This window comes from Anomaloglossus baeobatrachus, chromosome 9 (genome assembly GCF_048569485.1).
Source record: "Anomaloglossus baeobatrachus isolate aAnoBae1 chromosome 9, aAnoBae1.hap1, whole genome shotgun sequence".
Classification (NCBI taxonomy): Eukaryota; Metazoa; Chordata; class Amphibia; order Anura; family Aromobatidae; genus Anomaloglossus; species Anomaloglossus baeobatrachus.
This window is the reverse complement of record NC_134361.1, coordinates 122,857,941-123,002,119: the sequence shown is the minus strand read 5'-3', so window position 1 is coordinate 123,002,119 and position 144,179 is coordinate 122,857,941. Positions and strand designations below refer to the sequence as shown.

General features: G+C 51.1%; 1 protein-coding gene across 1 annotated transcript; it reads left to right on the top strand.

Annotated features, from left to right (window-relative positions):
- The first annotated feature begins 47,189 nt into the window (after positions 1-47,189).
- Positions 47,190-107,136, top strand: LOC142251842 (uncharacterized). Its single transcript, XM_075324890.1, is given in 8 exon segments — positions 47,190-47,905; positions 52,058-52,137; positions 52,247-52,369; positions 62,059-62,397; positions 62,400-63,418; positions 98,713-99,093; positions 99,095-99,290; positions 106,661-107,136. Coding segments are annotated over 8 exon segments (3,330 nt in total).
- The last annotated feature ends 37,043 nt before the right edge of the window (positions 107,137-144,179 follow it).

Here is a 144,179-nt window from a genome sequence, read left to right as displayed (position 1 = left end):
AGGGGGACCGTTTGGAAGTTCCTGGAAGGACCGCGGACGGGTAGTGGCCCGGCGATCTGGAGCAGTGTTCCAAAGGACAGTCAGCACCAAGGCAGGGGCCTCTCGGACCCCGGCAAGGCTAGGAGTCGCCATAATTTGCCAAATCCGTCAGTGAAGGGGACGTAGATCCCCCAACAACCAAGTCCCGATTGAAGGCAACAGCCCAACCAGAGTAGGAGAGACACCGCCACCGCCAAGGCACCAGTTTCTCAGGGCCAGCGCCTGCGGGCAAAGAGTAGAGCTCCTCCGGTCCAGCTTGAAGCCGGGGAGCGGGTTACCGGTGGGAACCCATCGCTACCAACACAGAAACAAAGGTGCAAGGAAAAGGGACATCACCGTCACCTACTGGGAGAGCAAGTGCAGCCATCCGTGGGAACCGTCTTTCCAGCCGTGTGGTTTACCGTAAAACTGTGTCAACGTCTCAGGCTGAGTGAGTACCACAGTGCCCCAAGGCACGGCGCTGCCCCCGCGTCCCTGCGCCCACCAGGCCCTGCACCTCACATCTCATCACCGGGCCCCGGGATCACCAACCCCTACCCACGAAGGGGCAACACAACACCTGGCAGCTCCGCATCATCATCCCCGGGATTCCCATATTGAGCAGCGGTGGTGAAATCACCACAACCGTGGGTGGCGTCACGGACAATAAACTATTCCTACACCCAACAACCCCCTTTCACTCACGGGCGAGGAGCGCCGCTCGAGAACCCCCGGGATCCGGCCCACCGCTCGAGCCACCACTGAGCAGCAGCCGCCGGACCCGAGCAGAAGGGGTGAGCGTAGTGTGCTGACACCCTCCTCCCCGCACGCGACAACTTGGCGTCACGAACAGGATCTTACCGCTCTGCCGTCTGGTAGAGGTGCGCCTTGTTACCGCCGGAGGTATCCGGCAAAAAAATTTCAAAAGCCGCCATCTTTGGCGCGAAAAGTTCCCGCTCGAGCGTCTTCTCGAGTAGCAGAGGCGCGAAGGCCGAAACCCCGCCCCGAGAGAGGAGGGGCCGGAAAGAGCTAAGGGGGACGCGATGGCGGCTGGACGCATGTAGCTGCAGCTATAAAAGCAGGGACGCCAGGACTCTGCAGACATACCGTTCCTGGAAGAAGAAGCCATCATGTGGATGCCGTCCCGCGACACCGTAGCCCCCGCGCCTGGATCCGCGGCCTGGGTGGAAATCCGGACCGCGCAGCTCTACCAACGGCTGCAGGTCAGGATGCAGCTCCTCATGGAGGAGTGGGAGACCGACATGGCGGACGTTATAGCCACCGTGCGGAGACGCGAGGAGGAAGCGGAGAAAGGGAGGGTGAGTGACCCACGTCCCGATGCCCTGGAAGGGCCGGTCATCGCGGCTGCGGGGCCCGGTCCAAGCCCTCTCCCCCCGTTGCCTCCCTCGCCACCCGTCTCGGGGGCCGTGACCCCGCCACTAGGCCTGCTACCACCGCAACCGGTAGCAATACCCAGCGTCCCCGCCCAGGCGGACTGACCTGTAGCCGGAGCCCGCAGTAAACCGGAGGTGTTACAGTGGAAGATTCCGAAGGTTGAACCGGAAGCATCCCCTGAAAAATCCCCCGAGCCGGAGCCGATGACCTGCTCCGAGCCGAAGGCCCAGCAGCGGAAAGCCCCTATGCCCATCCCCCACACCTCGGCTGAGGTAGCGCCGGGTTGTTGCTGCAAGGCAGCGCCCAAGGCCAAGACACCGCGGGACACGCCGCCCAGATTCCTGACAGTGGGCAACGTCCAGAATGTCCCGCGGGGCCCGACCCGTGCGCCGGCACTGGCAGCAGTGCCGTATTGGGTAGGGAGCCGGTACCGCTGGGCCTGGAGATCGCTGAGAGAGAACGAAAGAAGGCCGAGCTGGTAGCCCGAGCTATTAAAGAAAAAGAAAACCTCCGGCAAGCGACATTCCGTGTCCGGGGACCGCTGTACGAGGGGCAGGTGAGGCGGTTTGATGTCCGCCGGGGCTACGGGTTCATCTACGAGCCGGGCCTGGAGGCCGAAGTGTTTGTGGCCCGGTGGGATGTGAATGCCCACCTGCCTGAGGAGCATCCCGGCCGCAACCTCATGCCGGGAGACCTCGTTCAGTATACCCGACACTGCGGAGAGAGGGGGTGGTTTGCCCTGGATGTGAAGCTACGGGGCAGCCAGGAAAGCCGAGTGGGTCCGGCACCCCCTCCCTCGGATGAAGTTGAAGGCCTGGAGTAGGGCAGCGGAGCACCGTTGTCCAGTCCCCGTTGGGACCACCTCAGGAAAGTCTGTGTGAGTTGTTGTGTTTTTGTTTGAAAAAGTTGAAAGATGATGAAAAATGATGATACCGAGTACTTTACCTGATTGTCTTTGTGATTTGCAACCGGCTGGAGCCGGCACCGTTGTCCCCGTGGGGACCGTTTAAAAAGTTGCATGGAGGACTTTCCATGGACAAGCCCGTGAACTTGCAGGGCAACCACAAACGTTAAGTGGCTTGTAAATATATTGTTTGCCGTTACCGTTTCCGCAATGCCGCCTCCGGAGAGGCAGGTTGGAGGGAGGGCCCTCAGCAGAGCAGGCTTGGGCCCAGCCACCAAAGGAACCGGTGGCTACCCTCTGGAGGGGAAGGACAGATCCCGCTCGGGTAATTTGTGCTGGACTGTGGGTCAAGGGGTGCTGCCTGGGCTTTAGGGGCAGCATCAGGGCCAGGTTGCTTGGGTGGGAGAGAGCGGAAACCGTAACCGTAAACCGTTTGCAACGTTTAAGAAATGTGCCTCCCGTTATGGGAAGATTCATTAAAAATGTACATATGTTCTTATTTTACCATGTTATATTTTTCAGAAAAATAAAACCGGTGTTGGACGGACAGCCCGCGGACGGTCTGCATTTTGCTAAGGGGGAATGTGACGCCCTGGGCAAGCCAGGGGTCACAGGTCACACACCACCACACCCTACATCCCAGTTAGGAACACCAAAGCTAACCAAAAATCCTTGTTGCCTTCCTCCAGAGGCTGATGTTCACACCAGGGGGTGGGCCAGGCGGTTGGCTCCGCCCACCGAGGAGGACACAGCTCTGGAGGCGGGAGAAACCAGGCAGTCCAGTGAGGGACAAGAAGGAGTAAACAGCAGAGTAGCCCAGGCAGGGCTTGAGTAAACAGCTAAGAGGAGTTAAGGAAGTGAAGGTGGAAGTAGAAGTGGAAGTGGTAAAGGAGGGGTAGGAGAAACTGAAGAAAGGTGAAAGGTGACAGAAAGAAAGCCTGAAGTAGTCCAGCTGTGTGCAGGACAGGTCAGCAAGGTCAGCAACGGCGGTGACTGTCTGGAGGGGGACCGTTTGGAAGTTCCTGGAAGGACCGCGGACGGGTAGTGGCCCGGCGGTCTAGAGCAGTGTTCCGAAGGACAGTCAGCACCAGGGCAGGGGCCTCTCGGACCCCGGCAAGGCTAGGAGTCGCCATAATTTGCCAAATCCGTCAGTGAAGGGGACGTAGATCCCCCAACAACCAAGTCCCGATTGAAGGCAACAGCCCAACCAGAGTAGGAGAGACACCGCCACCGCCAAGGCACCAGTTTCTCAGGGCCACCGCCTGCGGGCAAAGAGTAGAGCTCCTCCGGTCCAGCTTGAAGCCGGGGAGCGGGTTACCGGTGGGAACCCATCGCTACCAACACAGAAACAAAGGTGCAAGGAAAAGGGACATCACCGTCACCTACTGGGAGAGCAAGTGCAGCCGTCCGTGGGAACCGTCTTTCCAGCCGTGTGGTTTACCGTAAAACTGTGTCAACGTCTCAGGCTGAGTGAGTACCACAGTGCCCCAAGGCACGGCGCTGCCCCCGCGTCCCTGCGCCCACCAGGCCCTGCACCTCACATCTCATCACCGGGCCCCGGGATCACCAACCCCTACCCACGGAGGGGCAACACAACACCTGGCTGCTCCGCATCATCATCCCCGGGATTCCCATATTGAGCAGCGGTGGTGAAATCACCACATCCGTGGGTGGCGTCACGGACAATAAACTATTCCCACACCCAACAACCCCCTTTCACTCACGGGCGAGGAGCGCCGCTCGAGAACCCCCGGGATACGGCCCACCGCTCGAGCCACCACTGAGCAGCAGCCGCCGGACCCGAGCAGAAGGGGTGAGCGTAGTGTGCTGACACCCTCCTCCCCGCCCTGCACTTAGTGTTTGTGTCTTCAGTTTGACTACTCCGCTTGAAACGGGGAAGTCCACTCCCAGTGATTCTATGTGTTGGGAGCTGTGGCCCACGAGAACTGACCCGTGGGATCTTAGCAGGCAATTGCGGAGCCCTATCCTCCTCATTGGGCTTCCGTCTCGCTCTCTGGGCTTGCTGGTGGGACAAGACATGGAATCTTGTCCCCTGCTGGCTAATTGACAAGGGGCTTGAAGCAGTCCTCGCCCTAGGGTCCAGGAACCCCGACTGTGCATGGCCTCTGGACCAGATCCCCGCTGTCGGCACCGGCGGGCTACAACCCTTCCCCGGTCCACTTAAGGTCTCCCATGACCGGATCTCCATCGTCTGTGGCCCTGTCTGCCAACTGCCACCTAGTCAGTAGTCCGGTAGTCCAGACGCTCCAACCCCTAACCACCCTATCACTCCACATCCTCTCACTTCCACTGTCTACTCAGTTCTAACTTCAACTGACTTGTTCCCTGCCAGAACACCTCAGGACCCCTAGGTGGGCGTCACTATCCGCTTAGCCCTGCCCACTGGTGTGTCCCTATTGTCATGGGGGGTGACTAGGCTTTGCTGGCTGGTGTTGTGTACCTGGGTGTGGGTTTGGTTGGTATGCCAAGGAGGATGGAGTCCTGCACCTGGAAGATTTGTGCAGTCTCTTTGACAACCTGGTTTTGACAGGGCGTCACATGAATAACAACTATATTTCTGAAAACATGATTTCAAAGCTGTGATAGCTAAATAATGTGGGATGGCAGTGTACAAAGATTGTACAACGCATTTGAGATATGTAAAATCATCCTGCCACTTTATATTATCGATCACATTGAGCACATGCTTGGTATCTTGTACGAAGCTAGGTGTATGCTGCGCAAAGGGTTGGAATCTAACATCAAGCCACTCTGAAAGATGTTTTAATAGTGAGACTACACCTGACACAATTAATTAATTGGACGAAAAGGAGGTGGAAACCTATCTTTCTGTAATTTCGGCAATGCGGGAAACAAAGGTATACGTGCATTAGGCTACTTTCACACATCCGGTTTGAGCACTGTGGCTCAATCCGGCTGTGAAACCTATACAACGGATGCGGCGAAAACACCGCATCCTTTGCATAAGTTTTTATATGTGGCCCGTCCGTTTTTTTCTGGTTGCGGCACGCTACTGAGCATACGCAGTGGAAAAAAACGCATGCGGCGGCAGGATGCGTTTTTTTCCGCATCGCGCCGCATCCGGCGTCCATAGGCATGCATTGCAAAATGCGCCGCAGTGGCTGGATGTGGCGCGATGTGTTTTTTTTGCCGGACAAAAAAACGTTGCAAGATACGTTGCCTCCGGCCGCCGCTTTAATTAATTTTGCCGCATCCGGAAAAAAACGGATGCAACGCAAAGCCATCAGGCACAATCCGGTAACAATGCAAATCTATGGGGATAAAACGGATGCGGTACCGGATCCGTTTTACCCGTTTTTTTCCGGATTGTGCCTGATGGAAAAAACCTGATGTGTGAAAGTAGCCTTATTCGGGCAGAAATATTCAGCTTGTTTCTGAGTAATTAAACCTAAATAAACTCCCTCCTGAAGATTTTTTTCTAATGATTGTTTAATCTTAATAGTCGAATCATGGAAGATTTCCTCATATATATCATCATCTGAAAACACCAAACAATTCCTTCTCATAAAGAAACGTATCTAAAACCGCAATAGAACCCCCTTTGTCTGAATTCCTAACCACCACATGTGGATTTGAATTAAGGGATTCCATTGCGGCTTTTTGACTTTTAGGCCATGTGCGCACGTTGCGTTTTTTTCTGCGTTTTGGCTGCGTTTACAACTGCACTGTGTCATTGACAAAATGCATGAGTTGTGCTTCCCCAGCAAAGTCTATGAGAATCATGCAAAATCCGTGCGCACAATGCTTTTTGAAACGCAGCGTTTTGATTGTCAAAAATTTGACAAAATCTCTGCGTTTAGAAAAGCAGCATGTCAATTCTTTTGTCCGTTTTGGCAGCGTTCTACACCCATTGAAATCAATGAGTTGTAGAAAAACGCTGCTAAAATGTTAAGCAGTGCGTTTGCACTGCATTTTTGTTGAGATCCGCATGTTTTTTTGACATAGCAAAGGCAGGTCTTTCGGTCTCTCTCTCTCTGACGGTCGGTCTGTCGGTCGGTCTCTCTCTCTCTATGTCTCTATCTCTCTCTCTGTCCATGTCGGTCTCTCCCTCCCACCCCCTCTCTCATACTTACCGATCCACGATCACCAACGCAGCGCTGCACGGCGTTCACACTGTGGCGGCTTCTCCTCTTTTGAAAATGCCGGCCGCTCATTAATCCATCTCGTATTCCCTGCTTCCCCCGCCCACCAGCGCCTATGATTGGTTGCAGTCAGACACACTCCCACGCTGAGTGACAGCTGTCTCACCACAAACAATCACAGCCGCCGGTGGGCGTGTCTATATCGAGCAGTACATTTTTTTTTTTAAAAAAAAATGACGTGCAGTCCCCCCCAATTTAGATACCAGCCAGGGTAAAGCCACACGGTTGAAGGGGTTGGTATTCTCAGGATGGGGAGCTCCACATTATGGGGAGACCCCCAGCCTAACAATATCAGCCAGCAGCCGCCCGGAATTGCCGCATCCATTAGATGCGACAGTCCCGGGACTCTACCCGGCTCATCCCGAATTGCCCTGGTGCGGTGGCAAATGGGGTAATAAGGAGTTAATGGCAGCAGCCCATCGCTGCCACTAAATATGTGCAAAACCCAAGCACTCAAATGACGAAAAGAGGGAGAGTGTATGCAAGTGTTTTTTATTGACAAACTGCAAAAGACATGTGAACCCTGACAGAAGCAACACCGACGTTTCGGTTGTGACACCTTTATCAAGGTTGTTGCCTGCAAAGGTCAAAAAATACAAAGTGAATATTTACAAGTGAAAAAAATATATACAATACATATATACATATATAAAATATTACAAAGTAATTTGACACGTACTTAGTTGAAAGATGCTAAGAATCACGGGTCACCTGGACTACCGTCACTGAGATCAAGGCTGAGGGTATCACATTTTGCAGTAAATGTTGTCTGGTATATAAAGAATATCCATATTAGAAATGCAAGTACCAGTAAGTATAGAGAAATCACATTATAAAATGATCTTGTACATGAGATATCACATCATAAAGGTGATAGCAAACTGCCTGTAAACATCACAAAAAGTAAGGTTAATCATGGCAGGCGTCTCCCCAAGATACCTTCCATGATTAACCTGTAAGTTAAAGAAAATAAACACACACATCCAAAAAATTCTTTATTTGTAATGAAAGACAAAAAAACACCCTCTTTCACCACTTTATTAACCCCTCAAAAACACCTCCAGGTCCGACGTAATCCACGCAAGGTCCCATGACGCTTTTAGCTCTGTTACATTGGAAGCTGACAGCAGCGGCAGTAGAACACTGCCGCTCCTGTGAGCTCCATGCAGCAACTGAAGTGAGTCGCGCGATCAGCTGTGCTGTCACTGAGGTTACTCGCGGCCACCGCTCTCAGGTGGAGGACTGCAGCTGTGGTCGCGAGTAACCTGAGTGAAAGCACAGCTGATCGCGCGGCTCACTGCAGTCACTCAGGGGATTTGCGATCCCAGGTGAGTCCTTCACGTGTGACCGCAAATCAAGCCGTGGCACACGCACAGAGCCGCGCGATCACAATGAAGTTGGGTGATGTTCATCCGAGTTAATTCTGATCGCGCGGCTTTATCTCGCAGCCAGCCATGCTCTTTTTGACAGTGCGGTCCCACTTGGTTCTTCTGCAAGTCTATGGGGATGCTGCAGAGCCGAGTGGGACCACACTGTCAAAAATGTGAGTTCTGGATGATTTTCCCACTCTGTCTAAGGCAGAGCAAGCATCCAGAACGCATGAATTCTGCAGGAATGTGCGCATGTTGCGTTCTGCCGATTGCGTCGCAGAACGCAGCTTTTTCGGCTGCGTTCTGAGACGCACATGCAGTGACTTACACGCTGCGGAATAGAACGCAACATGCGCACATAGCTTTAGTCAAGTTGGAATAAAAGTTTTTTTTAGTTTTATGTAGCTTGGTAAGCTCAGACTCAAAAATATGCTGGAAATCTTCCATGGATTGTGTCCTAGTCTGAACAGGGTAAAAGGAAGGATTGGGAACCTTATTTGAAATACTGTGATCACTATACTGCATCAATTTTCCATCTGTGTCTGAAAGCTCACGCAGTTATTTCAGAGACATTTGTTCTCTAAATGATGTAAAAATTAATTTAGCATTTACAACATCTGGGGGGGACATAGCATTTTCTGAAGAATCCTGACTTTCCGAAATAAAATGCTTTTTTATTGTTAATTTCCTGACAAATGTATTGATCTCAAGCAGTGTTTCAAATAAGTTAAATCTCACATCAGGCACAAAACTTAACCCCTTCTTTAACACCTCCACCTGTTCCTGAGATAACACACATGCTGAAAGGTTAACCACTGTAAAGTCCTCTTTATCTAGTAATCCCTTTTTTTAGCTGCGGGTTTTTCTTTGAGCTGTGATTACGTCCTGCTCTCCTTGTTTTTTTTCTTGCGTGCTCTGACACAGGTGGCCAGTTTTTTGAATTTCCTCCACTCGGATTTCCGGAGGTAGTAGACTGGTTAGAATCCGAATCAGAAAAATCCGTAGTAACATCTGTGAATTCCATATCTGTGGATGAAAAATCAACCCGTGCTGAATTAGCTGTATTGTGGACAGTAGGCATCCAAAGGGTATGAACCTTAAAAATGATCTATTGTATCTGAGTGACGCCCTGCACTAGCCAGGTAGTCACAGGTAGAGCCCCGCACAACACTTGTCCCCTAAAAAGGTGTCACCAGCCAACCATTAAACCTTAGTCACCCCTCTCAGGGCTCGATGGACACACCAGGGGGCGAAGCCAGGTGGTTGGCCACGCCCACCAAGGAGTTCAGAGGGCCTGAGGCGGGAAAACAGACAGATGAGTTTGGAGTGTAGTTTGGAGTGGAGTGAAGGAGTCTGACAGGTGCCAGGGTTGGAGCCTGGGCACCTTTGGCTAGGAGGCATACGGTGGCCTGAGCCTGCAGGAGTCGGGAAGACGGCTCGGTGGAACCGTGGTGGATCGGGACAGGGTAGTGGCACGCCGGTACCGACCCGGGGAACCAACTTTGAAACCGGCGCACAAAGGGGGGTACTCAGATCCTGAAACGAGGTCCAGAAGCCACTGGACTGAGTTAATTAACTGATTGCGGTCTGGACTATAGGTCCTTTCCCACCCAAAGTCCCGACTGAAGACAACAGCCCAACGAGGGGGATAGAAAGCCACCGCACAGGCAGAGAGATCCCACGGGCCAGCGTCTGCGAGCAAAAGGGCTCTCCCGACATCCACAAAGCCGGGGAGCAGACTTCCGACACTGAAGCACAGGTAGCCCAAAAATACACAACACGGTGCAGGAGAAAGGCAGAGACCACCAACCGGGTGGGGGACCAGAGGCAGCCGGCTGCGGGAACCAACCACCATCAACTTGGTTTACCAGAGACTCGTGTGTGTTACTAATCATGAGTAAAACAGTGCCCTCCGGCCGCGCACCTCCCTGCACCGCCCAACAAGCCCCAACGGGTCCCGGGGCCACCACCCCTGCCCATGGAGGGGTTAACATTTTGCTGCATAACATCTTCCCCCGGGCGCCCAGTAACTGCAGCGGTGGTGTCGACCTTCACCACAACTCAAACACGGCTCCGGCCGTACACCTACGTCCCCTAAAACCACCAGCCCCTTTCAGATCGAAGTGGACCACGGGGTCCCTGGGTCCAGAGACGCTCGAGCCACCACCCGGCGAGTCCAGATCCGAGTGGCTCGGCTGCGGCCGAGCATGGGGCGGTACATCTATGCCTCCCCCATGCCCACAGCAGCTGGGCTGCTCGGATCCGGACCCGCTGTGTGGCTCGGGGGATCCTCCGGACCCGGGGGTCACGCGAACACGCCGAATAAAATGGGGGACGTAGTTGTACAGCCTTGGCCGTATTCGGTTCGTGACGCCACCTACGGTGTGTGGTGAAATGGGACACCACCCCCGCTGTTGTGGGATACCTGGGGGAGGTGTAATGGCAGTTGGATGTTAACCCCTCCGTGGGTAGGGATGGTTGCTTCGGGGCCCAGTGTCTCTGTGCAGGGTATGGAAATAGCACGGGCTTGCACGCCCGGACGTACCAGGGGATGTTTGGTTACTCACTAGTAAATGAATCACACGAGTCTTTTGGTAAACCAAGGTGCTGGTGGCCGGCCGCCGAGGCCAGTTGTAGTCTGGTTCCCCACCCGGACTGGTGGTCGCCGTCTTTTCCTCTGCACTAGTTGTGGTTGTGTGTTTGGACTTCCCAGTATGGAACACGGGAGTCCTCTCCCGGCTTGCTGTGTGCCTGAGGAGCCGTGCCCGATGACACTGACCCGTGGGATCTATGGGCCCTGGCAGTTGCCCTATCCTTCTCTGTGGGTGGTTGTCTGCTTTTGGGACTTTTTTTTGGTTAGGACAGGACCTGTAATCCTGCCCTCAATCGGTTGATTAGCTAGGCTGTTGGTTCCGGTCCTGGCTTCAGGGTCCGAGTACCCCCTCTGTGCCTGTGCACGGTTTACGGTTGGGTCTCCGGTGTCAGTACCAGCGGGCTCCAACCCTGTCCCGGTCCATCTCGGATCTGCCGAGCCGTCTTCCCGTCTCCTGCCGACGGAGACCACCTAGCTAAGGTACCAGGGCTCCGACCCTGGCACCTGTCAGTTTGGCACCTCCACTCACTTCAAATCTCAACTTAATCTGACTGTTTTCCCGCCCCTGGCTGTCTAGACCCCTAGGTGGGCATTTCCTAACCGCCTGGTCCCGCCCACTGGTGCGCCTGTCTTGCCCTGAGGGGGGTGACTAGGGTTTCAGGTCGGCTGTATGTGACCTAGTTGAGGGAAGGTGTGCCTATTGTGTGACTACCTGGTTTTGCCAGGGCGTCACCGTCCCCCTTGGTTTAATACAGACCGTCCGCGGGCTGTCCAACCACCAACATATATTTAACAGGAGCTGAAACTAGAAAAAGGAACAGTTTACAAACATACTAACATTGAATACACGGTTTCTGTTCTTCCCTTAGGGGAGGCACTTTTCTTAAACGTTACATATTTAAAACCGGGACAGGACGGACCGGGTCCTTCTCACCTCACCCCCACGCAAAACAACCTGCCCCCTGGTGCCACCGCTAAACAATGGTGTGCACCCCTTACCCAAGTCCAGGACAGGTCCGGGTGTTGCCCTTACGGGTCGGGAAAAAAGTTCCTTACCCGGCAGTCTTTTTCAAGGGCCCCACGTCCAGGGGACCCCTGACCTGGTAGTCACCGGTTTTGGTGGTGACTGGGCCTCGGCCGACTCTACCACAGGCCCTTCCTCCAATCAGCCTCTCCAGAGACTGCAGCAGGGTGAGAAGGTTGGTCAGGGACTAAATACAAGGCCCAATAGTTTTTGGGTTGGCCTGCCAGTTCACGGCTATGGTCCATTTTTAAAATGGGAACTTTGAACGGTTAACAGTCCCAACGGGGACTCACATTAGGGTTAGCCAGATTTCCGCTACCTACTCATCATCTTCTGTGCTGGAGAGTGGCGGAGAGGAGCGGAGGTAGAATCTTCCTCCATCTCTCACCCATCTTTTGATATCATGGGCGAACCACCCCCTCTCTCCGCAATGCCGGGTGTACGTGACAAATTCTCCGGGCTCCAGGTCTTGGTCTGGGAGACCAACGGGCAGATGAGGGCTCCACATCCCTCCGGGATACGAAGATCTCGGCCTCCAAGCCCGGCTCATATATAAAGCCCCATCCTTTCTGGGCATTGAAGTGCCGGACCGCCCTTGATAGGTTGGGCCCCGCACCCAGAAGGTGGCATTCCGGAGGTGGTCCTTCTCAGTGTAGGTCTGGTACAGCACCTCCGCCTTCCTCTTCTCCCCGACGGCGATCTCCTTCCTCAGCTGGCGCCGCTGCCGCTCCCAGTATGGGGCTCCGGCCTCGCACTCCGCTTCCACCCGCGCGAGGGCCGAGCCCAGCCAGACACCCTCCGTGCCGGCTACAACCGGCACCACTGGCAATGGAGGGCTCCTCTGTGTCGTGGCTCACTCTGCGGCCCTGCAGGTGCATCCAGCTGCGCCTCAGCCGGGACTGGGAACTGGGGAGCAGTCGGCATCTCAGCCTCTGCCGACTTCCTGTCGGTTGCCGCCTCTGCCGCGGCCGGGCGCACTGCCGGGGCCGTCCTGGGGGTTACGGATGTCTCGGGACCGGAGGGGACGTCTTCCGGGCTTTAGTCTGGCGTGGAGCTGGTACGGGTGCCGGGACGTTGCCATGCTCACAGCCTGAGGATACCACTGGCGGGTCCTCACGGGCAGATGGAACGGGTACCGCTGCCGTGACTTGTGGCAGCAGACCGAGCGGGGTGTCGGCCGCAGGTACGTTCAGCGAGGGAGGCGGCATGGCAGACGGGGGCAGACCGGGCCCCTCGGCCTGATGGGCCGGTCCCGGTGGGACATAGGGGGGTGGGTCGCTTACCCGCTCCTCCAAGGTCGCCTCCACTTCACGGGCCCGAATGGCTACAGTCAGCTCCGCCATCTCGGCCATCCATCGCTTCAGCAAGAAGCTAGCCTGAGCCTGGATCCTGCAGCAAATGCATTCGGTCTGGGCTTCCACCCAGTCGGCTGTTCCGGGCATGGGTTCCTCCACTGCTGGTTTGCCAGACTGCCATCTTTCGCTATCGGTGTCCAAGAACAAAAGGGGTAGCAGAGTCCTGGCATCTCTGCCCTTTATCTGCTCGGGTCACATGCTGCAGACTCTTCGGCCTTGGTCTTTTGCAAGCACTCCCCTGTGCGGCAGGTTAGTTTCATTTTCGGCCTCAGGGTGTTGTTTCCTTCCAGCCATGTTCCCAGGGGGCGGGGCTTCAGCTTTGCGGCCTTTCTCGGGGGAGAAGACGCTGGGCTGTAGTTTTTCGCGCCTAAAAATTGCGGCAAAAATAGCGACTTCTGAAAAATTTTCAACGGATCACCGCTGACTACCCAATTCAAGGCACTCTTCCTCCTGGTAGGTTGATGGGTTTGAATCCTGTTCGTGACACCAAGTTTGGGGGTGGGATGCCCCCACGCCTGCAGCAGCCGGGCTGCTCGGATCCGGACCCGCTGTTTGGCTCCAGGGATCCTCCGGACCGGGGGGTCACGCGGACACGCCGAATAAAAAGGGGGCGTAGTTGTACGGCCTTGGCCGTATTCAGTTCATGACGCCACCCACGGTGTGTGGTGAAATGGGACACCACCGCTGCTATTGTGGGATACCCGGTGAGGTGTATTGGCATCCGGATGTTAATCCCTCCGTGGGTAGGGATGGTTGCCCTCGGGGCCCAGTGTCTCTATGCAGGGTATGGCGATGGCAGGGGCTCGCGCGCCCGGACGTACTAGGGGATGTTTGGTTACTCACAAGTAAATGAATCACACGAGTCTTTTGGTAAACCAAGGTGCTGGTGGCCGGCCGCCGCGGCCAGTTGTAGTCTGGTTCCCCAACCGGGCTGGTGGTCGCCGTCTCTTCTTCTGCACTAGTTGTGGTTGTGTGTTTGGACTTCCCAGTATGGAACACGGGAGTCCGCTCCCGGCTTGCTTTGTGCCTGAGGAGCCGTGCCCGCTGACGCTGACCCGTGGGATCTATGGGCCCTGGCGGTTGCCCTATCCTTCTCTGTGGGTGGTTGTCTGCTTTTGGAACTTTGGTTGGGACAGGACCTGTAATCCTGCCCTCAATTGGTTGATTAGCTAGGTCGTTTGTACCGGTCCTGGCTTCATGGTCCGAGTACCCTCTCTGTGCACGGTTTCCGGTCGGGTCTCCGGTGTCGGTACCGGCGGACTCCAACCCTGTCCCGGTCCACCTTGGATCTGCTGAGCCGCCTTCCCGTCTCTTGCCGACGGAAACCACCATCTGCCACCTAGCCAAGGTACCAGGGCTCCGACCCTGGCACCTGTCAGTTTTGCACCTCCACTCACTTCAAACCTCAACTTAATCTGACTGTTTTCCTGCCCCGAGCTGTCTAGACCCCTAGGTGGGCGTTTCCTAACCACCTGGTCCCGCCCACTGGTGTGCCTGTCTAGCCCTGAGGGGGGTGACTAGGGTTTCAGGTCGGCTGTATATGACCTAGGTGAGGGAAGGTGTTATGCGGGGGCCTATTTTGTGACTACCTGGTTTTGCATAACTATATTGAATGTTTACACCTTGATGTTGAAATTGTATTTAGATGTGTTTATTATTATTGTGTGTATTCACATACATATGTTAAATGGTAATTGTTACTTTTCCTACTGCTTTTAAATGGGGAATTGTATTGTGATAGAGACGGATTGTGAACAAGGGTATCCCCGAAATGCATCTTGTCCGTTTTATTGGATTTTAATGGATCAATAAAATTCATTTTTCTTTGAAGATGCTGTGCCAGATTCCTGAATTTTTGATCTCAGTAATGGTGGTCATAGTTCATTATGTCCTGGTGAAAGTGCCCACTTTGCTCCTCTGAATAAGCTCCCATGTTCTCTTTTAATTTATCAAGATGAGTATCAAGGATATGGACTTTGAGTGATATCATGTAGCCGATTGCATCATAGTTCTTTATCAGAGTTTGTACCAGCTGTGGATAGTTTTCAACCTTGTGGTTGTCTAGGAAGCCATGAACCACTGCAATGAAACTGTTAGGGGAAGTTCACACAGTGCGTTTTTCGCGGCGTTTTTGCGCAGTTTTCGGGTGCGTTTTTGCTCAGAAAACTGCATGACTTTGCTTCCCCAGCAAAGTCTATGAGTTTTCATTTTTGCTGTCTGCACACAGCGTTTTTTTTTTTCAGCTGCGTTTTTGTGGTGCCACAAAAACGCAGCATGTCAATTATTCCCGCATTTTTCACTGCGCTTTTCATCCATTGAGTGCAATGGGATGTTGAAAGACACAATGAGAAACGCAAATAGGTGCGTTTTGGTGCGTTTCTAAGACCAAAAACGCAGCTATAAACGCAGGAGGTGGGTGGTAAAGTGAAATGTACAGTAAGAGGATTCCTTCTGTCAGTAAACACAGAAGCATGAATCCTCCGTCACCGCCGCTTCCACCTCCCGTCCTGTGCATGTCTGCTGCCCTGCAGCGTCATGTACAGGCAGGAGGTGGAAGCGGCTGCGAAAACAAAAATGAACAGTAGAAAAAAAAATGTCATACTCACCTGTCTGCAGGGTCCCGGTGCCATGTCCGCTCCCAGCTCCTCCTCCCGGTACCGCCACTCCGGGTGTGTGTGTGGTGTCCTGGACAAGCCAGGTCGTCACAGGTACTACACCAACACACCCCACACCCCGGCTAGGCACACCGAAGCCAAACAAAAATCCTTGTTGCCTTCCTCCAGGGGCTGATGTCCACACCAGGGGGTGGGCTAGGCGGTTGGTCCCGCCCACCGAGGAGTTCACAGTCCTGAAGGCGGGAAAAGGAGGGAGATTAGAGATGAGTTTTGAAGAGTGAAGTGGTAGTAGAGGAGACTGACCGTGTCCGGGTGCGTGGCCCGGGCACATACAGCAAGGTTGGCAGACGGTGGTGACCGTCTGCAGGAAAGGCTGATTGGAGTGAACCGTAAGGCCCGGGGACGGGCGGTAGCCCGACGGTACCGGATCGGGGAGCAAAGAGAAGCCAGCACCATCCGGCAGGGCTTACGGACCCCGACCAGGCTAGGAGTCGCCGTAAAACTGGTCAAATCCGTTAGCGAAGGGAACCTCCGGGGTTTCCCAGCAGTCAAGACCCGATTGAAGGCAACAGCTCACACCGAAAAGGGAAACACAGTCACCGCCAAGGCTACAGTTCCCAGGGCCAGAGCCTGCGGGCAAAAGGGGCTCCCTCAGCATCCATCCAAGCTGGGAAGCGGGTTACCGGTGGAAAGCCATTGGAACCGTAAACACAACACAGGTGCAGGGAAAGGCAGTCACCATCAATGTACCGGGAGAGCTACCGCAGCCGTCTGTGGGACCCGTCCATCCAGCCGTTTGTTTGATCAGAGACTCCGTGTGAATTACTGGCTGAGTGAGTACCACCGTGCCGTGCGGCACAGCGCTGCCCCCACGACCCTGCACCTCACCAGGCCCCGTAACCCGCCTGCCATCCCTAACCTTCACCGGGCCCCGGGACAACTAACCCCCTACCCACAGAGGGGAGAAACAACATCCAGACTGCTCCCTGTCATCGCTCCCGGGATCCCCGTCCAGAGCAGCGGTGGTGTCACAACCTCATCATAACCGTGGGTGGCGTCACGGACAATATCCCTAAACCAAACAACTCCCCCTTTCACTCACGGACGAGGAGCGCCGCTCGAATCCCCGGCATCCGGCCCACCGCTCGAGCCACCACCGAGCAGCAGCAGCATCCGGACCCGAGCAGTGGATGAGCGTAGCGTTCCCTCCTCCGCCCGCGACAACATGGCGTCACGAACAGGATCTTACCACTCTGCCGTCTGGTAGAGGTGCGCCTTGTGACCGCTGGAGGTGTCCGGACGAAAATTTTGAGAAGCCGCCATTTTGGGCGCGAAAAGTCCCCGCTCGAGCGTCTTCCCGAGTAGTGGAGGCGCGAAAGCTGAAACCCCGCCCCTATAGAGGAGGAGCCGGAAAAAGACTAATGGGAGACGGATGGCGTCTGGCCGTATGTAGCCCGCGGCTGTGGAAGCAGGGACGCCGGGACTCTGCAATCTTGTAGTTCCTGGAAAATACAACTACCAACATGTCCGCCCCGCGCAGCTATGCAGAGGTTATGGAGCCGGTGCCCGGGACAGCGGCGTGGCTCAGGGCCCGAACGGCGGGGATCTGCCGGTGCTACCGTAGTCAGATATGTCTGCTGATGGAGCAGTGGACCGCGGAGTTGGAAGAGGTAGCTGCGGTCGCCCGGGTATATGGAATGGAGGCCATGATGGAGGAGCTGGTGAGTGACCCACGCCCCTGTGTCCCCGAGGGACCGGCCGTTGCGGCTGAGGGACCCGGTCTACCCCTGGCCCCCATGCTGCCTCCGTCTGCCCTGCCCGTGCACCCCGCTACTGCTGGTTTGTCTGACGTACGCCCCCTCGTAACGGTAGCCGAAAGAGTGGGTGGGTGGCGTCACGGACAATATCCCTAAACCAAACAACTCCCCTTTTCACTCACGGGCGAGGAGCGCCGTTCGAGTCCCCGGGATCCGGCCCACCGCTCGAGCCACCACCGAGCAGCAGCAGCAGCCGGACCCGAGCAGTGGGTGAGCGCAGCGTCCCCTCCTCCACCCGCGACATGTGCAGTCTCCCCGGGTACGTATGCCTGCAGGATGCAGGACCCGGCGACGGATCACCTGATGCAGTCACCTGACGCGTCAGCTGATCGTAAGTCTCAGGCTGACGCCAGCGGCCGGCCAGTTTAACCTATCAGCGGATGCGTCAGGAGACTTCATCCCTGACTACCGGTAGTTCCCGCAGCGATCATCGGACGGGATCAGACTCCGCTCCAGGAGCTGCCGGTAATCAGCACATAAGTGAGTATTTTTTTTAATTTTTTTTTTTGCACCGATGCATCTGCTGATTGTATGAACGGCTTTTATACAATCAGCTGATGTGTGATGTGATTCAGGCACTTGAACCTGACTCATCATCTGATCGCTTTGCCTTCCAGCAAACCGATCAAATGATATTGGATCCAGATTGGACGGCGCGGGACCCTTGACCCAGGATTACTGCGGAGGGGGGTTCTTTATTTCAATAAAGATGGAGTCACTAATTGTGTTGTGTTTTATTTCTAATAAAAATATTTTTCTGTGTGTTGTGGTTTTTTTTATCTTTACTAGAAATTCATGGTGGCCATGCCTAATATTGGCATGACACCATGAATTTCGGGCTTAGGGCCAGCTGATAATATACAGCTAGCCCTAACCCCATTATTACCCAGTGAGCCACCCGGCATCAGGGCAGCTGTAAGAGTTGGATACAGCGCCAGAAGATGGCGCTTCTATGAAAGCGCCATTTTCTGGGGTGGCTGCGGACTGCCAATTCGCAGCGGGGGTGCCCAGAAAGCATGGGCACCCTGCACTGTGGATTCCAATCCCCAGCTGCCTAGTTGTACCCGGCTGGACATAAAAATTAGGCGAAGCTCACTTTTTTTTTTTAATTATTTTTATGAAATTCATGAAATTAGAAAAAAAGGGCTTCTCTATATTTTTGGTTGCCAGCCGGGTACAAATAGGCAGCTGGGGGTTGGGGGCAGCCCGTACCTGCCTGCTGTACCCGGCTAGCATACAAAAATATGGCGAAGCCCACGTCATTTTTTTTTGTTTGGGGGGGCAAAGAAATCCTGCATACAGTCCTGGAAGGAGGATGCTGAGCCTTGCAGTTCGACAGCTGCTGTCTGCTCTCCTGCATACACTATTGGATGGAGGATGCTGAGCCTTGTAGGTATGCTCCCTCTGACTCTCCCTCCAGCATACAGTCCTGGATGGAGCATGCTGAGCCTTGTAGTTCTGCAGCTGCTGTCTGCTCTCCTGCATACACTATTGAATGGAGTATGCTGAGCCTTGTAGTTCTGCAGCTGTCTGCTCTCCTGCATACACTAGTGGAGAATGAAGAACATATTGAAGAAGGAAATGACATCAGACCTTTTTTTTTTTGTTCACTGATAAAAAACGCATAAAGACGCAGTGAGCAAAAATGCAGCAAAACGCACCAAATCGCGACAAAAACGCGTGCGTTTATTGTCGCGTTTTTTTGACGCGACTGCGTTTTTTGTGCGGTTTTTGCCGCAAAAAAACGCACAAAAACGCAGCGTCAAAAAAACGCAGTGTGTGAACCTAGCCTTACCAGACGCTTTCTGCTTCTTGTCCAGCTTCTGGGGAAATTCACTGCACTCTTCTTGATTTGTGGTCCTGCAAACCCCTGTTACCAGAGATCCTGCCTCACCATTATGGCAAGTGAGCACAGTGGAGCCCCCTGCTACCTCCATTGCAGAGGCCAAAAGACAGACAGCAACACCTGGGACTCCTGACCAGCTACACTCTCAAGTCCAGCAACTGAGCAAAGATGTTGCCCTGATCTGGAAAGCCCTACAGATGAAGCTAGAGTCCAAGCCCTCAGAGAGGATCCTGTTAGCTGACTGCCCGGATGATGTCCCCTGGATGCGGAATCGGAGGACTATGCCATCAAAAGGGAGACCCAGTGATCGTTATGTCAAGGCTTGGAATTTAGGGAAAACCGCAAATTGGGTTTTTCAGGGTTGCAGAGACGGAGTTCAAATCAATCTGCGCAGATATATGTATGAGGAAAAATAACCACACAGAGACATGTCTTTATTCGGGAGAAGCTCAATGGTCTTCTGATCCGTATATTATAAAATACACACAGTTATTCAGTTCAACATTGTCCCTGATTGGTCAGAGATAACCAGCAATGTTCATATAGTAGGTCATCAGCCTGTTTCTGGCTTCCTAATACCAGCTTAAACCACCTACTGAATACTTCTTTGTTAACACATTGCTGAGCAAGAACAAGGAGTCAAACTCCCACATCTCACATGGTGAGAACTAACTGATTACAGATTATCTTAAGCTGGTGTCACACTAAGCGACAGCGACAACGACGTCGCTGTTACGTCACCATTTTCGGTGACGTAACAGCGACCTTGTAAGTCGCTGTTATGATCGCTGCTTAGCTGTCAAACACAGCAGAAGCAGCAATCATAACGTCGCTGTGCTACATGTGCAGAGAGCAGGGAGCCGCGCTTAGCGCTGGCTCCTTGCTCTCCTACAGTACACATCGGGTTAATTAACCCGATGTGTGCTGCAGCTACATGTCACAGTGCAGAGAGCAAGGAGCCGCGCGCACTGCTTAGCGCTGGCTCCTTGCTCTCCTTGCTACAGTATACATCGGGTTAATTACCCGATGCGTACTGCAGCCACATGTCACAGTGCAGGAGCCGGCACTGGCAGCAAGAGCTGAGGCTGGTAACCAGCGTAAACATCGGGTAACGGTAACTAGGGAAAGGTCTTCCCTTGGTTACCCGATGTTTACGCTGGTTACAGCTTACCGCAGCTGCCAGTGCCGGCTCCTGATCGCTTCATTTCGTCGCTCTCTCGCTGTCACACACAGCGATGTGTGTGTCACAGCGGGAGAGTGACGACCAAAAAATGAAGCTGGACATTCAGCAACGACCGGCGACCTCACAGCAGGGGCCAGGTCGTTGCTGGATGTCACACACAGCGACAGCGACGGGACGTCGCTGCAACGTCACAGAAAATGGTGACGTAGCAGCGACGTCGTTGTCGTCGTCGTTATGTGTGACACCAGCTTTAGTATATTCTAAATACCTCTTTGTTCATTGTTCATTTTGGCTTCATTATCTAGTTAACACATTCCTGATCACACATCTTAAAGTTATAATGGCGTCTATGCGCTTGTCATACAGACATACAGATAGGTAGTGCAGCAAGAAGGCGCTCATGTGTCTTGGTGGGTATCACAGCTGAAGTACCATCATTCAGCTACAACCAATGGGAAGACACCACACCCTTTTTTAGGCCCATCCTGTCTGCTGACCACTGCCAGACATAGCTCTGAACCTCTGGTTCCTGTTCCACCCAGTTCTGTTTTGTGATTTTGTGTGCTTACTATGGCTTGTTTCCTGACTACGTCTCCTGCCTGCTGTTTATGTACCTCGTTGCCCGATCCGCATTTGACCTCTGCCTGTTTTCTGATTAAGTCCTGGCCGTCCCATTCTGTTCCTGCTCCTCAATTCATGTTTTGACCCTGCCTGACTACTACTCTCTTGGACTGCAGCCTTCCACAGGTATTGATCACCTTGGGCCTTGTGTAATTCCAAATCCCTGTATAGGGGTTAGAGGGTTTCAGGGTTCTGGGGGTCCAGCTTGGTGAGTGGCTTCCCTCTAGCCTATCCTTTACAGCCCGTCTGAGTGTGTGGATACAGGCAGGCGTTACACCGTGCCCTCTGCAGAAGGCCATGTAGGCCGGGATAGTGGTTTAAAAATTGCTGGATAACCAGGTTGAACACGTGAGCCATATAAAACACGTGTGTCACATTGTCACGGCGAAGGGCCGCACCCAGGTTTGCATCATTGTCGCACTTGGCCTTCCCTGGCTGCTGTTTGAGTGGAGACAACCATTGATGAAACTCGGTCTCACTCTCCAGAGCTTACCGTCCACAACTCCACAGCGGTGTGACTCACATTTCCCAGACATTTCAGTGTAAAGAGTCGACCACCTGATGCCGTTGAGCTCTGCTGCCAGCATAGTAAGGAGGTGTGCGTGATTCCTTGTGCACAGTTGCAATGCCGGCGCCTTACAATACAGGTTTTGAGCGGAGGTTGAGGACCTAGAGGTGGAGGACCCACACGAGGTTGAGGAGGCAGAAGCAGTGCAGGAACTTCTACATACAGAGGAAGGATTGACACACAAGTCGTGGGGATGGAAAAACTTGTACAGCAGACCCTTCTCCATCTCTCACCATAGTTACCCAGTGCTGAGTCAGCGACATGTAACGCCCCTATCTATGCTTACTGGTCCAAGTATCTGTGCTGAAATGCACCCTGTCACACACATACTTTCTCAAGGAGGCGGTGATGTTGTGTGAGACATGCTGTTGTAGCGCGGGCACAACTTTCTTGGAGAAGGAGTGGCGACTGGGCATCGGCTCTTGGGGCACTGCGATGGGCATAAGGTCTCAAAAATCCTTTGTAAAAATGGTTGGAAAGGCAGCATTTCTGTAGGCAACCGTTTGCAGATGCTGAAAGTAAACCTCTAAGCCATGTCATGCCCTTCGAAAACCATGTAAAACACAGCAAGGGGACTCCAACCACAGTCTCCTTCGTTTCCAAAATTTGTGCCACACACACACCACTTCACTGGCATCAGTTGTCTCCCAGTTGTAATCATAAAAAGATGCTTTGCATGAAGCACTCTCAAAAATACACCAGCCTTTCGCCTCCCCTGGATGACACAGGGGTTGAAAAGTCCTCTGTGATCCATGACTTGTTCATCTTGGTTCTTTTTTCAAAAGCAAGGGGACTGCAACCACAGTCTCCCTCATTTCCAAAAATTGGGCCACACACACACCACTTCACTGGCATTAGTTGTCCCCCAGTTGCCATCTTAAAAAGATGCTTTGCATGAAGAGTCGCGGGCGGGGAGGAAGCCGCCGCTGCGCTCGCTAACGCTCGGGTCCGGTTCTGCTGCGGCTGTTGCTCGGTGGCTCGAGCGGCGCTCCTCGTGAGTGAGTGAAAAGGGTGGTTGGTTTGGGGGATTTAGTCCGTGACGCCACCCACGGGTTGTGGTGAAGATGGGCACCACCGCTGCTGGTGACGGGGATCCCGGGAGCGATGGTGGGGAGCAGCTGGGATGTTGTTTTCCCCCTCTGTGGGTAGGGGTCGATGGTCCCGGGGCCTGGTGGTGTGACGGGGAGGCAGGGTTGGTGAGGTGCAGGGTTGCGGGGACAGCGCGGCGCGGTGTCGGATGGCACAGGTGTACTCACTCAGTAAGAGATGCACAAAGTTCTCGGTAAATCAAACGGCTAGATGGACGGGTCCCGCAGCCGGCTGCAGTGTCTCTCCCCGGACAGGTGATGGCGGCTGTCTTTCCCTGCACCTTTGTGTACTGTTTTGACTACGATGGATCCCCAGCGGTAGTCCACTCCCTGGTGTATGGATGCCGGAGGAGCCCGTTTGCCCGCAAGCGCTGGCCCTTGGGTCTCTAGCCTTAGGCGGTAGCTGTATACCCTCACGGTATGGACAGTTGCCTTCTAACGGGTCTTTGGCTGTTAGGAAACCCCTGGGGTTCCTGTCACACTCGGATTTGACTGTTGACGGCGACTCCAAGCCTAGTCGGGGTCCGATGGCCCTGCCTGTGTGTGTTGGCTTCACTTCGCTCCCCGGTCGTTACCGGTGGGCCACTGCCCGATCCCGGTCCTACGGTTCCGTGTTGATTCACCACTCCTGCAGATGGCCACCACCGTCTGCCAACCTTGTTGTCAGTGCCTGGGCCACAAACCCAGACACTCAGACACTCTCCACTTTACTCCTCTCACTTCAACCTCAACTTCTAACTGACTGCTTTTCCCGCCTCCAGGCCTGTGAACTCCTCGGTGGGTGGGGCCAACCACTTGGCTCCGCCCTACCTGGTGTGGACATCAGACCCTGGATGGAGGCAACAAGGATTTTGTGTTTGGCTAATGTTACTGTCTAGTGGGGGTGAGGTTGTGTGTGTTACCTGTGACAACCTGGCTAGTCCAGGGCGCCACAGAAGCACTCTCAAAAATACACCAGCCTTTCGCCTCCCCTGGATGACACTAGGGTAGAAAAGTCCTCTGTGATCCATTACTTGTTAAACTTGGTTCTTTTTTCAAAAGCAAGGGGACTCCAACCACAGTCACCCTTGTTTCCAAAAATTGGGCCACACACACACACCACTTCACTGGCATCAGTTGTCCCCCAGTTGCAATCTTAAAAAGATGCTTTGCATGAAGCACTCTCAAAAATACACCAGCTTTTTGCCTCCCCTGGATGACACAGGGGTAGAAAAGTCCTCTGTGATCCATGACTTGATGAACGTTATTAGTCTGTCCGCATTGTCAGTGGACAGATGCGTGCGCTTATCTATCAGCACACCCCCAGCAGCACTGAAGACACGTTTCGAGAGAACGCTGGCTGCGGGACACGACAAGATCATGAAAGGGGTACGTTGCGAGCTCAGGCAATTTATCGAGATTGGAAGCCTAAAATGAGCAAGGCTCAAGTTGCACAGTAATGGCATCGATGTTCACTTATATACTCATAGATCTGTGTCTGCTCCTCTTTTTCCTCGTTCAGCTTTTTTGTTTTCGCATGAGTATATGTCCTTGTCACTTTCCCATGTGGTTGTGGTGTCTTGGGAGTTGTTTGTCACCTTTTGGACACCTTTGAAGGTGTTTTCTATGTGTTTTTATGTGTTTGTGATTGCCTCCCATTGTTCTCTATGGGGTTCGAGAGGTTCGTCGAACGACTCGCTGAACCGAACTCGAACGCGTCCTCCGTCCGACGAACCGAACCAAACTCGAGCATCTAGAGGCTCGCTCATCTCTACACACGAGTCTTTTGGTAAACCAAGGTGCTGGCGGCCGGTTGTACTCTGGTCCCCCACCCGGGCTTTTGGTCGCCGTCTTTTCCTCTGCACTAGTTCTGTGGTTTGTTTAGACTTCCCGGTATGGAACACGGGAGTCCGCTCCCGGCTTTTTTGTGTACCTGAGGAGCCGTGCCCGCTGACGCTGACCCGTGGGATCTATGGGCCCTGGCGGTTGCCCTATCCCTCTCTGTGGGTGGTTGTCTGCCTTTGGGACTTTGTTTGGGACAGGACCTATAATCTTGCCCTCAATCGGTTGATTAGCTAGGCCGTTGGTTCCGATCCTGGCTTCAGGGTCCGAGTACCCCCTCTGTGCACAGTTTCCGGGTCGGGTCTCTGGTGTCTGTACTGGTGGGCTCCAACCCTGTCCCGGTCCACCTCGGATCTCCGGCTGCCGTCTTCCCATCGCCTGCCAATGGAGGCCACCGTCTGCCACCTAGCCAAGGTACCAGGGCTCCAACCCTGGCACCGTTCAACTTCAGCTTCTCCTCTGGTGGAGCTACACCTAGCCCCAGCCTCCACTCCTCTCAACTTGAACTCTACTCTTGAACTATTGTCTGTTTTCCTGCCCCGGGCTGTCTAGACCCCTAGGTGGGCATTCCCTAACCACCTGGTCCTGCCCACTGATGTGCCTTGAGGGGGGTGACTAGGGTTTCAGGTTGGCTGTATGTAACCCTGTGAGGGAAGGTGTTATGCGGGGGTCTAATGTGTGACTACCTGGTTTTGCCAGGGCGTCACATTCCCCCTTGGTTTAATACAGACAGTCCACGGGGTGTCCGACCACCAACATTTATTTAACTGGAGCTGAAAAGTAGAAAAAGAGGAACAGTTTACAGGTATACTAACATTAAATACATTGGTTTTTCTTCCCTTACCGGAGGCACATTGCTTAAATGTTTCACATCTAAACCGGGACGGGACGGACCGGGTTCTATTCACCGCACCCCCACCCAAAACAACCTGCCCCTTGGTGCCACCGCTATGCACTGGTGCGCACCCCTTGCCCAAGTCCAGGACAGGTTCGAGTGTTACAATTATGGGCCGGGTAAAAAGTTCCTTACCCGGCAGTCTTTTGTCACGGGCCCCAAGTCCGGGACCCCTTGCCTGGAGGGTAGTTACCGGTCTCTATGGTGACTGGGCCTCGGCCTACTCTACCCCAGGCCCTTCCTCCAATCAGCCTCTCCAGAGACTGCAACAGTGTGAGAAGGGTGGTCAGGGACTATTTACAAGGCCCAATAGTTTTTGGGTTGGCTTTCCAGTCCAAAGCCGTGATTCATTTTTAAAAATTTTTCAAAACATCTGAACTTTAACGGTGAACAGTCCCAACAGGGACTTGTATAACTGGGGTAGCCGGGGTTCCGCTACCTTAACTTCTTAATCAGGTGAATATTCGGTCAATTGGGATTCATCAACTCACACAAGACTACACAGCAAGCGGGCACCACTTACTAGATGTCAGTTTCCCTATATCTGAGGGGTGGCCGTCCCAAGTTGGGGCGTGTGGACCGTCTTAGCCCCCTACTCTCACTGGGGACTGATGGGGTAGAGTGAATTACGGGTTCCTCTGTCCTAATGTCAGGTACAGCTGGCAGGGATCTACAGGGGCGTGGTGTAGGTGCTGGTGATTCCCTGGATGCAGGTGGTAATGTATTGCTGACAGGCCTCTCTGGCTCCATATCTTCCACGGGTTGTGGGAAAATTATCACGGGAACAATCACCGCTCCATTCTGCATAGGCCAATCAGCCGGGAAGTCACCCATGACAGTGTGGATCATCTCTTTCGCCTTCTCCACATCCTGCGTGGGAGCGTGAACCTTCTCCGCCATCTTTAGAGGTTCTGGACACTTCTTCAGGTGGGCCCTAGAAACAGTGGCCGTAGTCTTCCCCTGGTCACGACTGACGAGGTTCGTTTTTTGATCCCCCCATCCAGTGGGTTGAACAACATAAAGTGTCTTCTCCCACTGGTCATCCAGCTTGTGCAGTCTTCTCTTCCTCTTTAGTACTACAGCTCCAGGTTCAAAGGGGGCAGCCTGGGCTTGTCTGTTGAAACGCTGATCCTGCCTCTCCCTGCTCTGGCGCAGGTTTCTTTCTACGTATTCTTGGATCTGCCAGTACTGTTTCTGGCACATGGCGTCCCAATTGGCAGTTGGGGAAATGGTCTCAGGCACTTCAACATCCAACTCCAGGTCCACCGGCAACCTCCCGGGCCTTGCTCTCATCAAGTATGCGGGTGTGCATTTAGTGGAACTGCTAGGGATATTGTTGTACATGTCCACCAAGTCGGGCAGCATTTCAGGCCACAGGTTCCGCTCCTCAAGGGGCAGGGTCTTGAGAAGGTTGAGGACCAGATGGTTCATTTTCTCGCACATCCCGTTAGTCTGAGCATGATAGGGCGTGGTCTGGATCTCCTTACACCCATACAAGTTGCAGAATTCTTGGAAGATCTCCGATTCAAAGGCAGAGCCCTGGTCTGTTAGCACCTTCTCCGGGTAACCATGCGGCCGGCAGAAGTATGCCTAAAAGAATCTTGCTGCGGTACGAGCTGTTAAGTCCTTGACGGGCACCACAACCATGAACCTGGAATAATGGTCCACGATGGTAAGGGCATATGTGTAGCCGCTCCAGCTGGGCGTAAGCTTGACGTGGTCCAAGGCAACTAATTCAAATGGCTGACGGGTAACGATTGGCTGTAACGGGGCCTTCTGACTGGTTCCATCACATCTTCTCAATGCGCAGGGACCACATTTTCCCTGCACCACGCCTCGATGGACTCTCTCATCCCGCTCCAGTAGAAGCGCTCCCTCAGGAGCATCTCCAACTTCTTCCAGCCAAAATGTCCAGCCCCATCATGATAAGCCTTCAAGACCACAGGTACATGCGCTTGTGGTACCACAAGCTGGCAGACTTTCTCATGTGTCTTCGGGTTAGTTAGTCCTCTGTACAGCTTGCCCTGTTGCAGGTACAGGCGGTCTCTTTCCTTCCACAGCTGCTGTGCTTCCGCGGGGGCAGTGGGTGCTAACCTGGAACCATTTTGAGAGATCATCATCTTGACTAACTGGACCGCAGGCTCTTGGTCTTGGGCCTCTTGCCACCCATGGCGTGGTAACGGGTCGAAGGTTGCCTGCTGCTGGCCAATGTACGGTTTTTCGTCTTTTCTGTCCTCAGACTGATGGAACGCGGGTAGTTCAATTTCTTCCAGTTCATCTTCATCCAACCCTCCATCAGGTAGGTGCAGCATCCGGGACAACGCATCCGCATTAGTATTCTTGCGGCCGGCTCTGTACTTGATGGTGAAGTCATAGTTCGCTAGCTGGACAACCCAGCATTTTTCCAGTGCCCCTAGCTTTGCCGTGTCCAGGTGAGTCAGAGAGTTATTGTCCATAAAGGCCATGAACTTCGCGGATGCTAGGTAATGCTTGAACCTCTCCGTTATCGCCCAGACGAGAGCCAAGAACTCCAACTTGAAGGAGCTGTAATTCTCGGGATTTCTTTCCGTCAGTCGGAGCTTCCTGCTTGCATAAGGCAATCACCTTCTCCCTGCCATCTTGCATCTGGGACAGGACAGCACCCAAGCCTACATTGCTGACGTCCGTGTAAAGAATGAACGGGAGACCATAGTTGGGGAAGGTCAGGATCTCTTCTCCGGTTAAGGCCGACTTCAGCAGCTTCTACGGAGAAGAGGGTACTCATCCTTGTGAGTTATCTGGTTAATTTTTCGGTAATCCACACACATCCTCATAGTGCCGTTCTTCTTCACTAGAACAAACGAAGCTGGCCAGGGACTGCAACTATCACGAATGACTCCTGCCTCCTTCATGCTCCTCAACATGTCCTTGGCGCACTGGTAATGCGCAGGTGGGATCAGCCTGTATTTTTCCTTGATGGGTGGATGTGTACCGGTGGGAATGTGGTGTTGGACCCTATTGATCCTCCCGAAATCTAACGGGTGTTTACTGAATACCTGCTCATACTCTCGCACTACCCTGTACACCCTCCCCTTGTGGTGTGCAGGTGTGGAGTCGGTGCCTACGTGTAACTCTTGACACCACTCTTCTAACTGCCTTTGTAAGTTATCACTGTCTGGCTGTGATGTAGTGATAGTGGAGGCTGCTGCTTGAATGGCATCAGTGTCTAGGGTGAATAGTTTAGCAATGGTGGCATAACGGGGTAGCCTAACCTCTTCCTCTCCACAATTCGTCACTCTCACGGGCACTCTTCCCTTCTTGACATCAATCACCCCTCTGGCTGCCATTACTGTGGGCCAATGTTCTGAGGGCAGAGGCTCCACCACTGCCGGGTAATCCTGTCCTCGGGGACCTTCTGCTGCCCTGCACCAAATCATCTCACTTCGTGGAGGTACCACTAGAGGCGCCACATCCATCACCCACACGCTACCAATTTCTCCACCTGACATGTTCACCTGTTGCCGCTGCAGGAGAGCCCGGATCTCACGTTGCGGAGCCCTCTGTCAGCCTACTTCTGCTGTGGCAGACAGTTGCTGACATAAATGCAGCACTTCACCCATACAATTTTCAATCACGTTTGTCCCTAGGACCATCTTACGGTCACTGGGATCATTTTGTACTACAATAAGTCTTTGAAGCTTCAGCTCCACACGTCCCACCTTCAAGGTGACCTCCTTAAACCCTAGTTGGGTCATAGGGAGTCCATTGGCCGCAATGATGGTCAAGCTGGCATCAGGTGGGGTGAGCTCACTGTCAGACCAATAACGTTTGTACAGTACATAAGGCATAGTGGCTACCTGCGAGCCGGTGTCCAGAAGGGCAGATGTCGGGATACCATCCACAGCAAGAGAGATGATGGGGCAACCTCCAATGTACCGATCACACCAATCAGCTGGGCCTTGAGGATCTATTCCTGAGGATTGGCCCTTGGCCTCAGGGGTTGCTTGTTTAAAGGACACTGGCGGGAGTAATGACCAGTCTTGTTGCACTTGTAGCAGACAGGCTGTCCATAACGATTGTTCTTGCTTCTTCTCCACTGCATCTAGGGGACATCTTCCGGACTGTCAGCGAGCTGGATCTTTTCTGCTGGCTTGGCCTTCGGTGGTATCTGTAGGGTGGAGAGGATCCTGGCGACGTCATCACTCAGACGCTGAACTTGCGATGATAAGTCCTCCGGGGTCCCCGCTACTGCTGCGGGTGCAGGCAGGACCAACAAGGGGGTCACTACTGAGATGTGCGCAGTGTTAGCCGGCCAAGATGGCGGGTTGGGGGTACCAGCTTGAGATATCTGTAGCGCTTTAATGGCCCGGTCCTTTAGGACCGCAAAGTTCAAGTCTGAATGTTCCAGGGACCACAGCCGCAGTTGCTTGCGGTCTTCAGCGGACCCCAGCCCTTGCAGGAACTGCTCCACCACCATTTTTTTGCTCTCGGCCTTGTTAATGGAGTCCCTCTGTTTCAACGTACAAAGGGCAGTCTGCAGCCTCAAGGCGTAGTCCCGAATGCTGTCCTGAGGGCGCTGTCGGCAGTTACAAAAAAGGGCCCTCTTCCCTCTGTACTAGTCTGTCTACTGTAACTTGTATATGTATTTTGTATGTAACCCCCTTCTCATGTACAGCACCATGGAACTAATGGTGCTCTATAAATAAATAATAATAATAATAATAATTCCGCTTCGGTGCGGGTTTCGAAAGCAACCTGCAGTTTATCAAAAATGGCGGTTACCGAGGCTCGGTCGGCATCGGCCCAAGTCTCCACCTCCTGCTCAGCGGCTTCGGTCAACTGCCCAAGCACCACCGATGCACGCTGCTTGCCGCTCATGGCATACATGTCAAGAACGGTACATATTTTCTTCTTGAATACCTGCAGGGCATCGGGCTTCCCATCGTACTGAGGTAGCCAGGCAGAACCGGGCATGTAGGGTAGGGTGATCGGCATGACTTGGGTGATCGCTGGGGCCACCGCTTCCCCCGCTCTTGCGACCGGAGCGAGAGCCGCCATCTGCAAAATCTGCAGGCGCCGCTACTCCAGCGGCAGGCGCTACTCCGCCATCCGGATTAGGCGCAAACATCATCCTGCTTCTCCCCTTGGTCTTTTGCAAGCACTCCCTTGTGCGGCAGGTTAGTTTCGTTTTCGGCCTCAGGGTGTTGTTTCCTTCCGGCCTCGTTCCCAGGGGGCGGGGCTTCAGCTTCGTGCCCTTTCTCAGGGGAGAAGGTGCTGGGCTGTAGTTTTTCATGCCTAAAAATGGTGGCAAAATGGCAACTTCTGGAAATTTTTCAACGGATCACAGCTAACTGTCCAAATCAAGGCGCACTTCCACCAGGTAGGTGGATGGGTTACAATCCTGTTCGTGATGCCTGTTTTTGGGGTGTGCTGCCCCCACGCCAGTAGCAGCCGGGCTGCTCGGATCCGGACCCGCTGTGTGGCTCAAGGGATCCTCCGGACCCGGGGGTCATGCGGACACGCCAAATGAAAAGGGTGATGTAGTTGTACGGCCTTGGCCGTATTCAGTTCGTGACGCCACCCACGGTGTGTGGTGAAGTGCGACACCACCGCTGCTGTTGTGGGACACCCGGGGGAGATGTAGTGGCAGCTGGATGTTAACCCCTCCGTGGGTAGGGATGGTTGCCCTGGGACCCAGTGTCTCTGTGCAGGGTATGGCGATGGCAAGGGCTTGCGCGCCCGGACGTACCAGGGGATGTTTGGATACTCACAATTAAATGAATCACACAAGTCTTTTGGTAAACCAAGGTGCTGGTGGCCGGCCGCCGTGGCCGATTGTACTCTGGTCCCCCACCCGGGCTGGTGGTCACCGTCTTTTCCTCTGCACTAGTTCTGTTGTTTGTTTAGACTTCCCGGTATGGAACATGGGAGTCCGCTCCCGGCTTGTTGTGTACCTGAGGAAACGTGCCCACTGACGCTGACCCGTGGAATCTATGGGCCCTGGCCGTTGCCCTATCCCTCTCTGTGGGTGGTTGTCTGCCTTTGGGACTTTGGTTGGGACAGGACCTATAATCCTGCTCTCAATCGGTTGATTAGCTAGGCCGTTGGTTCCGGTCCTGGCTTCAGGGTCCGAGTACCTCCTCTGTGCACGATTTCCGGGTCGGGACTCTGGTGTCAGTACCGGTGGCCTCTAACCCAGTCCCGGTCCACCTCGAATCTCCGGCTGCCGTCTTCTCGTCGCCTGCCGACAGAGACCACCATCTGCCACCTAGCCAAGGTACCAAGGCTTCAACCCTGGCACCATTCAACTTCAGCTTCTCCTCTGCTGGAGCTACACCTAGCCCCAGCCTCCACTCCTCTCAACTTGAACTCTACTCTTGAACTACTATTTGTTTTCCCGCCCCGGGCTGTCTAGACCCTGTGAGGGAAGATGTTATGCGGGGGCCTAATGTGTGACTACCTGGTTTTGCCAGGGCGTCACATACACAACTTTAGGCCCCCTTCACACGTGCGTGTAAATCTCTTACGTGTTATGCGTACCGTATTTCATGTCCGTGTTGCGTTTTTAACATCCGTTTTCTGGCTCCGTGTGTGATGCGTGTGTCATCTGTATGTTCGTATGAGATGTGCGTGTGTCCGTGTTTGTAGTCCGTATGTAATCCGTATGCCATCTGTTTTGCTAGTACGTGTAGCTGGAAAAAGTCATGTAATGAAAAGGATAATATGCTGCTGCTGTGTTCAATTCACTCACCCTCACTGTGTCCTGCAAGATAAATGCGATTTCCTAGGGACCTTTTCTAATCACATGCACCTGTTCCAAAATGAAACAATCATTGCCATATTTGCAAAAAAACGGACACAGACCATACGGAGATGCATCCGTGACACGTACGTGTGCTCACGGACCCATTGAGTTTAATGGGTGCGTGTGTACATGTTCCGTGAGAAAAACGGAAATGCTTTCATGTTTAACGCACAAACAAACGTATCACGCACACGAACACACGCTCCGGATGGAAAAACGAACGTGTAACTCAGTACATTGATTAACATTAGAGTACGTGTGCCCGTGTATCCGGTACGTGCAGGAATGGACCTAACACGTACCGGAGGCACGTGCGTGTGAAGTGGGCCTTAAATGAAGCATAAGTCGCAGTGGGAAGGTCACTGTGCTACAATGCGGCCTAGCGGGGCGGTGCAACCACCCTCTGCCCCATCAAGTGCATCATGTGCTCTTCATCCTCTGTGACTGTGGGGACAGCAGTCACACATACTTTTGAACGCAGACCTTCCACCCCTTTAAGCGCAACAGGCAGTGTGATTGGCAGGTCATCAGTTGTTTTGGAAGTGGAAACAGCTGCTGGTGTTTAGCTCTATCAGACATCGAGAGCACCATCTTTGGATGAGAGCAACATTATATCTACGCCTGCACATTTCTCACAGATTGGCTGGACTAGCTGCAGTTTAAAATTGCGTACCAGAAATGGAGAGGTGGTGTAGAATGCAAAGGTGTTGTAGCTTTCTTGTCAGCAGAGGAACCCTCACTTACTATCCCAGACAATGAAAGTATGGACCTAAAAATGGAAGCACTTTTTGCAATAAAAATTGCGTAGCAAAAATGGAGATGTGGTGTATGTCGCAGGCGGGGAGGACGCCGCCGCTGCTGCGCTCTCGCTAACGCTCGGGTCCGGCGCTTCTGCGGCTGCTGCGCGTTGGCTCAAGCGGTGGGCCGGATCCGGGGACTCGAGCGGCGCTCCTCGCCCGTGAGTGAAAAGGGTGGTTGGTTTGGGGGATTTAGTCCGTGACGCCACCCACGGGTCGTGGTGAAGGTGACGGGGATCCCGGGAGCGATGGTAGGGAGCAGCTGGGATGTTGTTTTCCCCCCTCCGTGGGTAGCGGTCGGTGATCCCGGGGCCCGATGATGGGACAGGGAGGCAGGGTTGGTGAGGTGAAGGGTTGCAGGGACAGCACGGCACGGTGCCGGATGGCACAGGTGTACTCACTCAGTAGGAAATGTACAAAGTCCTCGGTAAACCAAACGGCTGGATGGACGGGTCCCGCAGCTGGCTGCTGTGTCTCTTCCCGGACAGGTGATGGCGGCTGTCTTTCCCTGCACCTTGATGTTCTTAGTTGACTACTATGGATCCCCAACGGTAGTCCGCTCCGGTATGGGTACCGGAGGAGGCTGTTTGCCCGCAGGCGCTGGCCCTTGGGTCTCTAGCCTTAGGCGGTAGCTGTATACCCTCACGGGGTGGGCGGTTGCCTTCAATCGGGACATTTGCTGTTAGGAAACTCCTGGGGTTACGGTCACATTCGGATTTGACTATTGTCGGCGGCTCCAAACCTTGTCAGGGTCCGATGGCCCTGCCTGTGTGTGCTGGCTTCACTTCACTCCCCGGTCGGTACCGGCGGGCCAACGCCCGACCCCGGTCCTACGGTTCCGTGTTGCTTCACCACTCCTGCAGACGGCCACCACCGTCTGCCAACCTTGCTGTCAGTGCCTGGGCCACCCAAGTGTTTACTCCTCACTCTCCGAACTCCTAAACTCGACTGTCACTTTTCCCACCTCCAGGCCTGTGAACTCCTCGGTGGGTGGAGCCAACTGCTTGGCTCCGCCCCACCTGGTGTTGACATCAGACACTGGAGGGAGGCAACAAGGGTTTTTGTTTGGCTGGTGTCCCTGTCTAATGGGGGTGGGGGTGCTTGTGTGTTATCTTTGATGACCTGGCTAGTCCAGGGCGCCACAGTGTACAATGCAGAGGTGGTATAGCAAAATTGTCAGCAGAGGAACCTTAACGTAGTATGCCAGACAATGAAAGTATGGCCTTAAAAATGCCTGCACTTTTTGCAATTAAAAATGCGTAGCAAAAATGGACAGGTGCTGTACAATGCAGAGGTGGTATAGCAAAATTGTCAGCAGAGGAACCCTAACGTAGTATCCAAGACAATGAAAGTATGCCCCTAAAACTGCCTGCACTTTTTGCAATAAAAATTGCGTAGCAAAAATGGAGATGTGGTGTACAATTCAGAGGCGGTATAGCAAAATTGTCAGCAGAGGAACCCTAACATAGTATCCCAGACAATGAAAGTATGGCCCTAAAAATGGCAGCACTTTTTGCAATAAAAATTCACAATGTCTTTCCTAAGTCCTTGTTGAAGAGACATGTGGAGCCAACAGTTCCTGCAGCAGCGCCTCCTGACCCTGTTTTGGTACAAGGTGATCTGGAGTATGAGGTTGAAAAAATTCTGGATTCCCGTCGCAGTAGGCGACAGCTTCAGTACGTTGTGAAATGGAAGGGTTATGGGCAGGAGGATAACTCCTGGGTTGTGGCTTCTGACATTCATGCGGACAGGTTGGTTAGCGCCTTCCATCATGCTCATCCTGAGCGACCCGGTGGCGTTGGTGATCATTCGGTGACCCCTCCTCAAGGGGGGGGTACTGTTGTGAATGTCAGTTATACTTTTGCTGCTGTGAAGCTCCCTCTTGTGACCAGGAATGGTTTGGACAGAGACCAGGTGTGTTGAGCAATGGGCGTTTCCATTGCTAACTCTCTGCTTATTTAAACCCTGGTCTGCTAGCAGGCTTTGCCCGATGTCAGTTGTTCTTTGTTCACCAGCCTGCTTCATCCTGCTCCAGACCACATCTACCCCAGATAAGTGCTTTTGCTCTTTATTTGTTGTTTGGTTCTTTTTGCTCTTATCTGAGTTTGTCAGTTTATTTGCATGCAGGGATCTTCCCTCTCAGTTGCTTAGCTGGGAAGCTCCCTGCAGCTATGTTTGGAGTATTGCTCCTATAAGTCCATGTGTTTGTTGCTTCTTGAATTTGTATGGTTCCTGCTTTCTGTTCATTGGTATGACAAGAGCGCCTGGTATAGGACGGAGTTCAGATCTAGTGATCTGAGGGACTTTTTGTACTATCAGGTTTTTGGATTTTTGCAGGGTTTTTCTCTGGCCATCATCAGTCCCTTTCCTATCCTGTCCTATTTAGTCAGTAGGGCCTCACTGTTTGCTAATCCTATCATTTATCTGTGTATTGTGTTTTCCTATATCACCGCAGTCTTTTAATGTGGGGGGCTTGCTATTCTTTATCTATTTTCTGAGGCAGAGAGTTATTCATCTTTCCTTCCTTTAGGATAGCTAGTTCTCCGGATGGGTTCGTGGTGCACAGGATGTTAGTTCACCCCTCGGCTACTTCTAGTGTTGATGGTTAGTAAGAGGATGGCAGCCAGATTAGTTGCCAATGCTCTTGTCACCTTTTACCAATGATTTATGGGGGTCTTCCATGGTTCCGGATCATAACAGTACATCCGGCCAACAAATTTAAAGGGTACTCTTAAGAAAGAAAAGAAAAAAAAAAGCCTGCAGAAAGTTTTTTTTTTGGTGTTTTTCCTCTTTTTCTTTGGTTTCCATGGAAGATTTCTTTTTTCTAGCATGGATGAATTGGTTGCTCATCTTGATGCTAAGGTTCGTCGTATAGAGTCTTATCTTGCGCAGACTCCCCTTGCAGAGCCTAAAATTCCCATTCCTGAATTTTTTTCGCGAGATAGGTCGAGATTTTTAAGCTTCAAAAATAATTTTAAATTATTTTTTGACCTGCGCCCTAAGTCCTCAGGGAATCCCGTACAGCAGGTCAAGATTGTCCTCTCCCTGCTGCGTGGTGACCCTCAGGACTGGGCCTTCTCCTTGGTGTCTGATGATCCGATTCTCAATGATGTGGACTCCTTTTTTCAGGCCTTGGGTTTATTATATGATGAACCCAATATTGTGGACCAAGCAGAAAAGGCCTTGTTGTCCTTAACTCAGAGTCTGGATTCTGCAGAAACTTTTTGTCAGAAATTTCGAAAGTGGGCGGTCCTTACCAAATGGAATGATGACGCGCTTGCGGCTCTTTTTCGGAAGGGTATTGCTGATACTGTGAAGGATGTAATGGTGGGATTCCACGTCCCTTCTTGTCTTGATGCCTCTATAACCTTAGCCATTCAAATTGATAGGCGGTTACGTGAGCGCAGGAAGATACCTGCTGGTTTTGTGCCAGTGGAACAGCCTTTGTAGCCTATGGAGTGTGATAGGGTCCTCTCTAATGCTAGTCGGCATGGGTTCAGACGGAAGAATAGACTGTGCTTCTATTGTGGAGATGCTTATCATAATATCGCTGTCTGCCCTAAACGTGAAAGGAGATTGGCTAATTCTGTTACTGTGGGTTCTTTGCAACCAAAAATTTTTTTGTCTGTCACATTGATTTGCTCATTGTCTTCCTTTTCTGCATTGGCCTTTGTGGACTCAGGGGCAGCGCTCAATTTGATGGATTTGGGGTTTGCTAGGGATTGTGGTTTCCCCATGGTTCCTTTGCAAACTCCTATTCCTTTAAGGGGCATTGATGCTACCCCTTTGGCAGAAAACAAACCCCAATTTTGGACCAAGGTGCCTATAACAGTTGCACCAGCGCATCTGGAAACTTGTAACTTTTTAGTATTGCCTAATCTACAGGATACCTTGGTACTGGGATTTCCGTGGTTGCAGACCCATAATCCAGGTCTTGACTGGAGATCCTTGTCGGTAGCTAATTGGGGTTGTCAAGGTGTGCATCAGGACCTATCCGTGTCGTCCATGTCTGCTCAGGCAGTTGATGTTTCGGCCTTCTTGTCTGATTTCCGTGATGTATTTAATGACCAGGAATCGGATTCTCTGCCCCCACACTGGGACTGTGACTGTGCCATTGAGCTGGTGCCGGGTTGTGAATTTACCAAGGGGCGGATTTTCAACTTGTCTGTGCCCAAACATGATGCCATGCATCAGGGAATCATTGGAGAATGGGCACATTCGGCCCTCAGCTTCTCCTTTGGGTGCAGGCTTTTTCTTTGTTGCTAAGAAAGATGGGTCGTTGAGACCTTGTATTGATTACCGTCTTCTTAATAAAATTAAGATCAAATATCAGTACCCTTTGCCTCTGATGTCTGATCTTTTCTCTAGAGTGAAGAGTGCCAAATGGTTTACGAAATTGGATCTTAAGGGTGCGTATAATATCAACCGTATTATGGAGGGTGATGAATGGAAGACGGCTTTTAATACTCCTGAGGGGCATTTTGAGTACCTAGTGATGCCTTTTGGGCTCACTAATGCCCCCTCCGTCTTCCAGGCCTTCATGAATGATATTTTTCGGGACCTTATTGGTAAATTTTTGATTGTCTATTTGGATGACATCTTGATTTTTTCTGATGATTGGGACTCTCATGTTGGGCAAGTACGGGCTGTTTTTCAGATACTTAAGGATAATGCACTGTATGTTAAGGGGTCAAAGTGCCTCTTTGGAATGCAAAGGATTTCCTTTTTGGGCTTCATCTTGTCTCCCTCCGCTATCGAAATGGACCCGGTTAAGGTTCAGGCTATTTACGACTGGGTGCAACCGACTTCTCTAAAATCCCTGCAGCAGTTTTTGGGGTTTGCTAATTTTTACCGTAAATTTATAGCCAATTTTTCTGCCATTGTCAAACCTCTGACAGATTTGACCAAGAAGGGAGCTGATGCTGAGCATTGGACCCCAGGGGCGATTGTGGCCTTCCAGGAGCTTAAAAGGCGATTCACTTCTGCTCCAGTCCTGCAGCAACCTGATGTGTCTCGCCCATTCAGGTTGAGATCGATGCCTCAGAGATCGGAGCGGGAGCTGTTCTGTCTCAACAAGACGCTACTTAGGGTGAACTTAAGCCCTGTGCCTTTTTCTCTCGGAAGTTTGCTCCTTCTGAACGGAATTATGGTGTGGGGAACCGGGAATTATTGGCTATGAAGTGGGCATTTGAAGAGTGGAGACATTGGTTGGAGGGGGCTAGATATCAAGTTGTGGTGCTTACGGACCACAAGAATCTTACTTATCTGGAATCTGACAAGAGGTTGAATCCTCAGCAAGCCAGGTGGGCTTTGTTTTTTACCCGGTTTAATTTTGTGGTCTCTTTTTTGCCAGGCACCAAGAATGTTAAGGCCGATGCCCTTTCCAGGAGTTTTTGTGCTGACTCTTTGGAGGTTGTCGAGCCGTCTACTATCCTGAATGATGGTGTAGTTCTCTCGGCCATTTCGCCTGATCTGCGGTTGGCACTGGCGGGATTTCAGGGGGATAAACCTGAGAGATGTCCTACGGGGAAACTGTTTGTCCCGGACCAATGGAGAGACCGAGTTGTCTTTGAGGTTCATTGCTCTGTTTTGGTGGGTCATCCTGGCATTTTTGGTACTCGGGATCTTGTGAGCCACTCTTTTTGGTTGCCTTCCCTGTCCCGGGATGTCCATAGTTTTGTGCAGTCGTGTGGAGTTTGTTCTAGGTCCAAGCCCTGTTGTTCACGTTCTAGTGGGCTATTATTACCTTTGCCGGTACCTAAGAGACCTTGGACGCACATCTCTATGGATTTTATTTCAGAGCTTCCCGTCTCTCAGAAAATTACTGTGATTTGGGTGATCTGTGATAGATTCTCCAAGATGGTCCACTTGGTTCTTCTATCTAAGTTGCCGTCTTCGTCAGAGTTGGTGCCTTTGTTTTTCCAACATGTTGTTCGTTTGCATGATATTCCCAAAAACATTGTTTCTGACAGAGGGGTGCAGTTTGTATCCAGATTTTTGAGGATTTTTTGTTCCAAATTGAGTGTTCAGCTGTCTTTCTCCTTCGGCGTTTCATCCTCAGACCAACGGTCAGACTGAAAGGGCTAACCAGACCCTGGAGACCTATTTACGGTGTTTTGCTTCTGCGGATCAGGATGACTGGGTTTCGTTTTTGCCTTTGGCTGAATTTGCCCTTAACAATAGAGCTAGCTCTACCACATTGGTGCCCCCCTTTTTCTGCAATTTAGGGTATCACCTCTCAGGTTCCTCTCGGGGCAGCTTGAGGCGTCTCACTGTCCAGGGGTGGATTCGGTGGTAAACAGAATGCAGCAGATTTGGGGGCAGGTAGTGGATAAATTGTTTCAATCCCACGAATCTGCCCAGAAATTTGCCAACCGGCGTCGGACTGTTGGTCCCCGGTTTAAAGTGGGGGACATGGTATGGTTGTCCTCCAAAAATATTCCTATGAGAGTTCCATCTCCTAAATTTAAGCCCAGATTTATTGGACCTTATAAGATTTCGGAGATTATCAACCCTGTATCTTTTCGTTTGACTCTGCCTGTGTCATTTAAGATTCATAATGTCTTCCATAAGTCCTTGTTAAAGAGACATGTGGAGCCAACAGTTCCTGCAGCAGCGCCTCATGACCCTGTTTTGGTACAAGGGGATCTGGAGTATGAGGTTGAAAAAAATTCTGGATTCCCGTCGCAGTAGGCGACAGCTTCAGTAAGTTGTGAAATGGAAGGGTTATGGGCAGGAGGATAACTCCTGGGTTGTGGCTTCTGACATTCATGCGGACAGGTTGGTTAGCGCCTTCCATCATGCTCATCCTGAGCGACCCGGTGGCGTTGGTGAGGTTTTGGTGACCCCTCCTCAAGGGGGGGTACTGTTGTGAATGTCAGTTATGCTTTTGCTGCTGTGAAGCTCCCTCTTGTGGCCAGGAATGGTTTGGACAGAGACCAGGTGTGTTGAGCAATGGGCGTTTCCATTGCTAACTCTCTGCTTATTTAAACCCTGGTCTGCTAGCAGGCTTTGCCGGATGTCGGTTGTTCTTTGTTTACCAGCCTGCTTCATCCTGCTCCAGACCACATCTACCCCAGATAAGTGCTTTTGCTCTTTATTTGTTGTTTGGTTCTTTTTGCTCTTATCTGAGTTTGTCAGTTTATTTGCATGCAGGGATCTTCCCTCTCAGTTGCTTAGCTGGGAAGCTCCCTGCAGCTATGTTTGGAGTATTGTTCCTATTAGTCCATGTGTTTGTTGCTTCATGAATTTGTAATGATTCCTACTTTCTTTTCATTGGTTTGACAAGAGCTCCTGGTATAGGATGGAGTTCAGATCTAGTGATCTGAGGGCCTTTTTGTACTATCAGGTTTTTGGATTTTTGCAGGGTTTTTCTCTGGCCATCATCAGTCCCTTTCCTATCCTGTCCTATTTAGTCAGTAGGGCCTCACTTTTTGCTAATCCTATCATTTATCTGTGTATTGTGTTTTCCTATATCACCGCAGTCTTTTAATGTGGGGGGCTTGCTATTCTTTATCTATTTTCTGAGGCAGAGAGTTATTCATCTTTCCTTCCTTTAGGATAGCTAGTTCTCCGGCTGGGTTCGCGGTGCACAGGAAGTTAGTTCACCCCTCGGCTACTTCTAGTGTTGATGGTTAGTAAGAGGATGGCGGCCAGATTAGTTGCCAATGCTCTTGTCACCTTTTACAAATGATTAATGGTGGTCTTCCATGGTTCCGGATCATAACAGTAGTATTCCAGACAATGAAAGTATGGCTCTAAAAATGGCAGCACTTTTTGCAATAAAAATTGTCTAGCAAAATTGACAGGTGCTGTACAATGCAGAGGTGGTATAGCAACATTGTCAGCAGAGGAACCCTAAAGTAGTATCCCAGACAATGAAAGTATGCCCCTAAAACTGCCTGCACTTTTTGCAATTAAAATTGCGTAGCAAAAATGGAGATGTGGTGTACAATGCAGAGGTGGTATAGCACAATTATCAGCAGAGGAACCCTAATGTAGTATCCCAGACAATGAAAGAATGGCACTAAAAATGGCAGCACTTTTTGCAATAAAAATTGCGTAGCAAAAATGGAGATGTGGTGTACAATGCAGAAGTGGTATAGCAAAATTGTCAGCAGAGGAACCCTAACGTAGTATCCTAGACAATGAAAGTATGCTCCTAAAACTGCCTGCACTTTTTGCAATAAAAATTGCGTAGCAAAAATGGAGATGTGGTTTACAATGCAGAGGTGGTATAGCAAAATTGTCAGCAGAGGAACCCAAACGTAGTATCCCAGACAATGAAAGTGTTATGGGGGGACCGGCAGATTAGGACCAGGGGGTATATATCCTAATCGCCAGTCGGGGCCCACCGTGCTCCAGATGACAATGGAGCTGCTGGCACCTGAGGGTTAGGCGGAGACTTTAGAGCTGGATGGCTCTGAGATAACCCAGGAACTCTGGGAACCGGTCACGTGTGTTGGGACACGTCAGACCGGACGACAATCCGATTAGCGTTTTGGTGCACCTAGCGCTACACCAACCACGTGTGCAGGAAACACGTCAGGCTGGGTGGTAACCAGGTAGCGTTGACTGGAAGACCGCCACGAAAGCGCCCTGTCGGCCACGTGTGTAGGACACGTCAGGCCGTGCGGTCCTTCGATTAGCGTTTCTGGCCACCTCTCGACTGGCCACGTGTGTGTAGGACACGTCAGGCCAGATGGGTACACCAGTAGCGTTGACCGGGAAGCCGAGGAGGATAAGGAACACCCTGTTAACTCCACAGGGGTCCTGGGGTACGCTGTCCGTGCGCGTAGGGGACACAACCGGACAGGTGGCGCAGCAGGTGCGTTGTCCGTGTGCGTAGGGGACACAATCAAACAGGTGGCGCAGCAGGTGCGTTGTCCGTGTACGTAGGAGGCACAATCAGACAGGTGGCGCAGCAGGTGCGTTGTCCGTGTGCGTAGGGGGCACAATCGGACAGGAAGCACAGCAGCCGCAGCCCAGTTAACGCCACTGGGCTGTTATAGCAAGACTGGAACGGCAGGAGGGAAGCACGGCGCCTGACCCTGATGTGCCGAGCCACGAATCTTGGCGTGACAGACACCGTTCGCCTAACCCTACCTACCGCTTCCCAACATAGGCTTATGCCGCAATGAGGCTTTAACATGGAGGTGTGCTCTGACTGAGCAAAAGTGAAGACTGCGCACCTCCATGTTGTCTCCAGCCCCTTTTATAACCTGGGTCCGCCCCAAACCCAGGGTGGAACCATCAAGGTCCAATAGCAGAGTGCCATGTTATCAGTGACGTCACATGCGAGCTATCCGGAACCGCCACGTCATTGATGACCTCATGGCAGCCACGCCCCAAACACTTCACCAGTCATCGTCTGACGACCAATACTGAGGTGCCAGATCATAGGAGCGGGCCTCTGCGAGCCAGTCCGGAGTTGCCACGTCATCAGGACACCTGACACCCTCTGCCCTATCAGGGCCTGCCACCTCACGGACATGCTCAGTGAGGTCCTTACCGGACCTAGCCTCTGGTGCACTAAGTGCCTGAGCATGCCCAGTAGCCTGAGCAACAGGCTCAGACAGCAGACTATCAGTTTGAGCATGCTCAGTAGGCACATCCCAGCACTTAGACACAGCACGAAGTCCAAGTACCTGTGCAAAGAGGCTGTTAGGGTTAATTGTGGGAGCATGCTCAGTAGCCTGAACTGAGGACTTAGTCTCACACATAACACAATCAGGCTGAGCATGCTCACTAGGCAAAACACCGGGCTTAAACTCTGGCTGGGGTAAATCGGCGCACGCATGCGCACTAGCTGCCTCTCCACACTTAGACATGGTGGAAGGAACAGCCAACTGGACGACCCGAGGCACGGCCAAGAACGGCAGCCGGCGCCTGGGCGCAACAGGAACCGCAGCAGGCTGCTTGCGGCTATGGCGGCACCGGTTCGTAACAGAAAGTATGCCCCTAAAACTGCCTGCACTTTTTGCAATAAAAATTGCTTAGCAAAAATGGAGATGTGGTGTACAATGCAGAGCTGGTATAGCAAAATTGTCAGCAGAGGAACCCTAAGGCTGGAAACAAATCTATGCGAGTAAAATTGGTCCGACTGGGCTGAAAACACTCGGCTGATTTTAGTTCACGTTAGGTCCGAGTGCAACGCAAGTGCGATGCTTTTTCTGAATAAATTAATGATTTTACTAGCGTGTGTAATGCGTGTGTAATGCGTATTTTTTACTATGTCATCTGCCATTCAGCTCTGCTACATGGCCGCTCACAGCAGACACAGACAGCCATGTAGCAGAGCTGAATGGCAGATGACAGCAGACACAGACAGAGCCACACGATCAGAATGAACTCGGGTGAACTTCACGCGACTTCATTGTCATGCTGCGGCTCTGTCTGTGCCGCATCCTGATTAGCGGTCACCTGTGAAGGACTCACCGTTGCTCGCTAATCCCCTGAGTGACTGAATTAGCAGCCCTCTCTCATACTCACTGATCCCCGATCCCCAGCGCGGCGCTGCACGGCGTTCACACTGCTCCAGCGGCTTTTACTATTTTGAAAAAGCCGGCCGCTCATTAAACAATCTCGTATTCCCTGCTTTCCCCGCCCACAGGCGCCTATGATTGGTTGCAATGAGACACGCCCCCACGCTGAGTGATAGGTGTCTCACTGCACCCAATCACAGCAGCCGGTGGGCGTGTCTATACTGTGCAGTGAAACAAATAATTAAATAATTTAAAAAAACGGCGTGCGGTCCCCCCAATGTTAATACAAGCCAGATAAAGCCATACGGCTGAAGGCTGGTATTCTCAGGATGGGGAGCTCCACATTATGGGGAGCCCCCCAGCCTAACAATATCAGTCAGCAGCCGCCCAGAATTGCCGCATACATTAGATGCGACAGTTCTGGAACTGTACCCGGCTCTTCCCGATTTGCCCTGGTGCGTTGGCAAATCGGGGTAATAAGGAGTTAATGGCAGCCCATAGCTGCCACTAAATCCTAGATTAATCATGTCAGGCGTCTGAGCTGTCACTGAGGTTACCCGCGGCCACCGCTGTATCCAGTGACAGCGGGTAACCTCAGTGACAGCTCAGCTGATCGCGCTACTCACCTCAGTTGCTGCATGGAGCTGACAGGAGCGGCGTTGTCTTCTGCAGCTCCGGTCACCTTCATGCAGCAGAGCTGGAAGCGACGCTGGACCATCCTGGATTACACCGGACATGGAGGGCTTTTTGGGGCTTATTAAATTGGTGAAGCAGGGAATTTGTTAGTGTTTTTTATTTCTAATAAAGGATTATTCAGATGTGTGTGTGTTTATTTACTGTAACTTACAGATTAATCATGGACGGTATCTCGTGGAGACGCCTGACATGATTAATCTAGGCTTTAGTGGCAGCTATGGGCTGCCATTAACTCCTTTTTACCCCGATTTGCCAACGCACCAGGGCAAATCGGGAAGAGCCGGGTACAATTCCAGAACTGTCGCATCTAATGTATGCGGCAATTCTGGGCGGCTGCTGACTGATATTGTTAGGCTGGGGGGCTCCCCATAACGTGGAGCTCCCCATCCTGAGAATACCAGCCTTCAACCGTATGGCTTTATCTGGCTGGTATTAAAATTGGGGGGACCACACGCCGTTTTTTTTAATTATTTAATTATTTATTTCACTGCACAGTATAGACACGCCCACCGGCTGCTGTGATAGGGTGCAGTGAGACACCTGTCACTCTGCATGGGGGCGTGTCTCACTGCAACCAATCATAGGCGCCTGTGGGCAGGGAAAGCAGGGAATACGAGATTATTTAATGAGTGGCCGGCTTTTTCAAAATAGTAAAAGCCGCCGGAGCAGTGTGAATGCCGTACAGCGCCGTGCCGGGGATCGGGGAACGGTGAGTATGAGAGAGGAGGGGAAAATGACCGACAGACTGTGAGAGAGGGACAGAAATAGTGACGGACCGACAGAGAGAGAATAGAGACTGAGAGGGAGAGACCGACTGACAGAGAATAGTGATTGACAGACATTGGGACACATCACTTGTTTCCAGTGTTTTAGGAAACATGCGAGAAATGTATTTAGAAAATCGCATGTCACTAGGATGGTGTGAGTGCCGTCCCGTGACATCCGATTATTTACATGCTCCCATAGACTTGCATTGGAGAGACTCGCAGTAGAAACTCGCAAAAAAGCAGCATGCTGCGATTTTTTTCTCAGTCCGATTTGGATTGAGAAAAAAATCGCAAATGCGAGCTGAATCATTGACTAACATGTGTCCGATTGCAATGCGAGTGTTTCTCGCATTGCTCTACTGCGAGAAACTCGCAAGTGAGAAGCAGCCCTAACGTAGTATCCCAGACAATAAAAGTATGGCTCTAAAAATAGCAGCACTTTTTGCAATAGAAATTGCATAGCAAAAATGGAGATGTGGTGTACAATGCAGAGGTGGTATAGCAAAATTGTCAGCAGAGGAACCCTAACGTAGTATCTCAGACAATGAAAGTATGGACCTAAAAATGGCAGCATTTTTTGCAATTAAAAATGCGTAGCAAAAAATGGACAGGTGCTGTACAATGCAGAGGAGGTATAGCAAAATTGTCAGCAGAGGAACAATAACGTAGTATCCTAGACAATGAAAGTATGCCCCTAAAACTGCCTGCACTTTTTGCAATAAAAACTGCGTAGCAAAAGTGTGTTCGCGGTGTTTCCCAGTGTGTTCGCGGTCCCAGTTTCAATTGATGGCGCTGGAAGTCAGCGCGTGTGTTACGCCCTGGACACCAGGGGTCACAGGTAATAACACCTACCACTTACACACACGCCCCCACCCCCTGTGAGGTCATACACCAGTCACCCGAAAGGGAGACCTGATGCCTTCCTTTAGGGCCAGTAGGGCACACCAAGTGGGCGGAGTCAGGCGGGAAGGCACGCCCACCGAGGAGACTACTGTCCTGAGGCAGTACAAACAGAACAGTGGAGAACAGTGTAGAGAGTGACAGTGACAGGAGGTGAAAAGGAGAGAAACTGTCAGGGACCCGGGTTGGAGCCTGGGCCCCTTGGAAAACATCAGGCAGGCAGACGGTGGTGGCCGCCTGCAGGAGTACCGGTACAGCAACTGGCGGAACCATAGAAACTGGGCCAGGGGAACCGGGGAGTCAACCGTGTACCGGAGCACCAGAAACTGGGTACTCAGACCCCGTCCTAGCTTAGAAGCCACTAAGTTTAGGCAAATTGACTGATTGCTGGCTTTACCTCATGGGTTCATCCACACCCAAAGTCCCGAAAGAAGGCAAAAGCCCACCGAGACCGGGTGAGCGCCACCGCCAAGGGCCAAACACCCGATGGGCCAGCGCCTTCGGGCAACCGAGGGCTCCTTCGGCAGCTCCACGCCGGGGAGCGGGCTACCACTGCTCAGGCAGCGGAGCCGAACAAACCACAACCAGAGGTGCACGGGAAAGGGGCCACCATTAACCTCACAGGGGACACGAGCAGCCGGCTGCGGGACCCGACCATACCCGAACTTTGGTTTACCAGTGACTCTGAGTGTGAATTAATCGTGATTAAACCAGTGCCATCCGGGCACAACACTGCACTGCAGCACGGCACCCTGCATCCTGACAACAACACCAGCTCTTCAGTATCTCCAGTGCCCCCTCTCCCATCGGGCCCCGGGACACACCGCCCCTACCCACGGAGGGGCTAACATCAAGGCTGCGGCCGCAACACCGATCCCGGACGAGCCCACCTTCACTCCAGCCGCAGCGGTGGTGCATCCCGTCACCACGACCCGTGGGTGGCGTCACGACCCGTTGGACGACAGCGCGGCCCTCCCCGGCTGCGAGCCTCGTCCCACCACCACCACCCCACTGCCTCTCCCCTTAACAGAGCGACGTGGCCCCTGGTCCGGAGGCGCTCGTGCCACCGACAACTCGAGCCCGGACCTCGAGCGGCTCGGCCCGAGCAAGCGGAGAGGCGGCCGGACCCCTCTCAGGGCGGTACACATCAACTCTTCTGGCGTCATGAACAGGATTCGGACAGTCCACTTACCTGTGGAAGTGCGCCTTAGAGAAATCCATCAGCGGCGTCCTGCCGAAAAAGTTGAAGCCCCGCCATCTTGGCGCGAAAGTTTCCCGCTCGAGTCATCTTCCCCAAGCAGTGAAGGCGCAAAAGTGCCCCCGCCCCCGAAGGAGGAGTGCAAAGAGAAAACCAAGGGGGAGGCGGGCAAGAAGGCTGCCTGCTGTAACTGAGAAGATAAAAAGGCATGGACTCCAGGACCCTGCATCCGTTCTGTTCCTGGACCCCGTCGGTGCAGAAGCAACATGTCCGCCCCATCCGAGCAGCAGGATCCAGAGCCCGCGCCCGGAACCGCGGCATGGATGGGAGCCAGGATGGTGGAGATTTGTCAGCGCCACCGGAGTCAGATACGCCTCTTGATGAAGCGGTGGACCGCAGAGGTGGAGGCGCTGGCTGCGATCGCCCGGGTGCACGAGATGGAAGCCGAGTTGGAGGAGCTGGTGAGTGACCTACGCCTCCATGTCCTGCAGGGACCGGCCGCTGTGGCTGGGAGACCCGGTCTACCCCTGGCCCTTATATGGTCTCCGCCGTCACCCGTGGGAACCGCCACTGCTGATCTGCCTGGCCTGCTGCCCCCGGCCATGGTGGCGTGGCCCGAAGTGCCAGCTCTGGAAGGCCCGAAGGTCGGGGTGGCTGAAGGAGCAGCCGGCCTGGAGGTTACGGCAGCTAACGACAACCTGCTGGACGCTGGGAAAGAGATGGCCCCGGCAGCCCGCCCGGCACAGAGGGAGGTGAGGCCTAGCCGAGCGGGGACTGATAGCAGCGACTCCGGTCCCGATACAGAGCCGGTCTCAGGGTCAGAGGAGGCCAGCAAAAGTCTCCTTGATGGCAGTACTCTGACGGCCACATACATCCCGCGATGCGGGGGAGATGGATACCGGATGGCCCTTTCCCACCAGGCCTGTTGCGTGCTGGAAATGTTTGAGGTGGAGGTTGAATCCATGTCGGAGGAAGAGCTGAAGTAAGAAGATTACGTTATAAAAAAAACCCGTCCCCGTTGGGACTTGTATGCAACCCCCGTTTTACACCCTGTTGCGTGAGTGACTGCTCATGGACAAGGCCGTGGACTTGCCGGCCACCCAAAAACTTTTGGGCTTGTAAATATTGCCCTATCTGCCCCTTTTAACATGCCTTCCCTTCCGTTAGCCTCCAGAGAGGCAGATCGGAGGTAGGACCCGCAGCAGAGCAGGCTAGGGTCCGCTCACCACCGGGATCGGTGACCATCCTCCGGGGAGCCCTTTGACAACTGCCGGGTGCGCCGCACAGTACCCGTTCCCGCCTGGGTGATCTGGCCATGTTCCTGTTTCCGGACTGGGGAAAAAGGGGTACTGCCCATTTCTTAGGGGCAGCATCAGGGCTAGGTTGTTTGGGTGGGAAAGGCAGAAGGACATGAACCCGTTCCGTTTAATAAAGTTATGCAACGTTAAAGCAAAATGCCTCCCGTTATGGGAAGACCTTCAGTAACCATAGTTTGTACAAATGTTATTATAATTGTAAGTGTTTTCCCGTTTTGACGTTTTTACAGTTGATTGAAAAATAAAAATAAACTGAAGTTGGTCGGGCAGCCCGCGGACGGTCTGCATTAAACCAAGGGGGAATGTGACGCTCTGGACACCAGGGGTCACAGGTAATAACACCTACCAGTTACACACACACCCCCACCCCCTGTGAGGTCATACACCAGTCACCCGAAAGGGAGACCTGATGCCTCCCTCAGGGCCAGTAGGGCACACCAAGTGTGCGGAGTCAGGCAGGAAGGCACGCCCACAGAGGAGACTACTGTCCTGAGGCGGCAGGAAGTACAAACAGAACAGTGGAGAACAGTGTAGAGAGTGACAGTGACAGGAGGTGAAAAGGAGAGAAACTATCAGAGACCCGGGTTGGAGCCTGGGCCCCTTGGAAAAGATCAGGCAGGCAGACGGTGGTGGCCACCTGCAGGAGTACCGGTACAGCAACCGGCGGAACCGTAGGGACCAGGTCAGGGTTGGAGCCCGCTGGCCCTGAACCGGGGAGTCAACCGTGTACCGGAGCACCAGAAACCAGGTACTCAGACCCCGTCCTAGCTTAGAAGCCACTGAGTTTAGGCAAATTGACTGATTGCTGGCTGGACCTCACGGGTTCACCCACACCCAAAGTCCCAAAAGAAGGCAAAAGCCCACCGAGATCGCGTGAGCACCACCGCCAAGGGCCAAACACTTGACGGGCCAGCGCTTTCGGGCAACTGAGGGCTCATCCGGCAGCTCCACGCCGGGGAGCGGGCTACCACTGCTCAGGCAGGGGAGCCGAACAAACCACAACCAGAGGTGCACGGGAAAGGGGCCACCATCAACCTCACAGGGGAAAAAAAGCAGCCGGCTGCGGGACCCGACCATACCTGAACTTTGGTTTACCAGTGACTCTGAGTGTGAATTAATCGGGAGTACACCAGTGCAAACCGGGCACGACACTGCACCGCAGCACGGCACCCTGCACCCCGACAACAACACCAGCGCTTCAGTATCTCCAGCACCTCCTCTCCCATCGGACCCCAGGACACACCGCCCCTACCCACGGAGGGGCTAATATCTAGGCTGCGGCCGCAACACCGATCCAGGATGAGCCCACCTTCACTCCAGCCGCAGCGGTGGTGCATCCCATCACCACAACCCGTGGGTGGCGTCACGACCTGTTGGACGACAGCGCGGCCCTCCCCGGCTGCGCGCCTCGTCCCACCACCACCACCCCACTGCCTCTCCCCTTAACAGAGTGACGTGGCCCCTGGTCCGGAGGCGCTCGTGCCACCGACAACCCAAACCCGGACCTCGAGCGGCTCGGCCCGAGCAAGCGGAGAAGCGTCCGGGCCCCTCTTAGGGCGGTACACGAGCGCAGATGGAGTTCTTGGATGAGAGCTCCATTTGCGCACGCGCCGCTCCAGGCACCTTCATTTGAACCGGGACTGCGGACAGATTGGGACTCTCACCGCTCCGGCCTGCTGCACCACTCACCCGTCGCCGCTGCTGCTACCACTACTGACCCGCCTGCTGACACGGACCAGCCGCAATTGCTGCCACGAACCCGCCGCGCCTGCTGCCACTGTCCACCGCTGCTGCCAGCACAACCTCTGCCTCCTTTGACCCCGCTTCACCACCAACTGCTGCTCACCTCCGGTAAGACAATACCGGAGTATAAGACAGACCGCATTTTTATTTTTTTTACCTTTTTTATCTCTAAATGATGGGTGCGTTGTATAATCCGGTGCGTCTTGTAAAACGAAAAGTACGGTACCGTTGTATGGGAGATTGTTGGGGAAAACTGGGATTACCTGGGTTCTTGTTGGCACTGGCACTGGAGTTCTGGGTCCCTAAGGGTATAGGACCTGCATCCTGGTGGGGATGCAGAAACTTGTAGCACCCTGAGGTGTTCAGGGGCGCTACAGTTGTATCTGTGAAAAAAATGAACACAACACATACGTGCCACACAGACGTCTGAATGAAGCCTAAAGCGGGCTTTACACGCTACGACATCGCTAATGCGAAGTCGTTGGGGTCAGTGACGCACATCAGGCCGCATTAGCGATGCCGTTGCGTGTGACACCTATGAGCGATTTTGCATTGTCGCAAAAACGTGCAAAATCGCTCATCGGTGACATGGGGGTCCATTCTCGAATATCGTTGGAGCTGCAGGTACGAAGTAGTTCGTCGCTCCTGCGGCAGCACACATCGCTCCGTGTGACGCCGCAGGAACGAGGAACCTCTCCTTACCTGCCACCGGCCCCAATGCGGAAGTAAGCAGGTGGGCGGGATGTTACGTCCCGCTCATCTCCGCCCCTCCGCTTCTATTGGGCGGCCGCTCATTGACGTCGCTGTGACGCTGCACAGACCGCCCCCTTAGAAAGGAGGCGGTTCGCCGGTCACAGCGACGTCGCAGGGAAGGTAAGTATGTGTGACGGGTCCGGCCGATGCTGTGCGACACGGGCAGCGATTTGCCTGTGTCGCACAGCCGATGGGGGCGGAAACGCACGCTAGCGATATCGGTACCGATATCGCAGCATGTAAAGCGGCCTTAAGAGACTGATCCTTGGCTTATTCTGTGGGGATATGTGGGGTTAATGTCTCAGGGGCTGGAGATGCACGGCAGGTGATCTATGAACTGTGATGACCTTGTGCACTATTCTGGCACCTCATCTTATTAAACTACCACACATATGCACAGCTTATTACAATAGAATAGCCTTTTAAAGTAAAATATAGCAGGTTTTCTGTCTCTGTACAATATACCCAAAGGGTAAAATGCTGCTGGTAATTGCAAGTTAAACAGAGAAGCACAATAAGATATTTGAATACATTCAGAAGATGTAACACAATGCAGGCTCTGTTCCAAAATGATCTTACACTTTCTTTATGAGCTATTAAGCAAACTACAAGATCCTCACATTGGAAATAGGACATTCACCTCTATCTAGTCCTACCCCTGTGGCCTTAAAGGGGTATCCTGGTTTCTGAACATTTTTTTAACTCACACGAACAGATGTTCACTCATACAAGAGAATTGGGCCCATTATGCAAATCAGAGGGGTTTTTTAAGCAATTTTTATTATTACACAAATCGTTATATGGCTGAGAAAGAAAGTCAAACAGACCATCTCCTCATTTGTTTAGTGCTGTCTGAACCTAAGGAACGCTGGGAGACAGTTGTAGTTCTAGTTAGAATATACCCTTCCTGTAAGATCACTGTCATATAGCCTCCACAGTTTGTTTTATTACTGCACATATTTGGTTTATTACTGCACAAATTGTAGATTACTGCACACTAAAAAAATACTCTTATGTAAATGATACTCCGCTCAAACTCTGATCAGAGGTTGTTAAGAGTGTCAGCATAGAGTGATCCCATCCTCTGAGCACATTATGAGAATCATAGCACATTGTGAGGTAAAGATGGAGAACCAAATTTCTCCATCTTCTCCATGATAACACATAACCCACTCGCACATTCACAACTGTCGAACAAAATAAATGACACAAGAGAAGAATAATGTGAATATAAATGGCCCTGTTGCTTTATTAAGAGTTATTTAAAATGTAATAAAAACATTTTATTAAAACCATAAATATAAATTTGCCACAAACAATAGAAAGAAGTGGTCCTGCACCACCGCGCTGCGCCTCGCACCGGTGTCAGCAAGGAGTAGGTTAGTTCAAGTCATTCCAGGAGGTAAATTGGCCGTGGGTGCTCATTGAACAGAGGAGTTTTCTCATAAAGCCAGCAAATAGATAGAAAAACAATGGCATATTAACGTTCTTTATTTCATCCAACGGTGCAGGTAAAAAGCGGGAGGAGAGCTGGGTGCGGGTCCCCTCTGAAGGGACCCGCACCCAACTCTCCTCCCGCTTTTTACCTGCACTGTTGGATGAAATAAAGAACGTTAATATCTGGATTTTCGTTGGTATGTGCCGTTGTTTTTCTATCTATTTGCTGGCTTTATAAATATAAATTTACCATAACTTATTAAAATTCTGTAATCATAAATAGCCATTCTTCCTCACTAATAAACAACACGACAGGATTGAAAAAAATAATAATCCATTACAAAGGCGGGTGGGCGGGACAAAAACGTATTTTGTTAGCTGTGACTAGCACACAGCTGACAAAGGCGTGCACTTATATACACAAAAATAGCGGCGCGCAAAAACAAGCGGCCAATCCAAAAGATTAAAATTGGCGCGCAGCAAGCCCATTTACCACCACAGGTTTGCTCGCGTTACCAGGCAGAACAACTTTAACCCTTTAAGTAAATTAATACAAATATGCAGCTATGATGGGGTCAGTGTTATCATGCAGGCCCTGCGCTATGCACTAACAGGGCCTGTTTATGATAACACATAACTACAGATGAGCCAACCCCCCTAGCGTTCGAGTTCGGTTCGTCGAACGGAGGCTCCGTTCGACGAACGTTCGACAAACCATTCGAACCCCATTGAAAACAATGGGAGGCAAACACAAACACATAAAACACATTATACATGTACACATACAGTTAATAAACATTGCCATAACACTTACAGGTCCCCGCAACGTGTCCTGCACTCTGTCTCCCGCTGCTTTTCCTTCCGATAATCGCTGCGTCCTCCCGGTAACCAGCACTGATGATAGAACCTTCCGTGACGTCAAAAAAAGCATGGGACCAGTCACGTGTCTAGTATCTCATTGGGTACAGACTGGTCACATGGCTAGACGTCATGCTAGGTCCTGTCAGTGCATCTCTCCGGTACGCGGTGATCGTTCCAGCATCTCCGTGTACCGGCAAAATGCTCTGGCACATGGTCGGCTTCCTCGTTCCTGCATGTAGGTGCTCTTTACAGAGTCAGCCCACATGCAGGTACTAGATGCCACAGTCGGTGAATAGTGGCACCAGGAATCACGTGATCGGAGATTGCCGTTGCTATAGTAACGGTGGCAGCGGTGACATCACCGCTTACAGCCCGCAGCCTCTGATCACTCACTGAGTGATTAGATTACATGGAGCAGCAGCGTTCTTCCTCCCATGCAGTGCTGTCTAATGTAGCAGAGCTGCATGGGTTAAAGGGATAAAGAAGACAGAAGACCAGGATCGTGGAGGGCTGACGGTGAGTAATAAACATGGAGTCTCTAAGTGTGTCTGTGTATTTATTTCTATTAAAGTATTTTTTCTCTGTGTGGTGTCTTTTTTTAACCCTTTATTGGAGATTCTTAATGGCCGGGTCAAACTTGCCTGGCATTAAGAATCTCTGGCTTAATACTAGCTAGTAAAACAAAGCTAGTATTAACCCATTATTACCCAGCAAGCCACCCGGCTTCAGGGCTGTTGGAAGAGTTGGATACAGCGCCAGATGATGGCGCTTCTATGAAAGCGCCATTTTCTGGGGCGGCTGCGGACTGCAATTTGCAGCAGAGGGGCCCAGAAAGCTCGGGCCAACCTGTGCTACAGATTCCAATCCCCAGCTGCCTAGTTGTAACTGGCTGGACACAAAAATGGGGCGAAGCCTATGTCGATTTTTTTTTTAATTAGTTCATGAAATTCATGAACTAATTAAAAAAAGGGCTTCCCTATTTTTTTAGTTCCCAGCCGGGTACAAATAGGCAGCTGGGGGTTGGGGGAAGCCGTAGCTGCCTGCTGTACCTGGCTAGCATACAAAAATATGTCAAAGCCCATGTCATTTTTTTTGGGGGGGGGCAAAAAACTCCTGCATACAGTCCTGGATGGAGTGTGCTGAGTCTTGTAGTTCTGCAGCTGCTGTCTGCTCTCCTGCATACACTAGTGAATGGAGCATGCTGAGCCTTGCAGTTCTGCAGCTGCTGTCTGCACTCCTCCATACAGACAGACAGTAGACAACAGCTGCAGAACTATAAGGCTCAGCATACTCCATCCAGGACTGTATGCAGGAGTTTTTTGCCCCCCCAAAAATAACGTAGGCTTCGCCATGTTTTTGTATGCTAGCCAGGTACAGCAGACAGCTACGGGCTGCCTCCAACCCCCAGCTGCCTATTTGCACCCGGCTGGGAACCAAAAATATAGGGAAGCCCTTTTTTTTAATTATTTCATGAATTTCATGAAATAATTTTTTAAAAAAATGATGTGGGCTTCACCCAATTTTTGTATCCAGCCAGGTACAACTAGGCAGCTGGGGATTGGAATCTGCAGCTCAGGGTGCCCAAGCTTTCTGGGCACCCCTGCTGTGAATTGCAGTCCGCAGCCGCCCCAGAAAATGTCGCTTTTATAGAAGAGAGAGAAACAGTGAGAGAGAGAAGAGAGAGAACGATAGAGAAAGAGAGAGAGAGAGAAAAGAGAGAGGGAGGGAGAGAGAGAGGGTAAAAGAGAAATAGAGAGACTGAGAAAAAGAGAGAGAGAGAAAAAGAGAAAAAGAGAGGGAGAGAGAGAGAGGGAGAGAGAGAGAGAGAGAAAGAGAGAGAGAAAGAGAGAGAAAGAAAGAGAGATAGAGAAAAGAGAGAGGGAGAGAGAGAGAGAGAGAAAAAAGAGACAAAGAGAGAGAGGGAAAAAGAGAGACTGAGAAAAAGAGAGAGAGAAAAAGATAGAGAGAGAGGAGAGAGAAAGAGAGAGAGAAAAAGAGAGAGGAAGAGAGAGAGAGAAGAGAGAGAGGAGAGAGCAATGCAGCCTCATTCCGTGAACTGCTCTGATTTTAGAGGTGTGTCCTGTGGCTCACAACTGATGTCCGGCTCCTCCCCTCAGTGCATAATTAAATGAAATTATAATTATAAATAAATAATAATTATAATTTAAAATAAATTACATTTTTTACCGGGACAGCCGGGACTTGAACTCGTGAACTAATGCTTCTTAGGCAAGAGCTCTAACAATTGAGCCACTGTCTCTAATGAGAAACATAGGCAGATTTGGTAATCTTGACGTCTGCATTGCAGAGTGAAATCTGGTGATAGCGCGGCTCACTGCAGGTGCTATGTGGAGATGACACAGAGCGCTCCCTGTCATATTCATGTAGCAGAGCTAACAGTGTCGTGTGGATTACGTCAGACCTGGAATGTTGTTTGGGGATTAATAAAAAGGTAAATGAGGTGTTTTTTTGTCTTTTATTCCAAATAAAGGATTTTTCGCTGTGTGTTTTTTTACTTTCAGTTACAGTTTAATCATGGAAGGTGTCTCGGGAGACGCCTGCCATGATTAACTCCTTATTACCCCGATTGCCACCGCACCAGGGCAATTCGGGATGAGCTGGGTAGAGTCCAGTGACTGCCGCATCTAATGGATGCAGCAATTCTGGGCAGCTGCTAGCTGATATTGTTAGGGTGGTGGGCTCCCCATAATGTGGCGCTCCCCATCCTGACAATACCAGCCTCCAGCCATGTGGCTTTACCCTGGCTGGTATCAAATATGGGGAGAACCGCATTTTTTTTTATTATTATTTATTTATTTTACTGCATGATATAGACTCGCCCACCGGCAGCTGTGATTGGTTGCAGTGAGACAGCTGTCACTCATCATGGGGGCATGTCTGACTGCAACCAATCATAGGCGCCGGTGGGTGGGGAAAGCATGGAATAACTAATGGAATAATGAAGCGGCAGCCATTTTCAAAAGAGGAAATGCCGCTGGAGATTTGTGACAGCATGGACGCATGCAAATATGAAAGGTGTGCACATATTTACTGTGAAAAGCCACGCTTTTGGTGATCGAACCATTTCCAACAGCCTTCTTCCTCGCCGGCTCTCCTCATGATCTCCTAAATAACGTCTTCCATGACAAAAACCTATTTTGTCAGCTGTGACTGGCACACAGCTGACAACGGCATGCACTTATATACACAAAAATAGCAGCGCGCAAAAACAAGCGGCCAATCCAAAAGATTAAAATTGGCGTGCAGCAAGCCCATTCGCCACCACAGGCTTGCTCGCGTTGCCAGGCAAAACAACTTTAACCCTTTAAATAAATTATTACAAATATGCAGCTATGATGGGGTCAGTGTTATCATGCAGGCCCTGCGCTATGCGCTAAAAGGGCCTGTTCATTCTGCAAGTCCGCGGAAATCGTATGTCATCTGAGTGAGTCCGAGGATTTCGTGACAGTGAAAAAAATTGGGTATTAGCACTGCCCCATTAAATAACATTGGTTCAAGCGCTATCAATAGAACATGGTCTGATGTATATGTGAAGCCCCACAGGTGTTGTGTTGGTACACTACCTTCAGGGACTCCACGTGGAGGAACAGTCTGGTCACAGGTAGGGAGCCTTCTTTTGGGATTTTCGTGACGCCACTCTCGGTATTGCGGTCAGGGTTACCACCACTGCAGATTAAGGGGTGCCTGGGGCTGATGGTGGTGACCTCCCGAGAGTGAGGCAAGCCCCAGGGCCCTGTGTAAGTGTGCGGAACCACAAGGCGCAGAATGACTCAAACACAGTCCAGGCAGTCTTTCAGGGTTTTTACTCACAGTAGATGGCAGAGTGCGTAACCCGGGCTAGCTGGGATGAACCAGGCTGGAACCAGGTATCCTTCTGGCTGGCTGATAAGGGTGACTACCAACTCGCCTTCCTAGCCCTGTGTGTTTTTGTGGTGACCCCCGACTTGAAGTCCCTACGGGGGTCACCCAGGGAAGTTGCTACTGCCTGTTCTCCCCTCGTTTCGGCCCGTTTGCTTGTTGCCTGGACCAGGTCACTCCAGCTGCTTGCCTCCTGTGAACTATGGGTCCTCTCTTTGCTACGTGGCTGCGGACTCTGTGGTGGTATGGTGTGGATCTGAAGTGCCCCCACCGGCAGGTTTGGCAGAAGAAAGGTGAATCTATCTCTGCACTGGGACCTGTTACCCTTGCGGGCCTGGTACCTCCCTGGCAGTCCCCTTTACTCTGCCACCCCTTTGCTCTCTCTAGCCTTGGGTGGATTTCGGGTGGCACTACCAGGTGACCGATCTCCCCCGTCGGTAGTCACTGCACGTACGTTGTCAGCTTGTAACAGCCTGCAGGGTCTGCCCCTCACGTCTGCTCTCCCTGAGCTGCACTTGCTAACTGGCTCACTACTTCCTCCTCTCCTGTTCTTGCCTACGCAACCTAGCAACCAGGCTCTCTACCACACCCCTTCAGTGGACATGGAGGCCACGCCCCCTCCTGGATTCCTCAGGGGTCCACCCAAAGGTAGATGTGTGAGACGTGATTACTATGCGCCTGTGTAGTCACACCTCGGTCAGCCTTCTGGATTACCTGTATTGTACTGCCCCCAGCATGGGTGCAGTACTCAGTGGTGCCTAACCAGGTCAGGGGCACCACATATACACTCATATGAACGAGCCCTGTATCTCAGTCTAGTGTGTTGTAGCCTGAATGGAGGTGAATGTACCTCCTTATAAAACGCTTGCAAAATTGCTCAGCTTTTCATGTGCTGCATTTAGTTATGCTGGTTTCATTACAGCACCTGTGTGCTGCTTTGTCTTGCAAACTACATCTCACAGTTCTCCAGCATTGTCTGTGGGCCCTCCAGTCATGTGTATTGCTCATTACTGATTGGTTCAGAGTGAACATGAGACATATAGCAGCAGCTGCATGTATTCGCACTACCTTTTCTATTGGCCACAGTAGTGGTCAGTGACTGCTTTATGGGAGTATCACTTCTTAGCTAGCTACCTGCATCTGCAGCTCACTTGCTTAGCTGGCCAGGTCCGATGTCATTGCTGCAGCGTGATGCACATGTGATATCATGCCGTCTGGCTAATCAAAAGAAGAATCGACAGGTAGGAAGCAATTCTGCAACTCCTTTGCATTGTCCTGACTGATGGAATGGTTAATCACCAGCAGTGTGTCCCGCCCGGTGCCGGCAGCCGACGCTGCTCGGATCCGGACCCGCTGCATGGCTTGAGGGATCCTCCGGACCCGGGGGTCACGCGGACATGCCGAATGAAAAGAGGGGGGGGGACGTAGTTGCATGGCCTTGACCGTATTTGGTTCGTGATGGTGTGTGTTGAAGTGGGACACCACCGCTGCTGTTGTGGGATACCCGGGGGAGATGTAATGGCTGCCGGATGTCAAACCCTCTGTGGGTAGGGATGGTTGCCCCGAGGCCCAGTTTCTCTGTGCAGGGTATGGCGATGGCATGGGCCTGCGTGCCCAGACGTAGCAGGGGATGTTTGATTACTCACAAGCAAATGAATCACTTGAGTCTTTTGGTAAACCAAGGTGCTGGTGGCCGGCCGCCATGGCCGGTTGTACTCTGGTCCCCCACCCAGGCTGGTGGTCGCCGTCTCTTCCTCTGCACTGGTTGTGTTTGTGTGTTTGGACTTCCCGATGTGGAACGCGGGAGTTCGCTCCCGGCTTTCTGTGTGCCTGAGGAGCCGTGCCCGCTGACACTGACCCGTGGGATCTATAGGCCCTGGTGGTTGCCCTATCCCTATCTGTGGGTGGTTGCCTGCTTTTGGGACTTTGGTTGGGATAGGACCAGTAATCCTGCCCTCAATCAGTTGATTAGCTAGGCCGTTGGTTCCGGTCCTGGCTTCAGGGTCCGAGTACCCCCTCTGTGCACGGTTTCCGGTCGGTTCTCCGGTGTCAGTACTGGCAGGCTCTAACCCTGCTCCAGTCCTCCTCGAATCTGCCGAGCCGTCTTCCCGTCTCCTGCTGACGGAGACCACCGTCTGCCACCTAGCCAAGGTACCAGGGCTCCAACCCTGGCACCGTTCAACTTGAGCTTCTCCTCTGCTGGAGCTACACCTAGCTCCAGACCACACTCCTCTCAACTTGAACTACAGACTAGACTGTTTGCTTAACTGACTGTTTTCCCGCCCCGGGCTGTCTAGACCCCTAGGTGGGCGTTCCCTAACTGCCTGGTCCTGCCAATGATGTGCCTGTCTTGCCCTGAGGGGGGTGACTAGGGTTTCAGGGCGGCTGTATGTGACCTAGGTGAGGGAAGGTGTTGTGCGGGGACCTATTGTGTTGTAAGATCTGTTAACATTTACATATATAGGTTAGAAGACTGTGGACTTTTCCTTGTTATGCTGCCACCTACTGTCAAAACAAAGAACAGCGGGCACAAACCCCTGCTACTTGATTTACTTGGTACAGTCCTGAACAGGATGTGCAGAGGAGCTAGTTTTGTTTGGTAGCTGTTTTTATGCAGAGAAGTGTGTGTCCGGACGTGCGGAAGAAGGCAAGGCCGCATTCTGCCCTGCTGAACAAGGTCCAAGTACCTGAGTGTTGCGTGACATCTCCCCAAGACACAGATCCAAGAAAGGCTGGATGTGGAGCGAGGAGCCAGACAGCACGGGCAAATTACAGATCCGGGACAAAGACTGAACTTTAGAGGTGTCTGCCGGCAGAATACGGGCCCCAACAGTGACGAGGTACCCCACGCTGAAACCTGCAGTTAAGTGTGCACACTACTTTTAGTTAGGGACAGATAGGAAAAGACTCTGCACTGTGTTATGCAAGTAAGATAACAAGGACTCTGCGTTTTTTTTGTTTAATAAGGATTTCTGTGTTTTGCTTTTGGGAGTACAATCTGAGGCTTCCCACCTTTGACAAGCTATTCAAAGTAGTTTTATGTATATTGCATTATCTCTACTGCTGTGCTCCCTTCCCTCACTTTTCCTCCACCTGTGTTGTGCAATACATTATTAAATTTGCATTGATTAACCCCCGTGGTTCCGTGCAGTCCTTGCATATCCCGTTACCTGCAGGTTATTACATTTGGCGTAGTCGGCAGGATACGCAGGCTGGTACGGAACAATGGACGGACAGGGGGGTGTCGCTGATGGAGGTGTACTAATACAACCTGATGGGGGAATACCAGCAAGGCAACTGTCCCTGGGGGCTATGCTGACCCATATACCAAAATTTACTGGCAGCAATGTACCTCTCCATGACTGGGCGCAGAGAGTGAGGGGCATGTTGAGAGTAGCAGGAGTGACTGCAGAAAATCAAGGGGAGATACTGTTGATTGCCCTTGAAGGCCATGCTCAAGAGACCATTTTATTGCGCCCTGAGAGTGAACGAAAGACGTTAGAGCAGGTGGTGAAGATTCTTGAGAGAGTGTATGGCGGGAAACCAGAAGCAGGAGATTTACAGGCGCAACTGTTCTACAGGCTGCAGGGTGAAGAAGAAGGTCTGCCACAGTATGCAAATGCACTCCAGAGAATAATGAGACAAATGCTTACAGCAGAGCCAGAGCTAGCACAAACCCCCGGTTATGCTGACCGTACACTACGAGATCAATTCCTCCGTGGGTTACATAACCCCAAGATCAAAGGTGCCCTCCGTGAACGGCTCAGGGTAGGAAAAAAACTAACTTTCCAGGAAATATTGGAAGAAGCAGTCTCCCGCACACAAACTGAAAATTGCGACCCACAGAACGCCTGGGGAGAAGTTTGTATGCATAAGGTAGTCCCGGGTGAGAAAAACCGAGAACCGAGCCAGCTTGAGGCTAAAGTGGATCAGTTACAAGAGACTGTTACTGCTCTACAGGAGTTGCTGAAGAATATGCAAGCCCCGGCGTCAGAAGTAGGAACTACAGCACCGCGGCCAAATACCCGCACGCATACCTATCAAGAAGAGAGGGGACAGATCGAGCAGAGACGATCAAGACCCGCTGGAGACTACCAGTGTTGGAACTGTGGAAATCGGAACCATTTATTCCGACACTGTCCGGAGAGGAAGACGTCTCAAGAAAGACCGCCGTTAAACTAGTGCCTCCCTCCATGGATGGGCACATGGCGGGGAGACCAACTGAGCTTAGAGAAAACCAACGCCCTGAAGATATAGCAGCCTGCACGCCGACGATCACGGCCGAATTTGAAGGGAAAGAAGTAAGATGCCTGATGGATACTGGGTCCCAAGTGACCACCATGCCAGAACAGTTCTTCTACCAACATTTTGGACAAACTGTATCCATTGACAAAGGGGCACATATCAAACTGAGGGCTGCAAACAATCTTCCCATTCCGGTTGTAGGGGTCGTGTGGATGGACATACGTGCCTGTGGGCAGAACTTAGGCAAAAAAGGGATTGTGTTAACGAAGGGCCGGTACGACAGAGAGGTGCCAGCTATCGTTGGCATGAACGTCCTGAAAGAATTAGACCAGTTGCTCTTCAACAAGGGGGGGCTGTGATTACTGGAAGACAACAGTTGCTAACAGGCCCGCCCAAAAGGTCTTCCAACACCTTATCCGTGCCCGAGGACTGTGGAAGAATGGTGGGAGCCGCTACCCGGTGGGGAGGGTTCGAGTCCCAAGACAGACAACAATTACTCTACCTCCAAATCGTGAGACAGTCCTCACCTTGCCAGTCGGGGCCCACCGTACACTCGAGGGGATGGAGGTGTTGGTGAAGCCTTACCGTGGTGAAGAGAATGGAGACGAACCGTTGGTGGCTCGCACTTTAGCAACAGTAAGAAATGGAAGGGTCCCTTTCCGTTGCGTGAACACCGGTGAACAGGCCTACACCTTGACCTCGGGAGTTGTTCTGGCCCATGTCTACCTGGCGCCTGAAGAGGTGGCGGCCGCAGAATCGATTGAATTGCAGCCCATGGCAGGGGAAGCCTGGACTTGGGCTGTTTCTATGGAAAGAAAAGAGAAACCCACTGATCAATGGAACAGTTGCGTCATCTTAGGGCAGATGGGAGTGGACCTGAGCCCCTTCGCTTCGGAGCAAGCCCAAGCCATAGAGGACTTTATTTGGGAGAATCAAGCCACGTTCTCCCGTCACGCAGAAGATTTCGGCTGTACTGACAAGATTCAGCACGAAATACCCACAGGAGATGCCCCACCGATCAGGGAAAGGTACAGACAAATACCCCCAAAGTACTACCAAGAGGTAAAAGAGCTTTTGGCGCAGATGCTGAAGAGCGGGGTGGTAAGAGAAAGTCAGAGTCCATGGGCTGCCCCAATCGTGCTGGTCAAGAAAAAGGATGGGTCTACCCGCTTCTGTGTTGACTACCGCAAGCTTAATGGATGCACGGTTCGTGATTCCTACCCTCTGCCCCGGATAGAGGAAAGGCACGTTACTTCTCCTCCCTCGATCTGGCCAGCGGATATTGGCAGGTCCCTGTGGCAGAGAAAGACAAGGCCAAGACCGCATTTATTGTACCCATGGGACTCTTCGAGTTCAATCGCATGCCGTTTGGACTAAATAATGCCCCAGGAACTTTTCAGCGCCTCATGGAAAGTTGCCTTGGAGACATGAACTTCGAGGCCACATTGATTTACCTGGATGACATAGTAGTGTATTCTGCAACCTTTGAGAAACATCTAGAAAACCTGGGCCAAGTGTTTCAGCGGTTACGGGCCCATGGGCTTAAACTAAAACCAAAAAAATGCCGGATCTTTCAGGAAGAGATTGAATATCTCGGACACAAGGTGTCAGAAGCCGGCGTACAGCCCTCCGATGGGAAAGTGAGAGCAGTGCTACAATGGCCCACACCTAGCACAGTGCGAGAGGTTCGAGCTTTCCTGGGGCTAGCCGGATATTACCGTCGCTTTATCAAAGATTTCGCGAAGGAGGCAGAACCTTTGCACGAATTGCTCCGAGGGACTGCGAAAGGACCAAAAGCACAGAAAATTTGCTGGGGACCAAGACAAGCAGAAGCCTTACACCGATTGAAAGAGGCCTTGGTTAGCGCCCCTGTGCTTGCCTATGCAGACTATAACCTCCCTTTTCGGTTGTATACAGACGCGAGCCTCTACGGCCTGGGTGCAGTACTGGCCCAGGTACAGAATGGTACTGAACGGGTGATTGCATATGGAAGTTGGACGTTGCGAGAAGCCGAGCGCAATCCCGAGATTTACAGTTCCTTTCGGCTGGAGTTACTGGCACTAGTATGGGCAATAACCGAAAGGTTCTCGGAATATCTCACGGGAGCCCAAATTGAAGTCTATACGGATAATAATCCCCTGGCTCACATCTCCACCGCCAAACTGGGAGGAATGGAACAGAGGTGGCTGGCACGACTCTCCAGATACAATTATCATGTGCAGTACCGCTCTAAGCATGAAAATCAGAATGCGGATGCCCTTTCTCGTGTTACCACCGAAGCCCCAGTGGGGGAGAGAGATGAACAGTTGGAGGAAGACGAAATTCCGGACTTCAGTAAATTCACCGCTCAAGTGGTAGAGGCTCGTATGCTGGAAATTACATCGGGCACGACATCACGCCTGCTTGGCCAAACCAGAGAGGAATGGGTGAAAATCCAGTCATCTGACCCAGAACTGCTTCAAGTGAAAGAGTGGGTGATCCAGCAGAGCAAGCCTAGGAAGGAAATACGGGCCACGCTGTCGCACGTGGCCCTCCAGATTCTCAGCCAGTGGGATAAGCTGTCGGTGCAAGAAGGGATGCTGTATCGGAAGGTGCACCTAGCTACAGAGTTGGAAGTACGGTGGCAAGTAGTGATACCCCAGAAGATGGCAGTACCACTGGCCCGAGAGGCGCATGAGAAGGGAGCCCATTTCGGACCGGACAAGACTTACCAGTGGTTGCAAAGAATAGTATACTGTCCTCAGATGCTTCGGGCAGTAGAGAAGGCCTGTAAACTGTGCCGTTCCTGCGAGTTAAGTAAGGCTCCCCCACAGCAAGCACCAGTACAGACTATTGTAACCAAAGAGCCGTTGGAAGTACTCATGATCGATTATCTGAAGATTGGCCACTCCCACCGGGGCTATCAGTTCTGCTTTGTGATGACAGATCACTTCTCCAAATTTGCGGTGGTGACGCCCACCAGAGATCAGACAGCTGAATCAGCTGCTCGAGCCATCAGTGATGACTTTATCCGGGTGTACGGCTGCCCCAAAAGAATACATTCCGACCAAGGGGCTTGCTTTCAGGGCAGTGTCATGAGAGAGCTGCAAAGGATTTACGGAATGCAGAAGTCAAGGACTACGCCTTATCATCCGCAGGGCAACGGAGCCTGCGAGAGATTTAACCGGACCCTCCTACAAATGCTACGCACGTTGGAGGATGATCGTAAGAATCACTGGCCCGGCTATCTCGCAGAACTCGTGTGGGCGTACAATAATCGTGTCCACTCCACCACTGGGTACACCCCATACGTACTACTGTTTGGAAGAGCCGGAAGAGGCATTGAAGAGCTCAACCTGGCTCCCCCCGAGATCAGCGAAGGTCAGAGCGTAGGTTCCTGGGTTGACTGTCACCGTCGACGGCTGGAGACTATCCATCGAATTGTCACCAAGCGGCTGCAAGAAAAGACACACCCGCAGCGGAAACCTGTGTGTGAAGCCCCGTTCATGCCAGGAGACCGAGTACTAGTTGCAGAGAAACACCCAAGACACAAGTTGAGTGAGCGCTGGAAAACGGAGCCGTACATTGTGATCAGAAGAATCTCTCCCCACGGATCAGTATACGAAGTGAGAGGCGAGCGAAGAGGCGACACCCTCATCCTGCATCGTAATATGCTGAGGCCCTGCTATTCAGAAGACAGGACCAGACAAAGTACCTCGGAGACGGTGCCCGTTCCTGTTACCGTCGAAGAGGGCTCTGACGATGAAGAATGGTGGCGGGCCCCGACCAACCCAGCAGACTGGGAGAGATCCACACCCCCATCCATCCAAGACACAGGTGCCACCCCTGCAGAGCAGGAGTCACCAATCGCCAGCGATGGGGACGAGAATACTGTACTCCCTGATACGGCGCCGACGTCTGGTGACTTAGCCGTAGTACCACGCCGGACTGAGCGGGCTAACGCTGGTATTCCCCCTGATCGGTACTTGGCAGATGAATTTGTGTGTTCTGTCACTGGATCCTGTTTTAAGACATTGGCTCCCAAGCACCAGGTTGTGAAGCAGGGCAGGAGTTGCCACCGTGTGCCCCTGTGCACAGCGCCTCAGGAGAGTATCGGCCGGGACGGCCGAGGTTAAAGAGGGGGGGAAATGTAAGATCTGTTAACATTTACATATATAGGTTAGAAGACTGTGGACTTTTCCTTGTTATGCTGCCACCTACTGTCAAAACAAAGAACAGCGGGCACAAACCCCTGCTACTTGATTTACTTGGTACAGTCCTGAACAGGATGTGCAGAGGAGCTAGTTTTGTTTGGTAGCTGTTTTTATGCAGAGAAGTGTGTGTCCGGACGTGCGGAAGAAGGCAAGGCTGCATTCTGCCCTGCTGAACAAGGTCCAAGTACCTGAGTGTTGCGTGACATCTCCCCAAGACACAGATCCAAGAAAGGCTAGATGTGGAGCGAGGAGCCAGACAGCACGGGCAAATTACAGATCCGGGACAAAGACTGAACTTTAGAGGTGTCTGCCGGCAGAATACGGGCCCCAACAGTGACGAGGTACCCCACGCTGAAACCTGCAGTTAAGTGTGCACACTACTTTTAGTTAGGGACAGATAGGAAAAGACTCTGCACTGTGTTATGCAAGTAAGATAACAAGGACTCTGCGTTTTTTTTGTTTAATAAGGATTTCTGTGTTTTGCTTTTGGGAGTACAATCTGAGGCTCCCCACCTTTGACAAGCTATTCAAAGTAGTTGTATGTATATTGCATTATCTCTACTGCTGTGCTCCCTTCCCTCACTTTTCCTCCACCTGTGTTGTGCAATACATTATTAAATTTGCATTGATTAACCCCCGTGGTTCCGTGCAGTCCTTGCGTATCCCGTTACCTGCAGGTTATTACAGTGTGACTACCTGGTTTTGCCAGGGCGTCACAAGTGCATAACCTGGTGATTACATGGTGGCATAGGCCCCACTTTTCCCCCGTCTCCCTCTTTTGTAATTTCCCTCTTTACATTCTATTTGTGTGGGTATGCCTTTTACAGCTGTCGGATTATAAAGGGTTAAATTTTAATTTTCCTCAAAGTAACGCGAATAGGTTTGATCTGGTTTCTGATCAGCCTGCCGCGCGCCAATTTTAACGGTTTTCATTGGTGTTTTTTGAATAAAGAGCGGGAAATGTACCTATATATAGTGTCGATTGTCAGTCAGCTGTGTCAGTGTCAGCTGTGAAGAAAGAAGATTTGGATGGAGTCTTTAGTCAAGCAGATGCTGCTGCGGGCTGGCAGAGAGGAATGGCTTAAGTCATGCCTGGTTACTATGAACGAAGCCGCTGAAGCCGATCCGGTTCCAGTTCTGATGGATCTCTCCGTGTCAAGCGTTGACCACTTTGAAGCCGAAAGCGTTGGAGAAAATCAGATTATCCTGCGGAAGAAGGGAAGAAAGAACCTGACTTACCACAGGAATTTTCATCTCGGAGGTCCGGTGGAAAAAAGAGGAAGTCGTCATCTTCTCGTGGTCGTCGAGTACCAAGCAGAAAGTCGGCTGAGTCATCGCGCGAGATGTAAGTCGTGAGTCATCGTGAGATTTGTAAGGAGCCGGCGTGATCAAGCAGCATCATCACCGCGCAACTTCCATCATTCTGGGAAGATAACTTAATCAATGGTCACTGCTGGCGCCGCTTCACCTGCTGTATCAGCTGGTCCCACTGCCACGGCAGTTAAGTCTCTGGGCCGGAGTGCTTCGCCACTTCCCCCGCAAAAGAGCACATTTGGGGCAGTGGGAGCGCTTCAGGTCTGGAGTTCTTCAGAAGGATCTGAAGAAAATATCGATCCATCTGGAGGATCACATCAGCCGAAGAATGGCGTCCCTTGAACCAGGACTGAGAGAGGTAGTGAGACATCCAATTTGAATGTGGTTGATGTGCAAAGGTGGATAGTATTAAGGACATTTAGAACTTTATCCGATCTGTTTGGTAGTAGTGGGGCTCTGCCCAGGGTGCCTGTTGCTGAGGTTGCTGTACAGGACAGGTTCCCTGAAGTAGCAGAATCTCACCTAAAGGAAGCACTGATGTGATGCCCTGGTAAATCCAGGTAGTCACAGATAGGCCCCCACATAACACCTTCCCTCACTTAGGAAACACACAGCCGACCTGAAACCCTAGTCACCCCCCCAGGGAAAGATAGACACACCAGTGGGTGGGACCAGGCGGTTGGACATGCCCACCCAGGGGTCTCGACAGCCTGGGGCGGGAAAACAGTAGTTAGTGAGTTAGTTCAGTTTGGAGTTCAAGTGGAGAGGAGTGTGGGCTGGAGCTAGGTGTAGCTCCAGCAGAGGAGGTTCAAGTTGAACGGTGCCAGGGTTGGAGCCCTGGTGCATTTGGCTAGGTGGCAGATGGTGGTCTCCGTCAGCAGGAGATGGGAAGACAGCTCGGCAGAACCGAGGTGGAGCGGGACAGGGCTGTAGCCCGCCGGTACCGACACGGGGAACCGACCCAGAAACCGGAGCACAAAGGGGGGTACTCTGACCCTGAAGCCAGGACCGGAAACCAGCAGCCTGGTTAATTAACCAATTGAGGCAAGGACTAGAGGTCCTGTCCCACCCAAAGTCCCTCATAGAAGACAACAGCCCACCGATAGGGATAGGAGGTCACCGCCAGGGCCCATAGATCCCACGAGCCAGCATCTGCGGGCACTGCTCCTTAGGCCACATCCAGCCAGGAGCGGAATCCTGAGTTTCAGACTAGGAAGTCCACCTTGCACAGAGTCAGTGCAGAGAAAAAAGGACAGTGACCACCAGCCTGGGTGGGGGACCTGAATGCAACCGGCTGCGGCGGCCGGCCACCAGCACCTTTGGTTTACCGAAAGACTCGTGTGATTCATTTACTGTAAGTAACCAAACATCACCCTGCTTGCTCAGGCTCACCGGCCCTTGCCACCGCCATACCCTGCACAAAGACACCGGGCCCCGGGGCAACCATCCCTACCCACATAGGGGTTAACATCCAGCTGCCACTACATCTCCCCTGGGCGCCCCATAACAGCAGCAGTGGTGTCCCACTTCACCACACACCATGGGTGGCGTCACAAACTTAATACAGCCTAGCCTGTACATCTACGTCCCCCCCCCCTTTTTATTCGGCGTGTCCGCGAGACCCCCCGGGTCTGGAGACCCTCGAGCCATCCCCTTAGAAGGTCCGGATCCGAGCAGTGGCGGCTGCTGGCACGGGGGCGACATGCGATATTTCCCCTTTGGGTTTTAATCTCAGTGCTTCTTTAAAAGAAAAAAAAATTGGAGATTAGAGTATGTTGACTTATTTGCACTTCTCCCGGTTGCTAGGGGACCGCAGTGTGGCGCCCCTGAGGCTTTAGTCGCTACAAGGTACTGCACCTCACCTGAGGTGCAGTATTCATCCCAGGTACGGAGGCGGTCATTGCCGGTAAACCACCACAATCCACCACAGCACACAGTTAGATGCCCTCTCACTGGGACTAGGCTAGGGTAGAGACATTGGAGGGTGGCCATGACTAATGTAGTGGACCCTCTGCTCACTACCTCAGGAACCCGAGAGGGAGGAGCTTGACACAGGGAGCAAGGTGACAGACACACACACAGTCGAGGAAAGACACGGAACAAGTCGTAGGAGAACACGGTCGCTGAGGGGAGAGCTACACCATAGCTCCCTCAGGACCGAGCGCACACAACAGGGTGCGGAGCCCTAGGCTGGTGGGCACTTCACATCCCACCAGCAGAATCCACCGGGCAGAGGATGTCAAATCTTCTGGCCCACACAAAGCACCCGGGGCACAGCAGCATATAGAGCTAGGAGTCGTGACAACAGAGCGGCACCAGTAACGGACTCGCGCTGCCTGCTATACGGGACAGGAACGGGGTCCGTTCAAGGACTCTGGTCCCTGCGAGGCTGCAAGCCTCAGGGACTCACACCACACAGTTCAGGGAGGAAGGACTCACAGAGAGAAACACACGTTCTGTCCTCCAAACTATCTGGGATTGGCTGGAGCCCATCACAGCGGAGTTCGGCAGTCCAAAGGTGGTGACATCTCAGTGAGTAAAGAACTTAAACTGCAACTGCTGTGTCTTCCAATCCGTCCTGCGCCCCGCGCTCCTTTACTAGAGTTGACTGCTATTCCCAATCTCCTTGTGGGCCTGAGGTCTCCCTGTGGAGACCTTGCTGCACTACCACCGGCCCTCAGAGGAAATCCCTTGCAGCGGTGGCTCCCCTATCATAGCCGCACACCACAGGCGGCGTCATGAAGAACTACTATCCCAATCATCGCCATCCCCTCATTTATTGACACCGCCGAATCACGGAACCGGGCCTATCTGCTCTGACATCCCAAGCTTCGCACCGGCCCGGTGACGAGTAAACCCCCAGACACCGTGGGCGCGTCAGCAGCATAGGTCTGAGAAACCTGATGGGAAGCATGAACCGGAGGTTGAGAAGAAGAAAAATTTTAAATCCTTTTATTCTTGGCTGGAGGCTTTCACCATCTATGCTGCGGTCCTTGGTGAAAAGTTTCCTAACATGTGTAGTGGGCTTTTTCAGCATCAGGACACTATTCTCGAGGCTTATCATAATTTTGGCAGCTTAGCCTGGCTGCATTATGATGAGTCTTTCAGACAAAAATTAGCTGTGCATCCTTCTGTTAAGTGGGGCGTTAAAGATGTGGGCCTTTGGCTCAATCTGAAGTGCCACAAAGAAATAATTTTAATAGACAGCCTGTTAATTCTAGTTCAAAAAGGGAGGTGGGCTTTGCCTTTAATGAGTCATTATGCACATGGCAGAGCAATTGTCACTTTCATCATGAGTGCCTATTCTGCGGCGGGGTATTCCCTTTGTCAAAATGCTTTAAAAAACATGGTCAACCCAATGTAGAGCTATCTAGTCCGAGGGAGCAGTTTTTCAAGGACTCCGACTCCAGTGAGTCTGGAAAGAATGCTCGCATGGCTAGATCGTTTTCCAGACAGGCAGAAGGCAACTCTGGTTCTTAGGGGTTTTCAAAGAGGGTTTTGTGTTCCTTCTTTTCAAGGAAATGGTTGTGTGTTGTCAAAAAATTTAACGATGGTCGAGTTGCAGATGGATGCAGTTAGGTTGCACATTAAGGGCTCATGCACACGTTGCGTACTTACATGCATTTACGCTGCGTATAGCACTGCAGCGTAAATGCATGCGTCCTGTGTCACCAGTAGAGATGAGCGAACCGGTCGTGGTTCGGCTTGAGTTCGGTTCGCCGAACGGAGGTCCCGTTCGAGTTCGGTTCGTCGAACGTTCGACGAACCGAACTCGAACTGCATAGGAAACAATGGCAGGCATTCACAAACACATAAAAACACCTAGAAAACACCCTCAAAAGGTGTCCAAAAGGTGACAAACAACTCACAACACAACACAAACACATGTGAAAGTGACAAGGACATATACTCATGCGAAAACAAAAGAGCTGGACAAGGAAAAAGAGGAGGACACACAGATATATGAGTATATGCAAGGAAATGTCGATGCCATTACTGTGCAACTTGAGCCCTGCTCATTTTAGGCTTCCAATCTGGATAAATTGACTGAGCTTGCCACGTATGCCTTGGGGATCTTGTCGTGTCCTGCAGCCAGTGATCTCACGGAACCTGTCTTCAGTGCTGCTGGGGGTCTGCTGGCAGATAAGCACACGTGTCTGTCCACTGACAATCTGGACATGGCTGTCAGAGGACTTTTCTTCCCCTGGGTCATCCAGGGGACGTGAAAGGCACGCGTATTTTTGAGAGTGCTTCATGCAAAGCATCTGTTTCATTTTGAAAAGGGGGGTCAAGTGATGCCAGTCAAGTGGGGTGTGTGTGGCCCAATTAGTGGAAACGAGGGAGACTGTGGTTGGAGTCCCCTCGCTTTTGAAAAAAGAACCAAGATGAACAAGTCATGGCTCTCAGAGGACTTTTCTTCCCCTGGGTCATCCAGGGGACGTGAAAGGCACGCGTATTTTTGAGAGTGCTTCATGCAAAGCATCTTTTTCATTTTGAAAAGGGGGATCAAGTGATGCCAGTCAAGTGGGGTGTGTGTGGCCCAATTAGTGGAAATGAGGGAGACTGTGGTTGGAGTCCTCTCACTTTTGAAAAAAGAACCAAGATGAACAAGTCATGGCTCTCAGAGGACTTTTCTTCCCCTGGGTCATCCAGGGGACGTGAAAGGCACGCGTATTTTTGAGAGTGCTTCATGCAAAGCATCTTTTTCATTTTGAAAAGGGGGATCAAGTGATGCCAGTCAAGTGGGGTGTGTGTGGCCCAATTAGTGGAAATGAGGGAGACTGTGGTTGGAGTCCTCTCACTTTTGAAAAAAGAACCAAGATGAACAAGTCATGGCTCTCAGAGGACTTTTCTTCCCCTGGGTCATCCAGGGGATGTGAAAGGCACGCGTATTTTTGAGAGTGCTTCATGCAAAGCATCTTTTTCATTTTGAAAAGGGGGGTCAAGTGATGCCAGTCAAGAGGGGTGTGTGTGGCCCAATTAGTGGAAACGAGGGAGACTGTGGTTGGAGTCCCCTCGCTGTGTTTTACATGATTTTCGAAGGGCATGACATGACTAAGAGGTTGAGTTTCATCATCTGCAAGAGAGGAGTGTGGGCTGGAGCTAGGTGTAGCTCCAGCAGAGGAGGTTCAAGTTGAACGGTGCCAGGGTTGGAGCCCTGGTGCATTTGGCTAGGTGGCAGATGGTGGTCTCCGTCAGCAGGAGATGGGAAGACAGCTCGGCAGAACCGAGGTGGAGCGGGACAGGGCTGTAGCCCGCCGGTACCGACACGGGGAACCGACCCAGAAACCGGAGCACAAAGGGGGGTACTCTGACCCTGAAGCCAGGACCGGAAACCAGCAGCCTGGTTAATTAACCAATTGAGGCAAGGACTAGAGGTCCTGTCCCACCCAAAGTCCCTCATAGAAGACAACAGCCCACCGATAGGGATAGGAGGTCACCGCCAGGGCCCATAGATCCCACGAGCCAGCATCTGCGGGCACTGCTCCTTAGGCCACATCCAGCCAGGAGCGGAATCCTGAGTTTCAGACTAGGAAGTCCACCTTGCACAGAGTCAGTGCAGAGAAAAAAGGACAGTGACCACCAGCCTGGGTGGGGGACCTGAATGCAACCGGCTGCGGCGGCCGGCCACCAGCACCTTTGGTTTACCGAAAGACTCGTGTGATTCATTTACTGTAAGTAACCAAACATCACCCTGCTTGCTCAGGCTCACCGGCCCTTGCCACCGCCATACCCTGCACAAAGACACCGGGCCCCGGGGCAACCATCCCTACCCACATAGGGGTTAACATCCAGCTGCCACTACATCTCCCCTGGGCGCCCCATAACAGCAGCAGTGGTGTCCCACTTCACCACACACCATGGGTGGCGTCACAAACTTAATACAGCCTAGCCTGTACATCTACGTCCCCCCCCCCTTTTTATTCGGCGTGTCCGCGAGACCCCCCGGGTCTGGAGACCCTCGAGCCATCCCCTTAGAAGGTCCGGATCCGAGCAGTGGCGGCTGCTGGCACGGGGGCGACATGCGATATTTCCCCTTTGGGTTTTAATCTCAGTGCTTCTTTAAAAGAAAAAAAAATTGGAGATTAGAGTATGTTGACTTATTTGCACTTCTCCCGGTTGCTAGGGGACCGCAGTGTGGCGCCCCTGAGGCTTTAGTCGCTACAAGGTACTGCACCTCACCTGAGGTGCAGTATTCATCCCAGGTACGGAGGCGGTCATTGCCGGTAAACCACCACAATCCACCACAGCACACAGTTAGATGCCCTCTCACTGGGACTAGGCTAGGGTAGAGACATTGGAGGGTGGCCATGACTAATGTAGTGGACCCTCTGCTCACTACCTCAGGAACCCGAGAGGGAGGAGCTTGACACAGGGAGCAAGGTGACAGACACACACACAGTCGAGGAAAGACACGGAACAAGTCGTAGGAGAACACGGTCGCTGAGGGGAGAGCTACACCATAGCTCCCTCAGGACCGAGCGCACACAACAGGGTGCGGAGCCCTAGGCTGGTGGGCACTTCACATCCCACCAGCAGAATCCACCGGGCAGAGGATGTCAAATCTTCTGGCCCACACAAAGCACCCGGGGCACAGCAGCATATAGAGCTAGGAGTCGTGACAACAGAGCGGCACCAGTAACGGACTCGCGCTGCCTGCTATACGGGACAGGAACGGGGTCCATTCAAGGACTCTGGTCCCTGCGAGGCTGCAAGCCTCAGGGACTCACACCACACAGTTCAGGGAGGAAGGACTCACAGAGAGAAACACACGTTCTGTCCTCCAAACTATCTGGGATTGGCTGGAGCCCATCACAGCGGAGTTCGGCAGTCCAAAGGTGGTGACTAGTGATGAGCGAGTACTAAAAAGCTCGGGTGCTCGAAGCTCGGGCCGAGCCTCCCAAGATACTCGTGTACTCGGCCCGAGCACCGAGCCCAATGTTATCCTATGGGAGACCCGAGTATTTTTGTGAAATGACCCCCCGGCAGCATGGAGAAACCCTAAAAATGTCACAAAAGTCTCAGAAGAGTGCTCAAATGACATGGCATCAGCATGGGGAAGACCCCTTGAAGCATTTATCACTCAAAAGTCACAGATGTGAACAATTTTGTCCGAGTTTTACGCCATTTTTACGGACTCACCAGAAAACCTTCCAAAATGACACCAAAATGAATTTTCATGGCGGAAATGTTAAGGGCACATACCCAATAGTGAGATAGAGCTGGTGTATGTTACTTTTTGAGATTAATACATGAAAGATTTTACATGAAAACCTTGTGTGGCACTCCGATGTCCAAAACGCACGTTTTGTGCTTTTTACTAGCGATGTCGGTCATTTTTTTTTTTTATTCTATCTCCCTCAGTCCGTCGGTCTGTCTCTCTCTGTCTTGTCTGTCCCCCTCTCACAGTCTGTCGGTCAGTTCCCCCCCCCTCTCTCTTACTTACCGTTCCCCGATCACTGCCCCGGCGCTGCACAGCTGTTCAAACTCCGGTGGCTTTTCCTCTTTTGAAAAAGCCGGCCGCTCATTAATCAATCTCCTATTCCCTGCTGTCCTGCTTTTCGGCGCCTATGATTGGTTGCAGTGAGACACGCTCCCACACTGAGTGACAGCTGTCTCACTGCAACCAATCACAGCAGCCGGTGTGTGTATACTGTGCAGTGAAATAAATAATTAAATAATTAAAAAAAACGGCATGCGGTCCCCCCAATTTTAATACCAGCCAGATAAAGCCATACGGCTGAAGGCTGGTATTCTCAGGATGGGGAGCTCCACGTTATGGGGAGCCCCCCACCCTAACAATATCAGTCAGCAGCCGCCCAGAATTGCCGCATACATTAGATGCGACAGTTCTGGGGCTGTACCCGGCTCTTCCCGATTTACCCTGGTGCGTTGGCAAATCGGGGTAATAAGGAGTTAATGGCAGCCCATAGCTGCCACTAAATCCTAGATTAATCATGTCAGGCGTCTCCCCGAGATTCCTTCCATGATTAATCTGTAAATTACAGTTAAAAAACACACACACCCGAAAAATCCTTTATTAGAAATAAAAAACACTAACAAAGTCCCTCATTACCAATTTATTAACCCCGACAAACCCTCCATGTCCGGCGTACTCCACAGTCCTCCAGCGTCGCGTCCAGCTCTGCTGCATGGAAGTGACAGGAGCTGCAGAAGACACCGCCGCTCCGGTCACCTCCACGCAGCTAATGAGATGAGTATAGCGATCAGCTGAGCTGTCACTGAGGTTACCTGGATCCAGCGGTGGATGCAGCGGTGGCCGCGGGTAACCTCAGTGACAGCTCAGCTGATCGCGCTACTCACCGCCGCTCCAGTCAGCTCCATGCACCAACTGAGGTGAGTAGAGCGATCAGCTGCTGTCACTGAGGTTAATCGCGGCACCGCTGGATCCAGCGGTGGCCGGGAGTTACCTGACTGACAGCAGCTGATCGCGCTATTCCCTTCATTAGCTGCGTGGAGGTGACCGGCGGCTTTTACTATTTTGAAAAAGCCGGCCGCTCATTAAACAATCTCCTATTCCCTGCTTTCCCCGCCCACCGGTGCCTATGATTGGTTGCAGTGAGACACGCCCCCACGCTGAGTGACAGGTGTCACACTGCACCCAATCACAGCAGCCGGTGGGCGTGTCTATACTGTGCAGTAAAATAAATTAATAAATAATTAAAAAAAAACGGCGTGCGGTCCCCCCCATTTTAATGCCAGCCAGATAAAGCCATACGGCTGAAGGCTGGTATTCTCAGGATGGGGAGCTCCACGTTATGGGGAGCCCCCCAGCCTAACAATATCAGTCAGCAGCCGCCCAGAATTGCCGCATACATTATATGCGACAGTTCTGGGGCTGTACCCGGCTCTTCCCGATTTGCCCTGGTGCTTTGGCAAATCGGGGTAATAAGGAGTTAATGGCAGCCCATAGCTGCCACTAAATCCTAGATTAATCATGTCAGGCGTCTATGAGACACCCTCCATGATTAATCTGTAAGTTACAGTAAATAAACACACACACCCGAAAAATCCTTTATTAGAAATAAAAAACACACACACATTCCCTGGTTCACCACTTTAATCAGCCCCAAAAAGCCCTCCATGTCCGGCGTAATCCAGGATGTTCCAGCGTCGCATCCTGCGCTGCTGCATAGAGGTGACCGGAGCTGCAGAAGACACCGCCGCTCCGGTCACTTCCACGCAGCAAATGAGGTGAGTAGCGCGATCAGCTGCTGTCACTGAGGTTACCCGCCGTCACTGGATCCAGTGACAGCGGGTAACCTCAGTGACAGCTCAGCTGATCGCACGGCTGTCTTCATTAGCTGCGTGGAGGTGACCGGAGCGGCGGTGTCTTCTGCAGCTCCTGTCACTTCCATGCAGCAGCGCTGGACGCGACGCCGGAGTCCGTGGAGTACGCCGGACATGGAGGGTTTGTCGGGGTTAATAAATTGGTAATGAGGGACTTTGTTAGTGTTTTTTATTTCTAATAAAGGATTTTTCGGATGTGTGTGTTTTTTAACTGTAATTTACAGATTAATCATGGAAGGTATCTCGGGGAGACGCCTGTCATGATTAATCTAGGACTTACTGGCAGCTATGGGCTGCCATTAACTCCTTATTACCCCGATTTGCCAACGCACCAGGGTAAATCGGGAAGAGCCGGGTACAGTCCCAGAACTGTCGCATATAATGTATGCGGCAATTCTGGGCAGCTGTTGGCTGATATTGTTAGGGTGGGGGGCTCCCCATAACGTGGAGCTCCCCATCCTGAGAATACCAGCCTTCAGCCGTATGGCTTTATCTGGCTGGTTTTAAAAATGGGGGGAACCGCACGCCGTTTTTTTTAATTATTTAATAAATAATTAAAATTAATAATTAAAATTAATAAATAATTAAAAAAAACGGCGTGCGGTTCCCCCCATTTTTAAAACCAGCCAGATAAAGCCATACGGCTGAAGGCTGGTATTCTCAGGATGGGGAGCTCCACGTTATGGGGAGCCCCCCACCCTAACAATATCAGCCAACAGCCGCCCAGAATTGCCGCATACATTATATGCGACAGTTCTGGGACTGTACCCGGCTCTTCCCGATTTGCCCTGGTGCGTTGGCAAATCGGGGTAATAAGGACTTGGCAGCCCATAGCTGCCAATAAGTCCTAGATTAATCATGTCAGGCGTCTATGAGACACCCTCCATGATTAATCTGTAAGTTACAGTAAATAAACACACACACACCAGAAAAAATCCTTTATTAGAAATAAAAACACACACATATACCCTGGTTCACCACTTTAATCAGCCCGAAAAAGCCCTCCATGTCCGGCGTAATCCAGGATGATCCAGCGTCGCATCCAGCGCTGCTGCATGGAGGTGACCGGAGCCGCAGCACACACAGCCGCTCCGGTCACCTCCACACAGCAAATGAAGACAGCCGGCAATCAGCTGACCTGTCACTGAGGTTACCCGCTGTCACCGCTGGATCCAGCGGTGACAGCGGGTAACCTCAGTGACAGGTCAGCTGATCGCACGGCTGTGTTCATTTGCTGTGTGGAGGTGACCGGAGCGGCTGTGTCTGCTGCAGCTCCGGTCACCTCCATGCAGCAGCGCTGGATGCGACGCTGGATCATCCTGGATTACGCCGGACAAGGAGGGCTTTTTCGGGCTGATTAAAGTGGTGAACCAGGGTATATGTGTGTGTTTTTTATTTCTAATAAAGGATTTTTTCTGGTGTGTGTGTGTTTATTTACTGTAACTTACAGATTAATCATGGAAGGTGTCTCATAGACGCCTGACATGATTAATCTAGGACTTATTGGCAGCTATGGGCTTCCAATAACTCCTTATTACCCCGATTTGCCAACGCACCAGGGTAAATCGGGAAGAGCCGGGTACAGCCCCAGAACTGTCGCATATAATGTATGCGGCAATTCTGGCCAGCTGCTGACTGATATTGTTAGGGTGGGGGGCTCCCCATAACGTGGGGCTCCCCATCCTGAGAATACCAGCCTTCAGCTGTATGGCTTTATCTGGCTGGTATTAAAATTGGGGGGAACCGCACGCCGTTTTTTTAATTATTTATTTATTTATTTTACTGCACAGTATAGACACGCCCACCGGCTGCTGTGATTGGGTGCAGTGTGACACCTGTCACTCAGCGTGGGGGCGTGTCTCACTGCAACCAATCATAGGCGCCTGTGGGCGTGGAAAGCAGGGAATATGAGATGGCTGTGTACAGAGCACAGCGCGCCGGCCGGTATAAAGGCTCGGTCACGCTGTGCAGGCCGGCCAATCACTGCAATTCCACAACTAACAGGGCTGTGGCATTGCAGTGGTCTGCCAGCCAATCCCTGCATGAGGGCTGGCTCTCAAAAGAGCGCCAACATGCAGGGATGAAGACCACGAGTAAAGCACGAGTATTGCAAAATTACTCGGTACCCGCCGAGCAGCCCGAGTACAGTGATACTCGTGCGAGTACCGAGTAGTTACAAGCATGCTCGCTCATCACTAGTGGTGACATCTCAGTGAGTAAAGAACTTAAACTGCAACTGCTGTGTCTTCCAATCCGTCCTGCGCCCCGCGCTCCTTTACTAGAGTTGACTGCTATTCCCAATCTCCTTGTGGGCCTGAGGTCTCCCTGTGGAGACCTTGCTGCACTACCACCGGCCCTCAGAGGAAATCCCTTGCAGCGGTGGCTCCCCTATCATAGCCGCACACCACAGGCGGCGTCATGAAGAACTACTATCCCAATCATCGCCATCCCCTCATTTATTGACACCGCCGAATCACGGAACCGGGCCTATCTGCTCTGACATCCCAAGCTTCGCACCGGCCCGGTGACGAGTAAACCCCCAGACACCGTGGGCGCGTCAGCAGCATAGGTCTGAGAAACCTGATGGGAAGCATGAACCGGAGGTTGAGAAGAAGAAAAATTTTAAATCCTTTTATTCTTGGCTGGAGGCTTTCACCATCTATGCTGCGGTCCTTGGTGAAAAGTTTCCTAACATGTGTAGTGGGCTTTTTCAGCATCAGGACACTATTCTCGAGGCTTATCATAATTTTGGCAGCTTAGCCTGGCTGCATTATGATGAGTCTTTCAGACAAAAATTAGCTGTGCATCCTTCTGTTAAGTGGGGCGTTAAAGATGTGGGCCTTTGGCTCAATCTGAAGTGCCACAAAGAAATAATTTTAATAGACAGCCTGTTAATTCTAGTTCAAAAAGGGAGGTGGGCTTTGCCTTTAATGAGTCATTATGCACATGGCAGAGCAATTGTCACTTTCATCATGAGTGCCTATTCTGCGGCGGGGTATTCCCTTTGTCAAAATGCTTTAAAAAACATGGTCAACCCAATGTAGAGCTATCTAGTCCGAGGGAGCAGTTTTTCAAGGACTCCGACTCCAGTGAGCCTGGAAAGAATGCTCGCATGGCTAGATCGTTTTCCAGACAGGCAGAAGGCAACTCTGGTTCTTAGGGGTTTTCAAAGAGGGTTTTGTGTTCCTTCTTTTCAAGGAAATGGTTGTGTGTTGTCAAAAAATTTAACGATGGTCGAGTTGCAGATGGATGCAGTTAGGTTGCACATTAAGGGCTCATGCACACGTTGCGTACTTACATGCATTTACGCTGCGTATAGCACTGCAGCGTAAATGCATGCGTCCTGTGTCACCAGTAGAGATGAGCAAACCGGTCGTGGTTCGGCTTGAGTTCGGTTCGCCGAACGGAGGTCCCGTTCGAGTTCGGTTCGTCGAACGTTCGACGAACCGAACTCGAACTGCATAGGAAACAATGGCAGGCATTCACAAACACATAAAAACACCTAGAAAACACCCTCAAAAGGTGTCCAAAAGGTGACAAACAACTCACAACACAACACAAACACATGTGAAAGTGACAAGGACATATACTCATGCGAAAACAAAAGAGCTGGACAAGGAAAAAGAGGAGGACACACAGATATATGAGTATATGCAAGGAAATGTCGATGCCATTACTGTGCAACTTGAGCCCTGCTCATTTTAGGCTTCCAATCTGGATAAATTGACTGAGCTTGCCACGTATGCCTTGGGGATCTTGTCGTGTCCTGCAGCCAGTGATCTCACGGAACCTGTCTTCAGTGCTGCTGGGGGTCTGCTGGCAGATAAGCACACGTGTCTGTCCACTGACAATCTGGACATGGCTGTCAGAGGACTTTTCTTCCCCTGGGTCATCCAGGGGACGTGAAAGGCACGCGTATTTTTGAGAGTGCTTCATGCAAAGCATCTGTTTCATTTTGAAAAGGGGGGTCAAGTGATGCCAGTCAAGTGGGGTGTGTGTGGCCCAATTAGTGGAAACGAGGGAGACTGTGGTTGGAGTCCCCTCGCTTTTGAAAAAAGAACCAAGATGAACAAGTCATGGCTCTCAGAGGACTTTTCTTCCCCTGGGTCATCCAGGGGACGTGAAAGGCACGCGTATTTTTGAGAGTGCTTCATGCAAAGCATCTTTTTCATTTTGAAAAGGGGGATCAAGTGATGCCAGTCAAGTGGGGTGTGTGTGGCCCAATTAGTGGAAATGAGGGAGACTGTGGTTGGAGTCCTCTCACTTTTGAAAAAAGAACCAAGATGAACAAGTCATGGCTCTCAGAGGACTTTTCTTCCCCTGGGTCATCCAGGGGATGTGAAAGGCACGCGTATTTTTGAGAGTGCTTCATGCAAAGCATCTTTTTCATTTTGAAAAGGGGGGTCAAGTGATGCCAGTCAAGAGGGGTGTGTGTGGCCCAATTAGTGGAAACGAGGGAGACTGTGGTTGGAGTCCCCTCGCTGTGTTTTACATGATTTTCGAAGGGCATGACATGACTAAGAGGTTGAGTTTCATCATCTGCAACTTGTTGGCAACAGAAAGGCTGCCTTTACACCCTTTTGAGACTGAGGATTTTCGAGACCTTATGCCCATTGCAGTGCCCCAAGAGCCGATGGCCAGTCGTCACTCCTTCTCCAAGAAATGCATGCCCGCGCTACCACAGCAGGTTGCACACAACCTCACCGATTCCTTGAGAAACTCTGTGAGTGACAGGGTGCATTTCACCACAGATACTTGGACCAGTAAGCATGGACAGGGGAGTTACATGTTGCTGACTGGGCACTGGGTAACTACGGTGAGAGATGGAGAAGGGTTTGCTGTACAAGTCTTGCTGTCCCCACGACTTGTGTGTCAATCCTTCCTCTGTATGTACAAGTTCCTCCACTGCTTCTGCCTCCTCAACCTCGTGTGGGTCCTCCACCTTGGCCTAAACCCTGTGTGGTCAGTCCACCCTTCCTTGTAACTGCGCCCAAGGAATCCCACACACCTCCTTACTATGCTGGCAGCAGAGCTCAAGGCCATCAGGCGGTCAAATGTTTACTTTGAAATGTAGGGGAAATGTGAGACACCGCTGAGGAATTGTGGACAGTTAGCTCTGGAGAGTGAGACCGAGTTTCATCAATGGTTGTCTCCACTCAACCAGCAGCCAGGGAAGGTCGGGTGCGACAATGATGCAAACCAGTCTGCGACCCTTCTTCAGGGCAATGTGACACACGTGCCTTGTATGGCTCACGTGTTGAACCTGGTTGTCCAGCAATTTTTAAAACACTATCCCGGCCTACATGGCCTTCTAACCAGGGCACAGTGTAACGCCTGCCTGGATTGACACACTCAGATGGGCTGTAAAGGATAGGCTAGAGGGAAGCCACTCACCAAGAAGGACACCCAGAACCCTGAAACCCTTTAACCCCTATACAGTGATTTGGAATTACACAGGGCCCAAGTTGATCAATACCTGTGGAAGGCTGCAGTTCCAGAGAATAAACACAAAAGCGGTCCTTATATATATGGACACTCCCATTTTACAGTAATATCAACAATTGAAAAAACTTTGTGAAATCATTTTTTCAAAAAGGAGCAAACAGTCCTAAGCATACAATATAATCTTTATTCAATATAAACAATCAGACAAACATAAAAAGATGTATACAGCAACAGAACAGACTAGCAGCGTAATAATATTGCACATATACCCAATCCACTATGCAAAGTGACTAATGCTGTACAAAAATGCAAGTTGTAATAAATTCCCATGTAATGTCAGTATATTGGATTTTATACCTAAACTAATTTCCACACATGGAATAACTAGTAGGAGGCCCATAAATAATCTGGCAATTTTAAGGTCAGTTTATCACTGCATAAAAAATATATATTAAAGTCACTGCGTTTAAGTGAAGATCTGAATATCGTGCCATATAACCCAGTTGCAAATGAATGGTGAATTCATTACCCAATTGCATCCATAGATGGCGCTAAGGTCCAACTTGTAAGCAGGACCGATACAGAACGTACTCAGCAAATAGATCAATCAGCTGGCACCTGCAAACAACTCCCGAACGAGAGAAAATATCATGTTTTAGCAGACGCCAAACTGACAAAGTATGGGCACCAAATCAACCATTCAAGAGCAAAAAGTTACCTGGGCATATTGTAGTGGAGAGCCGCCAGTCTCTTACCCCGACGTACGTTTCGCTACCCGTTTCAACGGGCTAGATTACATGGCCTTCTAACCAGGGCACGGTGTAACGCCTGCCTGGATCGACACACTCAGATGGGCTGTAAAGGATAGGCTAGAGGGAAGCCACTCACCAAGCTGGACACCCAGAACCCTGAAACCCTTTAACCCCTATACAGTGATTTGGAATTACACAGGGCCCAAGTTGATCAATACCTGTGGAAGGCTGCAGTTCCAGAGAATAGTAGTCATGCAGGGTCAAAACATTAATTGAGGAAGAGGAACAGAATGGGATGGCCAGGACTTAATCAGAAAACAAGCAGAGGTGAAATGCGGATCGGCCAACGAGGTACATAAACAGCAAGCAGGAAAAGTAGTCAGGTAACAAGCACACAAACTCATAAAACTGAACTGGGGGTAACAGTAACAAGAGGTTCATAGCTTTGTCTGGCAGTGGTCTGCAGACAGGAGGGGCCTAAAAAAGGGTGCAGTGTATTCCCATTGGTTGTAGCTGAATGATGGTACTTCATCTGTGAGATACCCACCACCTACATTCAGCCTGTGGTTCTGCATCTGTCAAGGTAATGCAGCCCAGTGGGTGAGCATAACCTGCGTCCACCTGCGCCGCTGGCATCGACTCCTTTCCCATCATCAGCACTATGCACGAAAGGAACACGTTGTCACCTGGCGACCGGAGTACAAATTGATTGAGTGGACTACGTTGGTGACTTAACAGCCGTGTGCGGCAATGATGCAAACCTGTCTGCGGCCCTTCGTCAGGGCAATGTGACACACGTGCCTTGTATGGCTCACGTGTTGAATCTGATTCTCCAGCAATTTTTAAAATACCATCCCGGCCTACATGGCCTTGTGCAGCGGGCACGCTGCTATGTGCTCACTTTCATCCTTCGCACCCAGCAGCTCAACAACTTTCATCGCTCCTGAAGTCTTAGGGTCTGGCGGTTAAACGCCGGAAATGCGATGTTCCGACACGCAGGAATTGGAATCTGCACATGTTGCAGCGTCTGTGGCAGCACCGCAGAGCCCTGCTGAAATACGGTCTGACGTATACCCTGGGCTAACTTGATCCAGAGGTGGTGCAGATCACGCTGCTGGAGTGGTGTCCGATCAAGGACCTATGCACCCTTCTACACAGTTTACAAATATCGACGAAGATCTTTAGCACTGGCGATGCCATTCTCAGCGTGACAATTCTGGTCATCTACAAGATGGAGCACACTGTATGCATTATTCGGAGTCAGGTGTTGGTCCAAAAGGAAGGGGAGGAAGTACAGGAGGAGTCATATGCAGAAGGGATAATAAGATCTACAAGGTCCAGACGGTGAGTGGCACCTAAGCGGAAGTCAAGGGACGGTGGGGGAGAGGGATTAACAAGGGTGCATAGTATCTGCAAAAATTGTTGAGGAAGGTGCAGGAGTCCATGAAGAAATGGAGGACGAACTGGCGATGGGCATGAAAGACTCAGCAGAGGAGTGAGAGCTTGCTCACATTTAGGTTGTGCGAGGTTGGGGGGAGAGGGCAGAGGAAGGAGGCACGATTCTCACCTCTCTGCCACCAACACACCAAGGACTTGGTCCTCTTGGATGCACAAGACACATGAGCGCCTTCTTGCTGCACTACCTACAACATGACCCTCGATTTGTACGAATTCGAAGTAATGCTAACTACTGGGTTGCCACACTGTTAGATCCCCGGTACAAGACAAAATTTGGCGAAATAATTCCTGCCATAGAAAGGGACGCACGTATACAGGAGTATCTGCAGAAGGTGGTACGGATTCTTAGATCTGCTTTTCCAGTAAACACCAGTGCTGCACAGAGTGAATCTCAACACTTTGTCATGGATAGGAGGAAATGGTCTTTTACTTGTCCACATCTGAGGGACCGAGGGCTGGCTGCTGTGCTGAGATGGCATTGAGTACGGTGTCCCTGCAGAGTTGCACTTTTGGTCATATACCAAATGAGTTCAAAAAGGACAGATGCTGGTGGAAAGGGGAACAGGTGTGTTGGAAAGGAGAAAAAAGTTGTTGTCCGTGGGTTTGTTGGTTAAGCAAAAGTAACATTTGATGAAGAAACACCATCTGTTACGGTGGGACTGGCAGATTTGGATAAGGTGGTATATACTATGTTACCGCTATATAACGAAAATGAATAAGAAAAGAAAGAGAAAGGTATATATCCCCATCAGCAGTCAATGTCCACCGTGCTCCCAGATGTAAAAGGAGAGGTTGGCAACTGGAAGGTTAGATGGAGGATACAGATCTGTGTGGCTATGAAACTAATAGTTGCCTGAACCGAGTTAGACGCCACTCGGATCTGGAGACTGGGAGCCCTGTTAGCATCACAGGGTCCACATGCCCACCCAGCCCAGGAACTCCCTGTTAACATCACAGGGGCCATTCAGTACGCTGACCGTGTGCATTGGGGCCACACCTGTGGACAGCAGGCGCATCAGCAGCAGCAGGCCTGTTAATGCCACTGGGCTGCACAAGCAGGACTTGTAGGACAGGAGCTGGTTTTAACCGTTCTGCGTTACCAACTGTGGTGGCGGCCTGCATCGACGCCTTATCCCTGCCTACCTCTGGCCTAAAGCCGCAATGGGTTCAACACATGGAGGTGTGCTCTTTCGGAGCATAATAGAAGACTGCACACCTCCTTGTTGGCTCCAGCCCGTTTTATAACCTTGGTCCGCCCCAAACCAGGGTGGACCACAATGCACCTCCTGGAGACAAAAGCAGAGTGACACGTCATGAGTGGCATAACTAGCGTCCTATTTGGAACCGAAACTTCAATAATGACCTCATGGCTGCCACGACACAAACACCTCACCAGTCATCGTCTGACCATCAATAATGAGGTGACAAGTCATAGGGGCGGGCCTCTGCAAGGCATTTGGGAGTGGCATAGCCACATCGTCAGGACACCTGATGCCCTGTGGTCTATATGGGCCCCCCACATCAGGGGCAGGGCCAAAGAGTTCATTACCGGACCTAGTCTCTGATGCAGTAAGTGCCTGAGCATGCTCAGTTGCATGAAATACAGTCTCTGAAAAAAGACTATCAGCTTTAGCATGGTGTCTAGGCACAAAACAGGACTTAGACCCGGCACGGAATGCAAGCACCTGTGCAAAGAGGCTTTTCGCACTAAGTGTGGGAGCATGCACTGTATCCCGAAATGAAGACTTAGCCTCAGGAATGGCACAGTCAGGCAGAGCATACTCACTAGGCGAAACACTGGAGTTAGGCTGCGGCTGGGGTAAATCGGCACACGCATGCGCACTAGCTGCCTCTCCACACTTAGACGTGGAGGAGAAATTGCTCTTCGGGTGTGGACTTGGAGATGCTGTCTATGAACAGAAGGAAAAGCTAAAGGAAGCATCACTTTCTATCCCTCCGAATTATCAAATGCAGCAATGAATTCCCTGAGTTTGCTATAAAATTAGAGTAGTAAAATGTGCATGAGGGTGTCATGCAGAGGTGCTGCACATAGATTTGCACCAGTGGGACACTAATGGAAGTCCAACAGCCAGTTCTATGATGCCACTAAATGGCAGTATTTTTTGCTATCATTATAGCTTATTAAAAACAGAGCAGGAGGGTATCATGCAGAGGTGCTGTAAATAGCTTGGCACCTGTGGGGCACAAATGGAATACAACAGCCACTTCTTGTATGCCACTAAGTTCACTCAGTGTTTGCTAGTATAATGGCTTAGTAACAATGAGTTGGAGTGTACAATGCAGGCAGACGTGCTGCAAATATCTTTGCACTAGTGGGACTATACAGAAGTCCAATAGCCACGTTTAGGATGCCACTAAGTTCACTCAGTGTTTGCTAGTATAATGGCTTAGTAACAATGAGTTGGAGTGTGCAAAGGGCAGGAGGGTACAGTGCCAGGGTTGTGGGTCTCTGGGTAGAGGAAAGGAAGCCTGCCTTTCTATCCCTCCTAATGGGGAAATGCAGTGAGGAAATCCCTGACCTTAGCTACACAGACGCTGTCATCTTGTGTAGCTGTTAAACTCTGTTTTCATGGACCTGTCACCTATGGCTCTGACCCTGCCGGTATGAGCCCTTAAAAGGACTGATAGAAAGTGCTATCCCTATGCTGTACAGCGCTGTGTATGGAGCGTACACAGCAGTATCGGCGATAGGAGCTGCGCCAGTGATGTCTGACACCAAGGACGCAGAAGGCAGATAATGGCGTGCTGGAGGAAAATGTCCGGTTTTATAATGCAGGGACATGTGACATGGACATCCTATCACACATGCCGTTGCTTCTCTGGCTAAAAGTCCACTTAGCTGTGTGTGTGTCTGGGATTGGCTGACATGCTGGCCCGCCCCACAAGACGCGCGCGCTTAGTGAAGGAAGACAAGGAAAAAAAAAAAAAACATGGCGATCGCCATTATACAAACAGCAGTGATCTGAATGCGCTGTTCCCGCACACTATACACTGAAATGTCATAATAGTGTGAGTCACAGAGTGACTTACACTATTACAGCGGAAAGCCAGCTAGGAATTAGCTGTTTTTTTTGCTGCTAGAACCATTCTCAAACGTATCTAGAACTATCGAGCTTTAGCAAAAAGCTCGAGTTCAAGTTCGATCTAGAACATCCCCCAAAATCACTCGAGCCGCGAACTGGAGAACCACGAACCTCGCTCAACTCTAGTCACCAGCACAATCTATGTAGTAGATTGTGCATGATACGTGCGCACATTGCTTTTTTGAACGCAGCAATTTGGGTGCTAAAATTTTGACCCAAATCCGTGCATTCATAAAAGCAGCATGTCAATTATTTGGGCATTCTGAATGCAGCTCCCGCTCTGTCTATGGTGGGGGCAGCAGCCATAGCGCATGAAATCAGCTTTTTTTTTACCAAAAAACTGCATTCATTATGCAGTCTTTCTGCAGTGATTTGAAGCTCACGTGTGCTGTCAAATCGCTGCAGAAAATTCAGCAGTTACGTGTGCATGAGCCCAAAGAAGGAGTTGGCTTTAGGAAGGGTGTCAGGTCCTTTTGTATCTTCAGAGGTTATCCTTTAGGGGTGGTTCCTAAGAGGAGCATAATTCATTTAGTATCATTCACCATCTTTCTTATCCTAGGGGTAGCTTTCTGAATGATGTGATTGATCCTAAGGGGTACTTTGCACACTACAGCATCGCAAACTGATGGTAGCGATGCCGAGCGCGATAGTCTCCGCTCCCGTCGCAGCTGCGATATCTTGTGATAGCTGCCGTAGCGAACATTATCGCTACGGAAGCTTCACATGCACTTACCTGCCCTGCGAAGTCGCTCTGGCGGGCGAACCACCTCCTTTCTAAGGGGGTGGGTCGTGCAGCGTCACAGCGATGTCACACGGCAGGCGGCCAATAGAAGCAGAGGGGCGGAGATGAGCGGGACGTAAACATCCCGCCCACCTCCTTCCTTCCTCATTGCAGCCGGGACGCAGGTAAGGCGATGTTCCTCGCTCCTGCGGCTTCACACACAGCGATGTGTGCTGCCGCAGGATCGAGGAACAACATGGTAATATCGGTCCTTCCGAAATTATGGAAATGACCAACGCTACACCGATCATACGATTTCGACGCTTTTGCGCTCGTTAATCATAGTAAAAAGGATTCACATACTCTGATGTCGACAGCGACGCCGGATGTGTGTCACTTTCGATTTGACCCCACCGACATCGCACCTGCGATGTCGTAGTGTGCAAGGTACCCCTAAGGCTATGTCTGCACTTTGCGTCGTCCTAGTTGCAGTTCTAAACGCATCCTCTGGCAGAAATTGCTTTTGCCAAAGTTGCTTTTGACCACAAAATCGCGGTAAAAATGCATGCGTTTTTACCGCGTTTTAGCCACGTTTTTAGCGCTTTTTACATGCTTTTCCATTGCGTTTAGACAGATGCGTTTTGAACATTAAGACACTGATAATTAAAGTTTAAACAGTCAAACAATGAAAAAAGGGAAAAAAAAGGAACACATAATTATTGAAATCATAACGAAAATAGTTATATTTCATATAATTATAGCGGTTTTATACTATTTATGGCTAAAATAGCAATAAATTAATATTTTTCATTAATTTAATTGTTGGACTATGTGTGTGTGTAAAGGGACATATCATTTCATTATTTTGATGTCAGAAAAGCATGTGTTAATGTAGTCCAAAACGCATTCTTTCTGCAGCTAAAAAGCATCTAAAACTCTGGAATTTTGATGTTGCTTGCTTTTTGCTACTTCTCATTGACTTCAATGTTAGCAAAACACAGCCCAAATGGCAAGAACAATTGACATGCTGCTTCTTTGAACGCAGAGTTTTTGCCCAAATTTATGCAAATTAAACGCAGCGTTTTGAACTGCAAAGTGTGCACAAGAAATCCACTTTTCCCATAGACTTTGCAGGAAAGTCAAAACGCATGCGTTTTGGTATGAAAACGCTGCAGTTCAAAATGCTGCAGAAAAGCAGGTGAAAACGCAAAGTGCGGACACAGCCTAAGGCCAAAAACACACTTCCGCATAAAAAACGGACGTGTCTCATGTTCCGTTTTTCGGGTCCGTGTTCCGTTTTTAGGGGCGTTTCTCCAGTACGTATGACATCCGTGTGATGGCGTATGCTTTCCGTGTGTACGTGTGGAATTCCGTTTTGGCATAAAATACGTACGTATGCAATCCGTGTGCCGTCCGTTTTTAGAGGTCCGCATTCTTACCCAAATAAGTCGTTGTTAATCTTTCATCATGAGATCCTGGTGTTGTTAATTGGTCTAATTCCATCCCTCATCGGTGGATAAGGTTTAAAAACATTTCAAATCATTGTTTTTAGGCTCTTCCACTCATTAGACTGACTCCAAAATGTCTCTCTCCAATGAAGCAACCATGTATTTGCTATGGTTGATATCTTGGAGATTTGGGGTTAGGAGACAAATGCTTGAATATGAACCACCTGTTGAAAAAAGATCCACCCCCTTGTCAAGCTAAGGAAGACGCATGGCCATTTTAATATTCTTTATGGAGAAATGCCCAAATTTCCACCTAAATTTCAAGCATACTGCCATATAACCATGTGGCGCCCTGGACAAGCCAGGGGCCACAGAGAACAACACCCACACACCCCACACTCCCAGCAGGCACACCGAAGTCAGACACAAAACCCTTGTTGCCTTCCTCCAGGGGCTGATGTCCACACCAGGGGGTGGAGCCAGGCGGTTGGTCTTCACCCACCAAGGAGTTCACAGTCCTGGAGGCGGGAAAACCAGACAGACTAGTGTTGGAGGTGAAAGTGAGAAGAAAGAAGGAGTAGTTGAGCAGCCTGAAGTTGGTCCGGGTGTGTGGCCCGGACAGATCAGCAAGCTTAGCAGACAGTGGTGACCGTCTGCAGGAGTGGCCTATCGGAGTTTACCGTAAGGACCGTGGATGGTCGGTGGCCCAGCGGTACCGGACCGGTACGCAAAGAGAAGCCAGCACCATCTGGCAGGGGCTTACGGACCCCGGCAAGGCTAGGAGTCGCCGTGAATTTGCCAAATTCGTTAGTGAAGGGAACCTCCTGGGTTTCCCAACAGCCAAGTCCCGACAGAAGGCAACAGTCCAACCAAGTGAGGGAGACACCGCCACCGCCAAGGCAACCGTTTCTCAGGGCCAGCGCCTGCGGGCAAAAGGGGCTCCTCCAGCCTATATCCAAGCCGGGGAGCGAGTTACCGGTGGGAACCCATTGGAACCATCTACCGTATCTAGGTGCAGGGAAAGGCAGTCACCATCAACCTGCCGGGAGAAAACAACACCGCAGCCGTCTGTGAGACCCGTCCATCCAGCCGTGTGTTTTACCGAGAACTGTGTCCTCATCATTGGCTGAGTGAGTACCACCGTGCCGTGCGGCACAGCGCTGCCCCCGCGACCCTGCACCTCACCAGGCTCCGTAACCCGCCTGCCATTCATCCCTACCCCATCACCGGGCCCCGGGACAACCAACCCCCTACCCACGGAGGGGAAAACTAACAACAAAGCTGCTCCCTGTCACCGCTCCCGGGATCCCCGTCCAGAGCAGCGGTGGTGTCACCAATATCACCACAACCGTGGGTGGCGTCACGGACAATAATCAAAAAACCCCCACAATCAAAAATCCCCCTTTTCACTCACGGGCGAGGAACGCCGCTCGATTCCCCGGGATCCGGCCCACCGCTCGAGCCACCACCGAGCAGCAGCAGCCGCAGCGGCAGCTGGACCCGAGCAGTGGGAGAGCGCAGCATCCCCTCCTCCGCCCGCGACAACTTGGCGTCACGAACAGGATCCTACCGTTCTACCGACTGGTGGAAGTGCGCCTTGTGTGTCCGCCAGAGGTGTCCGGCCGGAAAATTTGAAAAGCCGCCATCTTGGGCGCGAAGAGTTCCCGCTCGAGCGTCTCCTCGAGTAGTGAAGGCGCAAAGGCCTAAACCCCGCCCCGATAGAGGAGGAGCCGAAAAGAGGCTAAGGGGGATGAAATGGCGGCTGGTCGCATGTGAGCGCGGCTATAAAAGCAGGGACGCCAGGACCCTGCTGCGATCTTGTTCCTGGGAGGGGCCGCCAGCAAGATGTACATGCCGTCCCGAAGCACCGTAGCCCCCGTGCCTGGAACCGCGGCGTGGGTGCAGATCCGGACCGCGCAGCTCCAACAACGGCTGCAGGTCAAAGTGCAGCTCCTCTTGGAGGAGTGGGAGACTGACATGACGGAGGTCATAGCGACCGTGCGGAGACGCGAGGAGGAAGTTGCGGAAGGGAGGGTGAGTGACCCACGCCCCGGTACCCCTAGTGGGTCGGTCATCGTGGCTGCGGGACCCGGTCTAAACCCCCTCACCCTGCTGCCTCCCTCGCCACCCGTCCCGGCTGCCATGACCCCGCCACTAGGCCCCCTACCCCCGCAACCGGTAGCGATACCCAGCGTGTCCGCCCAGGCGGACCGACCTGTAGCCGGAGCCCGTAGCTGACCGGAGGTGCTACCATGGAAAGCCCCGAAGCCTGAACCGGAGGCACCCCCCGAGAGATTCCCCGAGCCGGAGCCGACAGACCGCTCCGTGCCGAAGGCCCAGCGGAGGAAAGCCCCTGTGCCTATCCCCCACACCTCGGCTGAGGTTGCGCCGGGTTGCCGCTGCAAGGCGGCGTCCAAGGCCAAGTCACCACGGGACCTTCCGCCCAGATGACCAGCAGTGGGCAGTATCCAAAAGGTCTCGCGGGGCCGACCCGTGCGCCGGAGCTCGCAGCAGCGCCGTACTGGGATAGGGAGCCGGTACCGTTGGGCCCAGAAATCGAGGAAAGGGAAAGGAAGAAGGCGGAGTTGGTGGCCCGTGCAATCCGGGAGAAAGAGAGTCTCCGCAAAGCGACCTTCCGTGTCCTGGGCCCCCTATATGAAGGGCAGGTGAGACGGTTTGATGTCCGCCGGGGCTATGGCTTCATATACGAACCGGGCCTAGAGGACGAAGTATTCATAGCCCGGTGGGATGTTAATGCCCACCTGCCGGAGGAGCACCCAGGCCGTAACCTGATGCCGGGCGACCTGGTGCAGTACACCCGGCACTGTGGGGAGAGGGGGTGGTTTGCGCTGGATGCCAAGCTGAGGGGCAGCCAAGAGGCCTGGGTGTCCACCGCATCCCCCCCCCAGCAGACACCGAAGAGTCGGAGTAAGGGCAGCGGAATGCCGTTGTCACCGTCCCCGTTGGGACCACCAACATTGTGTGTTAAAAAAATGCAGTTTGAAAAGTTTGAAAATGAATGATAAGTGAATGATACCATGGAAAAGTCACCTGATTTGCAACCTTGATTTGAAACCGGTCGTTGCCGGCAACTGGTCCCCGTTGGGACCCCCTTCACCATTTTTTGCATAAGGAACTCTTTATGAACAGGCCCGAGAACTAGCAGGGCAACCACAAACTTGTGGCATGTAAATAAATATGTTGTTGTGGCTTCTACCGTTACCGCCTCCGGAGAGGCAGATTGGAGTAAGGGCCCGCAGTGGAGCAGGCTGAGGCCCAGCCACCACCGGAACCGGTGGCAATCCTCTGGGGGTTTCAGGGGTTCCCCATGGACGTGGGTCCCCTGAAAAGGACAGAACCCGCTCGGGCAACTTGTGCAGGACTGGGGTCAAGGGGTGCTGCCTATTTGCTTAGGGGCAGCATCAGGGCCAGGTTGCTTGGGTGGGAGAGAGTGGAAGCCGTAACCGTTTAGTACCGTTAGTAACGTTTAAGTAAGAGTACCTCCCAATGTGGGAAGAAGGTATTATAATTGTATGTGTGTTACCGTTTTTCTATCTTTTCCAGTTTGTGAAAATAAAACCGGTGATGGACGGGCAGCCCGCGGACGGTCTGCATTTAACTAAGGGGGAATGTGGCACCCTGGACAAGCCAGGGGCCACAGAGAACAACACCCACACACCCCACACTCCCAGCAGCAGCAGGCACACCGAAGTCAGACACAAAACCCTTGTTGCCTTCCTCCAGGGGCTGATGTCCACACCAGGGGGTGGAACACCCACCAAGGAGTTCACAGTCCTGGAGGCGGAAAAACCAGACAGACTAGTGTTGGAGGTGAAAGTGAGCAGAAGGAAGGAGTAGTTGAGCAGCCTGAAGTTGGTCCGGGTGTGTGGCCTGGACAGATCAGCAAGGTTGGCAGACGGTGGTGACCGTCTGCAGGAGTGGCCTATCGGAGTTTACCGTAAGGACCGTGGACGGGCGGTGGCCCGGCGGTACCGGACCGGTACGCAAAGAGAAGCCAGCACCATCTGGCAGGGGCTTACGGACCCCGGCAAGGCTAGGAGTCGCCGTGAATTTGCCAAATTCGTTAGTGAAGGGAACCTCCTGGGTTTCCCAACAGCCAAGTCCCGACAGAAGGCAATAGTCCAACCAAGTGAGGGAGACACCGCCACCGCCAAGGCAACCGTTTCTCAGGGCCAGCGCCTGCGGGCAAAAGGGGCTCCTCCGGCTTATATCCAAGCCGGGGAGCGGGTTACCGGTGGGAACCCATTGGAACCATCTACCGTATCTAGGTGCAGGGAAAGGCAGTCACCATCAACCTGCCGGGAGAAAACAACACCGCAGCCGTCTGTGGGACCCGTCCATCCAGCCGTGTGTTTTACCGAGAACTGTGTCCTCATCATTGGCTGAGTGAGTACCACCGTGCCGTGCGGCACAGCGCTGCCCCCACGACCCTGCACCTCACCAGGCTCCGTAACCCAACTGCCATTCATCCCTACCCCATCACCGGGCCCCGAGACAACAAACCCCCTACCCACAGAGGGGAGAACTACCAACAAAGCTGCTCCCTGTCACCGCTCCCGGGATCCCCGTCCAGAGCAGCGGTGGTGTCACCAATATCACCACAACCGTGGGTGGCGTCACGGACAATAATCAAAAAAACCCCACAATCAAAAATCCCCCTTTTCACTTACGGGCGAGGAACGCCGCTCGAGTCCCCGGGATCCGGCCCACCGCTCGAGCCACCACCGAGCAGCAGCGGCAGCGGCAGCCGGACCCGAGCAGTGGGAGAGCGCAGCGTCCCCTCCTCCGCCCGCGACAACCATAACATCCTTTGACAACATCCTTGGCCTTGTGCATCACCAATTGAAACATCAGGACATTTGACAATTTGACAATTGACCTGATAGATTGGAAACAAGTGTTGCTGATGTTTGGATTAAAGAGAGACTAGATGTGAGAAGGGCACCACCCTCCGGGATCTCCTGGCATACAGCAATGTCATAGACAAACAAAGAGAAAGAGTATGCCACAATAGGGATCACCAGAAGAAATGTTTTTTTAGAAAATTGAAAAAACTTTATTATATCATAAGTGTACAAAATAGTGGTTCAAGGGACAATCAAACAGAGCACAAGGATTAATGTACAAAGGGAAACACACATTGAAACATTAAAAACATTTAAAACAAAATGCCCAAATAAGGTATGGTTACTGGACACGCTAACCCCACCATGAATATCAACACTGTTATGTGTCAAATAACAATTTTCTCATATATGAAATAAGGCCCCACTGAGAATTTTCAATCAATATCCTCCTTTAACATGCATTATCCTGTATTGGTCACTGCAAAGCCTGTATCCAGTCTGAAAATTCATCAAAAAGTTGGTACAACTGAAGTCCACTGTTTTGTAGCATGGAATTCAATACATATATTTAAATCAGTGGTGAATTAATATCAAACATACCACATGTGAAAAAGACTATTTCATTATTGGTATTGAACCTTATCTTTCATTGGCCGGCCAGACACTCAGCAGTACAGAACAGGTACATATAAGTCAGCATAGGTTTAGTGAGGCGCCAATGTATGTAAAGCGCCGTGGAATCAATAGCGCCATACAAATGAACAAAATTGTTATTATTATTATCTCAACGGATATCAGATTAGACCTTGAGAATCATCACCCATTGGGTTCAGATCATCAGCCCGGGTAGACGGTGATATACACAAGGGGAGGCCTTTACTGGCCAGCCACGCTGTAGAGTAGTTGAATGTGTGGCACCCTGGACAAGCCAGGACATCACAGGTACTGCAATAACACACCCCACACCCCGGTTAGGCACATCAGTCACACACAAATCCTTGTTGCCTCCCTCCAGGGGCTGATGACCACACCAGGTGGGGTGGAGCCAGGCGGTTGGCCCCACCCACTGAGGAGTTCACAGTCCTGGAGGCGGGAAAGGAAGACAGTGGAGTGAAGAAGAGTAGGGAGAGTGAAGTGGAAGGAGTAAGTGGCAGTAGAGGAGCAGTCTGACCGTGCCCGGGTACGTGGCCCGGGCACATACAGCAAGGTTGGCAGACGGTTGTGACCATCTGCAGGAGGGGCCGATCGAGGCGGAACGTAGGCCTGGGGCGGGCGGTGGCCCGCCGGTACCGAACCGGGGAGCGAAGAGAAGCCAGCACCATCCGGCAGGGCCTACGGACCCCGACCAGGCTTGGAGTCGCCGTAAAACCGGTCAAATCCATCAGCGACGGGAACCTCCGGGGTTTCCCAGCAGCAAAGACCCGATTGAAGGCAACCGCTCAACCGTGAAGGGAAATACAGTCACCACCAAGACTACAATTCCCAGGGCCAGAGCCTGCGGGCAAAAGGGGCTCCCACGGCATCCATCCACGCTGGGGAGCGGGCTACCGGTGGGAAGCCATCGGGGCCGAAAATACACTACAGGTGCAGGGAAAGGCAGTCACCGCCAACCTACCGGGAGTGACCACCGCAGCCGGCTGCGGGACCCGTCCATCCAGCCGTTTGTTTTACCAGAGACTCTGTATACGTTATTGGCTGAGTGAGTACCACCGTGCCGTCTGGCACCGCGCTGCCCCCGCGACCCTGCACCTCACCAAACCCTGCCATCCACATTCCAGTTACCCTCACCGGGCCCCGGGACCACCAAAGCCCCCTACACACGGAGGGGAGAGAAACATCTTGGCTGCTCCCTGTCATCGCTCCCGGGATCCCCCGTCCAGAGCAGCGGTGGTGTACCAACCTCACCACAAACCGTGGGTGGCGTCACAAACCAAATTCCCAAACCAAACCAACCCCTTTCACTCACGGGCGAGGAGCGCCGCTCGAGTCCCCGGATCCGGCCCACCGCTTGAGCCACCGAGCAGCAGCAGCAGCCGGACCCGAGCCGCGAGCGCAGTCGAGCAGTGCATCCCCCCGCCCGCGACAACTTGGCGTCACGAACAGGATCTTACCGTTTTACTGCCTGGTAGAGGTGCGCCTTGTGTCCCGCCGGCGGTGTCCGGCCGGAAGATTTCAGAATCCGCCATCTTGGACGCGAAAAGTTCCTCGCTCGAGCGTCTTCCCGAGCAGTGGAGGCGCGAAAGCCGAAGCTCCGCCCGTGAAGAGGAGGTGCTGAGAAGAAACCAAGGGGGGCGAAAACAAGATATCTGCGCCCAACGAGGCCGCAGGAGAAGCGGCGGTCGCAGCCGCAGCGGCGCCCGCGAATGAGAATGGGCCAGGCCGTGCTCCGGCCGCACGAGCAGGTGAGGTCGCGGCCCCCGCCATTGCCCAGGTGATGCCGTTTTCCTTGCCCTATGTGCCCGGAGCTACCTGGTTGCCGTATGACGGGAAACCTGATGCTTTACAGGTCTTCCGGAAGAAGCTTAATCCGGTCTTAGAACTGTATCCCCTGACCGATAAGCAACGTGCAGCGGTGGTGCTGGGGCAGCTAGCCGGCGTGGCTGAGCAGGAGGCGGAGACCTGGGCCGAGGGGGACCGGGCCTCTGTGGCCACCATCTTTGAGAAGCTGCAGATTGCCTTCGAGACCCGCACCGAAGCCGAGCTGCGGATGCAGTTTTATCAATGCCGACAACGGCCCGCGGATAGTATTCGGGACTATGCCTTGCGCCTGCAGACCGCCCTCCGCACACTGAAGCGGGTGGACACCATTAATGATGCGGACAGCAACAAAATGTTAGTTGAGCAGTTCGTGCAGGGGATGGGATCCCCGGAGGACCGCAAGCAACTCCGGCTGTGGGCACTAGAACACCCTAATGTGGACTTTGCCGTGTTAAAAGAACGGGCCATTAAAGCTCTGCAGCCCCCAGCATCCGAAGTCCCTGAGCAGCCCCATGGCCAGCTGAGACGGCTCCCATCGTGGTGGCCCCTGCTCTCCCAACCCCTTCGGTGCCTGTCGCCCCAGGCGGAATGATGGAGGAACTGGCTGCCCAGGTCCGCCGCATGGATGGAGACCTCGCCAAGATCCTCGCCGCACTCCAGCCTCCGACCAGATCCCAGCCCCCGGGGAAGATGCAGCTCACCGACAGCCATGAGGACGTCCCCTGGATGCAGCGGAGAAGGGCCAATGACTCACGGTATGGACCTCCGATTTGTTACAGGTGCAGCAAGCCCGGCCACTACTCCCGACGGTGCCCGTTAAACGAACAACCCTTGGGCCACGGGCCAATCCTCAGGAGTAGAACCCAGTGGCCCCCCAGATTGGCGGGATCGGTACATTGGAGCCTGGCCCATCATCCCCCTGGCAGTAGACGGCGTCCCGCTGATGGCCCTACTGGACACTGGATCCCAGGTAACCACAATACCATACACACTGTATCAGCGGTATTGGGGGAAGGTCGAATTTGCCCCCCCAAACAGTAGCATGACACTTATCGCCGCTGATGGACTCCCATTGACTCAAGTGGGGTACAAACATGTGGCCATGACTGTGGGACGAGCTGAACTGCAACACTGCAACACCAGGGGATGATTGTGATAATGAATGAACCCAGTGATCATAACCCGAAGGAGTGCTAGGGACAAATGTGATGGAGCACTGTATGAGTGAGGTGCTGACCCTCCTGCGGCAGCTGGCCGCCACAGCGGCAGGGAGCCGACAGAGAGCTGTGCAGCGTGAGATCCGGACCTTGATGTATCGACAGCAAGTGAACGCGACAGGAGGAGAGATTGGAGGAGTGAGAGTGATGGATGCGGCCCCTTTGATTGTGTCTCCCAGGAGCGAGATGATGATTTGGTGTAGGGCAGCGGTAGGTCCCCAAGGGCGAGACTACCCCGCCATGGTAGAGCCCATGCCCTCTGAACACTGGCCCACAGTAATGGCCGCCCGAGGGGTGGTAGTCGTCAAGAAAGGGAGAGTGCCCGTAAGGGTGTTGAACTGTGGGGAAGAGGAGATTAGGCTTCCCCGGTACGCTACCCTCACCAAGTTGCTCACTCTAGATCCCCACACCATCCGTGAGGCCGTTCCTCCGATCTCACCGCCTACTGCCAGTCCTCACCCATCCCTGGGGGAGTTAGATGAGTGGTGCCAAGAGTTACACGTAGGCACTGATGATACCCCCACACATCACAAAGAAGGGGTATACCTGGTGGTATAGGAGTATGAGCGAGTTTTCAGCAAACATTCTTTAGATTTTGGGCGGATTAAAGGGGTCCAACACTATATCCCCACCGGTGAACATCCCCTTATTAAAGAGAGATACAGACCTATTCCCCCTGCACACTACCAATGCACCAAAGACATGTTGAGGAACATGAAGGAGGCGGGGGTTATTAGGGACAGCTGTAGTCCCTGGGCCGCCCCGTTGGTGCTGGTCAAAAAGAAGGATGGCACCATGAGGATGTGTGTGGATTACCGGAAGATTAACCAGATAACGCATAAGGATGCCTACCCTCTGCCTCGCATTGAAGAGTCCCTGGCCGCGCTGAGAACCGCTAACTACTTCTCTACCCTTGACCTCACCAGTGGGTACTGGCAGGTGGCCGTGGCGCCTGAAGACCGGGAGAAGACCGCCTTCGCTACTCCCATGGGACTTTGTGAGTTTCTCAGCATGCCGTTCGGGCTGTGCAATGCCCCCGGAACCTTCCAACGGCTGATGGAATGCTGTCTGGGACACCTAAATTTCGAGACCGTCTTGTTTTACCTGGACGATGTAATTGTGTACTCACAGACGTATGAAGCCCACCTGGAGCACCTAGCTGAGGTGTTCGCATCCCTTGCCAAGTATGGGATGAAATTAAAACCCTCAAAGTGTCACCTGTTGAAGCCCAGAGTGTAGTACCTCGGACATGTGGTGGGCGCGGAAGGTGTCGCCCCCGACCCCGAAAAGGTCACTGCCATCCAAGACTGGCCAAGACCGACCACGGTGAGGGAGGTGAGACAGTTCCTGGGTCTGGTGGGATACTACCGCCACTTCATTAAGGGGTACACGAAAATGGCTGCCCCCATGCAAGACCTCCTCGTGGGACAGACCAAGGGTGGTAGACCTCTTGGAGCACCGTTGGCGTGGGAGGAAAAGCATGAAGAATCCTTCCGCCAGCTGAAGGCGGCTCTGACCAGAGAAGAAATCCTAGCGTACCCCGACTACAGCCGCCCATTCATCCTCTACACCGATGCCAGTAATGTGGGCTTGGGGGTTGTCTTATCCCAGGTCCAAGAAGGAAAGGGAAAAGGTGATCGCTTACGCTAGCCGAAAACTTCGACCTACTGAAAGGAACCCTGAGAACTATAGCTCTTTTAAGCTCGAGCTCTTAGCACTGGTGTAGGCTATCACCGAGCGGTTCCGCAATTACCTGGCAGCAGCCAAGTTCACCGCTTACACGGACAATAACCCGCTAACCCATCTGGATACAGCTAAGCTGGGTACACTGGAGCTGCGGTGGGTGGCCAGGTTAGCCAATTACGATTTCACCATCAAATACCGGGCCGGCCGTACAAATGTTAATGCCGATGCACTCTCCCGGATGCCCCACCTGTCGGAACAACAGGTGAACCTAGACCCGCTGCCCAGTCAGGGGTGGCAAGAAGCTCAGGACCAGGCACCAGCGGTCCGCTTGGTCAAGACCCTGGTGGAACAGGGCTCTGCTGGGATAGACCCTGCCGCCCCTGCCGAGGCCCAACGCCTGTGGCGAGAACGAACCCAGCTGTACCTGCACCAAGGGAAGCTGTATCGGGAGCTGATCAACCCAAAGACCCATGAGAAGGTTCGCCAGCTAGTAATTCCCCGGGCTAGCGTGCCCACTGTCCTACAGGCATACCATGACGGTGCTGGGCACTTCGGGTGGAAAAAGCTGGAGATGCTGTTGAGGGAGTGGTTCTATTGGAGTGGAATGCGGGAATCTGTGGAGGCCTGGTGCCAAGAATGCGGTCCCTGCGCATTGAGAAGAAAGGACGAGGCAAGCCAGAAGGCACCTCTACGCCCAATCGTTACGCATCAACCGCTGGAGCTGGTTGCCCTCGACCACGTGAAGCTCACCCCCAGCCGAAGTGGGTATACCTACGCTCTGACCATTGTAGACCACTATTCAAGATTTATGGTGGTTGTCCCGGTTAAGGACCTGACCGGCCGTACCGCCGCTAGAGCATTCCAGGCTTACTTCTGTCGACCGCATGGGTACCCAGAGAGGGTGCTTACCGACCGCGGCCCGGCCTTTGAAGCGGAGGTATTCCAAGAATTCTGCCAGTTGTACGGCTGCAAGAAAATTCGGACCACGCCTTACCATGCCCAAACCAATGGCATGTGTGAAAAGATGAACCACTTGGTCCTGGCCTCCTCAACACGTTACCGCTGGAAGAACGGAATCTGCGGCCGGAGAAGCTACCTGACCTGGTCGATATGTACAACAACATCCCTTCCAGCTCTACAAAATGCACACCGGCGTACCTGATGAGAGCTCGGCCCGGCCGGCTGCCAGTGGACCTAGAAATGGGTTTGGAAGCCCCAGAAGCACTCCCTTCGACTACTGGAGGGGACACTCGGCGGAGGGCGCAGTACCGACAGGTCCAAGAATACGTGGAAAAGAACTTGTGCCAGAGTCGGGGACAGCAGGAGCAGTGCTTCAACAAGAAGGCACCTGCGGGGTCCCTTCCAGCCTGGGGATGTAGTGCTGAAGCGAAAAAGAAGAACCCATAAGCTGGACGATCAATGGGAAAAGACCCCGTATGTAGTACAACCCACCGGATGGGAGAATGGGAAGGCCTACCAGATCAGCCGTGACCAGGGGAAGACTTTGGCCACGGTTTCCCGAGACCATCTGAAAAGGTGCCCATCACCACTGAGGGTGGCAACTGAAGCTCCGGTTCCCAGACCGGCTGAGGAGAAAGAAAAAGGGGTAATCCATACCATGATTGGCGACTTCCCGGCAGATTGGCCTACGCAGAACGGCGCAGTGATTCTTCCAGTGACACTGTTCCCACAACCCGTGGATGAGGAAGTAATGGAAGTGGTCGACAATGAGCCAGTGCCCAGGGGTGCACCTGTACCCAGCTCCCCTATGCCTCCGCCTGCCCCACACGATAGATGAGAAGAGGAACCAGTTGTTCCCTCTGTCCCACTGCCTACCACCACTGACATTGGGCCCCGAAGGTCCACACGTCCCAACCTAGGTCGAACCCCGCTTAGGTACAGGGAAACTACTATTTAGGGGTGTGAAATGTTGAGAGTGCAAGTGGGTAAATGAAAATTAATCAACCAAACTGTTACCAGATTTGCAACCGTGGTTGAACCGGCCGTTGCCGGCAAGTTGTCCCTGAAGGGATCCTTTGCATCGTTGGCGTAAGGAACTACTTACGGACACGCCCGAGAACTTGCAGGGCAACCACAAACTTGTGGCATGTAAATAATTTTTGGCCTTATTCTGTGGCCGCCTCCGGAGAGGCTGATTTGGGAGGATGGGCCTGGAGGAAAGGGATGGCTCAGGCCCACCACTACCGAAACCGGTGGCAATCCTCCGGGGGTCAGGGGTCCCTCATGGACGTGGGTCCCCTGAAAGAGACCGTACCCGCTCGGGCAGCTTGGTGATGGACTGGGGTCAAGGGGTGCTGCCCACTTCTTAGGGGCAGCATCAGGGCCAGGTTGTTTGGGCGGGAGAGCGCGGAAGTCGTTACCGTTAATAAACATATACCGTTAGTAACGTTAAAAGTATCGTGCCTCCCGTTAGGGGAAGTTTAAAAAAAAAAATGCTTGTGTTTAATGTTTGATATGTGTTTCTACCTTTTGCAGTTACAAAAATAAAACCGGTGATGGACGGGCAGCCCGCGAACGGTCTGCATTTAACCAAGGGGGAATGTGGCGCCCTGGACAAGCCAGGACGTCACAGGTACTGCAACAACACACCCCACACCCCGGTTAGGCACATCAGTCACACACAAATCCTTGTTGCCTCCCTCCAGGGGCTGATGACCACACCAGGTGGGGTGGAGCCAGGCGGTTGGTCCCACCCACTGAGGAGTTCACAGTCCTGGAGGCGGTAAAGGAAGACAGTGGAGTGAAGAAGAGTAGGGAGAGTGAAGTGGAAGGAGTGAGTGGCAGTAGAGCAGCAGTCTGACCATGTCCGGGTACGTGGCCCGGGCACATACAGCAAGGTTGGCAGACGGTGGTGACCGTCTGCAGGAGGGCCCCATCGACGCGGAACCGTAGAACTGGGGACGGGCGGTGGCCCGCCGGTACCGAACCGGGGAGCGAAGAGAAGCCAGCACCATCCGGCAGGGCCTACGGACCCCGACCAGGCTTGGAGACGCCGTAAAACCGGTCAAATCCGTCAGCGACGGGAACCTCCGGGGTTTCCCAGCAGCAAAGACCCGATTGAAGGCAACCGCTCAACCGTGAAGGGAAATACAGTCACCGCCAAGGCTACAATTCCCAGGGCCAGAGCCTGCGGGCAAAAGGGGCTCCCTCGGCATCCATCCACGCTGGGGAGCGGGCTACTGGTGGGAAGCCATCGGGGCCGAAAATACACTACAGGTGCAGGGAAAGGCAGTCACCGCCAACCTACCGGGAGTGACCACCGCAGCCGGCTGCGGGACCCGTCCATCCAGCCGTTTGTTTTACCAGAGACTCCGTATACGTTATTGGCTGAGTGAGTACCACCGTGCCGTCTGGCACCGCGCTGCCCCCGCGACCCTGCAGCTCACCAAACCCTGCCATCCACATTCCAGTTACCCTCACCGGGCCCCGGGACCACCAAAGCCCCCTATCCACGGAGGGGAGAGAAACATCTCGGCTGCTCCCTGTCATCGCTCCCGGGATCCCCCGTCCAGAGAAGCGGTGGTGTCCCAACCTCACCACAAACCGTGGGTGGCGTCACGAACCAAATTCCCAAACCAACCCCTTTCACTCACGGGCGAGGAGCGCCGCTCGAGTCCCCGGATACGGCCCACCGCTCGAGCCACCGAGCAGCAGGAGCAGCCGGACCCGAGCCATGAGCGTGGTCGAGCAGCGCACCCCCCGCCCGCGACAAATGCATGTGATGGAGCATTGTCCTGCATGAAAATGACGTTTTTCTTGAACGATACCGACTTCTTCCTGTACCACTGCTTGAAAAAGTTATCTTCCAGAAACTGGCAGTAGGTCTGGGAGTTGAGCTTCACTCCATCCTCAACCCAAAAAGGTCCCACAAGTTCATCTTTGATGATACCAGCCCATACCAGTACCCCGCCTCCACCTTGCTGACATCTGATTTGGCTTGGAGCTCTCTGCCCTTTACTGATCCAGCCTCTGGCCCATCCATCTGGCTCATCAAGAGTCACTCTCATTTCATCAGTCCATAAAACCTTTGAAAAATCAGTATGATATTTCTTGGCCCAGTCTGGACGTTTTATCTCATGTTTTTTGTTCAACGGTGGTCATTTTTACAGCCTTCCTTACCTTGGCTATGTCCATGAGTATGGCACACCTTGTGCTTTTGGATACTCCAGTAACGTTGCAGCTCTGAAATATGGCCAAACTGGTGGCAAATGGCATCTTGCCAGCTTCACGCTTGATTTTACTCAATTCATGGGCAGTTATTTTGCGCCTTTTTTGCCTAACACGTTTCTTGCGAACCTGTTGGCTATTTGCCATGAACCACTTGATTGTTCGGTGATCACGCTTCAAAAGTTCGGCAATTTCAAGACTGCTGCATCCCTCTGAAGGACATCTCACAATTTTGGACTTTCAAAGCCCATCAAATCTCTCTTTTGACCCATTTTGCCAAAGGAAAGGAAGTTGCCTAATAATTAAGCACAACTTATATAGGGAGTTGATGTCATTACACCACACCTCTCCTCATTACAGAGATGCACATCACCTGATTTACTTCATTGGTAGTTGGCTCTCAAGCCTATACAGCTTGGAGTAGGACAAAATGTCTAAAAAGTATCATGTGATCAAAATACTTATTTGCCTAATAATTCTGCACACGGTGTATATGTAATGAACGGAAAGCATCGGTCATCTGTTGTGCTGGAACAGTTTACGGGTGCAGCAGAACTGAAGTTGGAAACCTGGTCAGATGTGGATCGGGAATCTGTGCCCACCATCTTTGAAAACTGAAAAGCTGCTTTTCAAACCCACACAGATGCAGAGCTGCGGATGGACTTTGATATTTGCAGGCAGCGGCCCCCGGATAACATGAGAGACTATGCGTTAGTATTGCAGGCTGCACTACGGGCTTTGAAACACATAGATCTCATTTATAAGCAGACAAGAAACAAAATGAAGGTTGAGCAATTCCTGCAAGGATTACAATCCGTAGAGGACCGCAAACAACTGCGCCTGTGGGCCTTAGAACAACCAAACTTGAACTTTGTTATTTTAAAGGACCGAGCAATAAAAGCCCTGCAGTTCCCTGCAACCACAGACTCTGTTTCCTAGTCCTGGCAAACCAGTGCCTCACCAAGGCGGATGGAACCCCCGTCCTCAACTGTGGCACCAGCTAATGAGTAGGCTGCGCCCCCTGGTTTTCCAACTGACTTGTGTTCTCAGGTACAGCAGCTGAGCAAAGACGTTGCTAGGATCCTGCAAGTGATGCAGATCCAGCCGGAATCCAAGCCGTTGGAAAAGATCCAGTTAGCTGATTGCCCTGAGGACGTCCCCTGGATGCGAGGCAGGAGAAACCCATCGTCCAGAGGGAGGAGCAGCGACCGCTACGACTCGTCCGGGAAACCCATCTGCCGTCGTTGCCACAAAGCCGGCCATTTTGCACGCAGGGGTTCTTTAAACCGGCAACCCCTGGGGTCAAGGGCCAACCCCCGAGATTAAGAAGACAAGGCCCAGCTGACTGGCGAGACTGGTATGTAGGAGGACGCCCAATTCTGTCCATCACCTTGGACGGGATCCCCACTTCAGCATTGCTGGATACCGGTTCCCAGGTTACCACCATACCATATGTACTGTACAAAAGGTTTTGGTAAGACACTGAACTTACCCGCCCGGACTCAGGCCTCACTATTTATGCTGTAAATGGAGTACCAGTAAGTCAAATCGGGTTTAAAGAAGTCACCATAAACGTGGGGAGAGTAGAGTTAAAAGGCCAAGGAATAATTGTAGTCGAAAGTGATGTAAATGACAGAAATTCACAGGTGATTCTAGGTACCAATCTCATTGAAAACTGTTTAGGAAAAGTGTTGGTTTTATTCCCACAGATTGCTGAAACTGCAGATGCTGGGCAGCAGAGGGTCCTACAGAGAGAAATCCGCGCACTCCTGCAAAGACAACAGGTAACCCTGTCTGATGGAGAAATTGGTAGTGTACGGCTAATAGACCCTGGCCCCATTGTAATATCACCCAGAAGTGAAATGATGATCTGGTGTGGGGCAGCCATAGGCTTAAGGGGGCAGGACTACCAGGCGGTAGTGGAGCCCATCTATTCAGAAAATTGGGCCACAGTTCTGACAGCCAGAGGAGTGGTTGATGTCCGGCAGGGAAGAGTACCCGTGTGGGTTTTAAATTGTGGGGAGGAGGAAACCAAATTGCCCAGGTGCGCCACCATTGCCAAATTGTTCACAGTAACAGATAACTCTAGCCACACAGTGGAATCCCTGGTCCCATCAGAGCCAGCGGAGGTTGACAACCCAAACAACACTTAGAGGATTGGTGTCAGGAATTATATGTAGGTACTGATTCTACCCTTACACACCAGAAACACAAGGTTTACAGGGTAGTACAGGAATATGAGCAAGTCTTTAGTAAACACCCACTAGACTTTGGGAGGTTCAAAGGGGTACACCATCACATACCCACAGGGAATCACCCTCTCATTAAAGAAAGGTACAGACCTATACCACCTAAGCATTATCAGTGTGCCAAAGAGATGTTAAGGAACATGAAGGAGGCTAGGGTTATCCGAGACAGGGCTAACCCCTGGGTAGCTCCATTAGTTCTGGTGAAAAAGAAGGATGGCACCATGAGAATGTGCGTGGATTATAGGTAGATTAACCAGATAACCCACAAGGATGCCTATCTAAAACCCCATATAGAAGAATCCCTGGCTGCATTGAAGGCTGCTAACTACTTTTCCACCTTAGACCTCACCAGTGGCTATTGGCAAGTCTCCGTTGCAGAAGAGGACCGGGAGAAGACTGCATTTGCCACCCCGATGGGATTGTGTGAGTTTAACAGCATGCCCTTTGGACTCTGCAATTCACCTGGAATGTTTGATGGAATGTTGTCTGGGACACTGCAACTTCGAGACAGTACTGCTCTACCTGGATGACGTGATCGTCTACTCGAAGACCTATGAGGATCATCTGGAGCACTTGGCTGAGGTATTCGAGGCACTATCCAAGTATGGAATGAAGTTGAAACCATCAAAGTGTCACCTGTTGAAACTCAAGTGGGCTTTACACGCTACGATATCGTTAATGATTTATTGTCGGGGTCACGTTGTTTGAGACACACATCCGGCGTCATTAACGATATCGTAGTGTGCGTCACTTATGTGCGACCTAAAACGATCGCAAAAGTGGCTAAAATCGTTTGCCGCGGAGAGGTCGTCCTAAAACCACTGTCAAAGAAGTCTGTCAGTTCCTGGGCCTGGTAGGATACTACAGGAGATTCAGCAAAGGCTACACAAAGATGGCAGCACCCTTCCAGAAACTCTTGGTAGCTCAAACTAAAAAGGGGAAAACATCTGGTCTTCCATTCGAATGGGGTGAGGAAGAAGAAAACTCCTTCATACAGATTTAGATGGCCCTGACTGGTGACGAGATTCTGTCATACCCTGATAACAATCTACCCTTTGTGCTATGCACAGATGCTAGGAACATGGGAGTTGGATCTGTGTTGTCCCAGATACAGAACTGTAAAGAGAGAGTGATTGCCTACGCAAGCAGGAAGCTTCGCCCTACAGAGCGAAACCCTGAGAATTACTGTTCCTTCAAGTTGGAGTTCCTGGGGTTGGTCTGGGCTGTCACAGAGCAGTTTAAACATAACCTGGTAGCCGCGAAGTTTACCATGTTCTCGAACAACAACCGTCTGACCCACTTGAATGCAGCAAAATTGGGTGCATTGGAGCAGCGGTGGGTGGCTCAACTAGCAAATTACAATTTCACAATCAAATATCGTGCTGGTTGCAAGAATGCTAACGCAGATGCATTATCCAGGATGCCTCACTTGTCAGAAAAGGGAGAAGATGTGGATGAGTTGGAAGAAATCGAGTTACCAGGATTCCACCGTCCTAGTGCCTCCCAGTACCAACAGTCTATAACAAACATCAAGAGGCTGTATTAAACCCATTACCTCATCATGGTTGGAAAGAGACTCAAGATGGTGACCCTGCTGTGAAGTTGGTCAAGGAATTGATCACTCAACCAGAGGCGCACCTAGGACCTGATGCTCCACCAAAAGCTCAACAATTGTGGAAGGAAAGAAGCAGGTTATGCATCCACAGAGGTAAACTATGCAGAAGCGTTACCAACCCTAAAACTCATGAAAGAGTGTGTCAAGTGTTGATACCCAGAAGCCACATCCAGATGGTGTTAGAAGCTTACCATGATTGAGCAGGACACATTGGCTGGAAGAAATTGCAAGCATTGCTGCGAGACTGATTCTATTGGATTGGAATGAGAAACTCCATAGAAAACAGGTGCAGAAACTGTGGTCCCTGTGCACTGAGAAGAAAGGATCGCAACAGCCAAAAAGCCCCCCGGCAGCCCATTGTTACCAAACAGCCTTTGGAGCTTGTAGCCCTGGATCACGGGAAGCTGACACCTAGTGGATCATTACTCCAGGTTCTTAATGGTCATCCCAGTTAAAGATTTAACAGCAAAAAGAGTAGCAAAAGCCTTTCAAGCGCATTTCTGCAGACCACATGGATACCCTGAACAGGTATTATCAGACCAAGGACCTGCATTCGAAGCTGACATATTTCAGTAGTTCTGCAACCTGTACAGATGCAAAAAGATTTGCACTACTCCGTTCTATGCACAAACCAATAGCATGTGTGAACGCATGAACCAGATTGTCATCGAATTACTGAAGATCCTCACACTAGAGGAAAGAAACCTGTGGCCTGAGAAGCTACCAGACCTAGTAGATATCTACAATAACATCCCAGTAAGTTCAACAAACTGTACACCAGCTTATCTCATGAGAGCAAGACCTGGAAGACTACCTGTTGATCTGGAAATGGAAGTCATAATGCCAGAATTGGTATCATCAGAGAATGACTGTAACACTACTTGTCAAGCGCAGTACAAGAAAATCCAAGAATGCGTTGAGAACAGCTTGTACCAAAGTCAAGAAAAACAGGAAAAGGACTTTAACATGAAAGCAAAAGCTGTTCCCTTCAAACCAGGAGAAATAGTACTGAAAAGAAAGAAAAGAGTACACAAACTAGACGATCAATGGGAAGCAGAACCTTACACAGTGTTACCCTCAAACAGAGACAACAAGAAAACTTGTGTAATTACCAAGGATCAAGGGAAAACTACATCTACAGTATCTAGAAACCATTTAAAGAAATATCCAGAACAACTCAAATCTCAAGAAGAGATTCTCAGTATCCCTGAAGTACAAGACCAAAAGAAAAGGTGATACACATAATACTTGGAGATTTTCCTGAAAACTGTCCTCAATATAATGGAGCAATCCTTGTAACAGTGCTAACGTTCCCACAACAAGTGGAAGAAATGCATCCAGAAATCATCCAAGAAAAAGTAACCCCAGCTCCAGAAGAACCAGCTGTAGCAACCCCAGAAGAGTTTACAGAAAGTACACTTCAAGATACTCAACCCAGAAGATTGAGAAGTGTCAGGCCAATACTCAGCTCACTTAGTAACACTAGAGTGACACAAACACTGCATACCAGAGCACTACAGAAGCAAATTGACACACCATGTTTACGCAGGTCTACATGTATTAACCTAGGTCAACCTTCGCTCAGGTACAGAAAGTAAAGTAAAGATGTACAACAGTAAATGTAAATATGTAAAAATGTAAATGCTGAGTTAACTTGCCTTTTGAGTGTTTTAAAAATGGACAATTGAAAAAGTTACCAGTTTCGTGTTTTTGATAAAAATGGCCTCAGGCTGTAGGACTTGGAGCAGCCAATACACACTTGTGTATTATAAATATTTTCACCAGTTGTGCCCCACCAAAGTACACCCATCTAGCAGACATTTCTGTGGGCACCGCCACCAGGAGAGGCCCGTGCAGGAGAGGTCTGCGGCAGAGGCGGCCGAGACCTAGTCACCAGTTAAACCGGTGACCTGCCTCCTTAGAAGGGTTCTGGGACCAGGATCTTTGGGTGGTGGGTGCAGGGAGGGATACCCAGGTTGAAACTTTTGAAGTAATGCACCTTTCCTGCGTGAGATGAACCTGTTATGTCTTACCTATTGAAAATAAAAGAAAAAAATGTGTAACCAGTTTACCTTGCAGCCCGAGGACGTGCTGGAATTAACCAAGGGGGAATGTAGCGCCCTTGAGACCATCAGGGTGCTACAAGGTTCTGCATCCCTACCAGGATGCAGGGCCTACCCCCTTAGGTACCCAGAATCCCATTACCGGTGGCAACAAGAGCCCAGGTATCCCAGTTTTCCCCAACAATCCCCCATACAATGGTACTTAGCTAGGGTGGGACCTATGGATGGCCGCCTAGAGGAGGAGCCACTCCAGTCCACAAGTTCATCAGGTGGGAGGGGCAGACTGTGGAGAGTAGTCGGTACACAGGAAGACGGTAGAGAGAAGGGAGTCTGCAGTGAAAGAGAACAGACACGGCCAGTGTGTGTTGACAGCAAAGTGTAAAAGGTGTGACTGAGCAACGTCCTAACTCGGGTTGATGGTGACCTGGTACCCAGGAGAGGTGGTTGCTGGTGGAGTACGGTGGAGTACTCCCGGAACTACGCACAGACGGGGTACAGGACCCTAGGACAGGAAAGAGCTTCAAGCCGATCTGTTAACACCTGCACAGCAAAGGGGACCATCAAGGACCTTGCTGACCCTAAAGAATTGGAGGACTTAGTAGCAAAGAGAGAACCGGGGACAGGACCAGAGATTCCAACCCCACAGAGTTTCACGCTACCGTCAGGCGGACAGAAGTGGACAAACCACAGACAGGGGACCCCCAGTGTTCCATACCACGGGGACCCACTTACCAGAGATAGGTGCAGGGGAAGAAGGTACCAGAGAACCAGACTGGCACTGGGATGAAGGGGACCTGGAGGCAAAGCCAGCTGGCCTCGGGCAACCAGTTAACATCCCAACTTGAGTAAACCAGTTGCACTGAATACCTGTCTGGACTCCTTCTTCCGATGCCCACCGCACCATACACCCGCTGGGTCAATACCCTACTTGCGGAGAGACTACCATACTAGCTGCTCAAACCATCAGCCCCAATAGAGACATTCTGCAGCGGCGGCTCCCTACACTTAGCCGCAACACCGCAAGTGGCGTCATGAATAAACTTAATTTACAAATCCGCTGTAAATATCCACGTTACAAAAAGGACCCAGGGCACGGAACCGGGTAATGGCCACCATCGTGACATTCCCAAGACGTACACTGCCCGGAAACGAGTACCCCATATCCCTGGGTGCTACAACCCTTTTTCCTGGCGTCACGAACAGGATTGAATTGGATCCGGTCAAACCGGGTGACGTCTGCCTTAAAAATTGTATTATATGGACTGAACTTTATTGTTTGAAAAACCGCTGACATTTTTCTGTGAAAAATAACTGCACTACAGCAGAATAACTTCTATTCAAATATCCCCTGTAAATATCCCCCATTACAAAAAGGGCCCAGGGCACGGAACCGGGTAACGGCCACCATCGTGACATCCCCAGGACGTACATGCCCCGAAACCGAGTACCACATATCCCTGGGTGCTACATTCTCACGTTAGGATTTCCATGGAGACGAAATTGGATTTGCAGGTTTGGTTGGAATTTTTGGATGGTTTCAGTGACAGCAGTTGCATTCAGCAGGAGTTTGTTTTGTCTGAGGATTTGTTTTGGTTTACCAGCTCTGTTAGGGATGTAGGTTTTGCTATAATTCTTCAATCTCATTGGTGCTTTGAGTCTTGGCCTGCTTCCTGGCTATCGCAGGTGGTAGTTAATAAAAAAATTGGTTTTGGAACTTTTTCTGTTTTTTGTGTCATTAGCTATTTGGTGTGAGTGCTTAGCTAATAGGCATATTTTGCTATTATCGGCTTGTCAGGGTACAGTTTTTGTGGTCAACTCTTTATCTTCTAAGTGTAGGTGGTTAGGAGGTTTACTAAGGAATAGAGATGAAAGAACCGGTCCCGGTTCGGCTCGAGGTCGGTTCGCCGAACGGAGGTCCCGTTCGAGTTCGGTTCGTCGAACGTTCGACGAACCGAACTCGAACTGCATAGGAAACAATGGCAGGCAATCACAAACACATAAAAACACCTAGAAAACACCCTCAAATGTGTCCAAAAGGTGACAAACAACTCAAACACATGGGAAAGTGACAAGGACATATACTCATGCGAAAACAAAAGAGCTGGACAAGGAAAAAGAGGAGGACACACAGATATATGAGTATATGCAAGGAAACATCGATTCCATTATTGTGCAACTTGAGCCCTGCTCATTTTAGGCTTCCAATCTGGATAAATTGCCTGAGCTCGCCACGTACGCCTTGGGGATCTTGTCGTGTCCTGCAGCCAGCGTTCTCTCGGAACCTGTCTTCAGTGCTGCTGGGGGTCTGCTGGCAGATAGGCACACGTGTCTGTCCACTGACAATGTGTACATGGCTCTCAGAGGACTTTTCTTCCCCTGGGTCAGCCAGGGGAGGCGAAAGGCACTCGTATTTTTGAGAGTGCTTCATGCAAAGCATCTGTTTCATTTTGAAAAAGGGGATCAAGTGATGCCAGTCAAGTGGGGTGTGTGTGGCCCAATTAGTGGAAACGAGGGAGACTGTGGTTGGAGTCCCCTCGCTTTTGAAAAAAGAACCAAGATGAACAAGTCATGGCTCTTAGAGGACTTTTCTTCCCCTGGGTCATCCAGGGGAGGCGAAAGGCACGCGTATTTTTGAGAGTGCTTCATGCAAAGCATCTGTTTCATTTTGAAAAAGGGGATCAAGTGATGCCAGTCAAGTGGGGTGTGTGTGGCCCAATTAGTGGAAACGAGGGAGACTGTGGTTGGAGTCCCCTCGCTGTGTTTCTAAAAGAACCAAGATGACCAAGTCATGGCTCTCAGAGGACTTTTCTTCCCCTGGGTCAGCCAGGGGACGGGAAAGGCACGCGTATTTTTGAGAGTGCTTCATGCAAAGCATCTTTTTCTTTTTCAAAAGGGGGGGTCAACCGATGCCAGTCAAGTGGGGTGTGTGTGGCCCAGTTAGTGGCAACGAGGGAGACTGTGGTTGGAGTCCCCTCGCTGTGTTTCTAAAAGAACCAAGATGAACAAGTCATGGCTCTCAGAGGACTTTTCTTCCCCTGGGTCAGTCAGGGGATGGGAAAGGCACGCGTATTTTTGAGAGTGCTTCATGCAAAGCATCTTTTTCTTTTTCAAAAGGGGGGGGGTCAACCGATGCCAGTCAAGTGGGGTGTGTGTGGCCCAGTTAGTGGCAACGAGGGAGACTGTGGTTGGAGTCCCCTCGCTGTGTTTCTAAAAGAACCAAGATGAACAAGTCATGGCTCTCAGAGGACTTTTCTTCCCCTGGGTCAGCCAGGGGACGGGAAAGGCACGCGTATTTTTGAGAGTGCTTCATGCAAAGCATCTTTTTCTTTTTCAAAAGGGGGGGTCAACCGATGCCAGTCAAGTGGGGTGTGTGTGGCCCAGTTAGTGGCAACGAGGGAGACTGTGGTTGGAGTCCCCTCGCTGTGTTTCTAAAAGAACCAAGATGAACAAGTCATGGCTCTCAGAGGACTTTTCTTCCCCTGGGTCAGCCAGGGGACGGGAAAGGCACGCGTATTTTTGAGAGTGCTTCATGCAAAGCATCTTTTTCTTTTTCAAAAGGGGGGGTCAACCGATGCCAGTCAAGTGGGGTGTGTGTGGCCCAGTTAGTGGCAACGAGGGAGACTGTGGTTGGAGTCTCCTCGCTGTGTTTCTAAAAGAACCAAGATGAACAAGTCATGGCTCTCAGAGGACTTTTCTTCCCCTGGGTCAGCCAGGGGACGGGAAAGGCACGCGTATTTTTGAGAGTGCTTCATGCAAAGCATCTTTTTTTTTTTCAAAAGGGGGGGTCAACCGATGCCAGTCAAGTGGGGTGTGTGTGGCCCAATTAGTGGCAACGAGGGAGACTGTGGTTGGAGTCCCCTCGCTATGTTTTACATGATTTTCGAAGGGCATGACATGCCTAAGAGGTTGAGTTTCATCATCTGCAACTTGTGGGCAACAGAAAGGCTGCCTTTACACCCTTTTGAGACCGAGGATTTTCGAGACCTTATGCCCATTGCAGTGCCCCAAGAGCCGATGGCCAGTCGTCACTCCTTCTCCAAGAAAGGCGTGCCCGCGCTACCACAGTAGGTCGCACACAACCTCACCGATTCCTTGAGAAACTGTGTGTGTGACAGGGTGCATTTCAACACAGATACTTGGACCAGTAAGCATGGACAGGGGAGTTACATGTTGCTGCCTGGGCACTGGGTAACTATGGTGAGGGATGGAGAAGGGTTTGCTGTACAAGTCTTGCCGTCCCCACGACTTGTGTGTCAATCCTTCCTATGTATGTACAAGTTCCTCCACTGCTTCTGCCTCCTCAACCTCGTGTGGGTCCTCCACCTCGGCCCAAACCCTGTGTGGTCAGGCCACCCTTCCTTGTAACTGCGCCCAAGGAGTCCCACACACCTCCTTACTATGCTGGCAGCAGAGCTCAAGGCCATCAGGCGGTCAAATGTTTACTTTGAAATGTAGGGGAAATGTGAGACACCGCTGAGGAATTGTGGACAGTTAGCTCTGGAGAGTGAGACCGAGTTTCATCAATGGTTGTCTACAGTCAACCAGCAGTCAGGGAAGGTCGGGTGCGACAATGATGCAAACCAGTCTGCGACCCTTCTTCAGGGCAATGTGACACACGTGCCTTGTATGGCTCACGTGTTGAACCTGGTTGTCCAGCAATTTTTAAAACACTATCCCTGCCTACATGGCCTTCTGCAGAGGGGACGGTGTAACGCCTGCCTGGATCGACACACTCAGATGGGCTGTAAAGGATAGGCTAGAGGCAAGCCACTCACCAAGCTGGACACCCAGAACCCTGAAACCCTTTAACCCCTATACAGTGATTTGGAATTACACAGGGCCCAAGTTGATCAATACCTGTGGAAGGCTGCAGTTCCAGAGAATAGTAGTCATGCAGGGTCAAAAACATTAATTGAGGAAGAGGAACAGAATGGGATGGCCAGGACTTAATCAGAAAACAAGCAGAGGTGAAGTGCGGATCGGCCAACGAGGTACATAAACAGCAAGCAGGAAACGTAGTCAGGTAACAAGCACACAAACTCATAAAACTGAACTGGGGGTACCAGTAACAAGAGGTTCATAGCTTTGTCTGGCAGTGGTCTGCAGACAGGAGGGGCCTAAAAAAGGGTGTGGTGTCTTCCCATTGGGACCAGAGTACAAATTGATTGAGTGGACTACGTTGGTGACTTAACAGCCGTGTGCGGCAATGATGCAAACCTGTCTGCGGCCCTTCGTCAGGGCAATGTGACACACGGGCCTTGTATGGCTCACGTGTTGAATCTGATTCTCCAGCAATTTTTAAAATACCATCCCGGCCTACATGGCCTTGTGCAGCGGGCACGCTGGTATGTGCTCACTTTCATCCTTCGCACCCAGCAGCTCAACAACTTTCATCGCTCCGGAAGTCTTAGGGTCTGGCGGTTAAACGCCGGAAATGCGATGTTCCGACACGCAGGAATTGGAATCTGCACATGTTGCAGCGTGTGTGGCAGCACCGCAGTGCCCTGCTGAAATACGGTATGACGTATACCCTGGGCTAACTTGATCCAGAGGTGGTGCAGATCACGCTGCTGGAGTGGTGTCAGATCAAGGACCTATGCAGCCTTCTACACAGTTTCCAAATGTCGACGAAGATGTTTAGCACTGGCAATGCCATTCTCAGCGTGACAATTCTGGTCATCTACATGATGGAGCACACTGTAAGCATTATTCGGAGTCAGGTATTGGTCCAAGAGGAAGGTGAGGAAGTACAGGAGGAGTCATATGCAGAAGGCATAATAAGATCTACAAGGTCCATACGGTAAGCGGCACCTAGGCAGCAGTTATGGTGGGGGATAGGGATTAACAAGGGCACATAGTATCAGCAAAAATTGTTGAGGAAGGTGCAGGAGCCATGAAGAAATGGAGGACGAACTTGCGATGGGCATGGAAGACTCAGCAGATGAGTGAGAGCTTGCTCACATTTCGGTTGTGTGAGGTTGGGGGGAGAGGGCAGAGGAAGGAGGCACGATTCTCACCTCTCTGCCACCAACACACCAAGGACTTGGTCCTCCTGGATGCACAAGACACATGAGCGTCTTCTTGCTGCACTACCTACAACATGACCCTCGGATTGTACGAATTCGAAGTAATGCTAACTACTGGGTTGCCACACTGTTAGATCCCCGGTACAAGACAAAATTTGGCGAAAAAATTCATGCCATATAAAGGGACGCACGTGTACAGGAGTATCTTCAGAAGGTGTTACGCAATCTTCGATCTGCTTTTCCACTAAACACCAGTGCTGCACAGAGTGAATCTCAACGGTTTGTCATGGATAGGAGGAAATGGTCTTTTACTTGTCCACATCTGAGGGACCGTGGGCTGGCTGTTGTGCTGAGATGCCAGTGAGTACGGTGTCCCTGCAGAGTTGCACTTTTGGTCATATACAAAATGAGTTGAAAAAGGACAGATGCGGGTGAAAAGGGGAACAGGTGTGTTGGAAAGGGGAAAAAAGTTTTGGTCCGTGGGTTTGGTGGTTAAGCAAAAGTAACATTTGATGAAGAAACACCATCTGTTACGGTGGGACTGGCAGATTTGGATAAGGTGGTATATACTATGTTACCGCTATATAACGAAAATTAATAAGAAAAGAAAGAGAAAGGTATATATCCCCATCAGCAGTCAGTGTCCACCGTGCTCCCAGATGGAAAAGGAGAGGTTGGCAACTGGAAGGTTAGGTGGAGGATACAGAGCTGTGTGGCTATGAAACTAATAGTAGCCTGAACCAAGTTAGACGCCACTCGGATCTTGAGACTGGGAGCCCTGTTAGCGTCACAGGGTCCACACGCCCACCCAGCCCAGGAACTCGCTGTTAACATCACAGGGGCCATTCAGTACGCTGACCGTGTGCATTGGGGCCACACCTGTGAACAGCAGGCGCATCAGCAGCAGCAGGCCTGTTAATGCCACTGGGCTGCACAAGCAGGACTTGTAGGACAGGAGCTGGTCTTAACCGTTCTGCGTTACCAACTGTGGTGGTGGCCTGCATCGACGCCCTATCCCTGCCTACCTCTGGCCTAAAGCCGCAATGGGTTCAACACATGGAGGTGTGCTCTTTCGGAGCATAATAGAAGACTGCGCACCTCCTTGTTGTCTCCAGCCCCTTCTATAACCTGGGTCCGCCCCAAACCAGGGTGGACCACAATGCACCTCCTGGAGACAAAAGCAGAGTGATACATCATGAGTGGCATAACTAGCGTCCTATTTGGATCCGCAACTTAAATGATGACCTCATGGCTGTCATGACACAAACACCTCACCAGTCATCGTCTGACCATCAATAATGAGGTGACAAGTCTTAGGGGCGGGCCTCTGCAAGCCATTTGGCAGTTGCCTGGCCACATCGTCAGGACACCTGATGCCCTGTGGTCTAAATGGGCCCCCCACATCAGGGGCAGGGCCAAAGAGTTCATTACCGGACCTAGTTTCTGATGCAGTAAGTGCCTGACCATGGTCAGTTGCATGAAATACAGTCTCTGAAAAAAGACTATCAGCTTTAGCATGGTGTCTATGCACAACACAGGACTTAGACCCGGCACGGAGTGCAAGTACCTGTGCAAAGAGGCTTTTCGCACTAAGTGTGGGAGCATGCGCTGTAGCCCGAAATGAAGACTTAGCCTCAGGAATGGCACAGTCAGGCTGAGCATACTCACTAGGCGAAACACTGGAGTTAGGCTGCGGCTGGGGTAAATCGGCACACGCATGCGCACTAGCTGCCTCTCCACACTTACACGTGGAGGAGAAAGCAGCCAGCTGGACAACCCGAGGCACAGGCCTAAATGGCAGCTGATGCCTGGGCGCAACTGAAACCACAGCGGGCTGCTTGCGTTTAAGGTGTCACCGTTTTGTAACAACAAATAACATCAAAAAGAACAGGTGTACTTCTTCCCATGGATAATCTGATATGATCCCTTTTTTCCTGGACACGACCATCGCTAACAAATGTAGATGAGGCCAAATCAGCAGCTGCTTCAATGGATCTGAATTGCTCCATAAAGTGGCCTCTCCTCCACCCCAATTTCAAGATCCCAAATAATCCATTCCTCTGTGGTGTCAATCCAATCGACTTGCTTCCTAACAGCTCTCAAGTTTCCACCAGCCCTGCTGAGTATGGGGTGACAGAGATGGTTGAGTTTGCATAGCTGTTCAGTCGCACTATAGCCTGGGAATCAGAGATCTGCTCCAAAGCTGCAATGAGTACAGACAAGGAAGTTATTATTATTTTTATTATTATTGATTTATAGAGCACCATTGATTCCATGGTGCTGTACATGAGAAGGGGGTTACATACAGAATACATATACAATTAACTATAGACAGACTGGCACAGAGGGAAGAGGGCCCTGCCCTTGCAGGATTACATTCTAAAGGATTTTTGTGAGGAGACAGTAGGAGTTGTTTAGGTTGAGCGTCAAGTACGTATGGTGGTGGTGTCATTGAAGGTTATAGTCATTTCTGAACAGATGAGTTTTAAGATTCAGTTTAAAGCTTGCGTGTGTAGCAGATAATCTAACGTGTTGAGGTAGCGAGTTCCATGAGACAGGGGAAATGATCTGCGCAGATAGCCTGAAGCTTTGTGACTGGGATCCAGGCCCCGATGAAGAAGGTGCTGAGCCTAATCTACACCCTCATTTCCAAAAAGTAAATCCTCCTGGTGGAGACAATGGGGAACATGATGAGGAGCACAGATACCTGATTGGAAGGACAACTTTACTATTCGGTCAGGGCAGGAAGAGGTTGTCTCGGAGGACTCAGGACGAGGGGAATGAAAACACACAGGGTTATTGATGAGGTTGGAGACAACACTTAGTGTCAAACCAAAGTCAGCCAGTCGATGAGGTCAGCAGAGGAGGTGGAGGAGGATGCTACTGACGACGAGGTTACGTTGCGTCTTCCTGGCCAGAGACAAAGTACTGGAGCACATCAACAACTGAATCCTGGACCACAACTTTGACTCTGAGCAGATGTTGTGTTGGCTATGCAGGTCGCATGGGCTGTAAGTCTTTCCTAGCCTGTGAATTTTTGGACATCGCAAAGGATCACCAAAGTCATGGAATCTGTAAGATTTGTCAACAATCTGTAAGTAGAAGGCAAAAACTCACACTTTTGAGTACTTCCTCCATGAAGTATCACATAAATATAAAATGACAGCGTGAAGGTGTATTGCTCAGCTTTAGCAACTGTCAACACAATATGCTTATTTGCCGTTCATTGCATGCATTGTTGCAGACTACACACAAGGGGCTGCTGTTTTTTTGGATCTGCCTTTGGTCACTATAGCAATAGAAAATTGCTCTTCGGGGGTGGACTTGGAGATGCTGTCCATGAACAGAAGGAAAAGCTAAAGGTGTGTGTTACAGCAAGGAGCCACCGCGGAAACACTTCGTTCAATTGAGGGGAGTTGTGTTGTACTTTGATGATGAGCACTGTAACGTCAGTGAGCAGCATCCTGTGCCACAGACCAACATTCTTACGGTGCTGTCTATACTGTTTACCGTGAGAGGAGCGTAAAGTCTGTATTTCTGGCAACTGGACATCACAGTACCCGGGTACGGTAGACTATGCCCAGACAATAATGCGGGCACGCAACACTTTGTTTTATTAGCAAAACACATATCTGTTCTGGGTAGGTCGACTATATAGACAATAAGACTTGCTGCCTCTGCACTGTCAAATTGTCACGTACAGTTTAAATCATAGAGGGACAGCAACACATGTTTGCATTGACTGTTGCTTTTCAAGATTTCCATGACTGTGTTGCAGAGCTGTGTGGTTTGCATTCACACTGTTATCATCTGCATTATTATTATTATTATTATTATTATTATTTATTTATAGAGCACCATTAATTCCATGGTGCTGTACATGAGAAGGGGGTTACATACAAAATACGTATACAAGTTACAGTAGACAGACTAGTACAGAGGGAAGAGGGCCCTACCCTTGCGGGCTTACATTCTATAGGATTATGGGGAGGAGACAATAGGTGGGGTGTAGGTCAGGCGGCAGCTCCGCACGGTGGTCGGGCGGCAGCTCCGCACGGTGGTCGGGCGGCAGCTCCGCACGGTGGTCGGGCGGCAGCTCCGCACGGTGGTCGGGCGGCAGCTGCGCACGGTGGTCGGGCGGCAGCTGCGCACGGTGGTCGGGCGGCAGCTGCGCACGGTGGTCGGGCGGCAGCGAGTTCATTGTAGATTGTAGGCATTTCTGAACAGGTGCGTTTTCAGGTTCCGTTTCAAGTTTGCAAGAGTAGGGGATAGTCTGACGTGTTGAGGCAGCGAGTTCCAGGAGACTGGGGATGCTCGGGAGAAGTCTTGGAGTCGGTTGTGTGAGGAGCGAATGAGAGAGGAGGAGAGGAGGAGATCTTGGGAGGACCGGAGGTGACGTGTTGGAGTGTAGTGGGAGAGTAGTTCGGAGATGTACGGAGGGGAAAGATTATGCACAGCTTTGTAGGTCAGTGTTAGAAGTTTGAATTGGATACGGTGGAAGATTGGAAGCCAGTGGAGGGACATGCAGAGAGGAGAAGCGGGGTGGTATTGAGGAGAGAGGTGGATAAGTCGGGCAGCAGAGTTAAGGATGGACTGGAGAGGGGCAAGCGTGTTGGCAGGGAGGCCACAGAGGAGGATGTTACAGTAGTCGAGGCGGGAGATTATGAGGGCATGCACTAGCATTTTAGTAGATTGCAAATTGAGGAAAGGGCGGATTCTGGAAATATTTTTGAGTTGAAGACGGCAGGAGGTGGTGAGGGATTGGATGTGTGGTATGAAGGATAAGGCAGAGTCAAAGGTCACTCCGAGGCAGCGAACTTTGGGTACTGGCGAGAGCGTGGTGTTATTTATTGTAATAGATAGATCAGGTGGAGAGTGTAGGTGAGACGGAGGAAAGATGATTAGTTCAGTTTTGGCCACATTGAGCTTTAGGAAGCGAGAGGAGAAGAAGGAGGATATAGCAGATAGACATTTCGGGATTTTGGACAGCAGAGATGTGGCATCTGGGCCAGAGAGGTAGATCTGGGTGTCGTCGGCATATAGGTGGTATTGGAAGCCATGGGACTTTATGAGTTGTCCCAGGCCAAATGTGTAGATAGAGAAAAGTAGGGGTCCTAGGACAGAGCCTTGAGGGACGCCAACAGAGAGATGGTGGGATGAAGAGGTTGTGTGGGAGTGGGAGACACTAAAAGTGCGATTTGAGAGGTATGAAGAGATCCAAGAGAGGGCGAGGTCTCTGACACCAAGGGAAGAGAGGATCTGTAGTAGGAGGGAGTGGTCAACGGTATCGAAGGCTGAGGACAGGTCTAGGAGTAGGAGTATAGAGAAGTGCTTGTTCGCTTTGGCAGTAAGCAAGTCATTTGTGATTTTAGTCAGGGCAGTTTCGGTGGAGTGATGTGGACGGAAGCCGGACTGTAGGTTGTCAAAGAGAGCGTTAGAGGAGAGGTGGGAGGAAAGTTCTGCATGGACATGCTGTTCCAGGAGTTTTGAGGCAAGTGGGAGTAGTGATATGGGGCGGTAGCTGGTAGTAGAGGTTGGATCGAGGGAAGGTTTCTTTAGGATAGGTGTGACTGTTGCATGTTTAAAGGCAGAGGGGAAGGTTCCAGTCGTTAAAGATAGGTTGAAGAGATGGGTTAAGGCTGGAATAAGGATGGTGGTGAGGTTGGGAAGGAGGTGGGATGGCATGGGGTCAAGTGCGCAGGTGGTGAGGTGCGCTTTTGAGAGCAGACGTGCAAGCTCTCCTTCGGTGATGGTGGGGAGGAAGTTTATGGGGGAGGGGCAGTGGTCAGCTACATGAAGGGGTTGTGGTGGCTGAGCAGAGAAGACTTGCCTTATTAGGTCGATTTTTTCTTGGAAATAGGTGGCAAATTCTTCTGCAGAGATGAGGGAGGTTGGAGGGGGCAGTGGTGGGCGAAGGAGGGAGTTGAAAGTGTTGAATAACTGTTTGGGGTTGTGTGTTAGAGAGGATATGAGGTTTCTGAAGTAGTCGTGTTTAGCGGAGGTGAGGACTGAACGAAATGTGTGAATTGCATTTTTGAATGTGGTGAAGTCTTCCTGGGAGTGCGTTTTCTTCCACCGCCGCTCTGCAGCCCTAGACCTTTGCCGCAGTTTTTTAGTGAGGCTGTTGTGCCAGGGTTGTCTATTGATTCGTCTCACTCTGCCATGCACAAGGGGAGCGACTGAATCAATAGCTGATGTGAGGGTGGTGTTGTAGAAAGTAGTGGCGCTGTCTGTGTCGTGGAGGGACGATATGGAGGACAGTGGGAGGATAGAGTCGGCGAGGGTGTGCATGTTGAGGTGTGCAAGGTTTCTGCGGGGATGTGCTAGGTGCTGGACAGGGGGGGTAGGTGAGGAGGACAGGGCTGAAAAGGTCAGAAGATGGTGGTCAGATAGGGGGAGGGGGGAAGTTGTGAAGTCAGAAAGGGGACAGAGGCGGGTGAAGATAAGGTCTAGTGTGTGTCCATCTTTGTGGGTGGCAGAGGTGGACCACTGAGTTAAGCCAAAAGACGAAGCAAGGGAGAGGAGTTTGGAAGCAGCTTGTTGGCGAGTGTCAGTGGGGATGTTGAAGTCACCCATGATGATGGTGGGAATGTCAGCAGAGAGAAAGTGTAGAAGCCAGGCAGAGAAGTGGTCGAGGAAGGCAGTGGTGGCGCCCGGGGGTCTGTATATGACAGCCACTTGGAGGTTGGAGGGAGAATAGATTCGGACAGAGTGCACTTCAAAGGAAGGCAGGTCGAGGGAGGGTAGAGGTGGGATTGTGGTGAAGTTGTAGTTGTTAGAAAGAAGGAGGCCCACTCCTCCACCTTGTCTATTGCCAGGGCGAGGAGTGTGGGAGAAGTGCAGGCCACCGTAGCATAGTGCAGCTGGGGAGGCAGAGTTGGATGGTGTCAGCCATGTTTCGGTGATGCCTAGAAAGGATAGATTGCTAGAGGTAAAGAGATCGTGAATGATGTGCAGTTTATTACACACTGAACGGGCATTCCAGAGCGCTCCTGAGAGAGGGGGCGGCGGAGTCGGTGAGAGGGGAATAGTTTTTATGTTGGATAGATTGCGGTAGTTACTATTATGTGGAGAGTGGTGGGTGGGTGATAAAGAGGGGTGTACCATCCACGGGGGGCCAGGATTGGGGGCTATGTCACCAGCAGTGAGAAGGAGTAGAGAAAGGGAGAGCAGGTGGGAGAAGGAGAGTGGACGGCATGGTCTGCGCGATATTAGGAGCGACCTGAGGTTCAGGAGTAGGTCAGCAGATGAGGACAGATGAGAAGGCAGGAGGGAGGGGGAGATGAATATTTGCTTAGAGGGTGCTGGGGTGTGGGGATAGTGAAGGAGAGTGAGGAGGAGAGGGGCAAAGACTGTGAGGGCATAGGTGAACATGGTGGGGGTAGTGTGGTAAGTATATGAATTAACAAGTAAGTTGTGTCAGTGGAAAACTTGGTTAGAAAGAGCTGAAGAAGTTTACCTTCTGGTCATGTCTGGTTCATTTCTGGTATATTTCTGACACTTATGAGGCACTTATCCAGAGGCACGCACACAGACCACGGTCATAGACCTAGTGCAGTACTTATATACATGTCTCATTGACCCAGATGAACATCTATGAGGCTTCAGCTAACAAGGGTATTCAGGGGGGGTCATGTGTTTTGTCTATGTTTAGGTAGATAACTTGGAAGCTCTTGTGATGCGCCACTGGTAGGTCGTGTTCGCACACACACACACACACACACACACACGCACAAACACACAATTACTGCTACACAGAGGGATTAGCAGGTAGTAGGCAACAGAATAGATTGTTCAATTATTTTAATTGTATGCATGGTTCTTATTGTTTGTTTTGGTAAAGTTAAACAATCATTTATCAACCCAACTGCCTAGAGTCCTTTTCCTTTTGCCTGGTTTTGCTGCATACTGGGGAGCCCACCCTGTACACGACTTAAAATGAAGCATAAGTCGCAATGTGAATTTCACTGTGCTACAATGCGGCCTAGCGTGCCTGTGCAACCACCGCCTGCCCCATCAAGTGCATCTGCGTGCTCTTCATCCTCTGTGACTGTGGGGACAGCAGTCACACATGGTTTTTCACACTGAACTTGCACTCCTTAACCCGCAACAGGGAGTGTGATTGGCAGGTCATCACTTGTTTTGGAAGTGGAAACAGAAGGTATTGTTGAGCTGTCAGGCATCGAGAGAACCATCATTGGATGCAGGCTACATTATATCCACGCCTGCACCTTCGTCACAGATTGCCTGGACTACCTGCAGTTAATAATTGCATTCCAGAAATGGAAAGGAGTGTAGAATGCACATGTGTTGTACCTTGCTTGGCAGCAAAGGAACACTAACTTAGTATTCCAGACAATTTTAGGAAGGCAGAAAAAGAGTCAGCTCTTTGTGCAAATTAAATAGCGTGGCAAAAGTGGACAGATGGGTACAGTGGCCGTGTTCTGTGGGTACCAGGACAGTAAAAGAAGCTTCACTTTCTATCCCTCCTAATGATCAAATGCAGCAAGGAATTCCCTGAGTTTGCTATAAAATTAGCATAGCTAAATGTGCATGAGGGTAGAATGCAGAGGTGCTTGAGATTGCTTGGCACAAGTGGCACAATAAAGGAGTCCTACAGGCATTTTTTGTATACCACTAAGTTGCAGTATTTTTTGCTATCATTATAGCTTATTAAAAACAGAGCAGGAGGGTGTCATGCAGAGGTGCTAGAAATAGCTTGGCACCAGTGGGGCACTAATGTAATACAACAGCCAGTTCTATGATGCCACTAAATGGCAGTATTTTTTGCTATCATTAAAGCTTATTAAAAACAGAGCAGGAGGGTGTCATGCAGAGGTGCTGCACATAGATTTGCACCAGTGGGGCACTAATGGAGTACAACAGCCACTTCTTGTATGCCACTAGGTACACTGACTGTTTGCTAGTATAATGGCTTAGTTAAAAAGAGTTTGAGTGTGCAATGCAGGCAGACGTGCTGCAAATATCTTTCCACTAGTGTGACTACACAAAAGTACAATAGCCACGTTTAGGATGCCACTAGGTACACTGACTGTTTGCTAGTATAATGGCTTAGTTAAAAAGAGTTTGAGTGTGCAATGCAGGCAGACGTGCTGCAAATATCTTTACACTAGTGTGACTACACAAAAGTACAATAGCCACGTTTAGGATGCCACTAGGTACACTGACTGTTTGCTAGTATAATGGCTTAGTTAAAAAGAGTTTGAGTGTGCAATGCAGGCAGACGTGCTGCAAATATCTTTCCACTAGTGTGACTACACAAAAGTACAATAGCCACGTTTAGGATGCCACACTAGGTACAATGACTGTTTGCTAGTATAATGGCTTAGTTAAAAAGAGTTTGAGTGTGCAATGCAGGCAGACGTGCTGCAAATATCTTTCCACTAGTGTGACTACACAAAAGTACAATAGCCACGTTTAGGATGCCACACTAGGTACACTGACTGTTTGCTAGTATAATGGCTTAGTTAAAAAGAGTTTGAGTGTGCAATTCAGGCAGACGTGCTGCAAATATCTTTGCAATAGTGTGACTAGACAAAAGTCCAATAGCCACTTTTAGGATGCCACTAGGTACACTGAGTGTTTGCTAGTATAATGGCTTAGTTATAATGAGTTGGAGTGTGCAATGCAGGCAGAGGTGCTGCAAATGTCTTTGCACTAGTGGGACTATAGCAAAGTCCAATAGCCACGTTTAGGATGCCACTAGGTACACTGACTGTTTGCTAGTATAATGGCTTAGTTATAATGAGTTGGAGTGTGCAGAGGACAGGAGGGTACAGTGCCAGGATTGTGGGGCTCTGGGTAGAGGAAAGGAAGCCTGCCTTTCTATTCCCTCCTAATGGGGAAATGCAGCGACGAAATCCCTGACCTTTGCTACACAGAAGCTGTCGCTGTTTTCAGGACCTGTCACCTTAACTCTGACCCTGCCCGTACGAGCCCTTAAAAGGACTGATGAAAAGTGCTATCCCTATGCTGTCCAGTGCTGTGTATGGAACGCATACAGCTGTATCAGCGATAGTACTCAGGACGGAGCTGCGCCAGTGATGTCTGACACCAAGGACGCAGAAGAGATAATGGCATCCTGGAGGAAAATGTCCGGTTTTATAATGCAGGGACATGTGACATGGACATCCTATCACACATGCCGTTGCTTCTCTGGCTAAACGTCCACTTAGCTGTGTGTGAGTCTGGGATTGGCTGACATGCTGGCCCGCCCCACAAGACGCACGCGCTTAGGGAAGGAAGACAAGGAAAAAAAAAAAAAAAAAGGCGATCGCCATTATACAAACAGCAGTGATCTGAAGGCGCTGTTCCCGCACACTATACACTGAAATGTCATAATAGTGTGAGTCACAGAGTGACTTACACTATTACAGCGGAAAGCCAGCTAGGAATTAGCTGTTTTTTTGCTGCTAGAACCGTTCTCGAACGTTTCTAGAACTATCGAGCTTTTGCAAAAAGCTCGAGTTCTAGTTCGATCTAGAACAGGCCCCAAAATCACTCGAGCCTAGAACTGGAGAACCTCGAACCGCGAACCGCGCTCAACTCTACTAAGGAAGCTGGTGTTGCTATGCTTAAAATTTAACATTTGGCTTAAAGCTCGTTATAGCCCGGATTATGGTATTTCCTCAGTTATTTACCTTTCCTCTTAGCAGTTGGAAGATTTTTGAAGCGGGAGCAAATCCACTTCCGACTGTTTGTCCATCCCATTTATGGGAGGCAATCTGGTGCTAGTACCGATTTTCATAAAGAATTGCCTTGCATTGGTTACATGGAGGTCGTACTATGCTTCATGGCTTACGTGAATTCAATTTTGTGATGCTAGGAATTTTCCTTGTGACAAGTGTGATGTAAATTCAGCATTACAGTTTTTAAAGTTTTATATTGGCTTGGGTTACAGTTATGACTTTTTGAATGTACGGAATTTCCTTAAATTATATAAATTATATGGTGAGGGGTCGTTGTTTAATTTGCTTGCAGTTCGCCAGGTTTTAAAGGGTACTAGGAAGTTGTTAGCATCACCTGATTGTCATCAACCCATTTCGGTTGATTTATTGATGAAATTGTGGGGTATTTTAAATAAGGTCTGTTTTAATGATGTGGAGTTGCGTTTATTCCAGGCAGCTTTTGTTTTGTGCTGTTTTTGTCGTGCTCAGGATTAGTGAGTTAATGTCTAATAGCAAATCTAATATCTCCGGTTTGTTTAAGGAGGATGTAAGTACACCATGTGCAGAATTATTAGGCAAATGAGTATTTTGATCACATGATACTTTTTATACATGTTGTCCTACTCCAAGCTGTATAGGCTTGAGAGCCAATTACCAATTAAGTAAATCAAGTGATGTGCATCTCTGTAATGAGGAGGGTTGTGGTGTAATGACATTTATACCCTATATAAGGTGTGCTTAATTTTTAGGCAACTTTCTTTCCTTTGGCAAAATGGGTCAGAAGATAGATTGGATGGGCTCTGAAAAGTCCAAAATTGTGAGATGCCTTGCAGAGGGATGCAGCAGTCTTGAAATTGACAAACGTTTGAAGCATAATCACCGAACAATCAAGTGTTTCATGGCAAATAGCCAACAGGGTCGTAAGAAGCGTGTTGGGCAAAAAAGGCGCAAAATAACTGCCCATGAATTGAGGAAAATCAAGCGTGAAGCTGCCAAGATGCCATTTGCCACCAGTTTGGCCATATTTCAGAGCTGCAACGTTACTGGAGTATCCAAAAGCACAAGGTGTGCTATAATCAGGGACATTGCCAAGGTAAGGAAGGCTGAAAAACGACCACCTTTGAACAAGAAACATAAGCTAAAACGTCAAGACTGGGCCAAGAAATATCTTAAGACTGATTTTTCAAAGGTTTTATGGACTGAATAAATGAGAGTGACTATTGGTGGGCCAGATGTATGGGCCAGAGGCTGGATCAGTAAAGGGCAGAGAGCTCCACTCCGACTCAGACGCCAGCGAGGTGGAGGTGGGGTACTGGTATGGGCTGGTATCATCAAAGATGAACTTGTGGGACCTTATCGGGTTGAGGATGGAGTGAAGCTCAACTCCCAGACCTACTGCCAGTTTCTAGAAGATAACTTCTTCCAGCAGTGGTACAGGAAGAAGTTGGCATCGTTCAAGAAAAACATGATTTTCATGCAGGACAATGCTCCATCACATGCATCCATCTACTCCACAGCAGGGCTGGCCAATAAAGGTCTAAAAGATGAAAAAAAATGATATGGCCCCCTTGTTCACCCGATCTGAACCCCATAGAGAACCTGTGGTCCCTCATAAAATGTGAGATCTACAGGGAGGGAAAACAGTACAGCTCTTGGAACAGTGTCTGGGAGGCTGTGGTGGCTGCTGCATGCAATGTTGATCGTAAACAGATCAAGCAACTGACAGAATCTATGGATGGTAGGCTGTTGAGTGTCATTATAAAGAAAGGTGGCTATATTGGTCACTAATTTTTTGGGGTTTTGTTTTTGCATGTCAGAAATGTTTATTTCTAAATTTAATGCAGTTATATTGGTTTACCTGGTTAAAATAAACAAGTGAGATGGAAATATATTTTGTTTTTATTAAGTTACCTAATAATTCTGCACAGTAATAGTTACCTGCACAAACAGATATCCTCCTAAGATAGCCAAATCTAAAAAAAAAACACTCCAACTTCCAAAAATATTAAGCTTTGATATTTATGAGTCTTTGGCGTTGATTGAGAACATAGTTGTTGATCAATAATAAAAAAAAATACTCTAAAATACAACTTGCTTAATAATCCTGCACACGGTGTATGTTTGAGTCGTTTGTTTTTCTTTTTATAACAAAAAGTCTAAAACCGATCATTTGGGTAGATGTACCTTGGTAAAATTGAGAGGGTTGCCGGGGTCCCTCTTATGCCAAGTTCTTAATCTTTATAATTGGCTATCAGTTCAGGGGATGTACATGGTTTGTTATTTTTGTATGAAGATGGGTCTCCTGCAACTAAGTTTCCGTTCAATGCAATTTTGAAAAAAATGTTTTGTTAAGCTAAATATGGATAACTCAAAGTTTTTGTCCCATTCATTTTGCATCGCTGCTGCAACCGAGGCTGCTGGAGCAGGCTTGGAGGGTAATAAAATTTGTAGGATTGCAAGCTGTGTGTCAAGCAGGTATAAACTTTATATTCGTCCTAATTTGTTATAATTAAGTAGTTTTTTCTCCAATTCTAGGCCCAATGGTCATTTGGCTGATTGGTCACTCTTTCATTCATTGGCAGCTGAGGAGAGCAGACAGTAGGAATTATTCTGAAAATCTTTCATTTAATGTTGAACTTTTGAATATTTTTTGGTTCAGCATAAGGGGAATAAAACTGATGAATTTGGTTTCCAGCTTAAAGAAGTTTCTTGTGAGTTACCCTTATCCTGATCTGATAATTATTCATATTGGAGGTAATGATTTGGGGAAAATTAAGACATTGGAATTGCTGTCTCACATTCGCAATGAATTTTCTTTAATAAAGAATCTGTTTCCATTTTCCTCTATAATTTTTTCTGACATTATTCCTCGCTTGATTTGGAACTCTAGCCAGCTGGTATTTATGGAGAAGATAAAAAAAAGAGAGTGAACCGGGTTATGGAATTTTTTTTTCTTTCCTCAGGTGATTTTTCATACAGACACATTGACTTGGAGGGATTTACTAGTGGTTTATACAGAAACAATGGCGTTCATTTATCTGATGTTAGTTTGGACATTTTTAATGTTCGTCTGAAGAACATGACTGAGCAATGGCTGCAGTGTTTGGGGGGGCCTCGTATTTGTAATATGTGGCTGTTTGGGGAAAAATTGCTCAACTCTGTTGGGTGGATTTTGGTTTGTTAATATTGGAAAAATTTGTGTGGAATTGAATTTTGGTTTATTGGTTTATAGTATTTATTAAATATGGTGATTAATTAACTTCATTAAGGTAACCATTAATAAACCTCCACGACCATTGTTACTCCAATCTGGTGTCTGTGTATTTATTTATTATATTTTGAGTTTCATGTGGGGTTTATGCTACCATGGGAAGTGCTAGTCAATGCACACCAACTCTAATAAAAGACCAAATAAAACCAATCAACTGGGGGTACTGATAAGGTATGTTTTAGTTAAAGAAGCAATGACAAGAGCTAATAACATTATATTACAATATTTGAAACCTTTATACATTGAATACCATTGTTTTAACTTGACTTGATCTCTGCTGCTACAAGCTCTTTGGCATAATGATTTGTAAAAGGCCCATCATGATCAGGTCACTCACCACTTCTTTATACATCCAAATCAATCTACTTAATTCACACATGTTCCTGGCAATCTGATATCCACATACTCTGCTGCATCGTATTAAATGTGACACCAGCTTGATGTGAATGATACCTGGATTGTGTATTTGGCAGGATGGCGCAGTGTTAGGATTATAGTTTATACATAGAATTAGTGTAATCACCTTTTTTTTTAATAAAATTATTGATGTCTCATTCACTTCTTCATCGAGTGCGATATACTCTGGTTATAGGCAATGCTGCCAATACCGATGCTTTGCAAGCCAAGGTTTGCATTAGATTAAGATTACAGCTATATTACCCGCCATGTCTGCAGTTTGCAGAATAAGTGGCGTTTATTGAGCATTAAGCTATAATGTGTAGTAAATACGTCCAATGTGTGAGTCCACCGGATAATATAAAAAGATCCCCACTGAGAGTCCTGTCTTCTTGGTAGACTAAGCAGGCTGAAAATAATCGTGAACTTAAAGTGAACCTCATCAGAATGACGTCCTCTATGTGTGGAATTTACATAGTAATTAAATCTTGTTTCTTACTGTTTTGGGGGAATTTTGTGTAAATTGGAAATTATGTTATTACGTTTCATGAAAACTTGTTGCAGGTCTGATCAGTAAGCCAAACACGGTGATCTCACACAATAAAGGCCGCTTTACAGGCTACGACATCGCTCAAGCGATCTCGTTGGGGTCACGGAATTTGTGACGCACATCCGTCCGCTTTAGCGATGTCGTTGCGTGTGACACCTATGAGCGATTTTGAATCGTCGCAAAAATGTTTCAAAATCGCTAATCGGTGACATGCCCCCCTATTCCCAATAAACGTTGCTGCTGCAGGTACGATGTTGTTCATTGTTCCTGCGGCAGCACACATCGCTATGTGTGACACCGCAGGAACGAGGAACCTCACCTTACCTGCGTCCACCGGCAATGAGGAAGGAAGGAGGTGGGCGGGATGTTACGTCCCGCTCATCTTCACCCCACCGCTTCTATTGGGCGCCCGCTTAGTGACGTCGCTGTGACACCGAATGAACCGCCCCCTTAGAAAGGAGGCGGTTCGCCGGTCACAGCGACGTCGCTAGACAGGTAAGTAGTGTGACGGGCCTGAGCGATGTTGTGCGCCACGGGCAGCGATTTGCCCGTGTTGCACAACCGATGGGGCGGGTACGCACGCTAGCGATATCGGTAACGATATCACAGCGTGTAAAGCGGCCTTTAGGCTATTCTTAAATTCATGTCAATATTTATTTTTAAGATGAGGAGGAGGAATGATCCTTGAGACATACATCTGGATAGAGATTCTGACCAGACTTTCCAAGTACAAAGCAATAATATGCCCACACTGTCCTCAATATGCTGCAGGATCGGAGTTGTGCTCACATTGGGCCATTAGCTGACAGGTTCAATACAAAGAGAAAATTCATCATGAGAGCAATTTTTTTAAGACAATTTTGCTTCTAGCTACTTTGTCAAATTTTTCAGTGTTGTACATTATTTGATATATCTGACTGGAATGGATTTTCACTGGAGTCACAAATCCCATGTCATAAATTTGACAATGCCAAGGGGCGTGGCCTGGGCATGGAGGGATAGAGACGCTTGGTGAAGTTGCTCCTGCCCTGACCTGGCTATAAACCACATCAGCGACTCATCTACCGGGCTGCTGCACGGCAAATGGGGAATGAGAAGAGGAGAGAAAGCCCCCAGACCAAGTCCGATCCACCAGGCACCCCTGCTTGTGATATCCGGAGCTATTTGCTGGACCCGGCTAGGGCGGCCCCTGGACATAAAATGGCAAGGCAGACAAGAAGCGGCCGCTCGCTGAGTGCGGCGGTAGCGAACGCTCAAGAAAACAGGCAGCATGTGTCGCCCAGACGCCGGAGGCAGAGAACCGCGTTGACAAAGAGCGAGCGCGGTACAGTGCAGGGCAGACCGGCAAGACTCCCGCAGTGAGAAAACAAGATGGCGCCACATCTATGGGCACCGGCGGGAGCAATAGGGCGGCCGCAGACAGCATCCGGGCAGCTCCCATCTGTGCGGGACCTGAAGGGGAGGACAACGCTGAAACCCCGGCGGGGAAAATTCCTCCTCACCTCACTTCCAGCAGATGTCTGCTCGTAACATCAGGCCTGGAAGCTCAAATGGTGGAGTAGGAGGGCTGCTTTGCCTGGCAGCAGCCCTGTTGCAGGCCTGGAGCTGCATACTCTCCCTGTGTCTTTGGGAGCTGCTGGGACTGTGTCCTGTGGAGGGAGCACCCTTGCTGGCTCAGGTGTCACAGCTGCTATGTAGCCCAGGGAATGAGGTAGATGGTCCCGGGCATTGTATAACTGGGGAATGTCACTTTGGTGGCCGTTGCCTGGTACCGTGCCCTGGGTGCTTTTTTTTTTAAAGGGGAGTATTTACAGGGGAGATTAAAGTCATTGGTGTGACGCAACCTGTGGGTTACGGTTAATATGGGTGAACCGACGCTGCTGAGTTGGTTACCCCTACGGCTGGTGGTAATGGCAGCTATGGCGGTAGGGCCTCCGCAGGCAGGGCTGAGCCCGGGGAGATATATGATGGAGACTTTCACCGTTAATAAGGAAGGCCACACCATGGGTTATAGTTTCCAGTCTCTACTCACTCTTGACCCTCGGATGGCTGGTTCAGGTCCCTGTATTTCCAGTGCCAGTTGATGACTCGGTTGCTCTGTCCCTGGCACCCTCAGTATGGTTGGGTCCCTGTAGCATGGAGTGGTTTGGGGCCTGACTGTCCCTTTTTTGTGGCAGTCTCCTTGTCCGTATGGCGGGCAGTGTGGACTCTGTAGGGCCGGTCTGTGTCCCGAACCCTGATCCTTGCTTTACTGCTGGTGCCCCCGGATCTGTGGGTCAGTGAGGTCTCTGAAAGGTCCCCTCACTGTGCAGGTATTTGCCAGGCCATATGAAACTGTCGCCTGCCCTAGGGCCCTGTGCCCCGTCGGTGTTCTGGTCCCAGCGGTACTCGGGTGTAATTGCTCTGGCGACCTCTCTCCTGTGCCCCCGGGTTACCATTACACGACCCAGCTCTAGGCACGTGTTTCCACTTTCACTCACTGCTACAGACTGTTTATTGTCCCCTCCCACCAGGTTGTCTAGTTCCCTGGTCTGGCTCCACCCTCTAGCCAATTACCGCTGGTGTGGAGTGGAAACTGGGATTTTGGTGTGTTTAGGTGTTGCTGGCACTGGTTTTCCAGGTCCCTGCGGGTACGCCCTGCATCCTGGTGAGGATGCAGTACCTAGTAGTGCCCTGAGGGGCTCAGGGCGATACATTACCCCTTGGTGAAGCACAGGCTGTAAAGAGAATAAAGTTTTTATTAAACATCAACATTTGACCTTCTAACCGCACAGGGGAGCCATTACTTGAACATTTCATGTGCAGTTTTCCCTCCATCATCCACCATCCAAAGGCCCTGAACCCAGGACCCTCTAAGGAGAAAGGTCACCGGTCCCTTTAATGACCAGGTCCGGGCCAGCTCTATCCCGGTCCTTTCCTCCAATCTTCCTCTCCTTGGTGGTGATATCAATGTCCTGATAGCAAGGTTTACTCTGGGAGGCACAGTTGGTGCAACTTGTGTACACTGTGAGAGTTTGGATCATTCCCAGTCCAATGACCAGTGGTCCACTTTTATACTAACTTTTAGGTGTTGTGCAAGGTCATGCAACTTTTTTCAACATTTTCATCATTATTTATATTAAGACATTAATAACTGTACATTTCTCTTAAGGCTCTATTCTTTTTATCTGAGTGGGGGGCTGACCTAAATTTCTACGGGTTGATCTACGTACTCTGGTCTTTCAGTTAACCCCTGTTGCATTCTGGTGTCTGTTGTGAGTGTCTCACTACTGTTTGTAGGTTGCCTTGGCAATTGTCTGTGCACTTTTGGTAAGCTTGCAAGTGTATTGTTTGAAGGCCCTTCTGGAACTGGTTCTTCCACAGGTTGTGAGAATGTAATGACTGGTATGATGACTGCTCCATTGTACCTAGGCCAGTCCTCTGGAACATCTCCCAAGATGGTATGGATCACTTTTTCTTTCTTCTCCTTGACTTGAGTTTGGTTTAGCACTTCTTCTTTTGGTTTCAATGGTTCTGGGTATCTTATTATCCCGTGAAACAGTGGATGTCGTTTTTGCTTAATCTTTACTGATTAGGCAGGTTTTCTGATTATCAAAGTTAGAAGGTAATACCACATAGGTTTCCTTTACCCATTGGTCATCGAGTTTGTGAAGTTTTCTTTTGAGCACTGTTTCTCCAGGCGTAAGAAGATCAGCACACGCTTTTCTGTTGTAGTTTTTTTCTTGCTTTTCTCGACTGCAATTCAAGTTCTGCTCAACATAGTCTTGTAGCCTTCTATATTGGGCTTGACGGTTGGAGTCCAAGTCTTCATCTGGTGAGCTGTTTTCTGGCATCTCAACTTCTATTTCAAGATCTACTGGTAGTCTTCCAGGTCTTGCTCACATGAGATATGCGGGGGTGCATTTTATGGAGCCTACCGGAATGTTGTTCTACAAATCCACCAAATCAAGCAACTTCTCTCTCCACCGGTTTCTCTCTTCAAGTGGTAAAGTCTTCAGCAAATTGATGACGAGGTGGTTCATCTTCTCACACATTCCATTTGTTTGGGCATGGTAGGGTGTAGTACGTATCTTTTTACATCCATATAAATGGCAGAATTCTCTGAAGATTTCAGCTTCAAAGGCGGGGCCTCTGTCTGTCAATACCTGCTCTGGGTACCCGTGAGGTCTGCAGAAGTGAGCTTGAAAAGCTTTGGCTGCGGTACTTGCCGTTAAGTCCTTGACAGGTACAACTACCAGGAATCTGGAGTAGTTGTCTATCATTGTGAGAGCATAGGCGTAACCTGTTCAACTGGGTGTCAGCTTGACATGATCCAAGGCAACAATCTCCAAATGTTGCTTGGTGACGATGGGCTGTAGTGGTGCTTTTTGACGGTTACCATCTGGTCTTCTCAACGCACAAGGACCACAATTTCTGCACCATTCTTCTATGGTAGCTCTCATTTCAACCCAACAGAATCGATCACGCAGTAACGCTTCCAATTTCTTCCAGCCAAAATGTCCAGCTCGATCATGGTACGCTTTTAAGATTAACGGAACATGGGCTTTCTGTATCACTATTTGACATACCCTCTCATGTGTCTTAGGGTTAGTGAGGCTTAGGCACAGCTTCCCTCGATGGAGATATAATCGGCTTCTTTCTTTCCACAACTTCTGAGTCTCCAGTGGAGCTTCAGGAACCAGGTGTGAATCTGGTTGGACTATCAACTCTTTGATCAACTTGACTGCAGGATCATTATCTTGTACTTATTTCCACCCATGGTGAGGCTAGGGGTCTAATGTGGTTTCTTGCCGCACACTATAAGGTTGATGATCTCTTGAATCATTGGGGCGATGGAAAGCTGGCAACTCGATTTCTTCTAGTTCATCTTCATCTTTCCCTTCATCAGACAGGTGAGGCATTCTGGATAACGCGTCCGCGGTGACATTCTTGCGACCAGCTCGATATTTAATTATGAAGTCATAGTTTGACAGTCATGCCACCCAACGGTGTTCCAGCGCACCAAGCTTTGCCATGTCTAGATGAGTCAGAGGAATGTTATTGGTGTACACGGTCAACTTTTCAGCTGCCAGGTAATGTTTGAACCTTTCAGTCACTGCCCAGACCAATGCCAGGAAATCCAGCTTGAAGGAGCTGTAGTTTTTGGGATTCCACTCAGTAGGGTGGAGCTTCCTGCTTGTGTAGGCAATCACTCTTTCCTTGCCTTTCTGTACTTTGGACAGTACAGCACCCAATCCCACATTACTGGCGTCTTTGTACAGCACAAAGGGAAGGTGATAGTCGGGGTATGCCAGAATCTCATCTCCTACAAAAAAAGACAGTTTGCGCTCTGATAATGCTAAAGTATGGAAACCATGAATGTGTGAACATGGACCTGCATTACTGCTACTTTAGCATTATCAGAGCAAACTCTTTTTTTGTATTTTATGTCATGTTCAGTCATGCGCCTGTTCACACATCAGGTCGATGAGGCTGAGTGCAGGCAGTCTTTTTTGTCTAGAATCTCATCTCCTGTCAGGGCCAACTTCATCTGTCTGAAGTAATTTTCTTCTCCTTCACCCCATGTGAATGGAGGACCAGAAGTTTTGTCTCTCTCGGCCTGGCCCACCAGGAGCTTTTGCAAGGGTGCAGCCATCTTCATGTAGCCCTTCACAAACCTCCGGTAGTATCCCACCAGGCCCAGGAACTGACGTACCTCCTAGATAGTAGTTGGCCTAGGCCAGTTCTTGATAGCTGTTATCTTTTCCGGGTCAGGGGCCACTCCCTCGGCACTGAATGCATGCCCCAGGTACTGGACCTTAGTTTTCAGCAGATGACACTTGGACAGCTTCAACTTCATCCCATACTTCGCCAAGGTTTCAAATACCTCTGCTAGGTGTTCTAGATATTCTTCATAGGTTTTTGAGTATACGATCACATCATCCATGTATAACAGTATGGTCTCGAAGTTGCGGAGGCCCAGGCCGCATTCCATTAGCCTCTGGAATGTTTCTGGTGCGTTGCACAGTCCAAACGGCATGCTGTTGAATTCACACAGACCCATGGAGGTGGCAAAGGGAGTCTTCTCCCGATCCTCTTTGGCAACTGAGACCTGCAAGTAGCCACTGGTAAGATCTAGGGTAGAGAAGTAATTAGCAACCTTCAATGCAGCCAATGACTCTTCAATAAGGGGGAAATGGATAGGTGTCTTTGTGAGTGATCTTGTTGATCTGCCTATAGTCAACGCACATCCTCATGGTGCCTTCTTTCTTCTTAACTAGAACCAGTGGAGCTGCCCAGGGGCTGCAATGATCTCGAATGACCCCTGCCTCCTTCATGTTCCTCAACATCTCTTTGGCACATTGAAAGAGTGTGAGTGGTATAGGCCTATATCTCTCTTTAATGGGTGGATGATTACCAGTGGGTATGTGATGTTGTACCCCTTTCACCCTTCCAAAATCCAGTTGATGTATGCTGAAGACCTGCTCATATTCTTGTACTACCCGATAGATGGCATGTTTCTGGTATGAAGTTGTGGAATCAGTACCTACATGCAGTTCTTGGCATCAACCCTCTAACTGATCTTGGGGACTGTCGTGTTCTTCCTGCCCTGGTGGAGTTAGGGATTCCATTGAATGGATAGACCCTTCAGTGACAGTGAATAGTTTGGCAATGGTGGCATACTTGGGCAATCTGGTCTCCTCCTCGCCGTAATTTAACACTCACACGGGCACTCTTCCCTTATGGACATCAACTACCCCTCTGACTGTCAAAACTGTGGGCAGGGGCGTGGCCTGACTGCTGATGGTGCTGGCTGCATAACTCCTGAGCTCCTGTGTAAGCTGCTCTAAAATCGGCTCAAACAGATTCATTCCTCCTCCTCTCATGACCTGGGGTGAAGGTTTCATTTGCGAGTCCCCAGGGAACAAGATGACCAGAGGGAAAGCTAGTACAAATGCAAGCAAGGATTAAGAATTAAAATATAACTTTTAATATTAGTTATATTTTAATTCTTAATCCTTGCTTGCACTTGTACTCTAATTAGGATTTGGGCTGTACTGCTTTGCCATTGCGGCAGGATTGCTTTTCACCAGAGGGAAAGCTGCAAAACGTCCATCCCCAGCCAAACTTACAGATTTCTTCCTCAGATACGGCAGCGTGGTGAAGGGAAAGATGGCAACTTCCCCTGCTTCCACTTCTTCCCGCTCCTCCAGAAGAGCCTCAGTGGTGGCCTCTGACACGGCGTCAGACCCAACAGACATCCCACTGACGAAGAAAACAATGCAAAGCCTGCTGGTTGCACTGAGATCTTCTTTACAGGAGGATCTGAGAGGTATGCTGACGGGGATCCAAGGAGACATAACTGTTACGAGGGGGACCCGGGGAAGCGTGCCAAGATGGGAAATGGACTGCTTCCGCCGGTCAAGGTCCACTGTGCGGTGTAAGGGACCGCCGCTATGGTGGGTGAAGAGTGAGCGGGTTGCTGCTAGCGATCGTCTGGAATGTCACAGACGATCTATGTACACCGATCTGCCCTAACCCGTGAGGGTTGTATGGCACAGATCTCACGGCTCGGTGTACCTATTGCACGGGGAAGCACAGAGGTGCCCACGCACGTGTGCCAGTGGAAGTCACGAGAATATGGCACGAGGGTAGCACAGAGGTGCCCACGCACGTGTGCTTTCAATAACCAGGTGAGTCCAATGGAGACTTGAGGAGCTCACCTGGGACAGGAACACGGCCTGTTGACGGGGGTACTGCCGGAGCAGCAAGGCAGGAACACGGCCTGCAAACGAGGTACTGCCGGAGCAGCAAGGGCCAAGCCCACAAGAGACAGTAATGCCTGAGCAGTGGCGTGGCAGCACGCTGCCAGACATCCAAACATAGAAGGACGGTCGCGCGCCGCCATGATGGCAGGGGGAGCTTTTAAGGAGGTGCAGCTCCACCCGAGGGCGGGCGCGAGGCGGAGATGACGGACTTGACCCAATCAGGGTCCACGACGTCCCAGCCTGGCCAGTCAGGATTCACCACGTCACCAGCCTTGTCATCAAGCCGTGTGACGTCAGTGAGCGAATCAGGACCCACCACGCATTGCACATGCTCACCCTCCTGCCTCTGGGAAATAGAGGCGGGATCCTCGGTCTCACAATGTGGAGAGATAACGGGAATCTCACTGCTTCCCTGAGCAGTAAACCTCTGCACATTGCGCAGCCTCGCAGACCTTCGGGGCCGCTGAGCAGAAGAGTCTGCGGCAGGCCAGGAATGGGAGACCGCTTCACTCCTTGTAACAGGAGAACCACTAGGTGTCACCCTTCTGCTGCCTCTCTGAGAAGGTATCTCCTGCACACTGCGCAGTCTGGCAGACCTTCGGCGCTGCTGAGCAGGAATGCTCGTGGCAGGCAAGGAATGGGAGACTGCCTCAGTCCTTGCCTCAGGAGAGCCACGAGATGTAACATTACCCCCCCATCTAGGCCCCCCCCTGTCCGTGCTCGAAGGCCGCTATCAAACCCGGGGCGCGGATATGATCCTCCAACTCCCAGGATCTATGCTCCGGACCACGGCCGGCCCACTCCACGAGGTAGTACCTCTTGCCCTGTATGACTTTTGTCTCCACAAGTTTTGCCACCTCAGGGTCGTCGGACGGGGAGTCGGTTTGAGCCGGCAGGGACCCCGAGAATTTATTAAGTCGTACGGGTTTCAGGAGGGACACGTGAAAGGTGTTGGCTATAGCCCAGCGTGGAGGGAGCTGGAGTCGATATGCCACTGGGTTTACCTGCTGTAGTACTTTAAACGGACCCAGATACCTAGGGGCGAATTTGGCTGCCTGTACCCGTAGGTTAACATTTTTAGAGGACAGCCATACTAGGTCACCAGGGGCGAAGGATGGTGCAGGGCGGCGGCGAACATCAGCCGTTGTCACCATCCGGTCTTTAGCCCTTTTAAGAGCCTCTTGGGTGTCATCCCAGATCTCCCGGGCCTTGGTCGCCCAATCCTCCACTCTAGTATCGGATGACGTAATGGGCATCGGAACCGGGATTCTGGGATGTTGTCCGTTATTGAGTAGGAACGGAGTCTGGCCAGAGGATTCATGGACCGAATTGTTAATGGCAAATTCGACCCAAGGAAGGAGGTTAGCCCAGTTGTCGTGGTGCGCGGATATAAAATGGCGGAGGTAAGTTACCAAGGTCTGATTAGTCCTCTCCACTAGTCCATTGGTCTCGGGATGGTATGCGGAGGAGATGTTCAGCTCTATCTGCAGGAGCTTACAGAGCTCTCTCCAGAAGCGAGACGCGAACTGGGGACCCCGGTCACTCACCACCTTGTCAGGCATGCCATGCAACCTAAATACATGCCGAATGAACAAGGTGGCGAGAGCACGTGACGTCGGGAGTCGTGGGAGAGGCACCAAGTGGACCATTTTAGAGAAGTGGTCCGTGATGACCCATACGACCCTGTGCCCTGCTGACTTGGGCAGATCTCCCAGGAAGTCCATCCCTACCACTTCCCAGGGACGATCCGGCACTGGCAGTGGGTGAAGAAGACCTGCCGGTCTCTGCCGGGACGGCTTATTCCGAGCACACGACATACAGGCTCCCACATATTCCTGTATGTCCTGGGGTAGTCTCGGCCACCAATAATGCCTGGTCACCAGGTCTCTGGTCCTTTTGACCCCGAAGTGACCCCCGACCTTGGAGGCATGGGCCCACGATAGCACCTCGTTCCGTAGCTCAGGGGGAACGAGGGTTTTGCCAGGTGGCACCTGGTCCAAAGAAGTGGGAGTGACCATCCTCAAGCTGTCCGGGGGTAGTATAAGACGAGGCTCCTCCACGTCCTCCTCCAACACAACCATACAACGTGACAAGGCATCGGCCCGTACGTTCTTCTCACCGGCCAGGTGGCGGATAATAAAGCGGAACCGGGAGAAGAATAAAGACCAACGGGCCTGCCTTGGGTTCAGGCGTTGTGCTGTCTGGAGGTATGTGAGGTTTTTGTGGTCAGAAAAAACCTCAAATGGATGCTTCGCACCCTCCAGGAGATGCCGCCATTCCTGGAATGCTAGTTTCATCGCCAGTAACTCCCTATCACCTATGGAGTAGTTCCTCTCGGCCGGAGAAAAGGTCTTGGAGAAAAAGAAACATGGATGTTTCCTTCCTCGTTCGTTTTTCTGGTACAGGACTGCACCTGCACCGACCGAAGAGGCGTCTACCTCCAGTAGGAAGGGTTTGGAGATGTCTGGACGATGAAGGATGGGAGCTCTGGAGAAGTGAGTTTTGAGAGTGTGAAATGCCTCTACCGTTTCCCGTGTCCATGCTTTGGGATTAGCGCCCTTGCGGGTAAGGGCAATGATGGGTGCTGCCACCGTCGAGAAGTTGGGAATGAACTGGCGATAATAATTGATAAACCCCAAGAATCGCTGGATCGCCTTCAGCGAGCGGGGCTCAGGCCATTTCATCACTGTCTCCAACTTCCCCTGATCCATTGCTAACCCCTGACTGGACACTATGTACCCCAGGAACTGCAAGGATTCCTGTTCAAAAACGCACTTTTCCAGCTTAGCATATAACGAATGGGTGCGGAGCCTCTTAAGTACTCGGATGACATCCCTCCGATGGGTGGTAAGATCGGGGGAGAAGATAAGAATGTCATCCAGGTATGCAACCACGGAAAGATACAAATCCCGGAAAATGTCATTCACAAAGTCTTGAAATACGGCGGGGGCATTGCAGAGTCCGAAGGGCATTACTAGATACTCGTAGTGACCGTCCCTGGTGTTAAAGGCGGTCTTCCACTCATCGCCCTTTCTGACTCGCACTAGATTATACGCCCCACGTAGATCCAGCTTTGTGAAGACCTTTGCCCCGCGGAATCGATCAAATAGCTCAGTAATGAGGGGCAAAGGGTATTTGTTCTTGATTGTGATTGCATTTAATCCCCTGTAATCGATACAGGGGCGCAGATCCCCTTCCTTCTTCTGCACAAAAAAGAACCCTGCACCAGCCGGTGAGATAGACTTGCGAATGAACCCCTTCGCCAGGCTGTCCTGAATATATTTGGACATAGCCTCCGTCTCTGGAGCAGAGAGTGGATACACTCTGCCCCTAGGGGGCTCGGAGCCTGGCTTCAGGTCTATTCGGCAATCATATGGCCGGTGGGGAGGAAGAGTATCTGCGGCCCTTTTGGAAAAGACATCCCTGTAGGCCTCATAAGGTGTCGGTAAACCCGGCCCCTCAGTATTCCCTGAGGACCCAACCGACCTAATGGTAGCGGGTGGTTCGGTAGTCACGAGGTGCTCTCTACAGGATCCTGCCCAGGATGAGATCTCCCCTGTTGCCCAGTTGAGTATAGGAGCATGCTGTCTCAACCAGGGAAGGCCCAGTAGGATCTCATCCGTCCCCCCTGGAAGCACCAGGAAGGACACCTGCTCATGGTGTCCCGGTGGTACATCCATCCTGAGAGGGATGGTGATCTGGGTGATAGGATCGAGTAGTATGGACCCGTCGACTACCCGGACCCTGAGTGGCTTGGGCAACAGAACCAGGGGAACTGAGTATCGGGTTGCCAGGGAGGTCGAGATGAAATTGCCTTCAGCGCCTGAGTTCAAGCAAGCCAGGGCAGAGAAGAGAGTAGTGCCGAACTGCAACTGGGCGCTGATAGTCAACCTAGAGGGAGAAGTAGCGTCTAGAGTCCCCCCTCTGATAGAAACTAGACGCTGTCTTTTCCCGACGGTTTGGGACATAGGGTAGCTATGTGTCCCCTCTGCCCACAGGAAAAGCAGATGACACAAGACCGAGAACCTGGGGCAGAGGAGACCACCTTGGACACCTCCATTGACTCCACGGAGTCGCCTACAGGACTGGCTGGGGGACCTGTCTGATGGAAGACGGGAGTCAGACGCTTTTTAGGCCGAGAAGACGTGGGTGCTGAAGAGACCTCGAGCCTTCGCTCCGCCTGGCGGATGTCTATGCGAGAGGCAACCTGAATCAAGGACTCTAAAGTGGCAGGCACCTCACGTGTGGCCAGTGCGTCTTTGACAAACCCTGCCAGGCCCTCCCAAAACACAGGGACAAGGACCTTATCCGGCCAGTCCAGCTCTGCGGCCAGTGTCCTAAAGTGTACAGCAAAGTCCCCGACTGAAGCAGACCCTTGCCGAAGTCGTAGGTGGCGCAGCGCGGAATCGTGGGTGACTTGAGGCCCGAGGAACACCATTCTCATGGCCCCAAGATAAGCTGCTAAGTTATTCACCACACGATCTCCGCGCTCCCACAACGGCGTGGACCACTTCAGCGCTCTCCCTGTGAGCAGGGACTGGACAAAGGCTACCTTCGCCTTCTCGGTAGCGGAAAGAGTCGCGGACAGCTCTAAGTAGGTGGTAACCTGGTTTATAAAACCACGGCACTCAGAGCTGTTGCCGCTAAAGCGCTCTGGAAGCGCAAGGCGAGGAGACCTTCCGCCCAATAGCACAGCCTGGGTAGCCGCCTGGGTGGCGACTGTCGTCAGAGTAGTCTTATCGGAGGAAGACTGCTCCACTGCTGCCAATCGTGACTCCAACTGCTGCACATAACGCAGCAACTGCTGCTGCTCTTCAGCCATAGCCAGACCTTTGGCGCGACCGTAATGTTACGAGGGGGACCCGGGGAAGCGTGCCAAGATGGGAAATGGACTGCTTCCGCCGGTCAAAGTCCACTGTGCGGTGTAAGGGATCGCCGCTATGGTGGGTGAAGAGTGAGCGGGTTGCTGCTAGCGATCGTCTGGAATGTCACAGACGATCTATGTACACCGATCTGCCCTAACCCGTGAGGGTTGTATGGCACAGATCTCACGGCTCGGTGTACCTGTTGCACGGGGAAGCACAGAGGTGCCCACGCACGTGTGCCAGTGGAAGTCACGAGAATATGGCACGAGGGTAGCACAGAGGTGCCCACGCACGTGTGCTTTCAATAACCAGGTGAGTCCAATGGAGACTTGAGGAGCTCACCTGGGACAGGAACACGGCCTGTTGACGGGGGTACTGCCGGAGCAGCAAGGCAGGAACACGGCCTGCAAACGAGGTACTGCCGGAGCAGCAAGGGCCAAGCCCACAAGAGACAGTAATGCCTGAGCAGTGGCGTGGCAGCACGCTGCCAGACATCCAAACATAGAAGGACGTTCGCGCGCCGCCATGATGGCAGGGGGAGCTTTTAAGGAGGTGCAGCTCCACCCAAGGGCGGGCGCGAGGCGGAGATGACGGACTTGACCCAATCAGGGTCCACGACGTCCCAGCCTGGCCAGTCAGGATTCACCACGTCACCAGCCTTGTCATCAAGCCGTGTGATGTCAGTGAGCGAATCAGGACCCACCACGCATTGCACATGCTCACCCTCCTGCCTCTGGGAAATAGAGGCGGGATCCTCGGTCTCACAATGTGGAGAGATAACGGGAATCTCACTGCTTCCCTGAGCAGTAAACCTCTGCACATTGCGCAGCCTCGCAGACCTTCGGGGCCGCTGAGCAGAAGAGTCTGCGGCAGGCCAGGAATGGGAGACCGCTTCACTCCTTGTAACAGGAGAACCACTAGGTGTCACCCTTCTGCTGCCTCTCTGAGAAGGTATCTCCTGCACACTGCGCAGTCTGGCAGACCTTTGGCGCTGCTGAGCAGGAATGCTCGTGGCAGGCAAGGAATGGGAGACTGCCTCAGTCCTTGCCTCAGGAGAGCCACGAGATGTAACACATAACGGCTATAGGTGACGGCTCACTTAGAATCTAAGATGGTGGAGCTGACCAAATCCCATAATGATCTTATAGATGCCCATTCTGCCTTAGAGGATCACGTTAAGAGCCTACAAGCTAAAGTTAAGGATTTTGAGGATCGGTCCCGCCGTAACAATGTGAGGATCCGCGGACTCCCCGAGTCGGTATCTGATGGAGAATTGCCGGAATATCTGCAGGGCCTGTTATCTGTGGTGTTCCCTGAGGCTGAGTCAGCCAGCCTCATGGTGGATCGGGTTCACAGGGTGCCTAAGC